Source organism: Adiantum capillus-veneris, chromosome 9 (assembly GCF_014529385.1).
Source record: "Adiantum capillus-veneris isolate H3 chromosome 9, ASM1452938v2, whole genome shotgun sequence".
Lineage (NCBI taxonomy): Eukaryota > Viridiplantae > Streptophyta > Polypodiopsida > Polypodiales > Pteridaceae > Adiantum > Adiantum capillus-veneris.
Window position 1 is genome coordinate 84,279,092 of NC_140939.1, and position 144,179 is coordinate 84,423,270.

The 144,179-nt window shown below is 43.2% G+C and overlaps 1 long non-coding RNA gene across 2 annotated transcripts; it reads left to right on the forward strand.

The window, feature by feature from the left end:
• Positions 1-27,549: 27,549 nt before the first annotated feature.
• On the forward strand, positions 27,550-115,300 carry LOC147450743 (uncharacterized). Of its 2 annotated transcripts, XR_015189297.1 has the most exons (4): positions 27,550-27,967; positions 29,432-29,493; positions 114,217-114,871; positions 115,054-115,300. It is a non-coding gene; the product is annotated as an uncharacterized LOC147450743 (long non-coding RNA). The 2 variants fall into 2 exon arrangements; XR_015189298.1 differs by lacking the exon at positions 29,432-29,493 and having other exon boundaries at positions 27,553-27,967.
• The last annotated feature ends 28,879 nt before the right edge of the window (positions 115,301-144,179 follow it).

Below are 144,179 nucleotides of genomic sequence, written 5' to 3' on the forward strand. Positions count from 1 at the left end.
ATGAAATCATCGCCTGACTGATTACCTTTTCTTTGACCCCCCAAAATATTTTCACAGTGATTCAATTTTGATGTGTGTGCTTATTTTGTATGCCTTGGGTTTTTTGCTTTTCAAGGAAAAGCGCCCACATTGGGAACCTCTAGGGCTCTAGTACCATAGGCGATACATGTGAGTGGAGTACCAAATCAAGCTGAGTTTTCTCTTCCAGCTTAAGATTTTACATTGTGGCACTTTGATTTTTTATTTTATTTTTTTGTTCATTTTCAGCATTTTAATTTTGTAACTTTGGGGGGTCATATAACATTGTTGCACCTCCCCAAGCTCATCACACTAGTAAACTCCCTTTATAATACTTAAGCTAAAGGTCAATAGGGACTAAGCCCACTAGCAAGCTCCAATACATTTCACACAATGCTGCCTAAATCGGATTAAGAACCTAAGTAACCATTGATTATTAGGAAGGCATTCCCCATGGTATTAAGAGAAGATCTCTAACACCTAGCTTGGTCAAACTAGCTTAGTCGGAATGCTTGATTTTTAAACCTAGACAAGTGATTATGACAAAAAATTACATTGAATTTAATGTTTGATACTAAGCAAATGCACTGAATATTAAGCTACCAATCACAATTAACGCAGACAAACATGGATGCAAAAAGATAAGGGGCAATGCTAATGGACAAGAAACACGTATTTGTGTTTATGGTCACGCTTGATTTGAAGTGTGAACGAGAAAAAGATTCCATGAAGGTCCAAATCCTAACCACAACAACACGTTCCTATACACACTATGGAACACAAGAATACCTCTAGGAGGCACATCAGTGGGAAGAAAGAACTTTGCTAATCACTAAACTCTAAAACAAAAACAATCCTATCGTACTAATCTTACCTACCCTCTATCACTCAAGTGATGAGGATCAAAGGTGTTTTATGACATAGGTTTTTGTTTCAGTGTATTGGATGTGAATGTGTAGGTCTGGGTTAGTGTTTTGACTTTTATTGTGCACACTCGTTTGTTAATTGCTTTTGCTCTTTATTTTTTTTGTTTTTTGTGAGTATAAGGCTTTATATATACATTCCCTAAGATTGGGAGATTGAAAGGTCAAGGAGGAAGGTTGAGAGGAGAGTGAGTGAATGATGACTGTCAGCAACACTCCCCCCTTCCTTGGGTAGATCATACCGTTTGAAATGTGCTTGTCACCCTTTGAAACCAATTTTTCCAGTTGGTAATAGGTGAGGATTTTTGCCAGTAGTTTTTTATTACCTTAGGTGCCTCGTCGAGTTGCAAGGGTGGTAAGGTACTCTCCCAGGATCAAACTTGAAGTGGTTCATCAGGTGATTCTTGAACACTGGGAGGTGTGGATTCCTTTGTAGCTTCATGGAGGTCCACTATTGTAGTTCAAGAATGTGGAGAAGCTTTTACCTCTATGGATGCATTACATGAGGATCTAGAAGCTTCATGGGACTCCCCCCTTCCTGAGCTAGGTGGAACAAATCGTTCTTTCTTCGGTACCCAAACTAGCTCGGGAGCAAGAGTGTAGCATCCAATGTTTTTCTTCTTTCCACGATCGTCAATTTGTTTTGGAGCTACAGGATTGGGCGCACATGGGTCAGGCGACCGGTAAGAACACAATCTACGTTTTGGCACCCAGATTTGATCATTTCCTTGATAGTAGCCTTGGGCTATGGTCGCTAAAGAAGCTTTAGGGACCCAGTTGTATGTTCTTTTTGTTATATAAGGACGAGTCTTGTCAGAAGCAAGTGATTGGTATGGTCGCATTGGATTCATCACCCTCAAAGTATTGCCCCAACTTGTTAACAGGTATTTCTATAACAAAGTTCTCATCTAGGTTGGGTTGTGGATTTAAGTGTTCCTCCTCTATTGGCATCTCTCCACCTCCATCCATCTGTGCAAATTGTGGTAGCCCAAACTTTAGTTCTCCATTGAGGAATGCTCGAAGAGCTGAGACTCGCTCAGGGTCTTTATATAGTTTGGACATGATGGTGGTTCTAACTTCTAAAGACATGAAATCCATCAATTTGGCAATGTTTAACGGCACCTTTTGGACTTCAATCCCTTGACATGGGGAAGATGGGATCTCCATTTCTTTGATAGGATCAAGTAGTCCCTCTGTAAACATTATTTCCATCAAGAAGTGAGTACGCCCACTTTCCCATGACTTTCAGTCACTCTCTTCTTGGATGACACTAGGTATGGCTAAGGGTCTATGGTCTTGGTGAGGTTGTTGTTGCGTAGGGAACACGGTGTCTGTAATCTGGATCTTCCTAGGTGCTGGTTCTAGATCCCTTCGGGTATCTTCTACCAAACTCCTTAATTGCTTGACTCGCTTAATCTCCTCTGTAGGGTTTGGGTAAGTTCCTATCTTCTTCTTGGATCCCTGCCATTGTGGCTCATGAAGATCTTCCTTGTTGGTTTCTATCTTAGTGGTTGTTTTGGTCTCCATGGTTTCTCCTGAATCAGAGTCCTCTTCAACGTCATTCATATATACGGGGTCGTCACCAATCCCTATGTTGGTCTTTGAACTGGGGTCTGACTTCACTGCTTTTTGCGATCTCTTCCTTCGTGTTTTCTTCTTTTTCTGAGATTGGGCAATTGATGCCGTGTCTCTTTCCTCAAGAATATAATTTTGTTTTTGGAGCATCGATCGTGTGAGTACGTTTACTGGTACCACAGGTATACTTTGTGATGGCTCCTCGGTAACTTCAATCATGTTTAATGGCGTGATCTTCGGTGCATTTGGATTATTTGGACATTGGGCAATCAAATGATCTATGCCACATCGATTACACATGAGTATCGGCATTATAGACGTGCTCGCTTGATTGGTTTGCATTAGTATGGCATTCTTTTGTAGCCTAATAGGACACTCGACTACACGATGTGGACCTCCAGACTCATAGCATTGAAGAGGTGGTCTCTTAGCAGTGTAATTGATATTTTGGCCTCTTGCAGCAAGAGCAGCTACTTGATATACAGGTTTGACTTGTCCGCAATAGTCCTCCATGTAGTATTGTGGACTTTCTTCAAGTACATCCAGCCCATATGCAATATTAGGATCTATATCTTCCTCACAGCCTTCCAAACAAGAAATAGATGACTCACAACCCACTTGATTCACAGAAGTGATTCTCATATGTGGTGGTTGCAGTCCTAGCACTGGAGGTGGTAAAGGTGTTGTTTGAACAACATTTTGGGCCCTCGGGACCATGTGTTGTGTTGTTTGTTCAAGAGGTGGGGCCGGCATCAATGCAAGCACTCGAGGTGTGTTTGTCCATGCTAAGGTTGGTCTATTGGCCATCGCGCGCTTAAATACTATGCAATCCTTAGCTTGATGACCATACCTTCCACAGGCATTGCAATTCCCATTGAATTTTACTCTAAAAGTAGGGCATTCACTGGTACTATGCGGTCCATAGCATATTGAGCACCATTGTTGCTCCCTTCTTGGATACATATGATTGTTTTGCGGAACACGATTGTCTCTAAGACTCTCTTGAATAGCCTTGGTGAATTCTGCTAAAGTCATCTCAGATATCTTTGGCTCCTTAGCAATAGACTTTAGGGTCATTGGCTAATGCCCTGATGCTTGCGAGCTAATAGATTTAGGCTCAATAGACACTCTTTCTCCTTGAATCATTAAATTATCCTCCAATTGGATCGCATTGGTGGTGACTGCTTCCCAAGTGGTGATACCTCTAATGACTAGGCCATTGTAGATATCCTCATGTTATAACCCCCTAATGAATCTATCAAGCAATTGGTTATTGTTGAAGCGCTCATTTGGATTACATCGAGAATTCAAATGCTTCAAGCGACTAATAAAGTCTCTCACCGACTCTCCTTCCTTTCGTTGGGCTTTCTAGAGCTGAGAGGCTACACCACAAAGTACTCCCTCTCGTATGTATTCTTTCAAGAACAATCTCCTAAGAGTAGGGTAAATCGTTTTTTCTTCCACCCTTAGGGTTCTATACCAATCCCCTGCCTTCCCACTTAAGGGTTAGGCTTAAAGCATTACTCTTATGCAAGTCATTGTGTTCTCCTAGAGAATCGCATATTTGTTCAAACACTTCGATATGATTTCTCACATCCCTGTCTCCACTAAATTTTTGTGTGAGCTTAGCTATTTGTACTTCCTTACTTCTAGGCTCTCTATCATGCGTGTTATGCATATTCTCAGTAATAGATCGACCGATAGCTTGAGCAAATGTTGCCAAGTCACCTAAGTGAGCAGGCACCGTGGGTGAAGGTACTCCAGAGACTACATGTGGAGTAGGTATTGGCATTGGGCTTGGCGCATAGTAAGCCCTTGGGTTCCACGTTGGGTACGATGTTGTGCCATGTGGTGGTCCATAGTTCATATGGGTGGCCCTAGGCATAGCAGACGTCGGATGTGACATGCTAATGCTAGCCGGTATAGTCCCATGGAAATAAGATCTTGGGTGTTGTGGTTGTGGAGCATAGGTAGTTGAAACAATGAGAGGAGTAGGGACTACATGAGTACGAGGACCCATGGGTGTATACGATTGGTACATACTTGTAGGTACTGTTGCAGGCATTGAGCTACCATGTAGCGGTGCTTTACTAACAAATGAGGTCCATGGCGTGTTTCTTGGCATGCCCATCATTGGGGTAGGCATGGTAGCCGTGGTGTCATAAAGGGAAAGATGAGCTAGACTTGGAAAGGTAAAGCTATCACTTGTTGGCTCAGATTGCATTGAGACCCCTGGCGAAACAACGTATGGAGGATCCATCGGACTTACCGAGGGAGTCTCCATTTGCGATAAGGTCGGTTGTTTAGCCTTTCTTGTATCCAAGAATCTCATGAGACCCGTTGAAGGCATGTTGATCCCCTTGTTCTGTCTCTCTAACTCAATGACCCTATGGATGACCTCACAAACTCTTTGTTGTTGATCCTCCACACTAGTAGCACCCATTGTGGATTGTAGGACATCTAACCAACCCACGTGATAGGTGTGACCTGTGTATAGGTCGGTCAGAGTTTCTGCTTGTAGTTCGTACTCTCAGATCTCATTTAAGAACACTCCATCTAGGATTGAGGTGCTAGGGAAGTCCTTTGAGCTAGATGCAATGTTGCTTTCTAGGGGTTGGCCCTTAGCAGTTGCTAAGTCAGGAGTACTCGATTTCTCTCTTAGCTGACATAGGGGCTTTCGCTTTTAACCCTCTTCGTTGCTCCACCTTGCCTAAGCTCTCGACTTCCTTTTCCCTCGCTGCAAGGATATACCGCTCAACCTCTTGCACTTCGGCAAGGCTTCTACCATCAGGTAATATAACCTCGGAGGGAAATAGCTCTGAAAAGTCAGGAGGTGCAGCGAATGAAGTATTCACATGCACATTCTCTAAGGGTATAGGGTCTACGTTGGTCATGAATGGAGAATTTACTTCTCCACCCCCCTCATTTACATCATTAGCTCCATATTCGGAGCGAGTGGCTCTACTAAAAGTTTCCTTCAAGCGGCTAAGTACGCTCGGCCCGGACCGTGGGCCCATGGCATGCATGTTTTGGCTTGAGCTATCGGGATTAGGCATTGGGAAACCCTCCATGACGTCGTAGTCAGAGGAAGAGTCACTAGCCGCTATGTTCGGGTCTTGGTTTGTACTAGCTTGGGTCCCCGACGAGGGTCCGGAACCTAAAGTAGGTGGATATTGAGAACTCGCGTAAGTCAAAATTCTCTCTAGTTGCTCCGTCTCTAGCACACGACCAGAGCGCAGATACATGTGCCTTTGACACCCTACAAGTGTCGGCGAATAACCTTGAAGGTTAACCGCTTACTTTTTTAAGCGTCCGTTTTCACTCGTGTTTTACGTTTTTAATGTTTTTTTAATATTTTTTAATGTTTGATTTTTTTTTATTAAAGTGTGTGATAGCTCAAAACGAGCGTATCACTCAGAGGGTCGCGGTGTGCTTTACAGCACAACGTTCGATCACGTGAAGCTCCGTTGGTCCTTAAAAAAGTCGATTTTTAGCTACGTATGAAGCTAAAAAAACTCAATTTTTAGCTACGTGTGAAGCTAAAATTCATAATTTTAAAGGGCGATAGATGTCTAAACCTGAGCATGAGCTTGGGCTTGAGTCTGGGAGATATTCACGATCCCGGTCCTACCTTTAAATTTTTTTTTATTTTTTATTTTTTTTTTAAGGATAAGGTCACCGTGGAGAGAGCACACACACACTCTACCTACCCACTTCTAACTGATACACCTACTGTTACACACTAACACACTCTATTAGCTCTCACAGATCTACTTTCTACTTATTGTACATTACATTATAGAGAACTAACAACCTTAATACTAACACCTTACACAGAGAAAAAACACAGTACCTTTGAAAACTCCATTAACAAAAAAAATACACAGTAGTAACACAAAATCCTTCTTCTCAACACACACACCCTCCTTCCTTACCTTTCCTACAATTGAAATTGCACCACAAAAGAAGCACAGAGTGCCATTCAAGCTTAGTGTATGGCATTCCCCGAAAACGGCGCCAAAAAATGTGCGCGTATGTTGCACGTGTCAATGCAAGGAACTTGCCGATACACCGTGTGCGAGCCACAAATGGCTCCAAGCACACAACAAGCCTAAACTAGTAAGCTCAAAGATGACGTTGGTGTGTCACTCACCGCTCTACGCTTCCTATCGTGGAGGATTCCTCGTCGCGAAGAAGAAGGAGACGCCGCTACGCCGCGCTCAACCGCTTCATCGCCGTCGTGCCGCCGCAATGCTCGATCGCACTCTCTCTCTCTCTCTCTCTCTCTCTCTCTCTCTCTCTCTCTCTCTCTCTCTCTCTCTCTCTCATACACACACACACACACACACACACACAAGGAGATGAAGAAGAAGAAGATGGAGATGGAGCAAGAGCACTCTTCTATTGCACAAATGAGAGAATGAGTGAATTTTAGGTTTAGTTGACTTTTATATGAGCTCACCCCATTCACACTTGGGCGCCCATGCTTAGCCAACTAATCTCTTGAATGTTCCAGTTAGAGTGCGCTTCTCATCGGCTATCACTCTTACCCTTTCCCTATTGGACCGACAAGCCCGGTATCTGACTCTACCAAGTAAATAATACAACGTCCGTCGTAGGTGATAGGGTGTCTGTGAGCTATGAGGGTTAACGCATGCTTTCACCCACTATAGCATTGGAACTAAATGAAGACAAAGAAAACATGTTTAGAGGTTGATGTGTTACTCGTTAACTAGCCTACATTTTTGTTACATTAAGGAGAGGAAATCTTTGAGTTGAGGTGCTACCATCTACATTCTATCATTAAAAGATTAGTTTTTGAATATAACTAAACACTTATGATAATATCTATCACTACAATCTATTGGTGCAACTACTGAGAGGGGACTCAACTCCTGGAACCAGTTCTTTTAGACACGACCTTGTGCAAAAGGTGGCTTGATAATTATCCTTGGAGTCTAAACGACTCAAATGTGAACCGATGCACAATTACCCATCCTCACCCAATAAATTCTATTTCATAAGACCTTTACATCCACCTATGGGTGATAGCCCCTCTAAAAAATGGATGAGCACACATAAGCCCACAACCTCCAACCCCACATATAGGATAAATGCCTTAACCAAAAATCCCCTTGTGGGCTTGTGTCTTGAGAGCTGCAAAAGTAGCTACTATATTTTTGTTTGGAAATGCTTTACACACCTAGACACAACTAAAAATGTGATGAGGATTAAGTGGGGTACCTACTCTAGATTCTAAGGTTAGGGGCTCATCTTGAAGCTAATGACAAGGGCTTTCCACGCACACAAATAATACAACAAAATAGCATCAATGAAAAGTTCAATTAGAGATGCATAATTATATGATTAATGCACAAGTTAATCTGAGTAATTGCTCAAATTGTTTAAACCTTCTAACCAATAAATAATTCAACATAATGGAATCAAAATTTATTTTTCAAAAAGTGCAATTGAGGGTTTGATTGAATGAGTACCCAAGAGCTTATTAGTGATGGTATAAGAGAATATCTAATGGATATGCCGACCTACAAACCCTTCCCAATGCTAAGAAGTCTTACTCAAGCCTAAGGCTTCACCCAAAGAACATGCCATGTAATGGAATTGGCCTATTAACTTGAGAGTAGCGGAAATTAAAGAGAGTACTTTTGTGAAATTACTTTGTGAGCATAGCGGGTGAACATAATGATGGTAGCAACATAAACATAGCATTTAGTTAACTTGGCATGAACAATACTTTTGCAAGAGAGAGATTTTAGAGAACATGACAACAGTTGAGGACTGGATTTATGTGGAGCCGGTCCCCCCTATTGGTGCAATTGAAACAATGAGTTGTTCGCGTTTAGGTATCCCAATATGGTACTGCCTTGTATATTTGCATCCAGGGAATTCCAAGAATCACCGTCTCATTCATGTGTTCATCTCATAAGCATACAAACTGATGAGGACATGAACATCCATGTATCCATGTACTACCACATTCAAGTTGACTACTCCCAATGTTGGTGTTGGGTTCTTGTTGCATCCTTTGATAATCACTATTCCTGTTGTCAAAGACTGACTTGTTGCTTTCTTGTACGTGGAATGACTAACCGCATTGACTCTAGCTCCTATATCGACCAAAGCATTTGTTTTATGATTATTGAGTTGTACTTTGATGCAAAGGTCCATTCCATCTAACCATTCATCATCCGTTGACACTGCATCTTTCTGTAATTCCCATTGTCAGGGGTCATCTATTTCGAGTGTGTTGATGGGAATAGGTGGTTGTTGATTCTTGAGAGCAACTTTCCTTTTGAGTACCCGAAGCCGAGCTTACTCTTGGACTTCATCAATAACCTGATGTCGTTTTTTCTTTCTTTGCTTGGTTGCATGCATTCTTTCTAGCAATTCATTTGTTAGTGACAGATTGTACTTCTTTAAATGACATCCATTAATCTAGTTAGCCAGTGGTTCACCATCTAGGGTGGACAACTTAACTGCTCCACTTGGAGATACATCTTCAATGATAAACGGTCCGTTTTCCTTTTTCTTAAACTTGGGAATGTGTTGCTTAAGGGAATGGACTAAAACTAAGTCCCCTTTTTTGAAGATTTTTGTAATTAGGTGGGAATCAAAAAATTGTTTTGTTTCTGTTTTTGTGCATAGATGTGAGCTACAACAGTTAGCCTTTGCTCATTTAGCTTCTCTAAATCTTCCAGTCTTTCTGACAATTCATGTCCAATCCACTCAAGATTTTTAGCTACTTTTAGTGTCGGTAATAGAAATTCTATTGGCAGTATGGCATCAAGACCATAAACAAGGTTAAAGGGTGTAGCATTTAAAGCTATTTTGAATGAAACTCTATAAGCCCACAGAGCAGCATGAAGATTCATTTCCCAGTTTGTCCTTCCTGAACTAACCACTTTAGTCAATATCGAGCTAAGAATCTTATTCGTATGCTCAGCTTGTCCGTTTGCTTGTGGGTGATAGAGAGTTGATTTGTTATGGATGACCATAAATTCATTAAGCAGATACTCGATTATCTCATTGAGAAAATGAGCTCCCCTATCACCGACAGTTTCTATTGGCAGTCCATATCTTGTGAACATATACTCATATAAGAATGCGACAGTGGTTCTGGCATCATTCTTTTGAGTTGCTTTAGCCTCGGCCCACTTAGTCAAATAATCCATAGCTACAATGATATATTGAGCTTGGGTTCTATAAGCAAGTGGCTGTATTAGCCCAACAAAGTATATACCCCATTTTGCGAAAACTCTAGCTCCATCATTGGTCTTAAGGACATGCTATCTACCCATGTTGGCATTTTTGCTCGTTGACAAGCATCACATCTTCGAACATATTCTTTGGCATCTGCAAAAAGTGTTGGCCACCATATGCCTGCCATTAAGATTGCTCTTGTGGTGGTCTCACTATAAAAGTGACCTCCAGCTAATCCAGCATGTGCTTGTTCAATCGGAATATATTCGTCTTCATTTGCACAAAGACGCAAATGTTGATCCTTACCTCTCCGATACAATTGGTTTCCAATAAGAGCATAGTCTCTTGCTTCAGTTTTAATTGCTCTTTGACGATGTTTACTCATATCCTCAGAAAATGTTTGGCTCATTAAGTAATTGACTAGATAGTTACTCCACTTAGAAACATGAGACATTTGAAACAATGTTACATGAGGTATGGGTGTTTGTTTTTGACATTGAGGACAATCCTTTACGAAAGAGAGAACATCACTCCTCATAGTTGGCCAAAATACTCCAAGTCTCAAGATCCTTTGTATAGTTTGCTCTTCAGCAAAGTGAAGTCCTACTATGGTAATATGTGCTTGACTTAGGTATTGGGTTTTCTCTTCAAGATTAATGCATAAGAACAATATTCCATCTCATTTCCTTTTGTATAGTCTACCAGCTAGTAATTGATACATCGCCTATTGCACAATTAATCCGATTAATAGGAAGCAGTATTTGCAAATCCACTTGAGCTATGGTCATCAATGATACCATATTTTCCGACCATTGAGGTATCATTTCCACAGAGAACAGATATGCATCTGGTAGATCATTGTCTACTCCTTTAGGTGGTCCCCCTAAAAAATCCTAGACAAATGATCTACTCTTTGATGTTTAGTACCCTTTTTCACAACTACAGTAAAATCAAATTCTAGAAGAATGATGAACCATCTCACTATTCTTCCTGTGCTGCATGGCTTGTTGACCAAGTACAATAAGGCTTGGTGGTCCACAAAGAACACAAATTTGTTTGCTAATAGGTAATGTCTATACTTTTTTACGGTATAGATCATTCCTAATCCTTCCCTTTCAGTGGTGGTATAATTATTTTCCGCCACGTTCAATTGTCGACTAACATAAGAAATAGAAAAATCAATTTTTCTTTCTCCTGGTTGAGCTAGTGTACATTCAATGGCAAAATTGGAAGCATCTACATGTATGCGGAATGTCTTATTCCAATCTGGTGCTTTCAATATTGGAGCTGAGGTGAGAGCTTGCTTGAGCTTCATGAAGGATTCCTCACACGCCTCAGTCCACTCAAAGTGTGTAATCAAGCTATACATGGGTTTTGCAATTATAGCGTACATATAAATGAACCGTCTATAATATCCACAATGTCCCATGAAGGCTTGAACCCCCTTGACTGTTGTTGGTCTAGGCAAATCAGCAATAACATGAATTTTATCCATATCAGTAGATATGCCATTTTTAGACACTATATGTCCAAGAATTTTTCCTTGTCTACCCATGAATGTGCACTTTTTAGGATTTAAGCAAATCCTATAAAGTCTACACTTTTTGAATACCTTTTTGAGGTGTTAAAAATGATCAGCCCGGATTGATGAATGTATGCATAGATCATCCATATATACTCCCAAGAATTTCCTAAGATATTCTTTAAAGACATGACTCATCAATCTTTGAAAGGTGGCAGGAGCATTAGTTAACCCAAAAGGTAACCTGATAGGCAAAAATACCCTATTCCGTTGCAAAAGCAGTTTTATGATGATCTTTTGGGTCAACCAAAAGTTGATTGAATCCTGAAAAGCCATCTAAGAAGCTGTAAGCTTCTTTACCTGCAACTCGTTCTAAAACATGCTCAGTGATTGAAAGAGGAAAGTTGTCTCTAATGATAGCTGCATTCACTCTTTTGAGGTTGACACACACTCGTAATTTTCCATTCTTCTTGGGTACTACCACAATTGGAGACACCCAATCTGTTTGTTCAATTTCATAGATGAATTCAGCTTCCTTTAGTTTTTCAATCTCTTCTTTGATCTTCCTGGAAAATGTTTTATTGTATGTGGACGGCCTTTGTCTACTTGGTTTCGCATCATCTCTCATGGGTCTAGTATGTTGACAAATTTCTGGATCAACACCCTTGAGATCCTTGTAAGACCAAGCGAAGATATCTCGATATTCTTTCAGTAAGCTTAGTGAAAGATCTTCTTCTTCTTCTGTTAGGTCATTTGCTATGTAGGCAGGCCTAGGCTCTTCTCCTGGTTCGACAAAATCTGTCTTTTTCGCGTTTTCAGGCCCTTCGCAGAACTCGCCCTGTTTTTGTAGTTCTCTAACAGGTTGTTCGACTATGATTTTTTGATCTTGGAGAGTATATTTTTTGTAATGGGATGGAACACTTATTACATCTTTACCATTCGCTTTTGTGCTTTCCATTTCAGTTGTATATATCTCCTTTAGAGCTTTTTTCAACTCTTGATACTTCTTTTTTTGCTCGACTAGTGTTGACTCCTTGTCTTGTTTCTTCGGTTTTGCTTGAGTATCCTTCCTCAGTTTTCTCGATGTTTTTGACATTTTTGGGTTTTCGTTTGAAGGGTATCTGCTAGTGATTTTGTCCTTGACACAATCATGTGCATCTATCTGCATCAAAAACTGCGTTCTACTAGAGACTGATGGCATAGGTCTAACTTTTACGTTTCTGGTGTCTCTTTTTCATCTATACCATTTCTGTCTTCTTGATTTGTGGTTAGGAAAGTAAAAAAACTTTTCCTCCCCTCCTTTCATGAATAGCTTAGCTCTCATGTGTTGTTTTTCTGGCCCCCGATCTTCTGAGGTAGCTAAGTGTTCTTCTAACTCATCCGTTGCATCGTAGTAGAGGTCTGAAAAGACTTGTTGAGCCTTCATCAAGTCCTTGGGTTCCTCATTTTAATCTTCAATATAAAGGGTTGAAATCATTTGGATGGCAATTATGTCATAGCCATCCTCATTGCAAAATTGAGTAGGCATAGATGTATTCACACATACATCCATTGTTGCTAAAATTTGAGTCCACTCAAATGGCTCAAATAAATGCTCGTGAAAGGTTTAGGTACATAGGCTTCATCCGTGCAATCCCTTTTTAAAATACATTCTTCTCGTTTTAAGCTTCCGTTTTCTAAAGCTCCACACATGCAAATAGGAGTATCTTTGTTCAACCACGATGGAAGCTTAGTTTCAGCCGAAGAGACTGAATCAAACTCTTATATGGGCGTTTTCATGACATCTCTATAAGTGTGATCTTTTAGATTGACCCTTGTTATAGATCCCACTTGCTTCAAGTACAGATAATTGTTTACCCAATCTTGGATAAGCTGTACCTGTCGTATGAAAGGTCTTCCCAATATGATTTCATAATTGAGTTTCTTTCCCAAATCTACTATGGCAAAAGTGTGTTGATATTCAATCCCACAGGAATTAACTATCACTTTTTCAAGTAGTCCTAAGGGTCTTTCAATATGTCCATCAGCCCATTGCAATTTCATTCGAGTTTGTCTAATGGCTGGTTGTCCCCAGGATTCCCATACTGCTTTCGGGCTATGGCTATGCCTGTCCCACTATCCAGTATTGCCATGGTTTCAATGTCATTATATTTCACTGGAAGGGTGGTGTTTCCTTCTTCCCCTTCGTAGTATTCTCCGACTTTGTTCATTGGAACAGATCGAATCTCTTTGTTATCCATTTTGTGTTTCAATTTTTTCATTTTTTTTGCGATGAGCCCCGTTATCCCCACCTTGTTGAGGGTTTTCTGTAGATCATTCCATAAATATGGTCTGATTTTTAGCATCTCTCCCAAAGTAAGAGCACATTGGATGGGTGTAGACATGATTAAATGAATATTGTCTGCTTCTAAAGTCTGTTTCGCTCTTTTTACTTGAGTGGTCTTACACATTATGGATTCATCTTCGTTATCTCTCAAGTAAGAGGATAATGTTTTCAAGGTCAATGGTTTGACATTCCTGAAGCTTCAGATCCGTAATCCCCATACAAGGATTGTACATCCATGTCCATATCAGGAGGTAGGTTGTCTAACCAAACTTCCTCTATAGGAGCTGACTTTAGAGTTAGGCTCCCATCATTGATCTCTCTAACTTTTTCCCATAAGTGTTTTGGCTAGTCTTTCTCTACGAATTGAATTCCATCTAAGACATCTTCGTTGTCCGGTACTATAAGTTCTGGCTCTTTTGGTTCAATGTGGGGTTCTACCATCACTTCGGATTTTTCTTTATGGTCTCTTACCACATAAGCTCTTCAGGTTTTGCCATACTTTCAAGCTTGGGTCTTTTTTTTCAGCATTTCCTTTGCGATTCTTACCAAATTTTGATAAGCTTCAAGCTTAGCTGCTTCCATGTCTATAGAAGGATATTTTCTCCATTTGTTTTCCATGTTTTGGCCTACTTTAAGTTCTGCTTGGTAGGTTTCCAAGGTTGCATTAATAGGCTCAAAAATTTTGTCAACCAAAATTGATCCTCCAGATTTCACGGTTGTTTCTTTGATTTCACTTCCAGTTTCTTGCACCTTTTCTAGAATAGTTGTTTTGCTTTCTCCTCGCTTTCAGCCTTTTGTTTCTGTTTTCTCATCTCATACCTTTTGCTTCTGCTTCTTTTGGTCTTTTGTGAGGCAATTTTTGTATTCTCCGAATCATCAGAGGAGTCATGTTTCTTTTTCTGAGCTTGTGCTCCAGTGATTACCTTGATTCGAACAATCGGTTCACTCTTAGATGAGCTACTAGGTATCACTTAGGCTACGTCCACTATTGTTTTACCCTTGTTTAAGGGATTTTTAGGACAATCTTCCAGGAAGTGTCCTCCCTTTTTGCAACATTATATGCAATAAGCTTCAATTGGCTTAAGGTTCTTGTCAGGATCTGAGCATTCATTTTTCCAATGATCATCTGCATCACAGCTATGACAGTTTCCCATTCTTGGCTTAATCATAGGAGGTCTAACACCTTGATTAGCTACATAATACATGGGTGCGAGCTCTGGTGGAGCATAAGTCACAGGTTCTTCCATTGGTGGTGGATGTAATTATACCAATCTCCTTCTACCATGAATGTAGACGGACTAGGCTCAGCATAGGGTGTAACAAGCACTAGTGCTTGTTCATTTATAACTCCTTTTGAATGCATGTACTTTACAGGCACTGCATTATGTCCTGGATATGGAGGTTGTTGACCCAACACGGGTTGAGGTCTTTCCATACCCATCGGTGGTCTTTGAGCTGGTGCCATGTTAGGCTGGTATCTGTACATGGGTTGTTCTTGTGGCCTCATGGGCACGTACTGAACATTCCCATCATACTTTTGGTCGGTAGTAGAATTCATTGGTCTCATGGTTGAATTTTTGCAGTCTAATTGGTTGTCCTTGTTGAGGTATCTCTTGCCTTCATCCCCTCATAGGTGCTTTTTGCATGTTTTCATCATGTCATTCATCCTTTTGAGCATGTCTTCTATGGCTGAAAGTGATGCTACAGCAGCCGTTCCCACTTGTGTTGGTTTAGTGGATGTTGTTTTCTCACTTTGGTTATCCTTAGGGACATCTTCTTCGTTGAAAATATCACAATTGTCTCCTAAGTCAATAGCATCTGACATACACTCTTCTAGGGTTGTATGCTTCTTGCTATACAGTATAGCACGAAGTTCTTTGTTGAGCAGTCCCTCTGGAAACAATGATACTAATCATTCTTCTGCAAGTATCTCTAGCCCTGGGCATCTGACAATATATTGTTTCATTCGAGTTGCACAATCCCTAACAGACTCACCTTATTTATGCTTAAAGGTGTAGATTTGAACTACAGTATTGTGTTTGATCCAGACCATGTTAATGCTTTTCCTTCTAATGTCATTCCAAACCCCTCGAATTGAGTATGCAAATCGAATATGCGTTTTGCTCTTAGCACTTGCTTAAAGCTTGCTAAGTAGTCATATGGATCCCCAAATTCACTGTATTTTTTGATCCATTTTTGAAAATCAGCTAGTCTGACATGTCTATTTGGTTCAACTCTCGGTCTCCTGGAAGTTGACCCTGTTCCGAGTACTTCAAACCAGTCTGTCGAAAATAGTGACTCATGTAGCCCTGGACTGGCTTTTAGTGTCACTTGATTTTCTGCGTGATGAGGTGGTTTTTGGTTTCTTAACATTACTCTTAGAAGATCTCACGGTGTTCATCTCTTGGAATAGTTTCTGGTCCTTGGCCTAATATCCAATCCCTTATTGAATATCTTCGATATTTGGTTCGTTCCACCTCCTCGGGAGTCATCATAACAAAGTTGTTGTTATAACAATCCCTAAACAGGTAGGTTGGTAAATCTACTGATCCCTTATCCTGATCTTGAAGATATAGATGATTTTCATTGGCGTTAGTTGCCTTGATTTGGCATGCGAAGTCCACAGAAGATCTTTTACATTTCTATCCTCCCAACAATAGACTCCGATCCTAGGATTATCCGTACTAAGCCGTTTCAAAGGCTTCAAATCAACTTGATCGTATCCCTCGAATTCTAAAGTTGGTGGTCCTTCTTTTGTGGCCATATCTGGAATTATGGTATTACTTCTAACCCCCATTTGTCTATCTTGTCAGGTTTTTTGACTTGTAAATACTGAGTTCTGTTTTTATCTACGTACATTTTTCCTTGTTTGTTTTTCCTAATCTCTTTTTTGAACTCAATCCCATTGTCATCAATGTGAATAGTGTACTCTTTGTTAGGACCATGTAAACCTGAGCTCCATGGCGATTAGTCTTATAAAAAGAGAGTATATGCTTGTAGCGCATTGTCATTCCGGTTTCAGAGTGAGTCGAATAAGAAGACATTTTAAATGTTGAATCAGAAAAAGTGTATGAGACTTCTTCAAGGATAGTGTGCAAAGAATTGCCTTGATTCACACTTTCCTCGGTGGATACTCTGCTGGAGGTTTCTCCAAGTATGCCGTGATTTCCTAGTACACGACCAGGTCTAAGGTTCATAAAGACTTATGAAACCCTGGATAGAGTACTTACCTTTGGATTGACTTGTTGTCAATTTCTTCCACTTGGCTGGACTGCACTTTTGGTCAAGCTACCGATTCCTCGTCTACAACCTAATTCCTGTACAAATTTGATCAAGTTAGCTATTCTTTCACAAAGATAGTATAGTTTTTGCTAGCTATTGTGTTTGATCTATGAGTATCACTTCAACTCGAGCTAATTTAGTCAGTAGTTCAGATTTTCAAACTCGACTTTGGCAAAAATCAAAGGATTAATCTACAACCTAGAAACTGAGTGAACATGTACCAATTTGGATCCGATTGAACACAAAATTTCTCGGTGGCTTTGTATTATGTTGGTCTAACACTATACAAGTTCAAAAGTCAAAAATGGTATCTCTCTGTAGCAGTAGTAAATAATCGCGATTATTTACTTTTGTCAGTTTTTTACACTTTTTGGCTTGATTTGCAACGGTACAACCTGTTAAAGTCCTTGGACAAGTTTCAACAAGTTTGGACAAAATTTGTTCAAATTTATCAACTGTTTGTGTCCGCAGACTTTGATTTCAAGAATCTGGCTTAAGTCTCACTTTTTTGATCCAAATTTCACCAAAATTGATTTGTGTTGTCTACTTGATATGCTTGACCTTGTGGTATGCTCAAATATGCAAGATTGTCAATTTTTGAAGCAGATGTAAATAATCGCTATTATTTAGTCTGGCTAATTTTTCACAAATTTTTGTCCGAACCTTGACACAGATCTGCTAAGCACTTCAACTTAAGGTCTCTAGCCAAGTTTCATCGAGTTTGGACTATTTTTGGTCAAATGGTCATCAATTTTCTGTCCGCAGATAGACTTTGCAAATTTGGTCACAATTTTCAATCCAATGATCCAAATCTTTCCAAATTTGGTTTGTGGGATTATTATTACAAACTACTGGTATGCTAACTTGGTCAAAAAAGTTGAAAAATGGGACAGATGTAAATAATCTTGATTATTTATAACTTGTAAATTTTTGCATCTTTTTGGTCAACTGAGCATGTACACATGTCTATCACATCAATATAAGCCTATGAATCAAGTTTCATTGAGTTTGGACAATTTTTTCCCCAATTTACACTCAAGTTTCAGAAAGTTGGTACAAACTTTAGTTTTTACCCAATTTTTTGCTAGTTTGGTGATCCAAATCTTTTGTGCCTTTAGAAAAGTTGTTTGTACACATGCAATGAGTCACTGATATCAACCTAGGTCAAATTTGAGCTGAAAGTAAATAATCACGATTATTTACTTCTCGCTTAAAATGAACCATTTTTTGCACTTTTTTCATGGACAATCTTTTCATGAGTTATGTTAAGCCTAGAAATCAAGTCAAAACTTAATTTATCATAAATTGTTAAGAAAAAGTAAATACTCTGAATTTTTGCAAACTCTTAAATTTTTTACCTCAAAGTGTCATTGAGCTTACCCACTGGTTCATACAACTTTTAAGCATAATCTCCAATCGGATTGAGTGGTTTGGAGCCTTTTCGTGCTATTTCTAGCCGTAGACCTAAAATTCAGCAACTTCAAATGACAACTCACAATGATTCTTTCGGAGAGAGCAATGTTCTGAAATCCACATCGGATCCTACTTACCCTACTCCTAGGTTCTCATGCAATGGGGTTGTGAAAAGTATCCACAACACTCGTTTTTTTGTCTTTTATGATTTTTTGAGCATTGATTTCTCAAAATCCCAATTTAGTTCTACAATCCTATAATCCTAAAGGCACTCGACAAGTACGATTACTTCCAAGCTATCTCTACACAAGACGACAATCTTAAGTTATGCAGTTTCTAAAAGAAAGTTTTTACTCTAGAAGATCCTAGAGGAAGTTAAAGGATAACTTCACAAGACACTCGTGTTTTTTCCTAGTTTAGGTCTCTTCGATCCCCGACAACGGCCCCAAATGTGGGACAGGTGTTTAACCTCACTATCCTATCTTATTGTAGATTTAGCGAGAACCACGATTGAATTGTCAATCCATGGGACGAAGCTGACTCGACTAGTGCATAGAGGCTACAAGAGGTTGTCCATATCTCAGAAAACAACAAAAAACTCGCATCTAACTCAAGCTACACTCAAGTGACTAAAATCACCAAAAGCCAATCGCTCATCGACAAACAAATCACATCCATTACAACATCAAATGACATCCAAACATAACGGAACTTCTAGGACATGTTTATAAGACCTAAGCACACATTCTTATGGTCTCAAATCCCACTTTAGGTCAAGTGCCAAAATCGCGATTATTAACAGCAATGGATTTTTGACCTAGTCGTTTTCGACCCAGAATGTTTCTAAATGCTTAGCAATGATTCCCCAATACCCCACCTATGCTTAGTTTTTTATTTTGAAGTATAAATTCTTACTTGTGATGAAATTAGGCCGCCGGTCGACAATGTCAAAAGCTACGAAATACTGTGATGTGTTTACGTCAATGCATAGAGCTCTTACATGCGGTTGCAATGCAACAAACGCGACTGCAATGTGACAACCAAGGAGGGAGTAGGAAGCGCGAGAAGGAGAGAAGTGAGTGTCGTTAGCTCACGCTGTGTATTTCATTATCCAAAACTTAAAATTAACTTACAAAAATTGGCTTTTATACCTTAGCCAAGGTTTTTGGTAATCAAAACTAATAATTTGAGAGCTCTAACTAAAGATGGGTAATGACAGGTTGATACAATCTGGAAGCTTGTAGCCCCAACTCATCTATTACAAAGTTTATCCAAAAAATAGGAGTTATAATATTTCTGATTTATAAAAAATAATAAGTGTTTTTACAATGAGAGCTCCAAAAATGGTATCCGAGCTAGCTTGCTGCTAAGAGTTTTCTTGAAGACGGTGTATAAACGTAATGGTTAGGGTTGGTCCTCAATAATTATCCTTATGAGCTTAAAATAAGGGAGGGAGTAGGGTATGAAGTCCAAAATATAAAGACTTGGGAGAGGGGGGACTAAGGAAAAATATGTATATGTGCAATAGAGCTATTAAATTGACATGGACTTAGATATCATGGATAGTAATACAAAATGCTTTATATGAAAGCTACAAATATGCATGGAATATAACCATTATATTTATTCATTTCTTCTTAATATCACCCATGAGGCCAAGGTAGTGATTAAGGCCAATTTTTATTTGCAATATGTGGGTACTTGGACTGCTTTGCTTCATGTCATTGCATGGAATGCAAAGAAATATTTTTTTAGAAAGGCCTTGTTTCTTGAAACTATGGAATCTTTAAGGATATACATAAATCCTCTTTGTGGATGATAATAACTCTAACAAGGTACCTTACCACACAATGTGAGTGTGTGCTATGGCCATGCAATTCAAGCCTTGAGTTCAAAAGCACATGGTCTCAAGGCTTTATTAGGGAAGGACATGCAAGGCTTTATCGAGATTGACACAAGTACGTTGATGAAAATTGGAAACACACGGAGGAGCACACAACAATGCCTCTCTGTATCTCAAAGAGACTCACAACACACTTTACTCTTTCATAGAACTCTCCAATCCCTCACTATCTCCCTCTCTCTGTCTCTCTCTCTATCTCTTAGAATTCACTTCAAAAAAAGTCTCTTATAGACCTTTTCTAAAGAAATGTGTCGCACTTGCTATCCATAAGGAGCAAAGAGTGGCTAACAAAATCTAAGCACAATCGTTTACATCCAAAAAAAGCAAGCTTGGTACATGGTTGCAGACGTGAGGACAACTTCCAACGCCTGGAGAACGCATACAAGAGAGCTTGGAAGGAGAGACACCGCTCCTTGGCAGCAAAAATGTGAGAGCCTTTGAAACTCGAACGAGTCCCAAAGTTATGACGGGGTTATGACGTCTAGAAGAAATTATGACGAGAACAAGTTATTTGAAAACCTCTTCTAGACGTCCTGCACAATAAACCCATATGAGGATTAAGAAAACCAAGACATCATAAGCGCCCAAACCTGATGGCCATTCCTCTATGGATATAGGTAGCATGAGAAGTATAGCCAAGCAGCCAAGGGTAGCTAGGCAAGATGCATTATGTGATCAAGGGTTTGCAATAGATATTTCATGCATCTCCTCTCCGCACCCGACAATTTAACGTATGCTTTGTCGGTGCAATTATGACATGCATTAATTGCAAATATTTTTATGCTTTCACTACAACATACAACTTGACAATGTTGATTCTTTGTTAATGATCAACAAGATTGCTTTTATAATCTGCCAAACTTGCATGAAGTGTAGCTATCACGGTTGGCCCTTAAGATTTTTGTCATGCATTGCATGTGCATGTCATATGAACAATTAACACACCATTGAGCACAAGAGCTCGACACAGTTTTATTCTTGGATGTCACCATCTAAAGGAAGGCTTCCTATTTCATGATTGTGGAGTAGTACCTTCCAAAGTCTACCATATGCTATCAACGTAAAAACTTGGGGAGGCTTTGCAAATGTTTATACATGGTCATCAAATGAGTTCTAGCATGAACTAAGCCAATAGGCTTGCAAGATACTTGGACACGTTCTAGGTATATCATCATCTACAACTACGAGTCAGATTCAATTTTAGATGTAACGGTTATGAGCCTCCCTTTATAGAGATTTTAAGCCTCAATTAAAACTATTTCAAGATTTTGGATTTTATGGCAACCAACACCAAATGGGTGAGAAGGGAGCAAGGCTTCTTCCCACATGCCAAAGCATTGTTCATTGAGCTGGCATCAATGATCACAAGACACCAACGAATGGGGTATTGGCATCATTGGGATACAACTTCACATGTTCTATATGACAAGGTCAAATTGTGTTGTATCAATGCCAATTTGGAATTGTATATGACACTTCAAAATAGCGGCTAAGACCAATTGAAGCCTTCGTTGTCGCCAAGGGCTTATCCATCTATTTTTGTCGAGATGCGTGCTAGTAAGGTGGACTTAATTCCACCCAAGCAATATTTATTCTTTTGATACAATGCAGGAAACTTGTCAAGGACATCGTTGCAACCTAATGGTCAGTTATTTTGATAATTGCCAAGAGGTATTCAAAAAGTGATGCTCACATACATAGGAGTCATAGAATTACTTCAGAATAAGTAAGATCTTGTTTTTTTAAAGTGATTTTTACTGATGATACTCTTGGTGAAGATGTAGGAATTACCCAAAGCTTTAATCTTCTAATCAATAGCACTTGAGGCTGGTATATTGCCTTGTTCTTTATGCATGTGATTGCATAGGAGGCCTCTCTCTCTCTCTCTCTCTCTCTCTCTCTCTCTCTCTATATATATATATATATATATATATATATATATGCATGGTCTGAGTATCTAGTGAGAATCTTTCTCTCAATGGGACAACATGTTTTTTTAAATGATTTAGTAATGAATAAGATTCAAACTTGAGCGGATCTCCTACTTAGTTGATAAAGTCAATTATGTTTATAAGAGTGGAAATTTTCTTTGGTGGTATGCCCCAGTTTGTGATTGAAATCACTCCATACGTGTCAATGGTCATTTAGGTGACCCTTCACACTTGTGCTTTCAAGGACATAAGTTCTCAACTACCAAGGGGTAGTAGATAAGATCATTTTCTCAATCTTTTTACAATCTCTATATACGTAGCAAAGTAACCTGCATGATGATACCCATCTACCTAGGAGTTTTACTAGTATTCTTTTGGAATTTGACCATGGATTTTGGGTTCACAAGCTAAAACCAAGGGTTCTTGGACAAGATAAAACCAAAGGTTTCTTTTAGGTTGTGCAATGGTGTTGCACCCTTTTCTTGATGCAAATAACATAGTCGTGCATGGCTACAAGATAGCAGTTACTAGAAGGAGAAGAGATTAGTGTACCGGGTCCTTCTTTGCTAATTTCTCTGTATCTATGTTTGATTTTCTATGATGGAATTACAATCCACATTTCAGTGGTCACCTTTGTTAAGAAGATTGTAGAGCACGATTTGTCCTTCACAAGGGGCCCAAATGGTCTAGGAACTCATGAGTTTGGTTTAGTCAATGTGGAGCAAAGGTTATGAGGGTCCCTCTCATTCCTATCATTGAGTGCTTTCAATTATCTCCACACAAAAGTACTACTTGTACTTGACAGATGTCATATTTCTTGACATCATTATATGAGACATATTCCACATATGGAGAATATATTCTTTGGGATTGACACCGGTGCCTTTTTCTTCATTATGTGTCATGATAGAGTCCCTATATGTTCGTCAAATCCATTTAATAGATCATTTCAATTGTAGTGTATTAAAAAAAAATTAGCGACAAAAAATTATCGGATATCTAGTAAGATTAATTATTATAACAAGTACTATTAAACAACATTAAAGGATGTTTGCTTCGACTTTTGAAGCATTTTTGTCTATAGCAAGGCTATGTCATGACAATGAAAATGTTTCATTATTTATACCTAGATGCAGTTTATGTTCATTATGGCTCAAATGTTTTAGTAGGGCTATCTAGTACTTGTTCCGTGTAGCATATTGTGAATAGCTAGGGTTCAAGTTGGGAAGTATTTAGTTCTTTGTATAAGATCTATTTACACATATATTCCCTCGAGTTTCATGTATGCTATGAGCATAAACTAAGCCATGAGAATTGGCAAGCATAAACCATTCCTATCATGAAAGTGCAAGTCGGAGAATTTTATGCTAATGTGTGCACACTAGGTGTTATGGTCGTCCCTAGTGTTTAACAAAGGTATATATGTACTGGCATGAAAATTCATGCATTTGATAAATTATGATGTTTTTTAGTCATAATGAGTGTAGTATCTCTATGGAGTTATTGTGGGTCTACCAACCACCGTACGAGGTCATGACCCGGTATGGGTGATTGTAGATAGGATGCATAAACTCTATGACTTTATCCCAACCAACTCCACCATTACAAACTCTAGGGTTAACCATGCTAATTGTTGACAATTAGTAAAGGTTATAAGGATTGTGTGTCCAACAATATTGTGAGTGATCCTTTTACCGCCACATTCGAGAGGACTGACTTAAACAATGGAAAATACAACTCAATTTCAATTATGTGGATCACCCTGAGATGGACAAGCACATTGAATGTGTTAATTCATTGCTAGAGAATATGCTAAAAGAATCAATTCTATTGGGAAGGTTCTCCCTGGTTTTGATTTTTTTAAAAGTCTTTTACAACATGTTACAACAATGTTTAGTCCCTTCATGCTTTTGTACAATTTTCATCCCACATCACTAATTGCGGTGGGCTTGGCTATTGAGGAAATTTAGCAATTCAAGGACGTTATCCAAGATCATATGGACATGCTGAAAGTTGCTCTAATATATAAGAAGGATGCTGATGAGAAACATCGGCAAGTCACTTTCATGAAAGCTTTGAAGAGGTATTTTTATGTGTTCCAGAGCATTCAAAAATTCTAAAAATTGGATTTACAGCTAAGTTATCTTCTAGATATTGTGGTCCATTTAGCATACTCAAGCGAGTTGGTGATATGGCCTACAAATTTTCTTCGAACTGTAGTATTCAATCAGTTTCTCATGTAAGGTGTTTGTGGGTGTCGCCAATCAAGATTTTCTTGTTGATTTCATTGAATCTCTTAGTGAACCATCCTAAAAATATTCTAGACTATCACGGCATAGTTCAAAGGAAAAAATATTAGTGTTCTTAAGAAGAAATACCCAATTTTGTTTTTAAGGATGAAAACTCTTCCTTAAGGGGGAGCAATGTCAAGCCAAGGGTCCTACAAACGTTTCAAAAAAGGTATGGGTCGGTGGCCTTGTGGATACGAGGTTGTAGTGCATGGCCCTGCTACATGTCAAGCATGTATGCCAATGGGGGGGCTCTATAAGAGAGCGTGGTTGGGTGATAAGTGACATGTCGGACTACCCGTGGTCTTTTAGCTGCACGAGATTGACATGAGAGAAGATATGAACAATGAAGAGATCATGACAGAGAGGATGAATATAGAAGACATTGTAGCCACACAAATGGTGATCGAAGGAATCATAGAGAGCATCTGGATTGCATGCATATATACAATGGATACACTGGTAGGTTTGACAGTGATGAACATGAACATCGGAGTAGGGCTAGCCGAGCAAGCTCCAAACTATGTTTGTTCTAGACAAGTGATCCTAGAAGTGGTTTTGGAGCAATAGAGAAGGAATCTATCAAGAGTTTGACTCCTATGCTTGGTGATAGAAAAGTCAAGTATTCTATTGGAATAAAAAAGGAAGCCAGAGAGTAATAAAGAAGGAATCTATTGAGAGTTTGACTCCTATGCTTGGTGATAAAAAAGTCAAGTATTTTATTGGAATCAAAAGGAAGCTAGAGAGTGGAAGTATGAAGCCTTTTTGTAGAAAGTTCAAAACCAGACAAATGAGGTGAATGGCTCAAAGAATGTCAAAGCAATTAGGAACTTTTTTGAACTACACTCAACAAATAAAGGTTTGTAAGTGCAAATGATGCGCTTGATACCGATTCACATATATGGTTTGTTTGGAAGTGCATCTGAAGACAAGTGTAGTGGCATTCTAAAGCCAGAGGTGGTAGCATGCAAATTCAGGATGTGCTAATTGTTTGGTCATAGTGCAGATGAGTGTGTGGGATACTTATGTAAGGCAAAAAAATGAACAAGAGCTTGTCTCAAACAAGATTGAGCCGATGGCATCCCCTTGTGTGGGGATAACAGTAACGTGATGTACATGATAAGAATGGCATCCATGTGTGGGAAAAGCAAAGTGAAAACTTGTAGAGAGGGTGTGTATGTATATGCAGAGTGATACAAGACAATTGAGGTATGCATTGGTGGATCAAAAGTGTGGAAAACTAGATAGCATCATGTGCCGATTAGCGTATCCATAAAGAGACGATTAGGAAAGCATCAAGGTGTAATGCTTGTAAGTACAAGAACCACGTGAACATGCAAAAGCTGGTTGCATTGGGCAGTTTTCTTGAGAGGTCGCTAAGTTTAGCTTGCGTTATTATTATAAGCTATGCTAATATTGTCACCCACTAAAAGTGATAGTAAACAGAGCATGCCAAATAGAAAGTGACAATGAAGAAGAACACAACAATAGATAATGAAAGTATCTATGTGTGCTAGAAACCATGAAGGTATTACATGTTCATCGAGAAATTGTTGTTGATGGTTAAAGAGAGAATAAAATCTAGAAATGAGACTAAAAACGAATGAAGGTCCTATTGAACCATTTGATGAAGTTCCGAGTGGGGATTGAGATGATGATAAAGTCGAGCAAGGAGATACAACAAATGAATGGTTAATCAGGGGTGGTGTTGGGGTTTGATGGGGAATATCATGTTATTGATGAAACTAGAAGAGTGTTTCATGACCAGGATTCCACTTACATGAAGTTGGGCTACATCATGAGGAAAATCTACACACAACCCAAACTCTGTTTAGGGAATGCAAAAGATTCCCACGTTTTCGAGCTCGGGGTTTGATTCTAACTGCAAAGCTATCGCAAATTCCTTGAAAGGTTTGGGTGTGTGCCACTAATTAACACCTCCTTTTGGGAGGTGGGATCGACGGCTCATGATCATTGATCGATCGTGACCGTTGGATTGTTTAGGGATGCAAAAGATTCCCATGTTTTCGACCCGGGATTGATTCTAACCGCAGAGCTATCGCATATTCCTCGAAAGGTTTGTGTATGTTCAATTATAGATCACATCGTCGCGGATAAGTTCACATTTAGTTCACATCGAGTTCACACCACATTTGGTGTGGTGCACATACCCTCCCAAGTTCAAACTTAGTTCACATCAAGCTCACACCAAATTTGGTGTGGTGCATATATCTCTCGAGTTCACATCTAGTTCAAAAAGTGATCAAACGACCTGCACTACTCTCGGCTCGCGACGCCTAATGTGGGTTATTGATCCCACCTCCCGCAATTAGTGACAAGGGCGGGTGCCTTCCTATTGGGGTGTAACCAGCCCTGCTTAAGAATTTAGAAACAGTATCACGTACTACCACGGGTGGCAGGATTGTTTAGGGATGCAAAAGATTCCCATGTTTTCGAGCCCGGGGTTTGATTCTAACCGCAAAGCTATCGCATATTCCTTGAAAGGTTTGTGTATTGTTGCGGATAAGTTCACATTTAGTTCACATCAAGTTCACACCACATTTGGTGTGGTGCACATACCCTCCCAAGTTCAAACTTAGTTCACATCAAGCTCTCACCAAATTTGGTGTGGTGCATATATTTCTCGAGTTCACATCTAGTTCAAAGTGATCAAACGACCTGCACTACTCTCGGCTCGCGATGCCTAATGTGGGCTATTGATCCCACCGCCCGACAATTAGTGACAAGGGCGGGTGCCTGCCTATTGGGGTGTAACCAGCCCTGCTTAAGAATTTAGAAACAATATCACGTACTACCACAGGTTGCAGGATTGTTTAGGGATGCAAAAGATTCACACGTTTTCGAGCCCGAGGTTTGATTCTAACTGCAAAGCTATCGCATATTCCTTGAAAGGTTTGTGTGCGTTAAATTATAGATCACATCGTCGCAGATAAGTTTACATCGAGTTCACACCACATGTGGTGTGGTGCACATACCCTCCCAAGTTCAAACTTAGTTCACATCAAACTCACACCAAATTTGGTGTGGTGCATATATCTCTCGAGTTCATATCTAGTTCAAAAAGTGATCAACGACCTGCACTACTCTCGGCTCGCAATGCATAATGTGGGCTATTGATCCCACCTCCCGGCAATTAATGACGAGGGCGGGTGCCTACCTATTGGGATGTAACCAGCTCTCTGCTAAAGGATTTAGAAACAATATCACGTACTACTGCGGGTGGCAGAATGTAAGATATACTTAAATCACCACTCGGACTACTAATAAATGCGCTCATGCAAATGCCAGTCTTTCCTGCAATGGCCCCGTGCGGCCCTCGCGTCCTCTCCGACATTACACATTACACCTACCACTCTGATGGAAGACCATTGAAGTTTTAAGAGGAGCTTGCAGGAGAGGAGCAGCTCTCCGTTTCCACTGTATCTGCTCCTGGAAGAGGCAGCTGCTCAAACTGCGGAGTTTCGTGTGCTGAGGACATTGAGGCAACAATCAAACTCCAGCATGCACGCCATCAGTTCTTGGTGCTCCCACGAAAGGACTAGAGGTGAGGGTTCTCTCCTCACTCAGGATTGGCTTGTCATTTATGCTGTCTAACTAAGTATTGTCATTTATGCTACATAGTGGGTCTGGGTCTAACTAAGTAAAAGGAGTTTTTGAATTCTTATAAGTGCATGTTATAAGTTCCATTTGCCACGAGTAAAGCTCACATATCTGGGTTTGTGCTGTAAATTTTCCAGTTGAACTTGATAATCTTGGTTATAATGTCCTAAAAACTCCATTTTCAAGGTATAAATTTAGGCATTGTAGTTGGAAATCCCAATCAAAAACTTCGATTTTTGCTTAAATGCCACCGTCTTACTTGGTATTCTGTGAAATAAAGGCTAAGAAAAAAGTCCCTTTTTTGTTTTTTTTTGTGGTTTTTTGAGCAATGTGATTGAGATCAGCCAAATTGTGATGTCTATTATCAGCCATTCTTATGTATGATGATGGATTCCAACAAAATTTTACAATGGAAGCTGTGAACCTCTCTATATGCCCAGAATCATGCCCTTATTGCAGCATCCTTGTCCATACAATGGTGGTTGTAACTGCTTGTAGGTGGTAATTGCTCCACCAAAACAAGTGGTGATCGAAGTAAAATCCAAAGAGGAGTGTTGTGTTTTCGACCTCTAGAGTACATCTTACAGAGAGTTGTCATTGTAACCAACATGTTTTTATGCATATCTACTTTTGTGAGTCAAGATGCATAGTAGTGTTTGGGAGAAGTCATTTTTCTAACCATACACAATCCCCTTTTATGATTTTGAAAAAGGAAAACATAGCCATTAAGCTGTTGTGAATATTTTTTCACTCATGTTTCTCAAATTATAGGAGGAATTTTTCCTTTTCTCTCTCTCGCAAGTGGCATCGACATTGATGTAAGTTAAAAGTTTCTTTTCAGAAAACGTTGATACATAGGCATACATACATATGCTCATATATGTAAGTCGATGGAAATGCTATTTGTATATGTCCATACATAAATCTATCTACAAAGATAAAGAATTCAAGCTATTGCACACAGGAAAATTTTGTATTCCAAATACACAAATCCCTTGAAATGCTATTCTCAACAAGAACTTTTGCTAAAATAGATTGTGTATTTTTAAAAATATCTACACTTCTCATTCATTTCATAGCACCTTTTTCCTACTCTTACTCCTCTCAATTTGTCGGTGTAGAATTTCTAACCTGCTCAAGACTAATTTGAGATGCACTTTTCTCGGACATTTTGTAACATGTAGCCTAGCAAGACTTTTGATTAGATTTACACAAGGTATTAAGATATATGTAGATGTTATGCAAGTCTTAAAAAGTGTAGCTATCTTACTTTAGCATCTAGTATTTTTTAATATCATTTAATCAGACTTATAACATAGTCACAAACAAGTCTACATAGATAAAACTTTTCTCAACCTTCATTGAAAGAATCCACCATGTGATTAAAACTATTTCATTGGTTTTACAGGGTACATTCTGATCATGAATTATCTCTATGCAAATGTGCACCTTCTCTTGGACACTAATTACGTAAAAGCTCTTGTCCATGCTATGCATAGTTAAGGATACGATCTTATTTTTCTTGTTTGGGCAAGTAGTGAAGTTATTGCATATTGTCAAGTTCTCGATAGTGTGCTAGTTTGAGTTATGTTTTGCTTCTTCTAGGTCGGTATGGATTCTCAATCTAGTCTCTAGGATATAAGAGTTTATTGCTCTTTTGTCTTTTGTTTGAGTTGCCATAACGACCCTAAAATATAGGATTGAAGTCTTTGTGCTCGCTTTATTGTGAATATCTTTGAAGTATATACTTGTTGCAAAGTGTTAGTTAAGTAAGCTTCTCATTTATTTTGCCTAAAGCCTTTTCTAAAAGCATCTTAAAGTAGATGTTATGTTCTTACCCACTTTTAAAAAAAACAACTAAGATATTTTGTCATTTATTTCCTTTATCAAATCTTTGGTGTGCTTTGATTTTGTGTTTTGTATAAGTGGTTGAGCTTGTCTTATAATTTGTGAGTGTGTACTTCTCATCATTAGAAGGTATGCTTTCGGGTCTCTATGCTAACAATGTATAAATGACTATTTTATCGACAATAAATGCAACGTATGGGTATTGCATAATCACAGTGTCACATGAAAAGGTGTTTTCTCCTCAAAACAAAACACGAAACACTTGAAATGTTTTGAAACAAATTTGAAATAGGGAAATGAAACGTATTTCACACAGGCAAAAAAATCCGGGTCGAATTTTCAAAATTCAAAATTAACCATATCTTATATGGTCGTGCAATGTGTTTTACCGCTTGTATGACCATGTATATAGGATGTATCCACCTACTAGACTCCTAAACGTTAGGTTTTCTATAACCCCTAGAAACATATGTGTTTCGCCTTGGAAATTTTGAAATGAAATGAAACGAATGCCTCGAAATGATGAAACACACGAAACATTTTTTGTTACACAACATAATCAGCACACGGGGTTGCTTGTGCGATGCCACATACACGGGGGTTGCTTGTGGAATGGAATATTTAATAAAATATAGCGTGACTTGAGTAACTTTCAACGTTCTGAGTTGCTTAAGGGATGCAAAGCCATTATTTTTTATTGCACGGATTGGGCTTCCACAATAGTCATAATGTCTTGTTTGTGGATGCATGCTGGCCCACACTTTTTTTGTGTCAATCTTTTTTGATTAATTTACAAATGGGAACCTCAAAGTGAGGAAAAAACATGAGAAAGATCAGATACAAAGGGACAAAACACAGAAGTGTTCCGCAAAGTGAAGGCTCTAAAAGCAAAGATATGAGATCTATAGGATATCCGGGGATATGTTATCAAGGGTAAAATGTAAGGATTGCCTAAGTGAAACCTTGAATGAAGGAAAGAGATCCGCATCATGCTGATGGAACATGCAAAAATTGTGTTGGCACCACAAAGACTATAGAGACCAGAATCTGACCCATGTGAAGAAGACCACAAATCATTGAAGGGAAGTTGGGAGCAGTGTTAGAAAAAAACCGAGGTTTAGTGTATTTTAACCGGCTGAAATTATTAAATCCCGGTTAGATTTTGAGCTTGCCTTTTAGAAAACCGGCAAATTTACACAAGTTTTAATGTAATTACTGACCTGAAAACCGGGAGAATTTCAACTTTCCCCTTATTTTGTTCGGTTCGGAAAAATGTATTTTTCTAGCCCTGGTTGGGAGAATGCCAAAGACCCAGATCCGTTTGTGGAAAATTGCCGAGGGAAGTGAAGGCATATACAAGCTGATATGTGGCCAAGGAAGGCCTTGGTGAAGCGACAATCTCAAAGCAGGTTTCTAACAGTCTCATCACAAGCTGAATAGCTGACACAATGAGAAGACCTGATGTGACAGGTATTGAGGAGAGTTACAATAGACATTCCTTCAGAGGCAAATGGCTCTTTCAAATTGTAGTAAGAGCCTTTCTGTACCATTGATTAGATTTATGCAAAGACCAAAGCGCATTACAACGGTCCGCCAGCCAAGAATTATGCAAGAGAGAAGCATAAATGTTGCGAGTAGAAATGGTAGCAAAAGGTGTGTCTCATAAATAAAGTCCAATCCAATGTACGACATCCATTGGCTAGTGGCAGAATGGAGCATGTGCTCAAGCGCGCTCCAAATTTGACGATAATGCACGTCCTAACCAAATTGTGCAACTGCTTGAGAAAAACAAAGCATATGTCTAGATGTTGGCCACACATACACACTCTGATCGCTTACAAAATACACAATATACATACACACTCTTATCGCCTACAAAATACACACAATATATGAACAATCGACGTCAATCTTCTTAGTCATCCTCTTGAATTTTTTTCAAGCCAATGCTTTCTACTCTTCTATGAGTTTTTTGTCCTCTCTAGTCACTTGCTGTCTGTCATGTTGACTTGGATCTATGACCAATTAGCAGGTGAGTCGTGTCATTTTTTGAGGTGTCACGATCAACAATACTTAAAGAAACATTCATAAGGCAATCCACATCTTTTAATCCATTTGTTATCTCGATAGGATTCTTCTTTGTGGAGGCATCATCCAATGTGAATGCCACGCAACTTGTTGGGCATTGAGTGTAATCACCTATTGACGGATGGATGACTCGCCAAAACACAAACTACAATCAAAAGACTCGACCAACATTGAAAGGATAAAACACAAACTACAATCAGAAGACTCGACCAAAATTGAAAGGATTATGCTTGTACTTGGTAGACGACTTGAGGGTGATGGATTTCTCACCGCAGCATGCCAAAGGTCATCAAAGTGAGAATCTTTGTGGCTACAGATGGAGCATAAGCTATACACGTGGTGCCAAAATTAGTGGGAAGACATTCCCTTGTTTCTTCCACCAAGCTTTAGCTTTTCTCACGAACACATACTTATACACATACATCCTATACATCAGCTCACTCACAAGAGAAATGCTTGGTCTCCACTTGAAGGCGAGGAGCTCTAAGCAACAATGCGTTCAACAGGAATTGTTGAGGATTCGGAAGATGTGTGCTATCATGCAAAGTAGCACAAACCGCTGTGCAATATTAAGAAAGAGGTCAAGGTGGAGGCGGAATAAGAGGCTAAAGTGGACGCCAAGAAGAAGAAATCCCTTCTCGTATACACTATCCTTGAGGAGGATAAAACTCCACGACGGACATGGATGGTAGAGAACTATGTACCAAGCTTGGGTACAAAGAAGAAGAGCCATCCTCCTATAGGATTCTCTAAGTCTCCTTGTACCCAAGCTTGGTACATAGTTCTCTTCCATCCATGGCCTAACGAGAGAGAGGGCACTTATCCTCCAATTCTCCTTTGAAGGAACAAGGACCTCTGCCATTAGATAGAGGGTAAATCTTAGACTCACTGGTCTCCCCATCTACATAGACGGCGACCTCACATTAATGCAAATAAAACATAGATGGGATATACATACCTAAGGTGCTCACCACGGCAAAAGGGAAGATGGCATCATACCGTGATTGTCGGGTCATTATTGATGGCAAGGTCGTTGCATAGGGACTCATGGCCTATGGGACACAACATAAGGAGATTCGCATTGCTATTTTGGAATTGCAATGGTGATCTATGGACACATCTAGAGTGACTAGAGGAGGTGATGAGCAATCAAGACATTGTCTTACTTAGAGACACACGAGCCCAAAGAGGGACCTACCAAGGATCCATGGATCTCAATGAGAGTCCACCCACCGGAAGTGTACATGCTAGAATACTTCTCGAGGGTTTAGAGGAGTGGCTCCTCTCTTCGGCAAAAGTGGGAGAGCAAGATTTAGATTGTGATATGAGATCCGGAGATCCATTTTATTTGGATCCGCTCAGAGATTACACAAGAGCATGTTATATTCATAACCCTATGTTACTTTGTACTTAAAAGCTCAAGATTCTCCACCGTTGACGTGGGGGGGTAGTGTACACATGCTTGATGGAGGGGATTATGAAGATACTCTACAATTGGGGAAGTTTTCCTTATGGGAGTTATATTATGGAACTTTGGGATGCCATATAGCTCATCATCTCTTTCACCATTCCACCCATCTCCAGAGGAGCGGACCATGCCCGACTCTCTCTTTCTTTCATTGGAGCCATTAACTTCCACGCACTTGCTACATCTACTCCACACTCTACCATCCACTTCACATGAGAACTAGCCTCTATATACTCAGTAGAGGTTCATGCGGGCCTTTGTTAGCTTGACCCATTTGTACCATTGTCCACACACCTTCTAGATCTCATTGATCTTACGCACATCAGACTTTAGATCCTTTCTACGTGCTATTCGCACTGGATGTACTTTCCTAGGGACTTTGCCATAGAACCGTTGGTACGATGATGAGTGTAGAGAGCTTTATCGCAACCTATGAGCATAGAGGGCTCTTGGGAAGGCTATAGAGTAGGAGGCCAAACGATAGATAAAGACCCTCACACGTTGCAAGAGGCGAGATTTCGAAGAGGCAATGGAGCTTGAGCTTTACCACCTATTCATGAGTATTGATAGTACGACAACATGGAATCTTAGAGACCCCTGCTTGACCACACGCATTGAGAGCAACGAGCATGGCTTGCAATGTTCGGGAAATATCGTTTTTCCAAACATACAAAATTCCTTTTCTTGATTTTGTCAAGAGGAAATTTTGGAAAGTTAGGTCATTTTTTCGGGTGTTTACACTATTTTTCTTTATTTTGGGGCGGAATTTCTCCCTTTCCCCTGGCCCTCAACCGGCATTTTTGAAACTGAAAACGGCACGATATTAAGCTGAGACACATTTTTCTCGAACATTGATGGCTTGATTATACAGAGTGTATGAGGTCTTGGGCAACCTGTGATCCCTAAGACACTCGAGTCATGACCTACCATCACCACTTTCTTCACCACATGTATGGTAACACGAGCCATATGACGATTGTAGAACTGCAAATGTCTTCACCACATAGGACTACAGAGTGACCAGCTCATTTACATAGCTGACTTTCATGTGACACATCCAGCCCTATGTGTCCGTGGACAAGCTACAACATGACCAGGGTTCAGTTCAGTCAAGTCAGTCTAGAATAGGAAGTGAACTGGCACTTTTGTGAATCTGTTCGCAGACCGTGCATGACCAGACACTTAGATTAGATGTATATCCTCTGGTTGCACATAGCATGACCATCAGATTCCAGATCCTATTAGTAGCATTTTTACAGTGCATAGGCCTATTTTTCCTATTTTTGACATTTTTCACTTATTTATTAAGCGACTTTTGTTGGAAAGTAAGTAGGGCAATTTTGCTAAGTTTGTATATAAGCAAACCTAGCGCTAGCACTTTCTGGCAGAAGAGGCAGCAGGAGTATCGCTCAACATGCATCTTCTCAGCAAGACCACGACTGCATGACCTAGCGTTTTTGCAACTTAGCATCAAGCTAGCGTTTTTGCAAGGACAGATCAGCCTTGGCGATTTTGCATTGCAGAGGAGCTTCGGCATTGGTAGACACAACAAAACCACTTCACGACAGCATATCAGTCCTAGCGTTAGCAGATTTTACAGTAGTTAGCAGATTTCCATTGCAGCAGAAGATTTTCAACCCTAGCGTTTTTGCATCTGCAAGACACCTCAGCGTTTTTGGAGTTCCTCGCGACAGATTCAGCCCTAGAACCAGCGTTTTCAGTTTTCAGCAATCAGTTACTGCAGAAGAAGTCCTGAACCTCGCAGATCTCACCTTCCCGCAACAGATCTTCGCTGCACGGTCAGATCCAGCAAGTTTGCAGTTTCAGCCGGAAAAGGCAGATTTCAGCATCTGCGTTTTTAGTGCGTCGTCGTCATCGACATAGAGTCAGAATTCAGTAGATAAAGATTTGCAGATTTCAGCCATTAGCGTTTTCAGATTTTAGCCCGTCTCGTCGTCGACATCGTCGGCAAGTCCAAAGCATTGTAGAGATTGTGCAATCAATAGCATAGACCTCTCTCGCCATCGAGAGAGGGGCCCTTGGAGGAGGGTTTTACAACTTTCCGGTATCGTATTCTTTTCTCTCTCTATCTCTCAGTCTCAGCACATTCATTCACAATGTTCATGCACTTTGTTTGTGATCACTTGCACTCTCTCTTTAAAGAACGGAAGGCTCTCCCTTCCGTAAGTAAAAGGAACCCTTGAGCACAGTTCGGAGCACTTATCCTAAGCAAAGTTCAACATTCACTTCTGCTGCACCTTACATTGGTATCAGAGCTTTGGCAGTGTTTTGTATCACTCAAGGAAAGAACCACAAAAACCACATAATAATTTTTTTGCTTGTTGCGGTCGCACGTAACCCAAGTCCTCTTTGGCGTGTCGATTCCTAATCGTGTTTTTGAAGAGTGATAGGAAACCCAAGAAAGAAAGGCTTGTCCAGCCTCCCCTTGTTTCTGTTTTCACTCATTGAGAGCGGACCGTGCACTTAGCGGCCAACCAATCCACGTGAGGTGGGAAAAAGCAACCTTGGTGTGAGTTCAAGGCCGCCAAGGGGTGCGTCCGCAGAAAAGAGCCGAACTCGGGTGAAGAGAAGATCCTTCTCTAACACAGATTGTAAGCGAAAGAAGAATCTCAAGAACTCAAGAAACTCAAGACCCTCAAGACCCTCAAAGAACCCCAAGAACCAAGACCCCCAAGAACCCAAGTTCCTCGTGAACTTAAGAACCCAAGACCACAAGAACCCACAAGAACCCACGACTTCAGTGGATGGTCATCACTCGAAGCGGAATGGATACTTTGCTTGGAGGTGATGAGAATGAGAGGCGAAGAAGAATTTTCCTTACTGGGAGGTTTTTCCGACCCTCCCCCTTTCCCATCTACGCCAAGGATTGCACTAACTCCTATGAAGGAGTTGCCGCAGTTGTTTCTGGACAGGAAGTTAGAACACGAAGAAAGAAGGGCAGCCATAGATTGTGACTACGAAGAAACAGTGGCAGCCATAGAGCGTAAGTACCGCTTGGAAGCTAAAGTAAGAAAAGCAGACTTGGAGCGTGAGCGTGAGCAAGTGCGCTTGGCGGCTGAACAGAGCGTCCGACACATGAAAGAGATGTTGCGACTCTTTTCTGAAGTGCAGACACAGATGCAAGAGATTCAGAAAAAGGAGACTCTCTTAGTCTCTTCTTCTCCAAAGCATTACACACAAGATAAGCATGATGATTTGAATGATAATGACAAGCATGATGATGAGCATGATGATCAAGTTGTGATTTCTCACAAGCATGATGATTTGCATGAAGATGATGTGATTGTTCACAAGGATGATGTGTTAGTTGATACTTTCTCTAGTGAAGCTAACCTCATTGCAGAGACGATCAATCACGAAGAATCAATCTTGGCTTTCGAGTCGAGGTCCACCTCCCCCCCCCCGTGCAGATTTGATCAAACACGACGAACAGATCTTGGCGCTCGAGCCTAGGTCCAAAGAACCCTTACAGGAAGTACTATGTGTTCGTATGATTAGGCAGCACGCATTGTACGAGTGTTTCATTTGTGATCGTTTTCTGTATTTTAGTCAACGTCCTTATGTGATCCCTTTTCCTAGGTATGACATATTGTACGTTGAGCACGTTTCACTCATGAATGAGTACGGATGTATGCGGATTTTTCATAAAAAGCTGAATTGTTTGCATTCAAGGAAGTCACATTCCATGTCTCTTCCTTGGCATGACACATTCGTAGAGAGAGCACAAGAAAGATTGAGAACCAAGCATGGGCATTTCCGTTGTGAATTGCCACACCTAGATAAAAAAGACACTATTTGATCTCATTGTTTGCGTGTGTGTGGTGAATGGTTTGGCACTCCGTCTATTTGTTCATCTACATTGCATGCATTGTCTTTAAGGAAGACGAGATTTTCTCCAGTCACTTTACGTGGAATAGGTATGTTTATGTTTTTGTGTTGGAAGTGGTTTCAGGAATTTTCAGCCTCGGAGATTCTTGAAGAAGGTAGACGCATGACTCTAGACGAAGTTGAAGCATTGAAGGAGCCACAAAAGACTGTCGCTTTCGGCGCGGCCCAAAGAAGAAGGCATTGCAGACCTTTATGAAGTTCAAGTATCGCACGACCCACACATCAGAGTGGGCCGGCAAAGAGTCCTTTCTAGGATTCTGGATGTTATTGGCGATCTCCCTCGACGCCATACAGTTCGGTACTAGTACCTCACTTTGAAAAGGAGGGAATGTCACGTGATACATCCAAACCTATGTGTCCATGGACAAGCTACAGCATGACCAGGGTTCAGTTCAGTCAAGTCAGTCTTAAATAGGAAGTGATCTGGCACTTCTGTGAGTCTGTTCGTAGACCGTGCATGACCAGACACTTAGATTAGATGCATATCCTTTGGTTGCACACAGCATGACCAGCAGATTCCAGTCAGATCCCATCAGTAGCATTTTTACAATGCATAGGCCTATTTTTCCTATTTTTGACATTTTTCACTTATTTATTAAGTGAATTTTGTTGGAAAGTAGGTAGGGCAAATTTGCTGAGTTTGTATATAAGCAAACCTAGCGCTAGCACTTTTTGGCAGAAGAGGCAGTAGGAGTACCGCTCAACAGGCACCTTCTCAGCAAGACCCCCGACTGCATGACCTAGCATTTTTGCAACTCAGCATCAAGCTAGCGTTTTTGCAAGGATAGATCAGCCTTGGCATTTTTCCGTTGCAGAGGAGCTTCGGCATTGGTAGACACAACAGAACCACTTCACGACAGTAGATCAGTCCCAGCGTTAGTAGATTCTACAGCAGTTAGCAGATTTCTATCGCAGCAGAAGATTTTCAGCCCTAGCGTTTTTGCATCTGCAAGACACCTCAGCGTTTTTGCAGTTCGTCGCGACAGATTCAGCCCTAGAATCAGCCTTTTCAGTTTTCAGCAATTAGTTACTGCAGAAGAAGTTCCGAACCTCTCAGATCTCACCTTCCTGCAACAGATCCTCGCCGCACGGTCAGATCCAGCGAAGTTTGCAGTTTCAGCCCGGAAATGGCAGATCTCAGCATCTGCGTTTTCAGAGCGTCGTCGTCGCATCGTCGTCATCGACATCCTCAACGACATAGAGTCAGAATTCAGCAGATAAAGATTTGCAGATTTAAGCCATTAGCGTTTTCAGATTTCAGCCCGTCTCGTCGTCGTCCTCATTATCGTCAACATCGTCGGCAAGTCCAAAGCATTGTAGAGATTGTGCAATCAATAGCATAGACCTCTCTCGCCATTGAGAGAGGGGCCCTTGGAGGAGGGTTTTACAACTTTCCGGTGTCGTATTCTTTTCTCTCTCTATCTCTCAGTCTCAGCACCTTCATTCACAATGTTCATCCACTTTGTTTGTGATCACTTGCACTCTCTCTTTAAAGAACGGAAGGCTCGCCCTTCCGTAAGTAAAAGGAACCCTTGAGCATGGTTCGGAGCACTCATCTTGAGCAAAGTTCAACATTCACTCCAACTGCACCTTACACGGACACCATGGCCCCATCGATTAGACACATTTTCAACAGGGCTGTGGTGGAGGGCTTCCTAGAGAAGTGGACTAGACACACCATTGTGCATATCCACAAGTCGGGTGACAGAATTATAGGACCATCATAATTGACCACACCATGGCAAATTTGTATGGAGCTGTATCTGAGGTAGAGCTCAGCTTATATGTCTCATCTACGGCTTAGCATTGCCTATATTTTCTAAGTATGGTGCCATCTAAAAGCCTAAGGCTTTTTCTAGCCAATCTACATGGGAAACACTCATGGTGATGTGACAACTTGACTTGGGAGTCCGTCAAAATCACCACTTCCTGTGTTGAAAAGCAACGCCTTGGCTTGCTATTGCTTTCCCGCTTCATCATCCTTCTGAACCGATCAACATGCGTGACAACATGAGTCCAAAATAATCTCCCTACGTTGCTCTATCATTGCTCATGCTGCTTCACGAGCTTTTTAATCCTCCATTTCATATTGTCAAGTTCATTATAAGCTAGGCGACCTCTTATGGCCAAAAAGCCCAAAGCCAAAAACCTTAGATCTTTTAATGTCAAGCCCTAATGTCCAATGTCTTATGGCCCCAATGTTAGGCGGCATTGCGACCAAAAGGTGCAAGTACATGCTCAAACCCTTAAAACTGCTTGAAACCAAATGCCAAATGAAAATAACAACCTGAATACTCCCCAAAGTTCATATTGTCCAAAGATTAAAATCCTCATGCCCAATAGCCGAAAAGCAAAGCAATCTTTTCGAAAACCCTTTATCCCGAGGATACACAAATTCCTTTAAGCGAATCCTCGACAGTATTCTAACCTATATTTACACTATTTTCTTGCAAAACCTGAGCATAATCTTTCCTTCTCGATTTCCTCTCAAATCTGATGTCTTGAATTTCTAACCTGCTTAGGGCTAGGCGAAGACGCACTTTCCTCACATACTTGGCCAAAGTGGATTTTTTCACTCTTGTCCTTGTAGACACGAAGCTGCACCACCGCGTAGAAAAAATCTACAGATCATAAAAATGCAAAAAAGTTACAATTTTCTACTCGAAACTTGAAATTCAATGTTTGAAGAGTAGTTTTTAAGACTTTGGAGCATTCCGGAGCTGTTTGTCATGACATATTCAGCAAATTCTACATGAACTATAATCTATAGCGAATTAGTGATTATTTTAGCACGTTTTGAGATGGGGGGCAGTCCGAGATGAGGGCAACGGTACGCGCAGCAAGGGGGCGAGCGGGTTGGGTTGTCGCGTGCGAGGGCAGCGGGGGGGGGGGCAACAGTAGCGAGCAGCGGGCCTGGACAAGGATTTGACCGTACCCACTGACCCATGGTAGTATTTCGTAATGATTATCTCTAATCTTTATTTAATGATTACAAATGATGATTCTTTATGAAAGCAATGTTTGGAGCTTTATGCTCTCAAGATGGTTATTAATTTATGTAATTATTTCATAATTTTCTGATGTCATGTCATAGCGATCACTATTGATCTTTTGTTTCTACAATAACTTTTTTTCATGAAGTTATTACATGATTGTATGGTATGTCATGGTATACGTAATCCATGATAATTCGTTATGGTTGATTGTGTTTAAGATGGATATGATCTTTCATTACAATAGTGTATATAATTCATGGCAATCGATGGTTACAAGGTCTGTATGATCTACGATGTGTCAAGACTTACACCGCTATGTTGCTTCACAGGTCTAGGGCATAATTGTACGGTTAGTATGTCTCCGTGCTGGCCACCCATAGTCTAGGTTGTACGTGGTTCGGCCGTTCGAGTTTGGGGCCGGCCGCCCACTTTTTTTTTCTGAGAAAAAAATCCTCATATTAGTTAATGAAACTGCCCATAGGGCTACAACCACCTCTACTAGAGAGGGCTACAACAATCATAAGGGGGAGACTTTCCCAATGAAAAACAACATATGTACAATGAGGCTAAATCAAGAGATGGAGGAGGGAAAAGCCACACAGGTGGACGGTAGTGCCATCTCAGCACACCGTGGACCATGGTGAAGAACCATGGTGAAGAAAGGCCCAGGGCGCCAAAGTCGAAGGAAGGCCTCTCTACGCTCTTGCATGCGGTCGGAGCTGCCTTGGAGTCTCTCGAACTCTCCTCTGAGAGTATGGACCAGCTCTAGCCAAAGATCACGAATAGTCTCTGTTGGTGGTACAAGGCGCCAAATGAACCAGAGTGTCAGGCTGCAGATGAGCTCCCGACACTCCTCTCTCTCACTGCACCACTCTTGTGGAGTAAGCTCTGTAGCAGGCTGGAGTGTAGGTCGACCCCCCTACATCACTATCATCCCGACACTCCTCTCTCTCACTGCACCACTCTTGTGGAGTAAGCTCTGTAGCAGGCTGGAGTGTAGGTCGACCCCCCTACATCACTATCATCCTGTTGGTGGAGGATAGCTCAAACTGAAGTGCCGGGCCCGTGATAGTGCACCAAGCAGCTGCCCCCCAAGTGTATTGCTGTTCCGTGGAAAGAGCTGGCATCAGTCGAAGGACACGAAGCCAAACCTGCTGTGCGAAAGGAAAATCCCAAAGACAATGGTGCTGACTCTCCACAAGATGGTCACAAGCTGCGCATGCTGACGAGAGACCAGTATGTACAAGCCAGCTCCCAACTGTTGTAGCTCTATGTGCAACCAACCATTGGAACAAAGTGACTCGCCGCGGTTGTCTGGAGTCCCACAACCTCTTCTGAAAAGCTGACAAGAACTCAGCTGTGAGACCCTCCTTCTGCGAATGAGGTGTTGCAGTAGGACGAGCCTCTGCGTGCTGCCAGTATGTGACGTCCCAGTCAAACTGTGTACTGAAAGAAAGGGACACCTGGATGGTCGACTAAGGAGAAAGGGTCCCTCCAAAACCACTCTCCAGGATCCCATTGCTCTCGTGTCAGTGGACAACACTCCCAAGCCCACAGCCTCTAGTGGCCTGTCTCAAGAGCTGCAGGGTCAAGATTGATGACACAAGTCCTCCCATAGATGCCCACAACTCGGATCCTTTGAAAACAGCACTCTGCCACCTGTGGGGCCTCTACTAAAACTCGGAGTAAGTGACCCTCACCCTGTAGCTCGAAAAACAGGGAGGGTATAGCCTCTGAGCAAGCCCGAACTGTGATGAGAACCTCCAGTCGCGTGAAGACCCCCTATAACTAGCCTGCACAATGTAGAGGGCGGTACTATTTCAATTACCTGTTAACTTTATGCAGAGCGCTGAGAAGGAAAGAGAACACTGATGCGTCCGGTGATTGGAACGTCACTGCGCACACGAGACCGACACCTTGTAGGCCCCAAAGATTGGCACCTCGGTATTTCTTTATTCAATTTAAGATAGACAATCCGAACACATAGTACAAGCTTTCACAAAGCTGTCCAAACCTGGCGAGGGCTGAAAACTCAGGTTTTTGACCTGATTTTGGCAGCATAACGGCGCAAAAACCCCTTGTAGGTCAAAAGTACTTGTCTAGGACAGATTCCCTCGCTATTTGGAAGCTTTTTGGTGAGCTGTCACAGAAATTCAGTGTGCTGTAATTCTCTGTTTTTCACTGCTGGGTGCCCAAAAGCTTGTACACGCATCCCAAGGCTTTCATGGGGCTCCCCTGGTGTTCCCTTGCAGTTTAGGTGCGAAACCCTAAACCTGCAGAAAAAAACAGCAGGATGTAATTCTCTGTTTTGGATCGTTCTTCACGGGGCGAACATGCATGTGCGTGTCCCAAAGTCTCCTGCACGCAATGGGACAGTTCCCTTGTGAATTGGACGAGTTTTCACGCGAGAAAACTCTCCAAACTCGCAATCTTTCGCGATGGAACTGTGCGTATGTGTGGGGGATTAGTAGTTAGCTAATCCGGTTCCTGTTCAGAAGGCTCTTGCCTTGGCAAACGCGCATAAACCCCCAGAACTGTACATATTCATATGAGTAGCCCAAGTAGTGGGGCATTACCATATGTGCCAAAGGGGAGAGAGATGCCCGAGAGAAAATCATCGCGCTACATGAGATAGAGGAGAAGGCAAGCTTTCCATTAAAGCTATAGACCTGCACCCACTACACACACACACTGTAGGTCACTTATGAGGCTAAAATCAGCCCAAGCCTCAAAATGGACGCCTCCTCCAGCTGAGGTGTCCTGCAGACTGTTCTCCTCCTGCCAAGTGTCCAGTTTGCCCCTTTTGAGTTAATTCCCTAGTTCCCACTCACTTATAAAGTTGTAAGTGACTTTCCGAGTGGCCCAGATTTCATTTGGCGCGCACAGGCTTCCGTACTCATCAGAATTCAGTGCTAGCTGGCCCGATCGATCCCAGACTGACCAACCTAGACTCCCGATGTGAGAAACCTGTTCGGCCGCATTCGTTTCGCACTGGCCATGCAATGTCCACTTGCACCTTTTCAAGGGTTTCGAGAAAAACAAGTAAAAATAAAATAAATAAAAATATATAGTACTTATTTACAGAAGGCAACAGGAAAAATACACCTCCTGGTAACACACCCCACCCTTGAAATACTGCAAGAGACCTTGCTTGCATGCCAATAATAATGCCGTTATCTCTTGATAACACATATATTCTATGATGGGAATCCAAGATACACATGCTTCCGAAAATGTAGCATTGGACGATTAAACAATCCCATCAACCTGGCTACCATACATATATCAAGCATAGAAGTCTTCTGGTGTACTCTCAAGCACAAACTTCTCTAGCCAAATTCTGTATGGAAAGAGTAGATACAATTGCTTAACTACTCTCTTGAGCATCATGAACCATGCTCTCACATTGCGCCATAGAGCTACATCAAGTCACTGTTGGTTCCATTTGAAAGGCTTCAAGATATAGTTGCAATAGCTGAGGTGAATCAACCAATTCAGACTCTTCCATCCATTTAGCATCCAATGATGGATAGTTCTTGAATTTCACCAAGTAGCATCTTGCAACCTTTCCTCTAACCTTCCTGTCCTTATGTGCCAATATCTGTTCAGGAACAAGAATCTCATCCAATTCTTCCACTATGGGTTGTTCCTCATCGGGCATATTCTCTGGCACATCACCAACAAAGGACATTAGAAGGCTGACTTGAAAAGCATTATGTATTTTCCAGCCTTCTGGTAGCTTCAACCTGTAAGCTACATCGCTGATCTTTTCTGAAATCTGAAAAGGACCATAATATCGCATACCGAGCTTAGGAAACAAACGTTCCTTGCCTTTCCTTTTCCTTAACCTTGCCTCTTCAAAGCGCAAAAGCACCCAATCACCAAGAGAAAATACAAGTTCACGACGGTGACGATCAACAGCTTTCTTTTGCTTAGCCCGAGTCTTCTCAAGAGCAATCTTTATCTTCCTGTATGTTTCATCCATATCTTGCACATACTTGTTTGCCTCAAATATCTTGTCCTTAGTCTGCAAAATGGGCGGGACTTTCTTTCCTCCTTCCACTATCTCATTTTTGTAAGCATATTCAACCAATGGGAGATGGTGTTCCCAAGTTGCATTGTCCTCTGACACATAGCATTTGAGCAGATCCAGGACAATAGAATTCGCCTCTTCTGACTGTCCATCAGTTTGCGGATGAAACAAAGATGAGAACTTTAGCATAGTGCCCATATTCTCAAACAATGCCTTCCAGAAAAGACTTGTTATACGTGGATCCCTGTCACTGACAATTGACTGAGGCATCCGGTGATACTTAAAGATATTACTCATGAATATCTTGACCATGTGTTCTGGCTTTATCTTCTTTCTCACAGGAATGAATTGGGCATGCTTACTGAACCTAAAAATGATAGTCCAAATCCCATCATTGCCTGTTTGTGTTCTTGGAAGATCAAAGATAAAGTCCATCGTAGCGCTCGCTACTGCTGCTCGCCTCCCCCCCCCCCCCCCCCCCCCCCCCCCCCCCCCCCCCCCCCCTTGCTGCCTCCCGTCCCCCGCCTGCCCTTGCGCGCATCTGCCCAGCCCAGCCCGCCCGCCCGCCCCGCCTGCCCTTGCGCGTAGCAGCCCGCTGCCCTCACCTCGCGCTGCCCCCCAGCCCGTCCGCTGCCCCCTTCTCGCACCGCCTCTCCCCCCCCCCCGCTGCCCCTTGACTTCTCGCTCACTACCTTATCCTTCTTCCTCCCCCCCCGTCTTCGTCATTCCCGAAGGTTCCTGCACTTGGCTCTGCAACACTGTTTCTTCGGACAGTGCTCGTCGTGCTCGGTTGCAGAGTCTCTTCACCGTCCGCTTCTTCGCCACAGCAGTAGACACAGATGAAGGCTCCAGCTCCGCCAAAGAGGGACTCATTCGAAGCCCCCTCGCCCGACCCCGCTGAGCCCACCATTCGACTTGCTCTATCGCCGACAGAGCAAGCAAGCCTAGCCGCTGAGGTTGAGCGTTTTGCATGCGACTTCGGTCATCTGCAAAATTCTCGGCACCCGTCCTAGCAGAGGAGAGCTGCGAGACCTTCTCCAGGCCCGCCTTCTCGCAGAGGTGGGCAAGATCTTGGATGTCCAGATTCTTGGACGGGGGTACTACCAGATCGAGTTCGAGACCTCCGAGATGGCTTCTAAGGTCATAGCTATGAGTCCACTGGCCATCCGAGCATCACGCGCCCACTTTCGACAGTGGCGACGTGGTTTTGACCCGACTTCGGATGTGCTAGTAGAGGAGGTAGACATCCCCATCTCAGTCTGCTTGACATCCCCATCTCAGTCTGCTTTCCGGGTTTACGGAGGGAGTACCTACCACTTCTCTCCAGGATTGGCTCCACCATCGGGACTGTCTTGGAGTCACCTCGTACGGCAGCATCAGTAGCTGCCAAGGCGGCTCAGTTCGAGTTTTGGTCAGAGATACCCACACGCTCTCGAAGGTCATCCTTCTGCCTCGGGTGAGTGGGGGTTGGTTTAGACAGTGTGTGGAGTACTCGGGTCTCCCGAACCAGTGCTTCATTTGCAGACAGATGGGCCACCTAGCGAAGGCCTGTCCACGGAGGAGGCCACGACCTGCACCTCAGCCTCAGCCCCAGCCTGCCAAGGCTGGGCCGCAGCCACAGCCAGCGGCACAGCGCACAGATTCAGAGCCACGCTCCGAGCCTGGGGCTCCAGCGGAGGAGGGGTGGCAGCAGGCCCGTGGCCGTCGACACCAGGGGCCACATCGACGGCCTGGCACTCAGAGTGGCCCTCAGGTGCCTACTCAGCAGCAGTGGGTTCCCACGGGGAACCGCTTTGGTCCTCTTGAGCAGGAGGAGCCCCCTACGCCAACCTCCACCTTCGCTTCACCCTCGCCAGCCGCCCCCCCTTTAGAGTTCCCCTCCTCCTCCTCATCCTCCCCCCCGCCCTCTGCTCCCGTCCACTCCCCACCTCGCCCCTTTACCTCTGTCGTCCCTCCCCGCTTTTCCTCCCCTCCGTCCTCCCCAGCTCCTTCTTCCCCCCCCTCCTGCTCCAGTTCCACAGTCGACTCAGGAGACTAGTCCCTCGCCGACGGCTAGGAGATCTCTTGGCAGCGCCTTTGCCATGAGTCGCCTAGCGAGAGAGGGTCAGCCCTTCTTGCGGCCCCCTCTGCAGATTCAGACATCTTCCCTTGCAGCTATCCCTCCTGGTCTGACGAGCATTGACCTCCGACGCCGCTGGGATTTCTTTGATTACGGGTTCACTCGCTTTCTCGGCGATTCCACGAGGCAGCCTGCTTCAAGGTCCATGCTTTGTTCCTCGCGGATAGGGGGACAGAGGCCTTGGACTCAGCAAATGGTTTCTCCTTCCCCCTCTGTGGTAGGACCGAGACAGAGTGGTCCCTTGACTCAGTGGTGGGATGGTTGCATACACAGGTTCTCGAGTTCTCTCACCACATGGGAGAACTTGGAGTTATAGATTTGCTGCAGACTTTGTGGCCACTGGCCAAGTTTGCGGTGACACCCCCAGACTCAGCAGGATGTAGGCACATTGTGGTGTACTTTTTTGCTGATACGCAGTGTTTGCCTTGCTATGTATACATTCATGAGGACTCCTGGACAGAGGAGGTTACCTTACGCACGGCTCGCTCTGCTTGGGCTTGGGCTAGGCACTCACTGCAGTCTCGCCTATCTAGAGGACGCTCGGATGCGGATTACTCCCCATCCAAGCCAGCCTCGAAGATAGCCCGTCTTGCTGCTGCGGCAGCATCTGTTCTCTCTCGCTCCCCATGAGGATCGTCTCGTGGAACGTGCAAGGACTAGGTGGGCCCAGTTTCAGCGATAGCGGGGCCGATTGCGTCAGGAGCTTCAGCGTTGCCTTGTGGGAGGAGAGATTGATCTCCTTATGCTTCAGGAGCACCATCTGTCTGAGAGCCGCATTCGGCGATGTGGTCAGATTTTGCGTGGACGATATGATACCTTTTGGTCAGCTGCTTTTTGACCTGGAGGCATCCAGGGTGGGGTATGTATGACTATTGCGGACTCATTGCAGCAGGCTATTGTGGGCAGAGGGATTATTGTGCCAGGGAGGGCTCAGTGGATTACTATGCAGGTTCAGGGTGGCCTTGTGGGCTTCCTGAACATCTATGCTCCCAATGTGGCGAGTGCTCGTGCAGAGTTTTGGTCACAGCTTGTTGAGTCTTTGCCACAGACTGACCATTGGTGTGTAGGAGGGGACTTCAACATGTTGGAGGACCCTTCTGACAAGATTGGAGGCAGCCATGCTACTGTGCATGGAGTCGAGTTAGCAGCTTGGGAGAGGTTGTGTATGACTTTGAGGGTCTTGGATACATGGCAGCACGCTCGCTTTGTGAGGCCTCCAGAGAGTCTTGCCTTCTCTAGATCGGACCGCAGAGTGGGAGGAGTGAATCTATCGCGGATAGATCGCTTCTACACTAGTGACCACTTCAGTGACTTGGTGGGATCAGTGGGCATCCTGGCAAGGACATCCTTCTCGGACCATGCACCAGTGATCCTCACAGTTGCAGCCAAGCAAAGGAGTGGGAGCACGATGCTTCGCATCCCAGAGCGGGTCTTGTTGGACTCAGTACTCAGAGAGAGGGTAGAGGTTCTCTGGACAGAGGGAATGGATAGCCAGGCTCTACCTGCAGACAGAGTGGCCTTAGGCCTAGCTCAGCTTAGCCACTTTTTTCTCCAGGAGTCTCTGGCTTGACGGGCTGTAGCGAGAGAGGAGGAGCAGCGTCTCAGACGGGAACGGGAACGGCAACGGGATCCCCGTTCCCGTTCCCGTTCCCGTTTTGCGGGGATCAGAGGGGTGTCATCTTTGTACAGACAGGCTCACATTCAGGTGCTTTTGGCAGGAGGTAGAGGTGAGCGCTTCATGCTCACACGATCGGTCAGATAGGGTTGTCCTCTTGTCCCGTTTCTCTTTCGGTTCTATGCGGAGGCGATGAGTAGATTTTTGGTGTCACAGCAGGTTGGTCTAAGGGGCTTAGCACTCCCTATACGGGGAGATGAGCTTCTGGACGCTGAGTTTGCCGACGACTCAGCCTTGTACTTAGAGGGCCAAGAGGCCAATCTACACAGATGTGACCAGGCTTTGGAGACCTTCTGCTGTGCATCGGGCGCACTGATCAACTGGAGAAAGACAGTGGCTTTCTCGGTTGGTAGTGCTCCTGTGCCAGATTGGATGCCAGGAGAGGGTTTCAGGTGGATTCCCGCAGGGACTGCAGTTCGGTACTTGGGTTGTAAGGTTGGTTTGGACTTGTCCCCCGAGCAGCAGATTGCTCCTCTTCTCCTGTCCATCAGGAGAAAGTTGTTACATTGGAGCTCAGCACGACTTTCGCTGGCTGGTAAAGTAGTAGTTGCCAACTAGGTGTTGTTGGCGACTATGTGGTACATCACTTCTTGTTGGATCTTCTCGAGTTCTTGTATCAGCCAGGTAGAGAGGCTGATCAGGAACTTCCTTTGGTCAGGTCGTGACATTCAGATTGCCCGGGCCAAGGTGGCTTGGTCGGTCATCACACTTCCTTGTTCTCAGGGAGGGCTTGGGATCATTGATCCAACACAGCAGAGCAGAGCCCTTATTGGGAATTTCGTCGTCAGAGGACTTCTTCCATGGGAGGAGCCCTGGAAGGAGTTCTTGCTGCAGAGGCTTCGTGCCAGGGTACCTCAGTCAGGAGGCCCTTGGCAACCTTTGACCAGATGGATCTTTACAGAGTTGCGCCAAGTTGGTTTGAGCAGGAGACTGGAGGACCGCTTCGCTGTGAGTTTGCTTCGATCTTTGGAGCTCTTACGGCGTGGCCTGGAGCAGAGACAACCGACGTGCACGGAGGAGCGCCTACGGCAGCCCCTCGTCTGGAACCCCATGGTTAGCACTCAGAGAGGCCACCTGGTTGGGAGTCGGCCTCATGTTTCTTGGGGTCCCATGGCAGCAGGTGCAGCGCGCTCTCTAGGTGACTGGCTAGAGTTCTCAGGTTTGTCAGAGGAGGTGCAGGGTTTCCAGCTACAGGGCATGAGAGGGGTGCAGAGCATGTGTCAGGACATCTCAGAGTCAGTTCCAGCTAAGTGGCTCATGCCTCTCGAGCCAGTAGCACCCCGGTGGATGGGAGCCTTCACACGACTGGAGGTTCTCATTTCAGTCAGGGCCTGCTCAGAGACTGTCCCAGCCTTGTTCTTCGAGCTTCAGGGTGGGGGACGATTACAGCGAGTTGCAGTAGAGGCCCCGCAGGTAGCAGAGTGCCGTTTCCAGAGAATCCGAGTTGTGGGCATCTGTGGGAGGACTTGCGTCATAGACCCTGACCCAGCAGCTCTTGAGACTGGACACTGGAGGCTATGGGCTTGGGAGTGTTGTCCACTGGCACGAGTACAATGGGATCCTTGTGAGTGGCTATGGAGGGACCCCTTCTCTTCTGCAGACCGCCCAAGAGTCCCCTTCTTTCAGTACACTTCGGCTTGGACGTCATATACTTGCAGCACAGAGAGAGGCCCGCCCCGCTGCAGCACGTCATTGGCAGGAGGAGGGCCTCACAGTCGAGTTCTTGGCAGCCTTTTGGCAGAGGCTGTGGGACTCTAGACAGCCGAGGCGCGTCACTTTGTTTCAGTGGCTGGTTGCACACAGAGCTACAGCAGTAGGGAGCTGGCTTGTGCATAGTGGTCTCTCGGCCGCATGTGCAGCCTGTGACCAGTTGGTGGAGAGTCGGCGTCATTGTCTTTGGGACTGTCCCTCGGCCCAGCAGGTGTGGCTACGAGTTCTTCGGCTGATGCTTGCCCTCTCCACGGCTCGACATTACACTTGGGGGACAACGGCTTGGTCCACCCTCACGGGCCCGGCACTTCAGTTTGAGCTATCTTCCACGAGCAAGATGATAGTGATGCAGGGGGGGCGACCTACACTCCAGCCTGCTACAGAGCTTACTCCACAGGAGTGGTGCAGCGAGAGAGAGGAGTGTTGGGAGCTCATCAGTGGCCTGACACTTTGGTTCATCTGGTGGGCCCGCTGTTTCCGCACCTTTGAGGCTTGCCCTGTGCCACCAGCAGAGACTGTTCGTGACTTTTGGCTAGAGCTGATCCATACTCTCAGAGGACAGCTTGAGGGACTACAGGGTAGCTCCGACTGCATGCGGGAGCTTCGCGAGGCTTTCCTTCGACTGTGGCGCCCGGGGCCTTTCTACACCATAGTCCAGGGGGTGCTCAAATGGCACTACTGTCCACCTGTGTGGCTCTTCCCTCCTCCCATCTCTTGATTTAGCCTCATTGTATATATGCTGTTTTTTCATTGGGAGAGTCTCCCCATCATGCTTGTTGTAGCCCTCTCTTGCAGAGGTGGATGTAGCCCTATGGGCAGTTTTCATTAACTAATAGAAGGATCTTTTTCTCGGAAAAAAAAAAAAGATAAAGTCCATCGCTATGCTTTCCCATGGCCTGTCAGGGATCGGCAATGGTTGCAACAATCCCGTTTGCTTTTGCCCGTCAAATTTGACTTTTTGGCAAACTAAGCACGATCTTACAAATGTGTCAACATCTTGACGCAAAGCTGGCCAATAGAAGAATGCCTCAACCCCTTCACTGTCGCATCAATTCCAGGATGCCCGGCATAAGGTGGAGCATGACTTTCCATCAAAATCTTTGGCCCTAATTGTTTAGTAACGCATAACTTTCCATGCATCATGAGAAAGTTATTTTTAAGCATATAGTGCTCATGATTTTTCCCATCAACAAGCTGATCATAGATTCTTGCAAAATCTGAATCTTCAGCATATTGTGTCTTCATTTTGTCTAGTTCACAATGGTACGGAATTGACACTTGGGCCTTTCGTGACAACGCATCACCCACCACGCTCTTTTTCCCTTGCACATGCACAATCTAAAAATGGAACATTGACAAGATGTTTGCCCATCGCATGTGATTCTCAGACAATGATCTGATTGGACAACAAAATCAGCCCCTAGCAGATAGTGTTTCCAACTAGTGAGCATGAATTACTAACTCTCATAGACTTGCAAGTTCCTTTCGGTCTTCAAAAGAATTTCGCTCTAATACGCGACTACTCGGCCATTCTGCATTAGAACTGCACCAAGACTATGGCCACACGCATCACATTGAACCACAAAAGGTTTCGAAAGATCTAGCAAAATGATTACCGGATCTGAAGTGAGCTTCTCTTTCAAGTGTTTGAAGGCTAAAATTTCCTTGGCTGTCCACTTGAAAGTAACTTCTTTTCCTTGCAGTGCATGGAGTGGTGAAGCAATCTCAGTAAAATTTCGGATGAACCTCTTGTAGTAGGAACATAAGCCTAGAAAGCTTTGAAATGTCATGTACGGACTTCAAGTCTGGCCATGACCTAATTGCTTCCACTTTGGCGGGATCCATGCGTACCCCATCCTTTGAAACAATGTGCCCAAGGAAGTGAATCTCTTCCAAAAAGAATTCACTCTTCTTCGCATTAATGAGTAGCCTGTTCTTACGTAACTCATTGAAAACTGCGGTCAAGTGATCCTTATGCTCCTCTTCGGACTTTGAGTAGACAATCATGTCATCAAAGAAGGTACCCACGAAGTTTCTATGTGGTCTAAAAATTATGTCCATCATTCTATTAAACGTGGCAGGAGCATTTGTGAGACCAAATGGCGTAACAAGAAACTCATAGAGACCAAATGTTGTCCTGAACGTAGTCTTATGGACATCTTCTGGCCTAATGTGTATCTGATGGTAACCACTCTTTAGGTCTATCCTTGTAAACAATGATGCTCCCTCAAGCCGATTAAGAATTTCATCTATCCTCGGTATGGGGAACCTGCTCTTGATGGTATTTTTATTCAAGGCGCGATAGTCAATGCACATGCGCCATGAACCATCCTTCTTCTGCACTAAGTACAGGTGAATAAAAAGGGGATGAACTGGGCTGAATCAGCCCCTTCTCTAAACGCTCGTTGACTTGACTCATAATCTCTTTCGGTTGGGTTGCACTAACCTTGTATGGTGGTCTATTCGGTGGACTAGAACTTGGCACAAGATCTATGGTATGATCCTCAGGTCTCTCATGTCCTTCCCCTTCACAAATGTAGCATTTCTTGGCCTCCTTAAGAGCTTTCCTTTCTTCAAAGGTTTTGCCAGAAAAATGCCTTTTTTGTCCTTGTCCTCGTTCCGAAGAAGATTCAGACTGCTTCTTGGACGTGTCAGTTTCTTCATTGGAGGGCTTCTTTGTGGGAGGCACAGAAGGCTTTGCTGCAACATTGCCCTTGGCTGAAAATTGTTTGCCCTGGGACTCTTTCTTGTGGCTATTAAATCCATCGCAATCTCCTTTTGACAGATTGTTGGCCACTCTTGCATTCTCAATCAACTAGAACATATTCATGACAGTAGTCTTTGTGCAGTAGTCCCTGATTTTCTCGGGCAATCCGCAACAGTACTTCTCAATTTGTTCTGACAATGGCACAAATCTGTAAGAGGTGACTAGCAACAGTGCGGCCCACAACTGTTTATTGTACTCTTCCAGATTCGCACACTGTTTAGCATTCAACTCGTGCCACTGTGTCATCACATCCACTTCGGAAGTGTTTGTCAGCCATGCAGGCGCAAAAAGCTGCTTGAATTGGACCCACGTTGTTGGGGCTTGATCCTGGTTCAACAATGCGGTCCACCATTGAAGTGCATTCCCTTTCAAGAAAGTGGCGGCCTTGCGTATCTTTGAAGATTCCATGAAGTTTCCTCCAGCATAAGTTGCATCGAACTACTGTATGAAGGTCAAAGCCTTCAATTGATCCTCAGTTCCTTTGAAAGTTTCAAACTTCACTCCTTGCCCACCTTCCTTGTAATCCTTTGGCTGACTCAAAGGAGCCACATTATCATAAACTGGTGCGTGTAACAGTGGTGCTCCATGATTGTTCATTCCAGCACTCGCATCACCCGTTTTACGTGTCATATCTGCATTTTGGGCATATGGCTGCGAAAAACCAGCCATACCAAATTGTGTTCCGGGCACTCGAAACTGGCCATGGGCGCCCTCCAAACCTTGGTTGGACACCCATATTTCCGTACATAGGGTTACCTATGCCTGTTTGCATTGTCCCGAACACATTCCTTGGCATATAACCTGTGGAAGGTCCAACCATAGCTTGAAACAATGAACCACCACCAAAGTAACGAGGATATGAAGTAAACGGTGGAATGGTTTGTCGAACGGCTTGTTCATTACTGCCTTGACCATTCACAGCCTCATGTCCAGATACCACATGTTCCTTTGGACCTGTAGATACATTGGGTGTCTTCACCACCTGCTCTGCTGCTGTTGCTCTTCCACAGGAGCCTTTTTATGAGTGTCATGAGACCCCTTTGCATGTGAATCCTCTTTTTTAGGTGATAGGGGAGAGACATCCCGTTTAGGAGCCTGTAAGTACTTCTGTAACTTCGGATTTTGAGCCATTTGCTCGACGATATCCATGATCTTCAAGAACGGAGCTTGGAACATAAGATCCTCATCCTCCGGCTCCATGGTTCGCTTCCCTTTGTCAACAACCCTTTGCTTCTCCTGCCCACTGTAAGAGGATGCTTCCTTTTCAGAACCCTCGTCTCTTCTTTCTGCCATAGTGCTTAACCTTGTATCCTTTCATCCACAACAATCCACGGCGTTGTCCCACATCGGCTCTCGGAAGCCTAACAAAAATTTGACCGTGAGACCCTCCTCCTGCTAGTGAAGTGCTGCAGTCGGGCGAGTCTTGCTCCGTGCTGCCAATGTGTGTCGCCCCAAGCGAGCTGTTTACTGGAAAAAAGGAGTCCCTAGGTGATTGGTTGGAGAGAAAAGATCGCGCAATAATTACTTTCTCGGGTATAGCAGTCTACATTGTCACTTTCACAGGACACACAGCTAGTACAGTTGGTTTGGTTTGGTTCACATTGGACGGACTCTTTGGGCTGGGCAGTGACGTGGCAGGGATATGGATTGTGGTCTAGTGGACATCGTGGCCAGGTTACCACCACCACTGATTTTGGGGATAGACTTAGATGGCTGACATTTATGAGCCGTAGGTGGCTCTTTATGGTTGTACATGTAAGTAGTAGCTGCGGAGTCATGATTATCATCTTCTTTATATATGGTCCAGCGTCGTCGTCTAGAGTAGCGAGTCTATACACACAGCACGTCTTCACCATCCCCGCACATCTGAGTCTCAACACCCCAATTGTACTCGTGAGTCCTGGGCTGGAGCTGGGTGTGCTGCCACGTCAGAGTCTGTATCGGTTCCTTTGAGATAGTCAAGTCCATATGTTCGGGTGTGTTGCCATGCCAGAGTCTGTATCGGTTCCTTTGAGATAGTCGAGTCCATATGTTCTGGTCTGTTGCCGTGTCTCTGAGTTGATTTGCTGTTATCTATTGTTTCCCGTGTTTCCATTCTGATATGAGCGAGATGTCAGGCACATTGCACTGAGGAGCACCCACTGTAGAGAGCACGACACACTATCCGCGCTACAGGTGCTCTCATTTTTGGCATGCTCGGTGGGACCTCAACTGAAGTCTCACTCTCTGTTGAGGTACAAATCAAGGAGCTAGCTGGTTTATCTAGCCTCGCCTACTTCGCCTTGCCCAGTGCAGCCTGCTGGTTTGGTCCAGTTTCACCCTAGACAGCTTAGTCTAGCTGACCTAGTCTTGCCTTGCTGGTCTGGTCCTCTCTCGCCTTGGTCCAACCAAGCTCTCGTCCTGGTCTAGTCCTTCCTCGTCCTTGGTCCAGCCAGGTGGTCTAGTCACTCGCCCTGGTCTAGTAGAGTCTAGATCTGTGTTCAGCCAGTTAAAGGTCTTCTTGCCCAAAGCTTGGTTGGGTTTGTGGTCATTGCATGACACATACAAGGTGGTCATTAGAGCGTCAAAGCGCACTACTGAGTCCTTTGAAGTACTACAATAGAAGACGTCAACCCTTGGTACCTAGTAGAAGTCCACCAACCTCATCACCCATACCTCCACATACGGCATCATCCATTCCTCCATCCGGTTCCACATCTTCCAGGTCACCCCCACTAAAGCTCTCTCCCATTTTGTTACAGCTAGTGATTGAGCAACAGGCTCCAGAGCAAGAGGCCATGGAGGCGTTGGCCAGTGTTTTGCCAAGGAACATCAAGTTTCCTATTTTGAAGGGACTCTCCTCAGAAGATGCAGACGACCATGCAAGGAGGTTTGTATCTCTCTGTAGAGGTCGTGGTCTTAATGGAGAAGATGCTTATTTTGGTACTCTTTCCATCTACCTTGGATGGCTTATCAGACAAGTGGTACAGTCAGTTCGCAAAGAACCACTTTGCAACTTGGGCCACTTTACGACAACAATTTTGTGAAGTATTCAAACCAAGGGACTTCAAGGAAATGAAATGAAATGTTATATTAACGTCTTGAAAAGGCCAGAGTGACCTATGAGACGAAACTGATACAAAAGTGGTGAATCTGTTACAATGTCTGAAAAGTGTGAAAGTGTGAAAATAAATGCGAAAAACTAAATACAAAGTATTAGATAAACTTCTTAGGAGCATTCTGGGTGTCTGGCTAGAATGCTTCTAATCCTTTGTTGTAGTCTCCTCCGGTGAAGTGCGCTTCTGCATCTCGGTCGTGGTCGTCTCGATTTTCTAAGCTCAATCGCCTTGTCAATGAGGGTGCCTTTGATATGAATATGGGTACTCCTTTGTGCTCGCTGCTGGCCTCTTGCTTCTCCTTCCATTCCTGCTTCTCTCGATCCGAAGAAATCTGTGATCTGCCTCTGAGGCTGTAGTGCTCTTTGTCTTCTCATTAGATTATCCCTGTGCCGATGTAGTTCCAGTAGGTACAGGCCTAAGCACCTTTGATCTTGGTATTGCATGACTCTATCTAGAGGTCCAAAGCCTTCTTTAAATAGGCAATGGAAACGCCCACGTATCTCATAGTATACGGTGCAATGACATATGTAGTGTAATTCTGTCTCCGGCTCCATTCTGCTCTCAGGTGGGATTCCCCTAAATCTGCCAAATTCAATTTCCAGCTGGTGTGAGGATGTACGAATCCGACCAATAGCACATCTCAAACCATGAGACAGGTGGGTATCCATGTAGCTCGGGCGAATCACAAAATTATCTTCAGATAGTTGTAGGAAGTTGGAGAAGGTCCTGGATGAGTTGGCAAACCTGATGCTCCCGCCAAATGAGACTTTTGCAGAGCTCATGACTAGATCAAAGTCTCTGGTGGGTGGAGAAGGCTCTTCCCAAAACTTCCCAACAAAAACTCGGAGAGAGTCTCCGACTTGACGCCACTCTGGAGGAGTTTGTTGCGGGTGCTACTAGGATAGAGGGAGCTAGGAAGCTGTTTGCCAACTCCCCTCAGGTAGAGACTCCCTTAGTGTTTTCGGAAAGTCCTTCTAATCGGTTAACTTCTTTACGCAGGGAACTGGAAGCCTTAAAGTTACAGCGAGCTCTTCAAGAGGAGAGGTCCATTTCTCTTAGACAGGAGAAGCCTTCACATCACGAGGCATTGGAACAGATCAAGCGCGAGCTAGAAGAGCTCAAGTCTCAGCAGGAGACTAAGGCTATGGTTTGGTGTAGCTCATGCCGCTCTCCAGGGCACCCTCCACAGGAATGCCCCCTTCGGATTTACTGCCACTTCTGTGAAAAGTCTTGACATGAGGACAAGGACTGCTACTACCTCAAGGGATTGCGACAAATACACCAAAGTCTTGGTCTTACTCCTCAACAAGGGCCATCACCTGCATCCAACATGGTTTCTCCCTGTGGCCATCCACACCATATGCCACCTTTGCTGACAGCCCCTCCTATGCAAAGTACTTTTTAGTCTCAGAGCTTTTATCATACCCATGGTCCCTCATCACCTCAAAACTTCTATGCCTCCACCTCCAACTCCATGCACCAGGAGCAAGGACCACCTCTCCTTCAACTCGCCCATTGAATCGGCCCATTTTGTGCTACAGATGCAGGGAATATGGTCATTACCAAAGCAAATGCCCTCTGCCCGAAGGGTCCCCTCCTTGCCGTCATTGCCCTAAAACGAAGGATCATTACAGTAAAGATTGCCCTAAACTTTGTGCATCCAGAGCTGCGAACTCAAGTCAAAGCCAAAATGGGTTTACCTTTCCCAAGCTCAATTTGATAGCAGTTAGCACCACTCCTCAACCACCCCCTTCCGCCCATGTGGTTACTACTCAAGAGAAGTTGCAATTGGTAGAGGAGCTAGCGGACGTCCTCACCCGGGCCCAGAGAGCCGCTCTCGGTCTTAGTATTCCAACACGTTCAACTCTCCCACACATTCTCCCAACAGTGGATACTTTGCCTTCTCTGCCTTCAGCTGGCGCCAAGCCCTCACTTAGTGACAAGCAAGAATCCAAATCTTTGCTCTCCAATATTGATGAAGCCTTCTTGGAAGCAGTGGCTGATCTGCAACAGATCAAGGTACCAGAAAAGCCACTAGTAGTGAAGCGGTCCGGGGCGGGCAACAAGAAGAGCAACCTCTAGACACCCTTCAAGGCTCCCGTGCTGCTCAATTGGGTTGAGGTTGGAAAAACAACAAACACACACACAAACCCGCAACCTAACCCTACACAAATTTGGGGCACCACCTAGTTTTGGATGCGAACTAGGACGCGTAGAGAGAGAGAGAGAGAGAGAGAGAGAGAGAGAGTGCTCGGGCTGCTTTGAAACGTATCGGCAATGATCAAGCAAACACAATTATATATGTAAGAAAGAGAGAGAAGGGGGAGGGGGTGTTTGTTGCACTAATACCTTCTTACAAATCTGTCATGACCAATCAAAGTGATATTAGTATTTGTTCAACATAGCTTGAGTAAATTACACCACAACATATCACAAGAAAAGCCACCCCACTCACTGTCTTAAGGCCAGGGGAGTCCTCTCCACCCTGTCGCCCTCTTACAGTATGTGGGATTTATGGCTAAATTGATGACAACACTAGAGACAAGCTATCAAGAACTTAACAAAAAAAACACCAAGACACTTACACATCATTGTTGTCCATTACTTCACGTGGGAAGAGAGACAAAGTATCCAAGCCTAGTCCAAATCCACCCTCCTTGATTCAGCAAATGTTGGGCTTACACTAGTAGGAGAAATGCTAGATTTCCTACTCTCAATTGAGTGATCACTCTCTCTCTTACAATGGCATAGAGTTCCCTTGCTAATCTCCTATTACAACACATGCACATGCATAAGACAATGAGCTTCCACTCAAGAGCTCCTTCTAGAGAGGTTGAGCTTGGCTTCTCAAGCTATAGCATAGTGCTCTTGCTTATGGCTCCCCCTTTTGTGCTAGTTACACCCTCCTTTTATAGCAATTTTGAAGGCTAGGGTTACTCCTCTAACCATGGTTGGGTTAGATTTTCAGCAATTTATCTAATTTCTTTTGCTTGGAATTATCAAGAAGTTGGTGGGGAAAGAGAGAGGAGAGAAATGGAGGTGATAGGACTTTTCATAGTGGGTTAGTGTTAGTAGAGTTAGTATTAATTTACAAATGGAATTGGATATTTACAATGGGAGTATCCATGTAGGATAAGGAAGAAAAAATCTTAAGAGGTAAGAAAAGGTGGATTCCTTACAAGGTTGATGCTCCAAGTGTCTTGAGTAGGGCCAATTTTGACGCTTGTTGACGGTCCACTAGCTTTGACGGTACATTTTTCTCCACTCTTGACCTTCCTTGAGAGACAAGGTAATTGAAGCTGAGTAATCAACCACCATGATGCTGTCTTTTAAGAGAAGAGGCTGAATTTTGTGGTTTTTTTGATAGATATGGGTAAATTGGAGGAGGAAAAATGAGACTAGGTGGTCAATTTTGGAATGGAATTGTGTGTGGGAGGTATGAGTTCACCATGGTTTCTCTTATTCTTCAAGGTTGAGGAGAAGGTGAGTAGGGTGCAGAGAGGAGTGGTGAGAGAGGTGGGGATGATGAGTGGAGAAGTGTGTGTGAAAGAGGAAAATGATAAAGTGGAAGGGAGAGTGTGGCTGCATAGTATGGGAAAACTGGGGTCCACTAATAAAATCATAGCTCACAGCTCGTAGCTCAAAAAAATATGAAAAAATTTGAGGCAAAAGTTCAGCCCACGAGCTACAACTTTTGTTTGTATCACCTTTTCAAATTCGGAGAGCAAGTGAACTTTAAAAATTCAGCAAAGCCGACCGTTTTTTTCCACTGCACAAGGTCCTTGTGGGGTCCTTCTTTGGATGATTCTTTTGAATACCTCCAAGAGTGAGCCCTCCATAGTGCATGTATGCATGCCACCTACCTTTGACCTTATTTGGTAGGTCTATAATTGAAGATATTGTTGAGATCATGATATAAGTGAATAGTACAACTAAGAAAATCAAATATTGAGAGGTCTAAAAAATATGTACATGTCAAATATAAATAATATATGTGGAAAAAATATAAAGGGGTCAAAAGAAATCTCTCTCATTATGAGGCTACCATAAAAAGATAAATATTTTTGGTGTTCTAATTTTTTAGAAAAAAAACAAAATAGATGTAGGAAGGGAAAAATCACAATAGTGAAAAAATATACATATAAATAAAACTAGTTTTTTTGGATTTTTGTTGGGGTGGAGTTACACCAAATATAAGAGAAGCTTACATGAAAATATTTCTATATGGAATAAAGAGTATGAAAAATGGTAAGAAAAATTGTGGTAATGGTGAGGCAATGTACAGAGCATAAATAACACACACCTAGGTAGAAATATTTAAATAAATATCAAAATAATTATGAAAAAATCTTTTATTTAGGCCTTATATACAAAGAAATATTTACATACGCATGGGCCATAATATACTTATATTTTTTATTTATTTTTATTTTTTTGGCTCAACTAGCCCAATGACTAGCTAATTGAAGGTTTTTTTAAGAAGATATGGGAAAAGTCCCGTGACTCACGCACGCCTATGTACAGTGAAATGGTAGGGATAGCCACAGTGTTTGGGTGATTTTGGTAGGGTGAGGTAACTCACTGTGGCAATTACAAAGAGCCGAAAAACGGCTATCAGTAGAAAAAGAAAAGCTTACAACAGAGACAATCTTGAAGAACACTTTTCAACAAGTGTCGCTCTATGACATGTTGTGGCTAGATGCGAGTTTTTGGAGTGACACCCTTACAGTTATTCAATCACTTTACCCCAGAGCAGGTCCTACTGGCGGGCACCTCCCAGTGCAACCATCCGAGTCCTATATGATATCCCATCATGCTGCTACCTTCATGGATTATAGAAGCCCTCGTCTCACCATGTCCATCTTGGGGTAGCAATTTTGAGGAGTAATTGTGGATGGTGGATCCGGCATCAGTATGATGTCTGAGTTCACTATGATGGCTTTAGGCCTGCAGCCTCCTTCACAGTAACATTGGCTGACCAGAGTACAGTATACCCTGTGGGCATAGTGGAAAAGGTTCCTCTGCAGGTATAAGATTTCACTTTTAGTTTGGATTTTGTTGTGGTTCGTCTTCCACAGGTGGAGGGCGGATTCCCTTGCTCATCGGTAGACCATGGCTGCGACACACTAAAGCACTTCATGATTGGGGAAACAATGCCATGTGGATACATACTCCTAGCTCCCAGCTGCAACCCATTCGCCTGGAAGGAGGTGTGGATCCCGTCGTGCAACATAGTTCTTTGTCCCTAGCAACCAACCTTGAATTGGAACAGCCTACTCCACCTGACGGGTCAGACGAGGATATGTTGGAGTGGTTGGATGCTACCAAATCTATGCCTTGTTACGGAGTCTCTATTCACTCTTTGCCGGAAAGTACACCCTCTTCCAATGTTTCCACAATATGTAAACCTAATGAGCCACCTGAGCCAGCTCAAAGGGTAAGGCTCACAGAAGCTACTCCCCGTGCGCCCTTAGGGGAAGCCTTTGGATCTGGTGAGCCTATGAAGAATCATAGAAGTGGAAAGAAATCCTCTCTACAGGAGTTCACCAACCTTCAACATCAGCCCCATAAACATCAGCCACATCCGTGTCTGCTTCTCTACCAGAACAAAGCTCTCCTCTGTGTCTAGCGAACTCCTTTCACAAAGCTTCCTCAAGACGGGATACAACAAAAACAATATTGATTTCAAGCTTGATGATGTCCCTGATCATGATATCTATCTGCTGGAGTGCCATCTCCCCTCACTACCCCCTGCCCACTGACCCTCGCCACCTACCTACCCCTCGTCCCCCCCCTCTCTCTCCCTCGTCCCCCCCCCTCCCCCCCCCCCCCCCCCCCCCCCCTTCACCAGCTCTCGACCCCCCTACCCACCCCTCGCCCCTCCCTCTGACACCCCCTCGTCCCCCTACTCACTCCTCACCCCCTACCCAGGCCCTTAAAGCTTACGAATGCATACATTGTACTCAGTACAAGAGGTGGTCCGTATATGTTGTTGACGTAGGGCCTCTTCAATATGACTCTGCATTGCTGACAAAAGCTAGGAGGATTGGCGATGGTTAAAATCTACAAAACTACCCATTGTAGCGCGGATAATGTGTCGTGCTCTCTACAGTGGGTAGTCCTCAGTGCAATGTGCGTGACAATCTCACTCAAACAGACTGAATCTCCCTCAACAGACGGAATAGAAAGGAACAATAGACGTCATCAGAGCTCGCAAAGACACAACAGCAGACCAGAACATATGACTCGACTATCTCAAAGACTGATACAGACTCTGGCGTGGCAGCGCACTCAACTCCAGCCCAGGACTCACAGGTACAATGGGGGTGTCGAGGCTCAGATGTGCAGGGATGGTGAAGCAGTGCTCTGTGCATAGACTCACTCTAGACGACTACGTACAAGATCATTTGACCAAACGCTACTACTCATATATATCACCATAAAGAGCCACCAACGGCTCATAAATGTCAGCCATGTGGTGACCTGGCCACGAGGTCCACTAGACCACTGTCGGTAGGTCCCCTGCCACGTGTCACTCCCGATACCAGAGGGTCCGTCCAGTGTGAACTAGACCAAGTGTAACCAACTGTCCAACTGTCTGTCCTGTGAAGTGACACTGTAGCCCTGCTACACCCATGTGGGGCGTGGGCTGAGAGAGAGAGAGGGAGCTCAACTGTAGACTCAAGAGCAGTTACAATTTACAACAAAGACAATTGTGTATCATCTTAAGCTTGTACTCAATTTAGCAGGAAGTACAATGGGTCATGAGTTTCCTTGCAGCAAGGTTGGAAAGAAGCTGCATATTAAACACGGTGCCTTCCCACTCTTTGTCCTCTATCGACTTCCCTGCACTTCAGAACCCTTTGGATTTGGTTGCTTCTCTCTCAAGCGTGTGGGTTTACCAACTTGGAAGTTGTAACCCTCCCATTGCAGCCCTCTTATAAGCAACTTATTCCTCTGTTCCACAATTAATACAACTCTATTGCCTTAACAACATAGGTGTATCATTGATACATTCTCTGCTTTTGTCTCTCCCTCCCTTTCCCCTCTCTCTCTCTATCTTTCTCACACACACACACTCTTTTTTTGTAAATCCTCTCTCTTCTTTCTCTCTCTCGGGTGAGGAGACGGAGACCTCCTGTATTTTAGCCATCAAGCGGCCCTTTGGCTTTGTTTCCTTGTTCAAAGAAGATGGCCAGCGACACAAAGGGGGGGAGCAAGTTTTTTGTAATCTGATCACAACAGACGAGCAAGAGATCGTGAAACTCCGTCACAAGGATGGGAAACCAACTTATGCGGTCTACATTGATTTCGAGAAGGCGTACGACACAGTACCGCACGAGGCGTTGTTCCTAAAGCTCGCTGCGGCTGGCCTGCAAGGTCGAGGACTTAGATTCTTCCAAGCGCTCTACAGGTCCACCTCTGTTAAAGTCCGACATATGGATCAACTGTCGGATTCGATTCGGGTGCAGCGGGGAGTCCGCCAAGGATGCCCGGGATCGCCCTGTCTATTCAATATATATATCAATGATATTTTAGACGCAGATGGGGAAACATGGGGCCTGGAAGTACCTAACCTCCTCAAGAGAATAAAAGGACTCCTTTTTGCCGACGACCTGGTTCTACTTGCCGACTCTCCTGAAAGCCTACAAACGAGCCTTGACAAGGTAAGTGAATGGGCAAAGACCTGGGGCATGACCTTTGGAATTGACAAATGCATGGTCACGGTGTTCCACGACGACCTGCAAGATCTCTCTATGAGGATCTTTACTTTGGGTGGTGAGATGGTTGAAGTAGGTGAAACGTACAGATACCTTGGCATCGATGTTGACTCGACCTTTTCCATTGAACGTATCGTTAAAGAGCGAGCGGACAAGGGGAGGAAAAGTCTCTTCGCATGTCAACACCTACTGGCGAACCGAGCCATCCCTATCTGGTCTCGATTGACTGTTTTTAAGGCGTGCGTGTATCCAGTGATTTGTTATGGCGCAGGAATTATGGGGGCCTACGACCAGCGTGTCCTTCACTCTCTGCAACGCCTCGTTGCCACCGGGATGCGAATGTTACTCGGAAAGGGAGCAAGGTCAACCTTTGTAGGGACGGCAACTCTCCATCACGAGTTTAACATACCACCTGTACTTGCCTTTTGTGGGGGACAACGAGCACGGGCTTTTGACAAGTCCCGCTCGGTTACATCTACTTGGATAGGTTCCTTGGTAAACAAGAAGCCTAAGAACCAACCGTTCAAGAAGTGGACTTGGACGACAAGAACCGAGAATTGGATGAATAAATATATCCCAGCTCAGCTCAGTACGCTACCACGCATGGGACAAGTGGGACGAGAGGCATTCGTGCCTGGCGTTGGAGCCCTATAAGGAGGCCGGCTATGAACAAACACGTGGATACTTGCTGCAGCTGAATAGGAGCACTGTAGTCAATAGAAAGGAGGAGAGAATGCTGGCTCTCGCGAGAGTAGGTGGGCTCAAACTGGCTGATAGTTATATGCGCGGACACAGCATTTGCACGCTGTGCTCCCAGTTAGAGGACTGTTCGCTTTCGCATTTGCTAATGAGGTGTCCGGCGGCAGATGATTCTAGGGGGAGGTGGCTAGACCGATTCAACTCCACCTTCAACGCACTTGACCCTTCGTTGGACCCTGAAGAAAGGACCGTTATCCTCCTTGGTGGGGAGGCTTGCGGGAAGCGGCTGCCCTTCTGGGTACGCCGTGATCCACACTCGAGGGATAGAACTGCAGGGCACGTGCCTGTGGCGAAGTTCCTCAGTGAAGTTGTACCCCGGTATTTAGGTGGTCTGCATAGGCGGATGGGGAGATAATGCTCCCCTTCCTATGCCGTTATTTGAATCCGATCCCTTACGGGGGAAATGACGTAATTCTCCCCAAGCGAAGCCAGATGAGCGACGAGAGCACCCAACTGCCATTCCGGGGGGGGGGGGGGGGGGGGGTCAACTTCACCTAAAAGGGGTTGGGAAATGCATAATGGGAGACATTACCAGCCTCAGCGGACGCCACCTGTGAGCCGACGCCCTTCCAAGCGGGTATGGCATTTCCTAGGGGAAAACCGTCGGGTTTCAAAGGCAGTTTAGTGAGGTGAGCGATAAGTTACCTGGAGGAGGCAACTCCAAAGGGAAGACCGAAGCAAGTCCCGCAGTACCTGGGCCTCTGAATAGAGGTACTTGGTCGTTGTCACGCCCACCGAAATGGGTCTCTCAAGGGAAAAGTCATCGCCCTAAGAGTGTAGATAATTCTGGCCTCCCGAGTCCAGAGGAAACTAGTGACAAAAGCGTCTGCCTTCGGTTTCTCGGGGCATAGTCCTGGTCGTTCTTCTTGTCCACTGTTATGGTGGACAAGGGGAGCGGCCGGCCTTGCTCCGCCCGACTCCGAAAACAAAACAAAACAAAACAAAAGCAGACGAGCAAGCTGAAGAGCCTTTTGGCTGTTTCCTTGTGGCTTTCAAGCATTCACTTGGTTGCCATCATGTTGCTGTTAATGCTTTTCGTTTTGCCATCACGATGGAGCTTAACCTTATTTGCGGTGTTACTTGAGCTTATGGCCATCCCTCTTTACGAGAAGAATGTTGTTGCAGAAAGTGTTGCAAGATTCATCTGCAAACATGGACCAGGTCATTTCCTCTCACTATGGTTATGGAGGATAAAGATGTGTTGGATCCAAAACCGAGCATATCTCTTTGCTGTTGAGCCTCATTCTGTTTTGCCAATTGGGATTCTTGGACTATGCAATCATACTGGTTCTTGCCTATTCTACAGCTTAAGGCATTTGCAAGCAGTGCAGTGTTTTTAACTCCACTTTTGAGGCATGTATGGGCATGGTTGGGCCTAGCATTTGCTTCAAGAAAGATGTACAGATGCAGTACCTAGTGGTTTTCTTTCACAGTTTTTCAGTATTCCTCTCATCGAGACGGTGAGCGGTCTTGTGGCGGGCAAATTGTAGCAGGCTACAGTGTCACTTTCACAGAACACACAGTTAGTACAGTTGGTCTGGTTTGGTTCACACTGGACGGACTCTCTGGGTTAGGCAGTGACACGTGGCAGGGATATGGACCTAGTGGACATCGTGGCCAGGTCACCACCACCACTCAGTTTGGGGATAGACTTAGATGGCTGACATTTATGAGCCGTTGGTGGCTCTTTATGGTTGTACATGTGAGTAGTAGCTGTGAGGTCATGATTATCATCTTCTTTATATATGGTCCAACGTCGTCGTCTAGAGTAGCGAGTCTATACACACAACAGGTCTTCACCATCCCTGCACATCTGAGCCTCGACACCCCCATTGTACCCGTGAGTCCTGGGCTGGAGTTGGGTGTGCTGCCACGCTAGAGTCTGTATCGATTCCTTTGAGATAGTTGAGTCCATATGTTCAGGTGTGCTGCCACGCAAGAGTCTGTATCGGTTCCTTTGAGATAGTCGAGTCCATATGTTTTGGTCTGCTATTGTGTCTCTGTGTTGATTTGCTGTTATTTATTGTTTCCCGTATTTCCATTCTGATTTGAGTGAGATTTCATGCACATTGCACTGAGGAGCACCCACTGTAGAGAGCATGACACACTATCCACGCTACACCAGGGCCCATTGCACTCGTACCAGAGGGCGGCTCTCCCAAGCCCAAAGCCACCAGTCTCTTGACTCAAGATCTTGTGGGTTAGGTTCTATGACACAAGTCCTCCCACAGATGCCTACAACTCGGATCCTCTGAAAACATCACTTTGCAACCTGTGGTGCCTCTACTGAAGAGGACCCTCTCCTTGAACCTCGAAAAACATGTGAAATACTGATTCTGAGCAAGTCTTATGAGGACCTCCAGACACGTGAAGGCCCCCATCCATGTGGGAGTTGCTACCTCAAGAGGGTTATACCCCTGACTTGGTATAGTCTCTATAATATCTTGACACATGCTCTGGCACCCCCCTCATGCCTTGTAGCTGAATGCTCTGAATCTCCTCGGGAAGGCTTGAAAATTGTAGCCAGTCTTCGAGAGTCCGCGTCATCAAGAGTGCGGACTAGACCCTTTTCCATGGGACCTGTGGTTGCAGCAAAGCGGTCCTCCCAACTCTTGCTTAGGCCAACTCGGTGCATTTCAATAAAAATCCACATGATGGACAAGCTCCAAGGGTCACCCGTATGGGAGACTTGAGCACAAATTTGGTGTAGGCAACCCTTCGAGGGCTTCTCCCTTGAAAGAAGGCCTCTGACCACAAGCGTCCGAAGGAGGGCTATGCTCTATCATGTTGGGTTGATGATCCCTAAGAAAAAGGTAAGGTGATCACCTGCCATGACACTTTGGCCTGGGCAGACTGGGTGTCACGCTCTGACCACAAAAAATTCCTGATTTTCCTCTTCAGTTGGCTGATGCAAGAGCTCGAAAAGATCCCGCAAGACGTGATGTACCTACCACATGGTAGCCAAAAGCACCTGGTTGGCCACTACAACTCTGCCAGCCAAAGAGCGCCGTGCCGACTCCAATGAAGCAGTTTTCTCCTAATGGAGAGGAGGAAAGGAATAGTCTGTTGCTCAGGAGACAAATCCAAGCCAACCTAACATCCCAGATAATGTACAGAAGTCCTTGGGGGATCCACCTGAAGCCCTCTGTCTCGACGACCAATCAAGTGTAGGAGCACTGCCAACCCAAAAAGCCACAGTCTTCCTCCAGTTGATCAGTGTTCTTGATGCACAACAAAACACCTCAAGAGCGTGCGCACACATGTACAGATTGGCTTCATGGCCCTCCAAGTACATGCCTTGAATCGTCAGCAAACTCCGCATCAAGTAGCTCGTCTCCCCTAATAGGGAGCTCTAAACCACGCAAACCAATCTCGTGTGACGTCAGAAATCTCCCTATCGCCTCAACATAGAAGAGAAAAAGGAAGGTGGCAAGAGAGCAACCCTATCTAACCGAACGCGTGAGCATGAAGCATTCCCCTCTTCCTTCTATCAAGAGCACCTGATTGTGCGCACATTTGTAGAGAGCTTACACTCCTCTGATCCAAGCATCTGAAAACCCCATCCTGCGCAGAGTGCCCTTCAAGAAATCCAGTCAACTCTGTGTAAACCTTCTCAAAATTGAGGAGTATCACAAGATCCTTGCCTTGGAGACGTGCAAGGGCAGACGCCTCCCAAAAGGTAAAGTTGTTGTCAAGGATACTACGCTCCTTGACAAATCTTGTCTATGTCTCTTGTATAATGCTCTCAAGTAGCCGCTGAATCCTCAAACTTAGTGCCTTTGCTAAGATTTTGTAGGTAGAGTTGAGAATGGTGATGGTCCGTCACTGCCAAATCTCAATCAAGAAGCCTTTCTCTTTGGGGATAAGGTAAATTAGATCGTCACTCATGCTATCAGACATCTCACCAGTGTGCAAAATATGCTAGTAGGTGCTACAAAGATCCGAACCAAGCATCTCCCAGTACTCCAAGAAAAAGCTGGGAGTCAAACCATCCTCCCTTGGGAAGCTACTTAAAGGAGTGCCTCAAGGGCCTCGTGGAGCTCCTCTAGCTGGAGAGGCATCTCTAGTCTCTAATGCATCTCCTCACTCCGGTTGTGCGTAATGTGTAAACATCTCAAAATCATAGAGCAGAACATTGAAGTCATTATAATATTAGAGAAATACACGAGCACAATGGTCTTTGGAGATGGTTTTCAACATCTTTCTTTTGAAAACATTGAAAGAACTTGAAGACAACATTACATATTCACCATCACAACTAATCATAAAATTAAATGAATATGTTTGGTTCAAAAATTGCAAGTAGGGAAACAAGGGGGTATTGTGCCCCCCCCCCCCCCGTACTGCACGCCCTGTCCACACAGCGTGCTGCCCTCACCCCCCCCTCGGTACCGCATGCTGGCCCTCACACACACATTCCCCCCCCCCCCCCCCCCCCCCCCCCCCCCCTCATACTGCACGCCTGCCCATTGCCCCACCGCCCTCCAGTCCGCTCCCCCATCTTTGACCGCCACTAAACCCTCCACCCCCCCCTCCACTGCTTGTGGGTTGTTCTCAGCCTACCATATATCGTTACAACACCGCTGCTGCCTTCCACAGTAGCAAACACGAATGGAGGCTCATGCTCCGCCACATCGGGACTCTGACGAAACCCCCTTGACAGAACCCGTTGTTGGAAAGTGTACGGTTTAGCTAGGAAGGTGTGGAACCTTTGGCTGTGAGAGTTCGTGATGAGAACTACAAACACTTTGCGAAAAAGTGTTTATGGAAAATCACCAACCCTCTTCCTAAAGATTGTTTAAAATCCAAGAGCGTTCGTGACAAAAGTTACAAACCCTCTCTCCTATTGTGCTTGAAATTTGCTTGTTCTTGGAAGTGAGTTCGTGACGAAAGGATCACCAATTCACAACCAATTTTACTTAAAAAGAGCAATTAAAAACACTCAACTTTTTGCCATGAAACCTCAACTCTCATTAAAAACATAAATCCCATTCAAAACCCAAACCTCTTTCATGGAATCATGTAGCCTTGCCCCCAATTACATGGTCATAACTTCAAACAGTTGAAAGAAATCCTCAAGCTTCCACCTTCATGGCGACCATTTTTTGATTTTGCATAGAATTAAGAGCTTCCATATTGAAGTCCACACACCATTTTGACGCAGGAAAACCCTAGTTCACTCCCTCACGAGCTCAAATACAAGATAGTAGAGACGCGGGATTGCATTACACATAGATTGAGCAACCATAAAAGGAATTACGCAAAAGGGAAAAATTACAGGTTTTTCACTAAAAAGAAGTCCTCTGTCTCTTTCCCACGGCAATAGCAGCTTATGTGTCAATTTTTGGGCCATTTTTTCACTTTGGACCAAATCTAGGTCATTTTCAGCTCATTTTTGACCCAAAAAAGACCATTTTTGATGTGAGAAATCGTAAACAGAGGTAGGAAAATCCCTAAATTTGTGGGATCACTCGCATAAGCATAAAAAGCATAGATATGCATCATTTTTCATCAATATTCCATTTTGGGTCACTTTCCATGCAATCATACCACACTCTTCGTCAGTTGCTATTTTTGGCAGTTTTAGCCCGCATGGAACTTGTAGCTGATGTATGTACACTGCGAAGATTCAGACACATTTGCCATATTCTAAACCCATATTATGCATATTCTAAAATCATTTAGCATAAACGGCACCGCACCTAGGGCTCCAACTCCTAGTAAGATGTTCATGTAACGGCTACAACGTAGAACCATATGTTCATCCCCCCCTCCTCCCGTTCCCCCCTTTTTCTCGATGAACCCTTAGCCTCATCACTCGACCCATCCTATACTCCTCCGAGGACACAAGGGCCTGGACACTCATTCATAGCTCAACACTCACTTGGTAGTGCTTTCGCTGCGAGCCGAATGGTTGGGGAGGAACAACCCTACTTGATGACGCCACTTCTGGCACATGTCACGTCTTTTGCGTCAGTGTCCCGGGGGCTGATTAGTTTTGACATTGGTCGGATTTCTTTGACTACAGCTTCACTCGGTTCCTCAGCGACCAATCTCCCGACCTTGGGGTAGCTTGCTTTTGAGTTCACGTCCTCTTTCTAGCAAACAGGGGCACCAGGCTCCGGATACAACGGTAGGCTTCTTCTTTCCGTTGTGTGGTAGGGGTCACTCAGAGTGGATCTTGCACATAGCTTTGGACTGGCTCTGGGTCCACTCTCAGAGTTTTCACACCACATCGGGGCCTGGGGGTGACAGATTTGATACTTACACTTTGGCCTCTCGCGAAGTTCAGTGTGACGCCACTGGATGTAGGAGGATGTAGACACATTGTGGTTCACTTTTTTGTCGACACTGAGAGCCCTTCTTGCTATGTATTTGTACATGAGGATTCTTAAACAGAGGATGTAGCCCTATGGATTGCACGCTCTGCTTGGTGTTGGGTGGGACAATAACTTCAGACGCGCCTATCTAGAGGTCGTTCGGATGCGGATTATTCCCCATCCAAGCCGACCTCAAAGATAGCGAGGTTGGTTGCAATTGCAACATCGTCTTTTCTCATTGTCTCATGGAATGCCAAGGTTTAGGTGGGCCCCAGTTTCAGTGTCAGAGGGACCGCTTGCGTCAAGAGCTTCAGAGATGCCTTCTGGGTGGGATGGTTGATATTCTTATGCTTCGGGAGCACCATCTTTGTGAGAGCCGCATTCAGCGATGTGGTCATGGCCGCTATGAGACCTTTTGGTCAGCTGCTTTTGCGCTTGGAGGCATCTAGGAGGTGTACAGATGACTATTGCCGACTCATGGCAGCAGGCCATTGTGGTTAGAGGTATTATTGTGCCAGGCATGGCCCAATGGATTACTATGTAGGTTCATGGTTGCCTCATGGGCTTCTTGAACATCTATGTGCCCGATGTGGCAAGTGCACGAGCTGAATTCTGGTCGCATATTGTAGAGTCTCTACCCATGTAGAGCAGTGGTGTGTCGGGGGAGTCTTCAACATGTTGAAGGACCCCTCAGATAGGATTGGAGGTAGCCATGCTACTGTGCACGGGGCTGAGTTGGCAACTTGGGAGTGCTTATGTATGACCTTGAGGATTTGAGATGTTTGGCAGCATGCAAGCTTTGTGCAGCCCCCAGATAGCTTATCTTCCTTACGCTCTTGGCGTAGTGTAGGAGAAGTGAATCTATCTCGGATAGATCATTTTGTACACGAGTGATGGCATCTGTGACATGGGAGGATCTGATTGCATTCTGGCAGGGACTACATTTTCAGATGATGCACCAGTGATTCTTACTCTGACAGATAGGAGCTGGAGTGCGACGTTGCGCGCCCCAAAGAGGATTTTCTTGGATACAGAGCTCAGAGATCAGGTGGTGGCACTTTGGACAGAGAGTTTGGGCACTCAAGGTACCCCTGCTAGTAGACTGGCCATCGGACTTGCTGAGCTTAGTCGCTTCTTCCTCCAGAAGTCTGTAGCTCGTGTGGCTGCAGCCAAGGAAGAAGAGAAGCGTCTTAGACGGGGCATTGTTTCCTTACAGCGGATGCAGGAGCGCCTCCGTGACAATCCTTGGTTGGAGCAGATGAAGCAGGTTCGACAAGAGCTAACCACCATTGAGGAGCGGCGTCATGAGTTTGCCTTTCAGCAGCAAGCATCTCAGTGGACCCAGGTGGGTAACCGAGTTACTGGTGAGTTCTTTAAGACTGTGGGGCCCCGGCATGCGCGCATCAGTGTTAGTCAGTTGTTTGAGGAGACCTGATGGGTCAGCTGCCGCTGACTTTTATTGTGGGTTGCTTTTAGTTGAGCCACAATCAGAGCGCCAGGATGCATGCAAAGAGTATGTTTGGACACAAATACCTTGCCCAGTTTTACTATGGCAAAGTAAAGTAGGTGCAGATTGAAGATGATTTTGATAGAGTTTATTCTATGAAATCTTTTTCAATAACTATTTCTCTTAAGCCTTTCAAGACCCTCTAGGCCATTGCCCTCAAGCTAAAGTGCACGGCCAAGAGTCTCATGCTTGCGTTTAATAATGACCTCACACATTCTTTTAATATTATCGTTGAAAAGAAGCCCAAGCATCCTTTTGGCATGCAAAAGGGTGACGATGGGTTGAAAGCTTTAGAGTACTCGTCTCTTGTTTTTAAGGTTTGGATAAAGCTGAAAACCAACATCGTATGTTCTGACAAAGTGTTTGCAAAGTTCACCATAGAGTGAGAAACTAGAAACGTTTGCTGAAAGCTTCGAAGAGAATGGTGCTGAGCTTCTTGAGCACTTAGTCGAAAGTTTGCGTAACAACATTCGTGCTATTCTTCCCCCTAAAGCAAGATTGCAGACATAGAGAAACACAAACACAAGCATTTAAATTCACCTTTCCCTATATTGTTCAATCCGAGAAAGCGTTGAGCATCATCCTCCCATATTTCAACAAGGAGTTGATATATCTGATTCATTAGTTAGTCATCTATGTAGTTAGCTCATCTATGGAAACTCTTACATTCCATGGATATTTTTTGCAATTCTAAAAGCACATTCGGAACCATGAGTTGGTCTCATAGGTCATGTCTCCTCATAGGTCATGTGCCCGTACTTGTTGGGTGGCTTTGCTTCCTCCTTGGGTGTTAGTCGTTAATTAGATAACCCCTTAATCTTCTTGCTTCTCTTTTCATACACTCTGTGACCAGTATTTTGTTGCAGAAATGTGACGAGAGTATTTTGTTGCCGAAATGTGTGGACTTGGTAAACAAAAAATCTTGTACCCTAGAGGTAGATCTAATTATTGGCAAGGATATTTTTTGCTTTATTTCATCGACAATAGGTATATGATAAACCTTTTTCTTGAGCGAGAGGCTCCTTGTTTGTCGTCTCTATGTCCACCATTCTAGTCTTGCCAAAATGAGTGTTGAAAAACTCTTCAATGGACATTGCAAGAAATGGAGGTGTTTCCAACTTCTCTTCAGCAATCTCGCGGATAACAATGTTCTTGGAACATCTCTCCTGCTGTTTTTATTATTGTGCATCCACATTCTCCACGTTCTTTGCTTGAGACATAGCTTGCACAATAGGTGAATCCATCTTTTCCTCTTTTAATGTATAATCATTTTCAAGTTTGCTCAACGCTCTCTTAAAGCATTCATGTCCACAAGAGAATGCTTACAATCTAGAACTTCATTTTCAAGTTGTGTCAAATGTGTCTTTTGCATTTCAAGCACTTTTTTGAGGCGCTCATTCTTAACAATGATGACCTCTAAAATGCCTCTTACCATTGTGAGTGCACATAATTGTCTCTACACCATAATCATGGCTTCGTTGTTGATAATGTGTTTGAATCCAAATCTTTGAGAATTTGGGTGATTTTCGGTCATGTTTGTGGATCTCATCGATGAAGAAGGCTCCTTGTGAGTTGCACTAGGCATCATTGACAAGATGGCTAAGAAAGCCCTAAGTTACGGCAATATTGTTAGTTGAAAAATGTTGCAACAGCAAATCCTTCCATTGCTTAGAATATTTCATCTTTTAGAGAGTGAGACAAGAAGAAGAAGAGAAATTTAATGCCGAAGGAAACTATCCCAAGAGACGTCAAAGATCTATCCGACGAGTCTTGAACTCGAGACTTGTTATTCAAGAGGGAAATGGCATAACCAATCTACGAGACTTGGGTGATAGAAAGGTGTGTGTGTGTGTGAGAGAGAGAGAGAGAGAGAGAGAGAGAGAGAGAGAGAGAGAGAGAGAGAGAGAGAGAGAGAGAGAGAGAGAGAGAGAGAGAGAGAGAGAGAGAGAGAGAGAGAGAGAGAGAGAGAGAGAGAGGATTTTAACGTTGTAGGAAACTATCCCAAGAGACCTCAAAGATCTATCCGACAAGAGTTGTGAACTCAAGACTTGTTATTCAAAAGAGAGAGAGAGAGAGAGAGAGAGAGAGAGAGAGAGAGAAATGAAATGTGGAAATGTTATATTAACGTCTTCAAAAGGCCAAAGTGACCTATGAGACCAGAAAATTACAATGTGGTGGATGTGATACAAAGTCAGAGTAACAAGATGATAGAATGACAAAATAAAATACTATGGAATCCTAAACTGCTAGGTGTGAACTAAGCAGCTAGCTGGGATAGCTAGATCACAAGAGATCCAGCATCGGTTAAATAAAATACTATGGAATCCTAAACTGCTAGGTGTGAACTAAGCAGCTAGCTGGGATAGCTAGATCACAAGAGATCCAGCATCGGTTGCTGGCGGATCTCATCAATCTCCTCCACAGTCAATAGTCTGACCAGGCGTCGTGCATGTTGGGCCAAAGTGATCCGAATCCTTTGATGCAGCCTCCGTTGATGCTGTGTAGTCCTCCGCAGTCGTGGGCGTCTGGATCGCCCGAGCTTAGTCGCTCGGTCGATCAGTGTGCCTCTGGTGTGAGGCAACAAGCTCTGCTGTGGTAGTAACTCCTCCGGGTGTCTAGTGGCAGCTCTAAAGAAGTCTGTGATCTGTCTCTGAGAGAATGAAATATTGTATTAACGTCTTCAAAAGGCCAAAATGACCTATGAGACCAATCTGTTACAAAATAGTGAATCTGATACCATGTCTGGGTACAAAAGAATGAGAAGAAAGATACTACTACCAGAATCCATCCTCATCTGCGCTCTAGATGTTGAGAGAGTATGGCTCGAATCCTCTATTGTAGTCTCCGTTGATTTTGTGTACCCTTCTCCTCAATCGTGGCCATTTGGATCTCCGTAGCTCCAGTGCTCAGTCGATCAGAGTGCTGAAAGTAGTCGAATGAGTGTGGGCCGAGCTCTGTAGTGATGACTGCTCCTCTGGCTGTCCCATATCTAGTGAAAAGAAATATGTAATCTGTCTCTGGGACTCTCTCTCTCTAGCGCTCCCCAGTAAAGTGTCTCTATATCTGTGTAACTCAAGTAGATATAGCGCAAGGCATCTCTGATCCTCATAACTCATGACCCTAGAGAAAGGACCGAAACCCTCTCTGAATAAGCAGTGGAAACAACCCCATATCTCAATAGTACATTGAGAGATGAAATGTTATTTTAACGTCTTCAGAAGGCCAAAAGGACCTATGAGACCAAAAGTTAAAACCATGTAGGATTGTATTTAAGGAACATAAAGATAAAAATAAATGAGGGTACCTAGAGTGGGTAGGTATGTAAGTCTAACTAACATCCTCATCATCCTCAACGTCCTCATCACATAATACATCATCTCAAAACATATAGGGAGGGGTACTATCACATGAAGGCTAATGAGGTGCACAACAGGGGAAGTAGACAATGGTGATCATTTCATGAGCTTTCTCATGGGTCTCTGCAAAATGGCCTCAAATGTCCTCCATGGTCAGCTCTCCGTGTGGGGTGCTTGATGTCGCTCAATGATGCTCCGTAGCCTCCGGTGTAAACCTTGTCTACGGAGTGAAGATCCTTGCAGATTGGTCTCGTAGGTCATTTTGGCCTTTTGAAGACGTTAATATATCATTGCATTTCCTCTCTCTCTCTCTCTCTCTCTCTCTCTCTCTCTCTCTCTCTCTCTCTAGGGATGGGGATGTCATTCTTGTGGGAGACTTTAATGCCAGGACGGGCCAGTCTCAGACAACATTCTACAATACCTTAGAGGAAATGTTGAGAGAATTGGATGTCAGTCATATGGGATTGGCTAGGTGTTTGTAGGATGAAGAGCACACTGGATATGGGGTATATCTGGCAGATTTGGGGAATGCACATGGATTGGCCATCTTGAATGGCTTCGAAAGATTCCGTGCGTCGAGTGGGTTCACTTATTTTCCTCATAGACATGGGGCTAGCATAGTGGATTATGTTTTGGCTCATCCCAATTTCATGCCCTCTATTCAGGACTGTAAAGTCGGGCCCAAGCCTATTGGGGTAGCAGTGGATCATGCCCTCCTCAAGTTTACCGTCTCATTCCATTTTAGCACAGCTCGACTGGCTCACGCCTCATACATGTAAGCATACCTGATACACTTTTACTTGGGAGACTGACTCTGTCTACATAGATGATATCTACAGACGCTTATGTACAGAGGATCCGGGGAGACACATGTCAGGATTTGGTTTAGCTAGATACCAAGAGCACATGGATACAGCCGACACAAGAGTTGGGTACGGAGATGGTTTTCTATAGAGAGCATCTCCTCCAACAAACAGGAGACGGATATGTGATCAGACCGGAATATATGGACACTCATTTATCCTATGGGATACAATGTGCATTGGTTAGATGCGCACATCATCGCATCAGCTAGAGATTGAGACTGGTAGATTTAGGAGAATATCAATAGAGGCCAAGATATGCCAGTTGTGTCATATAGAGCCAGAGACGGAGTAACATCACATTTGTCATTGTCCTGTATATTATGAGATACAAGGCCGCTTCCATTGTCTATTCAGAGAGGGCTTTCGAACACTAGCGAGAGTCATGAGATATCCAGATCAGAGATGCCTCGGGTTGTTTTTGCTAGAGCTGCGCAGACACAGGGAGAGTCTCTTGAGGAGACCAGGCAATGAGAGACATTCAGAGAGGGAGATTATCGACTTCTTTAGAGCGAGGACTCAGCGGCCAGTTGAGCATGCTTCACAACAGACTTCAAAGCCCACCTATACCAACGGTATATTAGTTCACAGAGCCATTGAGCTTGAAAGAGCAAGACACCCACGTCTATGAGGCCGACGTCGACATCGACGGAGGCTCCATCAGAGGATCAGGACTATTCTAGCACAACATGGGGGACGTAGTACGACTATTTACAGAGGCGCGACATTGACGAAGCTCTTCAGCGACCGATGCAGTACTTTCTTGAACTATGCCCGATGTCGGGCATCCTCGGGCATTGATGATGATGTTGATGATTTCAATCTCAAGATTTTAGTCTTTTAGTCTAACTTTACTTCTTTTTATTTTTGTACCCAAACATTGGATTAGATCCACAGGGATTGCATCAGTTTGGTGTCATAGGTCATTTTGGCCATTTGAAGACGTTTAATATAACATTTCATTTGATTTCATTTCATCTCTCTGTCTCTCTCTCTCTCTCGTAGAAAAGGGGTTGTATTATGTGTACATAAGAGACCTCGCGAGATGCTCATTGGCCTATCACCTAGAGGAAGTACAAAAGAGGAGTGACAATGCGCAAGCTATGTAAACATCAAGGTGGTCTGCACGATGAATGTAGAATGAACCACTGTGGGGGTGCATAATGCCATGTGTAATCCCGACGGAAAAGAACTGACAACTGTTTCGACGTGTGAAGAAAGGCACATCGACACTGCTCCGCTGCCATAGAGGAGCCGGTTGAAGAATCCCACTGACTACGAAGAGTATGTAGAAGCTCTGTCCAGATGGTTATCAAAGTGGTGGATGTAGGTGAGGACGATGAGCCTAGAATGTGAGCCTAGAATGTCAGCACATTGAGCCTTCCACATCGTCCAAAGCGTGATGTAGAAAAGCTTGTTGGTGACGTGCATCTAGGATCATCTGTAGGGTGCTCGGTCTATAATCTAAGGTAGTAATTAGGAAGACTGGATCTATCAACAAGCCTTGAAAAAAGGAGTGTGACCCTAGAAATTGGAAAAGCCATGTAACTACTCCCCATGTCATGAACCCATTGTGGATGCCCATTGTGATTAAGAAACACAAACTACCATCCACACTAGCTGCCCAAAAGGACAAACCTAGAAAAAAAGCCTCAAAGACTCACGCAGTGAAGTCTCTCTCTCTCTCTCTCTCTCTCTCTCTCTCTCTCTCTCTCTCGTCTCTAAGAGAGAGAGAGAGAGAGAGAGAGAGAGAGAGAGAGAGAGAGAGAGAGGTCCGAGTTCTTATGTTGTTCAACCTATCAAGTTGAAATCGTCAGTGCTTTTATCTCACTTGATCCTTCATAAAATCTCCTAGCATCCTGCCAAAAATCGATTGTAGAACCTAAACTCCTCACAAACTGAAATTTTGGCTTCCTCTTGAGTGGTGACTTGGGATGGGAAACACCAAGCTCAATCCAAGTAGAATAGCATGGCAAGATTGGGTCTAGTTTGGGTTGTGAATGTAGTTTTACCTTACAAAGGAAATTTGTCAATACACAAGATTTCTCATGCACCTCGGAGCTATTGTGATTTATGGGCATCATTCTTGGATTCCTAGTCTCCCAAATATCTACTTCTTGAGATGGAGTTGGTTGCACCTTGGCAGCATGGACAAATTACACATTGGTTGTAGCATGCTTCAACCAACTAGAAAATTTACTTTCTTAATAAGGGTCACACATGGCTAGTGTAAAAGAGTGATTCCTTGTGGGGTATTAATAAAAGGAGAGCTTGGTGGACATCCACAATCATGCTCCAATGGCTTAACACTTACCCTCAAGTATAAGGTCTTTATTTGGCAGTGTTAATGGTTGGTCTTTCGTTAAGTGCTGCCCTTTCTCGAGGTTTAACATTTCCAATGGCTCCGGTTTTTTTGCACTACAATCCAAGAAACAAAAGATAGTAAATTCACAGAGCATGCATTTCACAAATCAAACACTTATTTTACACTGAGCACTAAGGTGCAAATAGTCAATCTAGTCATCTCATCTAGTCTAGAACTTTTGATGCACCTAGATCATTGTCTAGCTATCTCATCCTTCCGGAACTCTTGATGCACTGACAACGATATCCAATCATCTCATCTAGATAGAAATTTTGATGCACTTGAATCACATTCCTTACTCATTTAGCCATCTCATCTAAATCTCACCAATCTCTAAAGTACTCAATACGCTTCTCTATTGTGAATTTGGGCCTTGTGGATTTATTTTTCTCCTTTTTGCCGCCTTCTTTTCCTTTGGAAGACACCTTGTGGCTTGTCTGTCGGGTAAGTCAAAAGGCATGAATGCATGGAAAATCCGTCCTTCACATGTTAAAAGCTCATGGACTTTTGTTTCAAACAATACCACCAGAGCTTTCGGTAAACCACAACAAAACCACTCCATTTTTCTCCAGAAAAGGAATATTTCGAAAAGGAGCTATAGGTAAAAAGGTATTCCAAAGTTATTGACAATAAGTCACCCAAGTATCGTCTTAGATGGTTCCAAGCTATGATGAAATCCTATTTATACTCCTCGATCAACCATGCCGAAGTGAACGGTTTCTTGAACTTTATCCACATCTTTGGAGTTTTTATATTCAGTAGCAAGGTTGACCACCATGTCTAAGCATTGCCTTTTAGAAAACATGCCGTCTTTTGTACTTTGGAGGCTTCAAAAAATTTTCCCTTGAAGAAAACGGTGTCAAGCTCTTGTATGTAAGCAAGAGGTCGATGGGAATCCTTGAAGCCCGAAAAACTGTCAAACTTTAGTGCTTGACCCCATCCTTAAACTCTGAAGTCTTCTTTTTCTTCTTCTGAAAGTTGTAGGACTCAGTGACACTCAACATGTCATTTTTATTCTTGCCATAAATAGTACCAGATGGGTGGGTATCACAATATTATATCATGAATTGTCCGAAGAGAAAGAGATCTCCTCTAAATTGCCGGATTACTTTCTAAACTTTTTCTTTGATGTTCTTTTCTTGATCTTTCATCGCTTCTTCCGCCTTTTCTCATCCTCATTAGAACTAGAGGAAGAAGAAATGTTAGGACTCTTTAAAGACGACAAAGAGTTGGGTTCATCTCGAAGTGAACATGGTTCTTGGATTCACTACCGCAGGCATAAAATTGACACTTGTTTTCCTATCAAGGGCTCAAAAGTATCTCTCGTCATTTGACATGCTAGAATCTCAAAATTGCCTGTCATTTTTCATGTTTGTACCACAAATATTTATATATGGAAAATTATGTAGATTGGTCACATTACACAAAGCATATGAAGGGAAGTTGCCTGTGAAGAGAAATTTCTACTATGCCTATCAATTTTAGGCGTGAATCACTAGCCACCTCAAAAGTCAATGTCCAACCCAAATAATCCGGGTAATCCTTTGATTTGCTTTTCTTCTGAGATTGCTTTATGCTTTCCATCAATTGATTTACCTTCTATTCAAGAGCTTCATCAAACTCTTCTTGCGACTACAATTTCTAGTTTTCTGCACCCAGCTTTGCTTTTGTCTTCATGGCCCACCTGAGAGTGTTAGAGTTATGGCATCTAAAATGAATTGCCCAATGTGATCCCATTATTTAGTTTGGCTTTTAGGTATTTATTCTACTTATTTGTCAAAGTCTGAGTAGGGCAATTTACTGAGGTTGCTACATAAGCAACCCCTTGCCTCCATTGTATACACATTGAGTTATTTATTGGCAAGGTTGATTGGTTCAGGAGACTCTCCTGCGGAGACAGTTGAGACGATTGCTCCCTTGGACGATTGGAGCGAGGGGATTGCAGCCTAGAGAGGGGCTTGTGCCGAGTCTTAGGAGCGACTTTGAGGTCTAATTGAACGAGCAGTGCTAAGCTGTATGCGTGCAGAGTGTAATTCAGGACTATGGCGAGCAGTACATGTTTCATACGTGGCCATGTTGAGGACGCCAAACATATGTATTAACAACTTCAAATCTTGGTTGACACACGTTTGTTGTGGGAAAGTGAATTGACAGTTCTTTGTCAGGCTCGGGTGCGTTTGCAACAGAATGATCAACGAAAATTGGCTAAATGGCAGACTCGTGCTCGCCATCGAGCATTTCTGGACAAGGGATGTGCCTCAAGATAGTTTTTAAGCACTTGCATCATTCCAGGGCTTCTCAAACTATTAAGCGGGTTATGTTCCGGCCTTGAGCCTAGACAACCTCAAAGCGCGAGCTTGTGGATGCCATGGTGTCACATTTTACGAATGTTTTCGCCGCCCCCCCTGCAGCTTTTGTTGGAATTATTTATGCATGCAACATTTTGTTATCTACAGTGCATTCAATTGTCTTGCCTCATGATGCTTTGGCCATGGAGGCGGATTTTACAGAAAATGAATTGCACTCGGCATTGCTTGCTCTTGGAAGATGGCGTTTGGCGTTTGCCAGGTTGGGATGGGCTCACTGTGGAATTTTTCATCTCCTTCTGGGAGCCTCTGAAAGAACCTTTGCTTTACATGATGAACATTGCATGGGCGAAATAGTGTTTGCCACTGTCTTGGAAAGAGGGTTTTATTGAAATTATTGCCCAAACAAGCGCTTTGAGCAGTTCTCGCATTGGCGGCCCATAACTCTTATGCCAGTTATATATAAAATCCTGGCTAAAATCATTGTGAACCGTATCAAGGAACCTCTTATGGCTGGTATCCATCCCGCGCAGTATGGTTTTATTCCTCGTCGCCAGATTTTGGATAATGTGGCTAATGTATCGATTAAAATGGAATATGCAAAGTATACTCAGCAGGATGTTCTTGTGATGCAGGTAGACATTGAGTAGGCTTTCGATACGGTACAATGGGATTTCATTGCTACCATGATGTGGGCCCTTGGATTTGGTCCTAAGATGGCCAATGTGGTATACTTCTTGTATGCTCACAGTATATCTTAAGGCCTTATTGATGGAGAGCTGACAGAACCTTGGCCTCTTGGATGTTCTGCGAGACAGGGTTGCCCGCTTAGCGCCTTGTTGTGTGCCATTGCCACTCACCCCTTGTTATTGTATTTGGATCATTTGACTTCGCTCGGTCGTCTTCATGGGTTGAAACTACCTAATGGGGAAGATTTTGCAGGACATGCCTATGTTGATGATTCGTTGTTCATGCCTCGCAATAACCAGGATGATGTGCGTGAAATAATGCAGGCACTGGATACATTTGGCTTGGTTGCAGGCCTTAAGGTCAACTTTCACAAATCCAAACTGTTGCCTCTGAATGTTTGTGACTGGCATCGTCTTCTGTGGCCTGGTGAGATTCTTGATCCGCATGTGGTGGTCAGGCACTTAGGATACCCTATCGGCTGGCATGTAACTAATACAAGTAAATTGATTGGGTCATGCAACGCTTGAATGTCAAATTGCACTATTGGAAATTGTCTACTTGGTCGCTACATGTTCGTCTTCGTATTGTGCAAAGTATCATGATGGCATATGTTCAATTTTAGTTGCAGTAGTTGTACTGGCCTCGCTCCTGTCTCTCATTGGTTATGTCTAATATTGTGTCTAGTTCTCATAAGAAAGCCCTCCATTTGTTAGCAATGGAGAAACTTTGCACTCCAAAGTGTCTTGGGGGGAGTGAATACTTTGGACCTTCGATGGAATGCATTGGCGAGGAAGGCAATGTTATGGCCTACTCTTGTGCGGCAATCTCAGCCGTGGACAGTTATGGTTGCTGATCTATGTCGGCACGTTACCACTCCCGCTTTTGGTCGTTGGAAGACTTCCCTTTGGGAGATTGTGTTTGGCAAAATGAATGGCTATGTTCCTGGTTGCTTATTCACCTCTAGCATGCTTTCTGCTTGGAAAGAGGTTACGGATCATCTCTACTGGCAGGGTAGGTAGCAAACAAATGGGAATTCGTTACGTTTGGAAAGCATTCACTAGAGTAAGGTGTTCTCTCTTACCCTGGTTGATCAATCGCGTCGTCAAGCATACTTCCTCTGTGGTTGTGGCATATGCACAGTGGATGATGTGGTGGATTCATCTGGGAATTTACTTTACTTTTTCTCAGGCAGCGGCACGCTTTGGGTTGGGCATGCATTATTGTCAGATCTGGAGCTTGCTCGAGCATATGCTGGCTGCTTTCCTCCCTGTTCCACCGCTGACAGGTGGTTGTCGTATGTAGGATTGGACTCTATGGGACACTCCTGTGAATGCCATTTCTGCCCGACATATCTATGCTTCCCTTGTGAAAGACATATCTATGCTTCCCTTGTGAAAGACTCTTGGCTGGCTGATCAGTGTAATGCGCTGTGGGCCTTGCACAAATCTAAAAGATGGTGGAGACAGGCTCTCACTGTGATTTGGAAGTATCGCTTGCCTCTTAAGGAGCGCCTGTTTCTTTGGCGTTTTTTGTTGGGAGTTCTTCTTGTAGGAACTCTCCTTGCGGCGCGTCACATTAACTCCTCTCGTTGTGTCAGCTGCTCTGCTGCTGATGAGAATGTCAAACATCTGCTTTGGGATTGTCACTGCACCAGGACATTCCTTAGATGTGTTTTTGCTTGTCTGTATCTTCGTGGGATTCTTAGGACTTTCCCTCCAACGTTTTGCCATCTTCTTCGCTTGGGTCAGATTTTGGTCGATGTGGTCCTTGTGGCATCATCGTAATCTCTGTATGTTTCAACGACATGAGGCGGATCCTTTTCCTTCGTTCAAGATTTCATTGAGGCAATTCTTACATTTTGCCTTTTGACGCTAGGGACATATCCTTGGAAATCTTGCAACTCTTCTATGTTTGCTTCTAGCGATTTTATATCGCAGAACACATTTGCGTTCTTCTCTTTGTATCTTACCTTTTTGGTGGGTTTTCCTCGTTTTGAGGTTTCCCACTTGTAAATTAATCAAATCAGATTTACAAAAAAAAAAAGTGTATGCGTGTGTGTGTGTGTGTGTGTGTGTGTGTGTGTGTGTGTGTGTGTGTGTGTGTGTGTGTATCACTTACTATGGTGTTGTCGTCACTCCAGAGCCTTCATTTGGCAAGTGTCGACTGCTCTTCGACTGTGTTTTCCTTTCGGCTCTTTTCACAGACGATTTTGGCTTTTTGGGGTGCTTCGGTCACCACAATCTCAGTTTGCGGTCTTCTTCACCTAGGTCAGATTTTGGACTATGTGGGCCATCTGGCATCATAGGAACTCCTTAATGTTCCAGGGCACTTTTGTTGACCCCTTTCCCTATTTCAAATTATCTCTTGGTCAAGCGTTGCATTTTGTCTATGACACTGGAGACATCACTCTTGATACCTACAGGATTTACTTTGACTGTTTCTAGCCTTCGGAGCCTCATAGTGCTCCGTGTTTTGTATCCCTTTCTTTTCGTGGGTTTTCCTCGCTTTGAGGTTTCCCACTTGTAAATTAATCAAAGCAGATTTACAAAAAAAAGTGTGTGTGTATATGAGAGAGAGAGAGAGAGAGAGAGAGAGAGAGAGAGAGAGAGAGAGAGAGAGGTGAATTGCTATATTAAACGTCTTCAAAAGGCCAAAATGACCTATGAGACCAAACTGATACAATCTTGGTGGATCTAATCTATTTTTTGGGTAAAAAAATAAAAATGAAGTGAAGTAAAGTGAAAGACTAAAATCATCATCATCATCAATGCCCGAGGATGCGTGACATCGGGCATTGTCCGAGAAAGTACTGCACTGATCGTTGCAGAGCTTTGTCAATGTCCGCCTCTGTAAATAGTCGTATTGGGCGTCTCCCATGTGGTGCTAGAATAATCTTGATCCTCTAAAGCAGCCTCCCTCGATGTCGTGGTGGCCCACGTCTAGCTCTCCCAAGCTCAATGGCTTTGTCAACTAATATACCTCTGGTATAAGTGGGCTCTGAAGTCTGTTGTGAAGCATGCTCATCTGGCTGTTGAGTCCTTGCTCTAAAGAAGTCAATGATCTCCCTTTGTGAATGTCTCCCATTGCCTAATGCCCTCGAGAGACTCTCCCTGTGTCTGCGTAGCTCTAGCAAAAACAACCCTGATCCTAATATCTCATGACTCTAGCCAATGGTCCAAAGCCCTCTTTGAATAGACAATGAAAGCGGCCTCGTATCTCATAGTATACCGGACAATGAAAAATGTGATGTAACGCTGTCTCTTGCTCTATATAACACACCTGGCATATCCTGACCTCTACTAATACTCTCCTAAATCTGCCAATCTCAATGTCTAGTTGATGTGATGATGTACGCATCTGACAATAGCACATCGTATCCCATAGGATAAGTGAGTGTCCATATAGGCCGGTCTGATATCTTTTGTTAGTTGGAGAAGATGCTCTCTATAGAAAGCCATCTTCGTGTCCAACTCTTGTGTTGGCTGTATCCGTGTGCTCCTGGTATCTAGCTGAATCAAATCTTGGCGTATGAATCTGGCGATCTCTGTTTGTGTGAGACATTGGGAGGGTGCATCCAAGGAGTACAGGAACGGAGGTAGTCTATCCATGCTGAAGCCATGTGACTGAAACCATGATGTCATCTGCCCATACCAACATGTTGTGTTCCCTTGTAGCACTAGCTATCGAGATGACTCAAGGGCTAGTTCTGACCTAGTAAGGGCCTTGACCATGAGGAGAGGGGCAACGAGCTCAGCTCAAGTAATCTCATGTGGCACTGAGGCCTTAGTCCGAATCATCCGAGAGATCATAGAGACTAGAGGCCTCTTCATACATCTCCATCCATTATTGCTACCATATCTGCCATGGTGGTCCACCGAGGGTCCCCAAATTTGAATTCCATAAAGCATAGCTGAAGCCAGTGGAGTGTCAAAAAGCCACAACTTTGTTCGAGGTTCCTGAAACTGAACCTGTGAACACATTTTCTCCAGGCCTCCCAAGACTGCATAGGGTCTCGTCAATCTAGTTCATGTTGCTCTCCTCAATGAAAACACCGGTCCACTGAAGACTACCCCAAGATAGGTGTATGCATCTGTATACTCCACCGTCTCCTCGCCATATGTAAACGTGGGTGCTGACCTCCTAACCCACTTGTTGGAAAAAGGGTTGCTTGGAAACACACACAACTTCGAGAAGAGGAAGGAAGCTCAAGGCACACAACAGAGAGTAGTATTACTTAGTGTGCAATGGAAAGATAATTTAGCCCTAGAGTAATGGGCGTATATACAATGCACAGGGGAAAAATCTTCCTATTGAGGGAAAAAATGCCCCAACGGTCCTAAGTGTGTCCACACACATCACTAACACATCAATATGGTAACAAATCTCCCTTGGGAGTGCTGCGGTGAACGAGAGCCGGCATATAGAGTATAGGGAAGTACCATACCACCCCGAGGACATGATTAGTGCACAAAGGGGAGTAAGCCCAAAGCTTTACGGAAAGCTTTGAACTTCTCATGAGACAATGCCTTTGTGAAAATTTTGCAAGGTTGTCTTGCGTTGGCACATAAGCCAAGCTGATCTCTCCTGTTGAGAGCCTCTCCCTGACATAGTGGTAATGCTCCTCAATGTGCTTTGTGCGAGTATAAAAAATTGGGTTCCTTGCAATTGCCAGTGGGCTCTGACTGTCAGTGTAGATGGTGTTGGCATTGTCCTGTCCAACACCCAAATCATCCATAAGGCGTTTGAGCCATACACACTCAACCGTAGCTATGAAGAGTGCCCTGTACTCAGCCTCACAACTAGAAGTAGCCACAATAGGTTGCTTCTTGCTCAACCATGAGATACATCAGCTGTCGAGCATGAAACAAAAACGTGTCAAAACAACCAGGTCAATCTGAGTCCGAAAAGGCATGTAAATCTGGCGGCAATGATCCCCTCTTGGGATAAAACAAGCCAAAATGTAAAGTGCCACTCAAGTAGCAAAAATTGTCTTGACAACCTGTCAATGCTTAGACCTTGGGCTATGCATAAATGTGTTGACCTGTGAGATTGCAAACTGAATATCCGGCCTCGTGTTGCATACATAAATAAGGCAACCAACAACAGTTTGGTAAAGAGTGACATTGGCAGGATCACCAACATCATGAAGATTGAATTTCAAACCTATTTCTATGGGAGTGGCAATATATTTTCAAAACTTATATAGCAATGTCTCTATGTAACTTGTCTGACACAAGGCAATACCACCATCACATTGCTTAAATTGTATGCCCAAGTAATGATACAACAGCCTCAAATCTTAAAGTAGCATTCAAATCAGCCTTAAATTCAACAATATGTCTCTCATTTGGTCTAGTGATAAGAAAATCATCCACATATAGAACAACAATAAGAAGTACATCACCCTCATGCTTTACATACAATGTGCTTTCCGTTGGTCTGTTACAAAAGCCTCGTTTGACCAAATGAGTGTCAGCTTTCTCATACCAAGCACGAGGAGATTGCTTCAACCCATACAAAGATTTCTCACATTTCCACACTTTTTCTTCTTTCCCTTTATTGAAAAAATTGCCAGGCTGTGTTACATAAACTTCCTCAAATATGTCACCATTCAAGAAAGCAGTAACAATATCTGATTGATGTACATCCCAACCAGAATGAGTTGCCAATGCACATAGAAAATGCACAGTAGTTATACGACATCAGGAGCAAAAGTCTCTTCATAATCTATGCCTTTTTGATGTGCATAACCCTTTGCAACAAGTCGAGCCTTATAGCGATCAATCTCACCATCCGGCTTGCGTTTCAACTTGTAAATCCACTTCGTACCAGTGGCCTTTTTACCAGGAGGCAAATCACATAAAGTCCATGCGTCTTTTTCAATAAGTGCTTCATATTCTCATTGCATGGCAGCCATAGGCCCCCTTCTCGTTCTGTCACCAGGAGGTGTATTTTTCTTGTTGCCTTCCGTAAATAAGTATTAGATATATTTATTTTATTTTTACTTGTTTGTCCCAAAACCGTTGAAAAGGTGCAAGTGGACATTGCATGGCCAGTGTGAAACGGCTGCAGCCAAATGGGTTTCTCACATCGGGGATCTAGGTCGGTCAGACAGGGACTGCGCGGGCCAGTTAGCACTGAATTCTAATGAGTATGGAAGCTCGTGTGCGCCAAACTGGAATTTGGCCACTCGTCAAGTCACTGCAACTTTATAAGTTGAAAGGGGCCAGTAAATTAACCCACATTGTAGATGTTGGTCAAATGGTAGTCTTCAATGATGGTCAAGAGACCGATAGGGACGCCATGGAAGCATCTCCTAAAATTTAGGGAACTGCTATTTTTGACCGGAAAATGTGTTCGCGTCATTAGCTCTGGAATGACAAGGGGAACATTTTATTGCTCTGCTGCCAAGTCAACTGACGCACTAGTTGAGATATTTTTAGCAGGGAAAGCCCAAACTCGGAAACTGGGCGACGTGTCAGCCTGTGAGCGATTTTGCCACTGTGGGAGGCAAAAACGAGCTGCATATCAACAAAGGGGGTGCCATTTTCAGCCTCAGGTGGATTGTAGCAGGTACAGAAGCTATGGAATGCTTACCTTGCCCTCTATGCACAATATGGTGACGGGAGTGATGCCCCGCACGCTACATACTGCTCTCTTTCTCCCCTACGTACAGTATGTTATGCCCCACTAGTGGGCTTCTCATTTGACCTATGTACAGTTCTGGGGGTTTATGCGCGTTTGCCAAGGCAAGAGCCTTCTGAACAGGAACCGGATTAGCTAATTGCTAATCCCCCACAGGCACGCACAGTTCCATCACGAAAGATTGCGAGTTTGGAGAGTTTTCTCGCGTGAAAACTAGTCCAATTCACAGGGGAAGTGTCCCATTGCGTGCGGGAGCCCTTGGGACACGCGTAGGCGTGTTCGCTCCGCTAAAATCGATTCGAAACAGGGAATTACAGCCTGCTGTGTTTTTCTGCAGGTTTAGGGTTTCGCACCTAAACTGCAAGGGAACATCAGGGGAGCCTCGTGAGAGCCTTGGGATGCGTGTATAGGCTTTTGGGCTCCCGGCAGTGAAAAACAGAGAATTACAGCCCGCTGAATTTCTGTGACAGCTCATCAGAAAGCTTCCAGATATCGAGGGAATCCGTCCTAGACAGGTGTTTTTGACCTACAGGGGTTTTTGCGCCGTTATGCTGTCGAAATCCGGTCGAAAACCTGCGTTTTCAGCCCTCGCCAGGTTTGGACAGCTTTGTGAAAGCTTGTGCTAAGTGGTCGGATCGTCTACCTTAATTTGAATAAAGAAATACCGAAAGGGGCGCCAGTCTTTGGGGCCTACAGGGTGTCGGTCTCGTGTGCGCTGTGACATTCTAGTCGCTGGACGCAATTGTGTTCTCTTCCCTTCTCAGTGCTCTGTGTAAAGTTAACAGGTAATTGAAATAGTACCGCCCTCTACGTTGTACGGGCCGGTTAAATGGTTCCATCGACGGGATAGTCACTTTTTCTTCAAAAAGTGGAGCGTGGATTGTTGTGGGTGAAAGCAACACAGAGCTTGTCGATATGGTAGAGAAGAGAGACCAAGTATCGGAAGAGGGATCTTCCTCACATGGCACAGAGAAAATTCCTTCAACTCTTCAAGAAGAGGATAGGTTGTTTAGAACTCAACTGCGTTGTTGCATGGACATGTTTCAGCAGTTGGCTAACAACCCAAGGATGCAGGAATTCTTACAGGCTCCGACACAGGGTTTTCAGCCTCCTACACAGGGCATAACTGAGCCGTTGCAGGAAAAGGAGATTTCCAATGCGCAGAGGACTCATGATGCTCGAGGGAAAGCCCATGTGGTTGAGCAACTAGCGGTGTCGAATGATCCAAAAGCAACTTGCTTTAGCTGGACAGGAACCGTTTGTGAATGGTCAAGGGAGCAATGAACAGGCTATGCGTCAAACCCTTCCATTACCTAATACTTATCCTAGTTATTTTGGAGGTGGTTCAGTGTTTCAAGCTATGGCTGGACCTTCCACAGGTTATATGCCAGGGAATGTGTTCGGGACAATGCAAACAGGCATGGGTAACCCTATGTATGCGAACATGGGTGTCCAACCACGTTTTCAGGGTACCTATGGCCAGTTTCGAGTGCCTGGAACACAATTTGGTATGGCTGGTTTTTCGCAGCCATACGTACAAAATGCAGATATGACAGGTAAAACAATTGATGCGAGTGCTGGAATGAACACTCATGGAGCACCATTGTTACAGGCACCTGTTTATGATAATGTGGCTCCTTTGAGTCAGTACAAGGAAGGTGGGCAGGGAGTGAAGTTTGAAACTTTCAGAGGAACTGAGGACCAATTAAAGGCTTTGACCTTCATACAGCAGTTCGATGCAGCTTATGATGGAGGCAACTTCACGGAATCTTCAAAGATACGCAAGGCTGCCACTTTCTTGAAAGGGAATGCGCTTCAATGGTGGACCGCATTGTTGAACCAAGGTTAAGCCCCAACAACGTGGGTCCAATTCAAACAACTTTTTGCGCCTGCATGGTTGACAAACACTTTTGAAGTGGATGTGATGACGGAATGGCATGAGTTGAATGCTAAACAATGTGCGAATCTGGAAGAGTACAATAAACGGTTTTGGGCCGCATTGTTGCCAGTCACCTCTTACAGGTTTGTGTCTTTGTCAGAACAAATTGAGAAGTACTGTTGCGGATTGCCCAAGAAAATCAGGGACTACTGCACAAAGACTATTGTCATGAATATGTTTCAATTGATAGAGAATGCAAGAGTGGCCAACAATCTGTCGAAGGGAGATTCCGATGGATTTAATAGCCACAAGAAAGGGGCCCAGGGCAAACAGTTTTCAGCCAAGGGCAATGTTGCAGCAAAGCCTTCTGAGTCTCCTGCAAAGAAGCCCTCCACTCAAGAAGCCGATACGTCCAAGAAGCAGTCTAAATCTTCTTCGGAACGAGGACAAGGACAAAAAAGGCATTTTTCTGGCAAAACTTTTCAAGAAAGGAAAGCTCTTAGGGAGGCCAAGAAATGCTACATTTGTGAACAGGAAGGACACTTTGCAAATGAGTGCCCACAGAAGAAGTCACAGGATAAGGATGACAAGTCAGACCATAAAGGGAAGAAGCCAAAGCCGAGTGCAGGACTTGTTCCAGATTTGGTTGGAGATCAGCCAAACAAAGATGCCACGGAGCTGTGCAGAGCTTGGGGCAAAGTTAGAGACCAGACAGTGCTGGTTTTCTTTGATCCAGGAGCCCATGCAAATTTCATGTCACCAGAATTGGCATCAAAGTTGGGCATTCATGCAGAGGAGATGGGTATGACAGGCGAAGCAGGTTTGGCATGCCCAGGACATTCAGAGCCTGTTACTCCCATTCTGGGAAAGCTTCGTCTGCACATTCAGAGCTATGTGGATGCGGAAGAATTTCATATTATGCCGCTTGAGGGCTGTGATGTGTTATTGGGTATCCCATGGTGTTACAGGTTGCATGCTATGGTGGATACTTACAACAAAAAGATTACCCTTGTACATAGAGGAAAGACTCATGTCCTTGATGTAAAGCTTAAAGGCGAGTCTGTTCCAGTTGTTTCTGCTTCTGCTTCTGCTATTTCATCTGTAATAAAGAATCATCTTTCTGCGTACTTGATCTCTAGGATTAAGTTTTTAAGATGTCTTATCCTTTTTTTTTTTTTTTTTTGCTTAAAGTTGAGTACTTGTTTTAAGCCAAGTAAGTTGCGTCAACTTATTTTACACATACCTTTTTTGAAAACATTTTTAAGTTAATAATGTTTTGTTTTATCTAGTTTTGTTTCGAAGCAATCAAAGTGATTTAGTTAGTTAGTTAGTTTGTTTTTGTTTTTCTTTTCTTTTCGTGTGTCCCTTGCTTTTATAGTTTTATGAGTGCTTTATTCCCTCTTATAATTCGTGAGTTCAGACTATTCTGAACTTATGAAGGTATATAATCATCTTTCTGCGTACTTGATCTTTGCAAAAGAAGTACCTCAAGTTGTATCTAATTTGTCTACCTTAGATAAAGACAGGTCAACTTTTATGAGTGGTTTCAGTGATTGTTTTTCGGACTCTTTGCCAGGGGAGTTACCTCCTGAGAGACCTGAGGATCATACTATAGATCTTGTGGCAGGTTCTAGTCCACCGAATAGACCACCATACAGGGTTAGTGCAGCCCAGCAGAAAGAGATTATGGGTCAGGTCAACGAGCTTTTAAAGAAGGGGCTGATTCAGCCCAGTTCATCCCCTTTTTGTTCGCCTGTACTCTTAGTGCAGAAGAAGGATGGTTCATGGCGCATGTGCATTGACTATCGTGCCTTGAATAAGAATACCATCAAGAACAGGTTCCCCATACCGAGGATAGATGACATTCTTGATCGGCTTGAGGGAGCGTCATTGTTTACAAGAATAGACCTAAAGAGCGGGTATCATCAGATACGCATTAGACCAGAAGATGTCCATAAGACTGCGTTCAGGACAACATTTGGTCTCTATGAGTTTCTTGTCATGCCATTTGGTCTCACAAATGCTCCTGCCACATTTAATAGAATGATGGACATAATTTTTAGACCACATAGAAACTTCGTGGGTACCTTCTTTGATGACATGATTGTCTACTCAAAGTCTGAAGAGGAGCATAGGGATCACTTGACCGCAGTTTTCAATGAGCTACGCAAGAATAGGCTACTCATCAATGCGAAGAAAAGTGAGTTCTTTTTGCAAGAAATTCACTTCCTTGGGCACATTGTTTCAAAGGATGGGGTACGCATGGATCCCGCTAAAGTGGAAGCAATTAGGTCATGGCCAGACTTGAAGTCCGTACATGACATTCGAAGCTTTCTATCTTATGTTCCTATTACAGGAGGTTCATCCGAAATTTTGTTGAGATTGCTTCTCCACTCCATGCACTGCAAGGAAAAGGAGTTACTTTCAAGTGGACAGCCAAGGAAATTTTAGCGTTCAAACACTTGAAAGAGAAGCCGACTTCAGATCCGGTAATTATTTTGCCAGATCTTTCTAAACCTTTTGTGGTTCAATGTGATGCGTGTGGCCATAGTCTTGGTGTAGTTCTAATGCAGAATGGCCGAGTAGTCGCATATGAGAGCAGAATTCTTTTGAAGACTGAAAGGAACTTGCAAGTCTATGAGAAAGAATTGCTGGCAGTAATTCAAGCTCTCACTAGTTGGAAACACTATTTGCTAGGGGCTGATTTTGTTGGCCAAACGGATCATCAAACCTTGCGATATTTTCTTACACAGACGAAGTTGTCTGAGAAGCACATGCGATGGGCAAACATCTTGTCAATGTTCCATTTTCAGATTGTGCATGTGCAAGGGAAAAAGAACGTGGTGGCTGATGCGTTGTCACGAAAGCCCCAAATTTCAGCAGTGTCAATTCCGTACCATTGTGAACTAGACGAAATGAAGACACAATATGCTAAAGATTCAGATTTTGCAAGGATCTATGACCAGCTTGTTGATGGGCAACATCATGAGCACTATATGCTTAAGAATGACTTTCTCATGATGCATGGAAAGTTATGCGTTACTAAACAGTTACGGCCAAAAATTTTGATGGAAAGTCATGCTCCACCTTATGCTGGGCATCGTGGAATTGATGCGACAGTGAAAGGGGTTGAGGCATTCTTCTATTGGCCAGCTTTGCGTCAAGATGTTGACACATTTGTAAGATCATGCTTAGTATGCCAAAAAGTCAAATTTGACAGACAAAAGCAACCGGGATTGTTGCAGCCATTGCCGATCCCTGATAGGCCATGGGAAAGTATAGCAATGGACTTTATCTTTGATCTTCCAAGGACGCAAACAGGAAATGATGGGATTTGGACTATCATTTGTAGGTTCAGTAAGCAGGCCCATTTCATTCCTGTTAGGAAGAAGATAAAGCCAGAACACATGGTCAAGATATTCATGAGCAATATCTTTAAATATCATGGGATGCCTCAGTCAATTGTCAGTGACAGGGATCCACGTATGACGAGTCTTTTCTGGAAGGCATTGTTTGAGAACATGGGCACTACGCTCAAGTTCTCTTCTTCGTTTCATCCGCAAACTGATGGACAGTCAGAAGAGGCCAATTCTACTGTCTTGGACCTGCCCAAATGTTATGTCTCAGAGCACAAGGCAACTTGGGAACACCATCTCCCATTGGTTGAATATGCTTACAATAACACTGTGCATACGTCAACAGGTAAGGCACCATTTGAGATAGTGGAAGGAGGAAAGAAAGTCCTGCCCATTTTGCAGACTAAGGACAAGATATTTGAGGCAGACAAGTATGTGCAAGATATGGATGAAACATACAGGAAGATAAAGATTGCTCTTGAGAAGACTCAGGCTAAGCAAAAGAAAGCTGCTGATCGTCACCGTCGTGAACTTGTATTTTCACTTGGTGATTGGGTACTTTTGCGCTTTGAAAAGGCAAGGTTAAGGAAAAGGAAAGGCAAGGAACGCTTGTTTCCTAAGCTCAGTATGCGATATTATGGTCCTTTTCAGATTTTAGAAAAGATCAGCGAAGTAGCTTACAGGTTAAAGCTACCAGAAGGCTGGAAAATACATAATGCTTTTCATGTCAGCCTTCTAAGGCCCTTTGTTGGTGATGTTCCATAGAATATGCTTGATGAGGAACAACCCGAAGTGGAAGAATTGGATGAAATCCTTGTTCCTGAACATATATTGGCACATAAAGAAAGAAAGGTTAGAGGAAAGGTTGCAAGACGCTATTTGGTGAACTTCAAGAACTATCCATCATTAGATGCCAAATGGATGGAAGAGTCTGAATTGCTTGATTCACCTCAGCTATTGCAATTGTATCTTGAAGCCTTTCAGATAGAACCCATAGTGACTTGATGTAGCCTTTTTGGAGCAAGGCAAGAGCATGGTTCATGATGCTCAAGAGAGTAGTTAAGGAATTGTATCTACTCTTTCCATACAGAATTTAGCTAGAGAAGTTTGTGCTCAAGAGTACACTAGAAGACTTCTATGCTTGATATATGTGTCGTAGCCAGGTTGGTGGGATTGTTTAACCGTCCAACGCTACATTTCCGGAAGCATGTATATCTTGGATTCCCATCATAGAATATATGTGATATTAGGAGATACCGCATGTATTATTGGCATGCAAGCGAGGTCGCTTGCAATATTTCAAGGGTGGGGTGTGTCACCAGGGGGTGTATTTTTCCTGTTGCCTTCCGTAAATAAGTATTAGATATATTTATTTTATTTTTACTTGTTTGTCCCAAAACCGTTGAAAAGGTGCAAGTGGACATTGCATGGCCAGTGTGAAACGGCTGCAGCCAAATGGGTTTCTCACATCGGGGATCTAGGTCGGTCAGATAGGGACTGCCCGGGCCAGTTAGCACTGAATTCTGATGAGTATGGAAGCTCGTGTGCGCCAAACTGGAATTTGGGGCACTCATCAAGTCACTGCAACTTTATAAGTTGAGAGGGGCCAGTAAATTAACCCACATTGTAGATGTTGGTCAAATGGTAGTCTTCAATGATGTTCAGGAGACGGATAGGGACGCCATGGAAGCATCTCCTAAAATTTAGGGAACTGCTATTTTTGACCGGAAAATGTGTTCGCGTCATTAGCTCTGGAATGACAAGGGGAACATTTTATTGCTCTGCTGCCAAGTCAACTGACGCACCAGTTGAGATATTTTTAGCAGGGAAAGCCCAAACTCGGAAACTAGGCGACGTGTCAGCCTGTGAGCGATTTTGCCACTGTGGGAGGCAAAAACGAGCTGCATATCAACAAAGGGGGCGCCATTTTCAGCCTCAGGTGGATTGTAGCAGGTACAGAAGCTATGGAATGCTTACCTTGCCCTCTATGCACAGTATGGTCACGGGAGTGATGCCCCGCACGCTACATACTGCTCTCTTTCTCCCCTACGTACAGTATGTTATGCCCCACTAGTGGGCTTCTCATTTGACCTATGTACAGTTCTGGGGGTTTATGCGCGTTTGCCAAGGCAAGAGCCTTCTGAACAGGAACCGGATTAGCTAATTGCTAATCCCCCACAGGCACGCACAGTTCCATCACGAAAGACCTTAATTTGAATAAAGAAATACCGAAAGGGGCGCCAGTCTTTGGGGCCTACAGGGTGTCGGTCTCGTGTGCGCAGTGACATTCTAGTCGCTGGACGCAACTGTGTTCTCTTCCCTTCTCAGTGCTCTGTGTAAAGTTAACAGGTAATTGAAATAGTACCGCCCTCTACGTTGTACGGGCCGGTTAAACGTTCCCCCTTCCCATTCCGTATAACTTTGAAGAAACTGTCATAAATGTCATGTGAGCTTACATTACTGTCTCTAGTACATGACAGCAAGGGTTGAACAGAATCTTCCACAAAGACAACATCCTGTGAAACCAAGATACGCTTTGTTTGCGGTTGGTACAACTTGTAACCTTTGCTTTCAACACTATAACCAACAAAAATGCATTTGATAGCCTTATTATCTTGTTTTCTGTGCTACGTTTGTGGCACCAAAGCATAAGCAAACAACCAAAAACACCCGTGTGCTCAATAGAAGGCTTTCTATCATGCCATGCTTCATAAGGAGTCATAGATTGCAAAGCTTTTGTACGACACCTGTTATGTACATAAGTGGCACACATAATAGCCTCAGCCAAAACGAATGCGGAAAAGCTTGATTTTGGACCATAAATCTTGCCATTCCCGTAAGTGGCCAGCTTTTTCTCTCAGCAACACCATTTTGCTGAGGTGTATATGGCATTGTACATTGGTGTTTTATCCCACGACTAGCCAAAAATGCATCAAATTTATGAGACATATATTCCCCCCTTCGATCGGAACGGAGGGTGCTCTAGTACATTTCGAGACATTTTCAGCCATAGCTAGAAATTGCTTGAAGCACATAAACACTTCAGGCTTTAAGCTATACACCCATGCATGCTTGGAGTAATCATCAATGAAAGTCACGAGGTAAAGGTAATTGCCCAAGGACGGGGTTTGCATGGGCCCACAAACATCATTATGCACAAGCTGCAACCTGCATGTGGCCCTAACTGAACCATCCTTTGCAAACTCGGAACGTTGCATCTTACCCAAAATACAACCTTCACAAGCATGCTTCATAGGTGCTTTAAGAGGCGGCAAAGAAGCAACCATATCAGATTTCTGCCAATGTAGCAAACTGACAAAATTCAAATGCCCAAAATGTGCATGCCAAAGTTTTGCATATGAAATAGCCTTTGAATCCACAACTGCATTTGCAAAATTTTGCCTACACTTGTCACACAAAGTGAGCCCACAACATAAAATGGCAGATGCAACAATTTCATCACCAAACTGAGATCATATAGTGTACATTTGTCATCCACAAATTTGACTAAAAGTCCAATTCTAGCAAGTGCAAATACACACAAAGGGTTCTTTTTGATCCGGTGCATGGATTTTGGCACGTATTGACTTCACATATTTCTTGGACTAGAGGGCTGGAGTTCGTGCACCATTGTACTTGACAAGTAATTCTTGGGATGAAGTTCTTGGGAGGGGTGTTGAATCTCTTGGGATGGGGGTTAAAGCTCTTGCACCACTAGACTTGGTAAGTGTGGTTGCTCTTCTTTCCATTGTGCATGTAGCTCTTGAATTTTTTGGTGTAACTTTTGCGGGGTGGATGCTTCACTTTACAATATAGACTCCATGTCTTGGCAAAAAAGGAAGTTGAGTCTTGTCAAATTGTTGTGAGCACGTCTAGAGCTAGAGGAGAGCAAGAGGAGGCGCTCACAATACACAAGGGCTTGGAACTTGATCACAAACTTAATCTTGAGTACAATACTTGATAGTTGACTAAGAAAACTTGATACAAGACTTGATACTTGATTAAGGAAACTCATACAAGACTTGGATTTACAAGACTAGAGTACAATACAAGACTTGATTGCAAGGACAAGACTCAAACACAAGACGAGCTAGGAGAGGACGTACCTGGGAAGAGTCTCACAATTGGTGTTGAGAAGAATGATTACAAGAACAAGACTTGATAACAAGACAAGAACTAGAAGAGGACTTACCTCGTAGGAGCCTCACAACTAGTGTTGGCAAGACTGAGGGGCTTGTAGCCTAAGACCTCTATTTTTACTAAAGTTTATTCACGTTAAGAACCTTCTAGGTGCTTCCTCATGCTTAAGGAGTTTAAGAGCCTTCTAGATGCTTCCTCAAGCTCAAGGAGGTTACGAACCTTCTAGGTTCCTCTTCAAGCTTCTAGAACTTTCTAGGACTTTCTAGATTCTTCTTCAGCTTCTAGAAGTTTCTAGGACCTTCTAGATTCTTCTAGAACTTTCTAGGACTTTTCTAAGAGCTTGCATCCGTGACAGATGACACGTTGTAGTTGTTCATTATTAGCCGCAAATGGTAAAACGAGATTGTTCAAACCATTTGATTCAGTATTTAGCATTATTTGTGACATTTAAAATGATGTATTCTTGTAGGAGTATTCTAGAGCTGCACAATTTTTCTTACTCGACATGTGTCTTGGATGCTCGAGTGTTTTAATTGATGAATCATAAATAGCGGGAGTTCATCTTGTTGTACCTCATGCTCAACTTCCACATTGTTGGCGAATTGCTTTTTCTTCAGCAAGCTTTCATTGCATCATTCTTCTCATGTCCGTTGTAATGGTGCTCTGTGTAATTTCACGTACCTCTAAAATTTAAATTGTATGTTAAGAAAATCTACAAACTTAAGGGAAATCCAGTGTGTAACCTTTAAAATAGAGTCAATCTACCTCTGAAATACTCTTATGTATAGCTTTTCCAAGCTTTTTATTTCAAGCACTTGGCATTGTTCTTCCGATAGTCTTTTGGCAAGGTGACCTTTCTTGTTGGAGCAGCTAGCAAAAACTACTGGTAAAGGTCTTCTTTCGTTGTTTCTTTATATTTTGTGAAGAAACCTTCCCCTTATTCTTTGCACTTGCAATTGACTTCCCACCTTTTGTGGTCTTCAACCACACCTGCCCAAATAACACTATGCTCAATTCTTTGAAAGTGAAATGGTTTGGATGAACCTAAGTATTGAGTCATACAATCGCCACTATATCGGATCGAAAGTACAAACCAAGAGTGATAATACATTAAACATTACTCGATCAATGGTTGATTGCTTGGGTGATGGCGATGTTCTATATAGTGTTATACGTATAGCGCAATTGTACTTAGCATGGGCGGTTTATGTCGCATTCACACAACGTCCATTCTAGAATCTACATTCAAACCACCTTGACTAGTGGGTGATTACTTTGTCCACTATCGGCCCATTCAAACCATGTGACTATGTATTGCGTGTGTTTTCAAACCGTGTTCGCCTACCCTTCACACTATCTCACATGGGATCTATGGCTGGGGAGATTCGGGCCGCCCGATACAGTCATAAATTTGGGGTGAAAAGTAAATTCAGGTAGGCTTGTAAATACAGGGCGGTCCATGCCCCACGTCTTGAGCCCACAACCTCCTTGTAGCGAGCCATACACTACGCCCGCATGTGTTCAATGAAATATAGGGGATTTGAATATGCCATATTGTATATGCAGATGGGTTTGTAAATTCGAGGCAAATTTGTAAATTTGGGTTGCCTCTGTGCCTCCAGATCCAACGGCCCACGATTGATGCGCCCCCCGTTTTTTCCCTCCACCATTGATCCCATTTAAAGCTGCCCATGGATATAGTGATGAGGTTCACCTTCACTAATAAAATATTGCAACCACCTAAGAATCTTACCTTTATGTGAGTTGAACTGCAATTTCAGATAATGTCTCTTAACATAGGCTCACTCAAATCTCACTTGGGAAGGTGGCAAGTCTAATTGAGCATCTTTTAACCACTCACGGCACCGAGTTGATCTCATCTAGCCTAAAGATAGGGTTGCCACCAAAATTACATGTGCAAATGACGTCTCCTTTGATGCCAGACGACTAAGGCATGCAAAGATGAGAGGTGGGCATAGCATGTATACTAACAGGAAGGATGTTTAAAAAGTGAAGTGAATCATTGCCTCTGCACAAAGAAGGCTATGAATAGAAATTTTTTCATTATTCTTATATATATGGATGACATGTTGGCTGTCAAAGTACCTATAAGCTGGATGCATGGAAACAAAGTTGCATTAGAGATTTTAATATGAAAGATCGAGGAGAAACCAGCCATGTTACACTTTTTGAATATTCAAGAATTTCAATATTGAGAGGTGGAAATCCCTTAGTCCTTTATTCCAATTTCCCTCCATATGTGAAACTTTGCCAAAGTGATTGGCCCAATTTAGATAAGGAAAAGACTAAGATGGCCAAGGTTCCTTATGCATATGCTGTCAATAGTTTGATGTATGCCAATATTTCTACTTGATTGTACATTAGAATGGGAGTACTTAGGAGATATGTGGCTGGTCTTGATGAGAAGCATCTGGTGGCAGTAAAGGGTGTAATGAGGTACTTAATAGTATAATGAGGTACTTGAATGGTATAAAGCTGTTGTGCATTAGCTTTGGAGGCAGCGTAATTGGTTACATGGATGCAAATTTTGCCAAACGTGGATCATAGGGGGTTCACTAGTAATAGGAAACTTCACTTGCATGCACCAAATTTGCCTTATTTACCCCTATATATGGTTTCCTCCTTTGTAAAATCTATCATTTTTTATCTTACAAAATGCCCCTATTGTACACTCACATGCCACCATATGATAACCTTTAGGAAATACCCCGGAATGTGCATATGGGGTCGCTAGGTTATGTCTTCACATCCATTTTTAGTGCAGTCCCCTGGATTCTTGATTGAAGAAGCCATTTGGCTTGATTGTCTTGTGAAGAAAGCAAGAAAGAATGTTTTAGAGACAGCCGATATGCACCTTTGTATTTACATCCACATTAGCTTTTTGTTTTATGGAAATGTTTGATGACGGCTTGATGGCTTATAAGAGAGGTTCCAATTTTTCCTTGTGATAGAAAGGGTGCTATATAGTTGGAAAATCCAAATTTTCATGCAAAGGGAATATTCTACGAGATGAATATCAAAGACAAGCAGCCATGGGTGCTCGTTGCTGCTGTCCATACGCCTCTCCCTCGTGCTGCCCCCAGTCCGCCCCACCTTTCCTCCCCTTCGTGCTGCATGGTGCTGGCCAGCGCTGCCTGCTTCTCCCCGCCTGTACATCATCCACCCTCTCGCTGCCCTGCACCCGCCCCCTCTCGCCAGCGCTCTCTCCTCCCCCCTCCCTCCCGCCTCGTGCTGCATGCCAGCCCGTCGACTGCGCTCCCCGTCCGCCTTATCCATTTGCACCCCGCGCCGTGGGCTGATTTCAGCTTGCCGGCTAACGCTTCTTCACCCCCGTCACTCGCCTTCTTCCACAACAGAAGACACAAATGGAGACTCATGCTACACCACAGAGGGACTCTGACGAAGCCCCCTCGATCGACCCCACAGAGCTCACCATTCGACTTGCTCTGTTGCCAGCAAAGGCTGGTACCTTGACAGAGACCAGCGATCAGCTAGCTGACGGTTGGCAGTAGGTTCTTGGCCGCCGTTGACAGGGATGGGCTCGTCACACTGCCCCCCTGGTGGTCGTCCTCCTGCAACTCATCAGCATTGGGTTCCGACAGGGAACCGTTTTGACCCTCTCTAGCAGGAGTCCTTTGAAGAGGCTCCCTTCGCCATAGCTCCTCCACCGCCATCGCCTCCCCCCCCCCTCCACCTTCAGACTCCTTCGCTTTTCCGCCACCTCCTCTCCCCACCCCCACCCCCTCCTCTCTCCCCGGTGGGCCCCTCAGTCTCATCTCCTGACCTATCCCACACTCCTGCTCAGACGCAGGGGACTGGGTACACATCTGAGACGTTCTCTTGGTACATACTACTACAGCTTTTGCTATGAGTCGCTCGTCTCGATAGGGACAACTCTACCTAAGGACGCCTCTCTTGGTCCAGACCTCTCCTATTGCAGCAGTCCTTGGTGGCTTGACCAGCTTCGACATTCGCAGATGATGGTACTTCTTTGACTACAGCTCCTTGGTGACCCTTCTTCCGACTCGAAGGAAGCTTGCTTTCAAGTTCGCTCCTTGGTGACCCTTCTTCCGACTCGGAGGAAGCTTGCTTTCGAGTTCACGTCCTCTTCTGAGCAGTTCGAGGCACTGAGGCTCTGGATACAGTGGTAGGTTTCTCCTTTCCATTGTGCGGCAAGAACCATACAAAGTGGACCTTGCACTCAGTTCTTGATTGGCTTCAGGTCCAAGCCATTGAGTTTTCTCACCACATAGGGGACGTGGGAGTGACAGATCTGGTACAGACACTTTGGCCTTTAGCCAAGTTCAGTGTGACGTCGTTGGATGCAGCAGGTAGTAGGCACATTGTGGTAAACTTGTTTGCTGACACTCAGAGCCCCCCTTGCTATGTATTTGTACATGAGGATTCTTGGACAGAAGATGTAGCCTTACGGACTGCACGCTCGGCTTCGGCTTGGGTGGGACAGTCTTTTTTTTTTGTAAATCTGCTTTGATTACTTTACAAGTGGGAAACCTCAAAGCGAGGAAAACCCACGAAAAGAAAGGGATACAAAGAGCGGAGCACTATGAGGCTCCGAACTAGAAACAGTTAAAGTAAATCCTATAGGCATCAAGAGTGATGTCTCCAGCGTCATAAGCAAAATGTAGTGCTTGACCAAGAGATGATTTGAAATAGGGGAAGGGGTCAACATAAGTGCCTTGGAACATTAAGGAGTTTTTGTGGTGCCAGATGGCCCACAGAGTCCTAAATCTGACCCAGGTGAAGAACACTGCAAACTGGGAATGCGGTGACTGAAGCACCCCAAAGAGCCAAAAGCGTCTGTGAAAAGAGCCGGAACGAAAACGCAGCCAAAGAGCAGTCGACACTTGCTGAATGAAGGCTCTGGAGTGGCGACAACGCCATAGTAAGTGTGGCACGGTCTCCTCAACTTCAAGGCATCTGGGGTAGTGGGAAGGCGCAATATGTCGAGCATGTAACACACTGCCAACAGGTAGAGCTCCCACCAAGCAACACCACAAGAAAACACGTTCCTTCAAAGGGAGATGACTCTGCGAAATACGAGACACTGTGTGTTGCCACCACAAGGATGACTCGAAGAGCAATCACAACTTATTACCATGGTGCACAATCCATATATCAGACTGAAGGATGGCATATACACTGCCAGTTGAGATTCCAATCAGAGAAGCGAGAGTCCATCTCCAAAGGAGGAATGGGTGAGTGATCAGCAAGCATCCTTTGAATTTCCCACTAGAGAGAAGAATAGTGAGGACCCAACCGAAAGCGGGACACTGTATCATCGAACGAAAGAACATAACCCGAGTCATCAAGCACTTGATGCACCTGACAGATTCCTTTTTGGGCAAGAAAATATGCTTGTCGAGGAGACCGTTGAACCAAAGTCAAAGCGAAGGCCCTGCTCAAATGCACACTCTCCAAACGAAGAGAGTTACCCACATAGGATGGTCGACCATTCCAAGCCAAATGCAAAGTGACAACCTTCCAATCAACAATGAGAGAAGTAGTAAAGGGACATCCAAGAATATGTCCTTCAAGCTTCCCAAAAACAACATCCCAATAAGTCGGTTGCCAATGACCAAAAGATGGGGTGACAATGTGCGTACACAAATGTGTGACCATGAGAGCCGAGGGTTGCTGCTGCTCCACCAAGACTAAAAGCATAACTTTCCAAGCCAAAAGATGACGTTGCAAGTCCAAAATATTTAGCCCTACAAGCCGCTTGGGAGAACACAGCTTGTCCATAGAGAGAAGCCGAGGATCCTTCTTGGTAGACGAGGTCTGCCAAAAATGCTCTAAAATATTGGACATGAGAGACTGCAAGCGCAACCGAGGCCAAGATAACAAAGGCAAGTAAAACTGCATATAAGCCACAAGGATGCATTGGACAATCCTGAGACATACATGAAGTGGCCACGTGGACAGTTTCCAATAATTCATCTTAGAATGTAGACGTTGGAGCACCCAATCCAATTTCTGCATAGTCGATACATTCCAACCCAACGGACAACCCAAATGGCGAACCCGAACATGTGGAGGAACAATCTCCCCAATCCACAATATATTATGCCAGTCACACTCCTTCAAAGGCAATAGCTTGGATTTACAAAAGTTAACTTTGAGACCCGTTGCCAGTCCAAACAAGTGAAGAGTATGCACAATTTGTTGTACATCATCATAGTGATTGCGAGGCATAAACAAAGAGTCATCCGCATAGGCCTGACCAGCAAATTGCCGTCCTGAAGGTAAAGTCAGGCCATGTAGCCTGCCACTAGAAGTCAAGGAATCCAAATACATAAACAAGGGGTGAGTAGCGTTCGCATAAAGCAAAGCACTCAAAGGGCAGCCGTGCCTCAGTGACGGTCCCAAAGGCCAAGATTTTGTAAGAGATCCATCCAGCAAGCCTGCAGAAGTGTTGTGTGCACACAAGAAAAGAACGACACGGGATATCCTAGGCCCAAATCCCAAGTGTTGCATGGTATCTGCAATATAATCCCAAAGAACAGTAACAAAGGCTTTTTAAATGTCAACATGCATGACCAAGACATCCTGTCGAGTGTATTTTGCATATTCCATATCAATGATGATATTCGCGAGGTTATCAGTAATTTGACGTCGTGGAATGAAGCCGTATTGAGATTGATGCAAGCCTTCATGCAGAAAGCACTTGAGGCGGTTAGCTAGCATTTTTGCCATTAATTTATATACTACAGGCATGAGTGTAATAGGCCGCCAATGAGACAATTCTTCGCACAATGCATGCTTAGGTATCAGGTTGAGCAAACCTTCTTTCCAAGAGGAGGACAGTTCCTGCTGTTCCCAAGGTGTATTCATCATGAACAACAGAGGCAACTTCAATTGGGTGGGACAGTCACTTCATCAGCATTTGTCAAGAGGTCGCTCGGATGCGGATTACTCCCCATCCAAGCCGGCCTCTAAGATAGCGAGGTTGGCTGCTACTACATCATCTGTTTTTTCTCACTACTTCCATGAGGATTTTCTCATGGAATGTGCAAGGATTAGGAGGGACCTAGTTTCACTGTCAGAGAGGTCGGTTGCGTCAAGAGCTTTAGCGTTGCCTTGTGGGTGGTGCGATCGATATTCTTATGCTATAGGAGCATCATCTCTGTGAGAGCCGCATTAGACGATTGTGGTCAGATTTTGCGTGATTGATATGAGACATTTTGGTCAGCTGCATTTAGATGTGGAGGTATCTAGGGAGAGGTATGTATGACTATTGCGGACTCATGGCAGCAAGCCATTGTGGGCAGAGGTATTATTGTGCCAGGCAAGGCTTAGTGGATTACTATGCAGTTTCAGGGTTGCCTCATGGGCTTCCTAAACGTCTATGCAACCAATGTGGCAAGAGCACGAGTAGAGTTTTGGTCTGATATTGCAGAGTCTATGTAGTTTCAGGGTTGCCTCATGGGCTTCCTAAACGTCTATGCGAACAATGTTGCAAGTGCACGAGTAGAGTTTTGGACTCATATTGCAAAGTCTTTGCCGCATACAGAGCAATGGTTTGTTGGGGGAGACTTCAACATTTTGGAGGATCCCTCTGACACGATTGGAGGTGGTCATGCTATTGTGCACGGGGCTAAGTTGGCAGTTTGGGAGCGCCTATATATTACTTTGAGGGTTTCAGATGTTTGGCAGCACTCGGGCTTTGTGAGGCCCCCAGTGTAGCGAGGAAAAGATGTCGTGCTCTCTAGAGTGGGTGCTCCTCAATGCAGTATGCATGAAACCTCACTCCAACAAAAGAAACATCACACAGCAATATGGATCAAACATAGAAGTGGAATATGACTCAAGACACGACTCAAAACACAACTGCAGACTCAACTCAATGGAACTCGACAAGCTCAAAGAACCATACAACTCTGGCTGGCAACACACACAGCTCCAAGCTCAGGACTCAAGGTACAATGGGGTGTCGAGGCTCCAATGTGTAGGGAGAGTGCTAGTGGCGTGCAGAACTCTAGACTCAGGACTCCAGACTAGACTCTAAACTATACAAAGTGGATAATGATGCGTACCCACGACTGCAACCAACCACTCATATGTATCTCCTTAGAGCTACCAATAGCTGGGAGATATCCCAATCCAACTAAACCTATCTCCTAACTGAGGTGGTGGTGACCTGGCCACGGTGTCCACTGGACCACCACCCTTAACACTTGCCACGTGTCACTAGCCAGGCGAAAGTCCGCCCAATGTGAACTCAAGCCCTACTGCAACTAATTGCTTGTCCCATGCCAGTGACACTGTAGCCTTGCTACAGGTTGCCCGCCACAAGACCACTCACCGTCTCGGCGAGGGAGATAATTGAAACTGGCAGAGAGAACACTGAAACTATCAGATAATATTGAAATTAGTAGGAAATCTGTAGTCAACCCGACTGACGATTGTGGAGAAGACATGATTAAATGTAGGTATTTGCAGATTATGATAAAGAAGTACAGTTGTCAGCAACCTGCCAAGTGAGATAGGCTACATAGAAAGTAGAAACTTAATAAGGCCCAAGTCTGCAGCAAAAGATCAAAACGGAGAGGGTAGTGGAAATGTAATCAAAAGGAAGAAAGTCGTTCCATGTGAAAAATGGTTTTGAAAAAAATATCCTCCCAATTTAGACGGTTTCTGTTTTGGTGATCCTCCAAACTTGCATGGAATTGCCAGTTTTTTTTTTCCTAAGAAACTTCACTAAAGCCATCCTTGGGACACTGGTGAGTAGCGGCTAGGAAAGGTTATGTGAACACTATTGGGTAGGGGGTGTGGGTAGGGGCGTGGAGGGAGGTAGGGGGTGGGTAGGGGGAGTAAAGGGGTGGTGAGGGATGAGAGGGGGGTAGGGGCGAGTAGGGGGTAGTGAGGGGCGAGGGGGGGTGGGAAGGGGCGAGGAGAGAGGGAGGGGTAGTGGGGGCCGAGGGTAGAGGGGGTGTGGTTGGAGATGGCACTCCAAAGTATTTCTTGTAGGTGAGCAATGATGGCAGGGAGGGGACCCTTCTGGTAGGGGGAATTTGCTTTGGTAATGTCCATATTCCTCGCATCTGTAGCACAAAATGGGTCGATTCGATGGGCGAGGTGGTCCTTGCTTCTGGTGCACGGAGTTGGAGGTGGAGGCATAGAAACTTTGAGGGGATGAGGGAGCATGGGCATGATAAAAGCTTTGAGAGGGAAAAATACTTTGCATACCTTGCATAGGAGGGGTTGTCAGCAAAGGTGGCATGTGGTTTGGATGCCCATAGGGGGAAACCATGTTGGATGCAGTTGGTGGCCCTTGTTGAACATTAGGACCAAGACTTTGTTGTATTTGTCGCAATCCCTTTAGTTAGTGAAAATCCTTGTTCTCGTATCCAGAATTTTCACAGAAGTGGCAGCTAACCCGAAGGGGGTATTCATGTGGAGGGTGCCCTGGAGAGCGGCATGAGCTACACCAAACCATAGCCTTAGTCTCCTGATGAGACCTGAGGTCTTCTAGGTCGCGCTTGATCTGGTCCAAAGCCTCGTGATGTGGAGGCTTCTCCTGTCTAAGAGAGGACCTCTCTTCTTGAAGAACTCGTTGTAATTTTAGGGCTTCCAGTTCCCTGCGTAAAGAGGTTATTGGATCAAAGGGACTTTCTAAAAAGACGGAGGTGGTCTCTACCTGAGGAGAGTCGGTGAACAGCTTCCGAGCTCCTTCTATCCGAGTAGCCGTTGCTACAAATTCCTCCAGAGCGACGTCAGGTCGGAGACTCTCTCGGAGTTTTTGCTGAGAGGTTTTCCCACTCTGTCAACCAGGGAAAGTCGTACGGAGCTTCCTCTTGATGGATAGGAGAAGGGGAGCAATCTGCTGCTCGGGAGACAAGTCCAAACCAACCTGACAGCCCAAGTACCGAACTACAGTCCCTGGGGGAATCCACCTGAAACCCTCACCTGACATCCAATCAGGCGTAGGAGCACTACCAACCTAGAAAGCCACTGTCTTTCTCCAGTTGATCAGTGCGCCTGATGCACAACAAAAAGTCTCAAGAGCCTACTCACACCTCTGAAGGTTGGCCTCCTGGCCATCCAAGTACAAGGCTGAGTCGTCTGCAAACTCAGCGTCCAGTAGCTGATCTCCCTGAATAGGAAGCGCTAAGCCACGTAAACCAACCTGTTGTGAGCCAAAAACCTGCTCATTGCCTCAGCATAGAACACAAAGAGGAAGGGGGCAAGAGGCCCCCCCTGTCTGACTGACCGTGTGAGCATGAAACGATCACCTCTACCTCTTGACAGAAGTACCTGATTGTGTGCTCGTCTGTACAGAGCTGACACCCCTCTGATCCAAGCATTTGAGTAGCCCATCCTGTGTAGAGTGTCCTCCAAAAAGTCCCAGTCAACTCTGTCGTAGGCCTTCTCAAAATCGAGAAGAAGTATCCTCACCACAGAGCCGCGCTAGGGCAAAAGCCTCCCAAAAAGTAAAGAGGTTGTCAAGGATACTAGGCTCCTTGACAAAACATGTCTGTGTCCCATGTATAATACTCTCTAGAAGTGGCTGAATCCTCAAATCAGAGGCTTGGCAAGAATTTTGTAGGCTGAGTTGAGGATGGTGATGGGACGCCACTGACAAATCTCATCCAAGGAGCCACCTTGGGAATGAGGTAAATCAGACCCTCACTCATGCTGTTAGGCATCTCTCCTATGTGCAGGATGAACTAAAAAGCACTGCAGAGATCTGAGCCAAGCAAGTCCCAGTACTCCAAGAAAAAGTTGGGAGTCAAGCCATCCTCACCTAGACAGCTACCACGGGGGAGTGCTCTAAGAGCCGTGTGTAGCTCCTCTAGCTGAAGAGGCAGCTCAAGCCTCTAGCGCATCTCCTCAGTCACCAAACATGGCGTCTGTGCGCACACCTGCTCTCTGCATGCATCCTGACCCTCTGACTGAGGCTCCGCAGACAATAGATCACGATAGAAGTCAGTAGCAAGTGCACGCATATCCTCTGGCTCTGAAGCAACTGACCCGTATGGCCTTCTCAGCTGGCTGACCTTGGCATGCGTATGCCAGGGTCCCACTGTCTCAAAGAAAGCGCCTGTCACTCTGTCACCCACCTGGGTCCACTGAGATGCCTGTCGATGGAAAGCAAACTTTTGGAACCTCTCCTCTGTGTTGACTAGCTCCTGGCGAGCCTGTTCTAACTGCTCCTCCAACCAAGGATTGTCTAGATGCTGGTCCTGCATCCTCTGCAAGGAAGCAATGCCCCGACGGAGACGCTACTCCTCTCTCGTTGCAGCAAGGCGAGCCGAAGACTCTTGAAGAAAGAATCGACTAAGCTAAGCAAGTCCTAAGGCCACTTTGTCATCAGGAGAATCCTGCATGTCTAAGCTCTTTGTCCAAAGAGCCTCCACACGCTCTCTTAGCGCAGAGTCCAGCAAGACCCTCTCAGGGATGCGTAGCATCGTGCTCCCTCTCCTCTGCCTATCAGTCACTGTGAGGATCACTGGTGCATGGTCCGAAAAGGAAGTCCCTATCAGAATGCCAACTGTCCCACCCAAGTCACAGAAGTGGTCACTAGTGTAGAAGCGATCTATCCGAGATAGAGTCAATCCTCTCACTCTGGGGTCCGAACGAGAGAAGGCTAGGCTGTCTGGGGCCTCACAAAGCTAGAATGCTGCCACACATCTGAAACCTGCAGTCATACAAAAACTCTCCCAAGCTGCTAGCTCAACTCCATGCACAGTAGTATGGCTACCACCAATCCTGTCAGAGGGATCCTCCAACATGTTGAAGTCACTCCTTATGCACCATTGCTCTGCCTGCGATAGAGACTCAACAATCTGAGACCAAAACTTTGCATGTGCACTCGCCACATTTGGCGCATAGATGTTCAGGAAGCCCACGAGACAACCCTGAACCGGCATAGTGATCCACTGAGCCTTGCCTGGCACAATAATCCCTCTGCCCACAATGGCCTGCTGCAAAGAATCCGCAATAGTCATACATACCCCGCCCTGAATGCCTCCATGTCCAAATGCAGCTGACCAAAAAGTCTCATAACGTCCACACAACAGCTGACCACAACGTCCAATGCGGCTCTCACACAGATGATGCTCTTGTAGCACAAGAAGGTCAATCTCTCCTCCCACAAGGCATCACTGAAGCTCCGGACGCAGTCGGCCCCTCTGACTCTGAAATTGGGGTCCACCTAATCTCTGTACGTTCCATGAGACGATCCTCATAGGGAGCGAGAGAGAACTGATGTTGCTGCAGCAGCTAACTGTGCTACCTTCGAGGCAGGCTTGGATGGGGGGTAATCCGCATCCGAGCGTCCTCGAGATAGGCGTGACTGCAAAGAGTGTCTAGCCCAAGTTCAAGTAGACCGAGCCGTGCGTAGAGCAACCTCCTCTGTCCAGGAGTCCTCATGTATGTGTACATAGCATGGTGGGCTCTGCGTGTCAGCAAAGAAGTGAACCACAATGTGTCTACATCCTGCTGCGTCCGGAGGTGTCATAGAAAACTTGGCCAATGGCCAAAGAGTCTGAAGCAAGTCTGTAACCCCTAGGTCTCGCATGTGATGGGAGAACTCTAGGGCCTGTGTCTGCAGCCACTCCAACATTGAGTCTATAGTCCACTCAGCCTGGTCCTTGCCGCATAGGGGAAAAGAGAAGCGCCTCTATCTCCCTAGCTGCAAGGAAAAGTACATGAACTCTGAAGTAGGCTGCCTCTAGGTCTGGTGAGGAGTCGCCAAGAAACAGTGTAAAGTCATAGGCAAAGAAATCCCAACGACGATGAATGTCGAAGCTCGTCAGACCACGAGGAACTGTTGCAAAGGGAGACGTCTGCACCAGAAGAGGGGGTTGCAAGAAAGGCTGTCCCTCTCTCACCAAGCGACTCGTGGCAAAGGCGCTGCCAAGAGATCTCCTAGCAATCAAGGATGGCCTTGTCCCCTGGGACGGCTGTGGGACTGGAGCGGGAGAAGGTGAGGGATCAGGGGGAGAGGGGGATCAGCAAAGGTAGGGGGGGCGAGATGGAGAGGCAGAGGAAGGAGGAGGAGGAAGCGGGGGGAACTTGGGGGGAGGAGGGGTTGCCGAGGGTGAGGCTGGAGCAGGGACCTCGTCTGCTGAAGAGGGTCAAATCGGTTCCCCGTGGGAACCCACTGCTGTTGGGCAGGAGCCTGAGGACCACTGCCAGGCTGGCGGGGTGGCTCCTGTCGACGTCGACCATGAACCTGCTGCCAGTCCTCTGCTTTAGTCCCAGGCTTGGAGGGTGGCTCTGCCTGCGTACTCTGTGACTCTGTCTGCTGCTGCTAGCCAGCCCTTGAGGGTTGGGGCTGGGCATGTGGTGTAGGTCGGGGCCTCCTCCATGGACAGGCCTTTGCAAGATGGCCCATCTGTCGACAAATGAAACATTGATTCAGGAGGCCCGAATACTCTACGCTCTGTCGGAACCAACCCCCACTCACCCGAGGAAGTAGGATGACCTTCGGGAGAATGTGGGTGTCCCTAACCAGAACACGTACTGAGGGAATGCCAGTTGCCTTGGCAGCTACTGAGGCTGCCATGCGAGGTGTCTCCAGGACAGTCCCAATCTCTGAGCCTATCCTGGACAGGTACTAGGAAAGCGGACGGAGATGGGAAGATCTGCCTCCTCTACCAAAACATCTGAAGCTCGGTCAAAACCATGTCTCTACTGTCGAAAGTGGGCTTGAACTGCTCGGATGGGCAAGGGGCTCATCGCAACGACCTTGGACGCCATCTCGGAGGTCTCAAACTCTATCAGATAGTAGCCGCGTCCGAGGAACTGAACATCCAAGATCTTGCCCACCTCTGCGAGAAGGCGGGCTTGGAGAAGATCACGTAGCTCTCCTCTGTTGGGTCTGGTGCCGAGAATCTTGCAGATGACGGAGGTCGCTTGGAGGCGCTCCACCTCTGTTGCGAGGTTCGCTTGCTCTGTCGGTGAAAGAGCAAGTCGGATGGTGGGCTCTGCGGGTCAGGCGAGGGGGCTTCTGAGGAGTCCCTCTAGGGCGGAGCATGAGCCTCCATCTGTGTCTGCTGCTGTGTTGGAAAGGGGGGGCATGAAGACAAACACCTGCGAAACCCGGTGAGTAGAGTCCCAACGAGAACTCCACTGCAGGGATGAACAAAGCGAGGGGGGGGGGGACTAAAGGTGCGCAAAGGGGAGGTGGGCGGCGAAGTAGGGCTGCGGCAAGCGGGCTGCAGGCTGAGGGGAGGCAAGCTGAGGCAGCGGGATGGGTGGAGGAGGTGGGCTGGTGCGAGTGGGCAAAGGGCGAGGGGGGGGTGGGGGACTTGCGTGTGGGTGCGCACTGCAGGGCAGGGGCGGTGCGAAGCTAAGCAGGGGGGGGGGGGGGGATGGCGAGGGGGGCAGCGCACAGCAACAACGAGCGCGTTAGATCTGTTCTCAGATGCTGGTATGTTGTATCGAACAGCTTGCTCCTTGCAATGGAATGCAGACCCCTTCTCTTCTGCCGATCATCGTGGGATCCCCTTCTTTCAGTACACTGTTCGACTGGGGTGCTACATACTGGCAGCACAGAGAGAGACTCGTCCTGGTGCAGCACTTCATTGGCAGGAGGAGGGTCTCACAGTTGAGTTCTTGTTAGATTTTTAGGAGCGATTGTGGGACTCCAGACAGCCGAGGCAAGTCACTTTGTTCCAGTGGCTAGTTGCACACAGAGCTACAGCAGTGGGGAGTTTTTAGTACATAGTGGCTTTTCGGCAGCTTGTGCAGCTTGTGACCATCCTTTGGAGAGTCAGTGTTAGTGTCTGTGGGACTCTCCCATGGCACAGCAGGTTTGGCTTCGGCCCTTGGGTTCTCCGCCGCGCGTCAGTACACTTGGGGTGTTGCAGCGGGTCCACCTTCTCGGGCCCTACTCTCCATTTCGAGCTAGCCTCCACCAGCAGGATGATAGTGATCCAAGGGGGTCATCCTACACGTCAGCCTGCCACAGAGCTTACTCAGCATCTTTGAGGCTCGTCCTGTTCCACCGTCGAAGACTGTTCCTGATTTTTGGTTGGAGCTGACTCGCACTCTCAGGGGTCATCTCGAGAGACTTCAAGGCAGCTCCGACCGCATGCAGCACCTAGGGCATTTCTTCGCCATGGTCCAGGGTGCGCCTAGATGGCTTTACCGGCCACTTGTGTGGCTTTTTCCTCCCCCCATTTTGTGATTTACCCTCATTGTACATATTTTGTTCATTCACTGGGAGAGTCTCCCCATGCTTTTGATGTAGCCCTCTTTTGTAGAGGTAGTTTGTAGCCCTATGGGCAAGTTTTATTAACTAATAGAAGGATCTTTTTCTCGGGAAAAAAAACAAGCAGCCATGCAAAAACATTTTTGATGGAGAAAGGCCAGCAAACAAGTTCCCAAGTACCCTCTTCTCATCAAGAGGAAGAGGAAGTCATTAGTCCACCTACCACAAAATTGATCAACAATCGCATAGTGGTAACCAAGTTTTATCTAATGAAAGAGAAGGCCATTCCTTCAGATGTTTTAGCATTTAGGGTTTAGGGTGAATTCACAAGGTGCTTGAGGACAAGCAGATCCAATTGGCCAAGAGACCGACATATGACAACCAACATATGACAACCCTGGTAGTGCTGATCATCCCTGGATTATGTGGAAGACCTACAAAAGGTACATCCCAAGCACCTTTACTGTGGGTACAACGCATGCAAGGAGGGTGGCTAGACTTCTGCCTTGCTGTCCGAATTGTGGCTTCAAAGCTGTGATACAAGAAAACCACTTTAAAAAAAAGGGACTTTCACAAGAAGTTTTGGGTAAATTCTCACAATAATTGCCACATTGTGACTTACCTCAACATCATGAGCTTCTACGAGGGAGGCACCGCATACCTAGCTAGGTACGATTGGGGGCAGGGTATGAAAAACATTGAAAAAGACTCGTTTTCCTACATGAGAAAATTTCTAAATCTCCTTGTGTTTAAGGTGGCTGAGATAGTTCTTAAAGTAGGTGACACGGGGCTCTACTCCATTGGGAGCCAGAGTCGCCTAGATAGATAGCCTCTCAGAATAGATGATGCAACAGTAGACTCTAGAGGTGAAATGGTTGCCCTACTGAGAAGGCTACTGGATGACAAGATTGCTCTAAACTTCTGTATGGAAAGCCCATTATCAGAATTATATAGAGCAAAAATGGTAGAATGCCTTGCCTAATAAGAAACAAGACGAGTAAAGTATCTAGATCTACTTAAATGCCTTGTGCTATTTCACTTCAAGATTGGAGATGAGAACTTGCTAGGATGCCTACCATCATCAACTAAAGGTGATGTCCACGTTTAAGGGAAGCATTTATGATAAAGTTGAAATATATATCTGCTGAAATTGAGGTTTTTTATTGCAATTGTAGACAACTTAATAAGCTTGTTTTTACTTCAAGAGATATGAAAAGTATGATTTGTCAATTATCTACTTGATGGTTCAACACATCTGTTCTTTGTATAAACTGCATTCCAGTAAGATTATATTTTCTATTTCTGGTAGTTTTTGACTTCATGTAAAGCCAATTCTGATGAAGCTCTTCTTCTCTACGGTTACCTTTCTGTAGTTGTCAGTGAGATGACCTCCATGCTACATTGTTTCATCCTCGATTGAGCTAAGAACATGGTGGACTGTTAAAATGTCACAAAACCTCTTGCTAGAGCAACACTGAAAAATCCGTCGGCTCCTCAACTGCTAAAACCTGCATCGAATTTCACCTCTCGGGTTGTCTTGCATCGAAGCTATCCAAGCAGGATTCTCAGGCGAGTCTCTTTCTATTATGGGGAGACAAGATCGTAATGAAAATGGCTCTTCTAGGATGGAAATCTAAGCCAGTTAATAGCGTCAGGGGCTTTGGATGTGAGGGAATACCCTAATTACAATGCTCTGATGGATCTGGACTCTTGTATCAAGACGAAGAGGTGCTGAAGAGGAGATTGAAATATTGCTCAATGAGGATGAACCAGCCTTCTTAAGAGGGCAAACAAGGCATTCCATTGATTTATGGCCGAAACAAGAGTGCTGTAGGACTGTCTGCCTATGACATGCCGGAGTGGAAGAAGGATGCATTTGGTAAGGCACCCATATTTGGCCAGTGTTCAAAGCTATCAATACAAGATCGAAGACATCTACAAATTGAAAAATGGGCCAGTATCTTCAGTTTGTGGTTCTTCAACGAGTATGGCTGAGACTTGATGGTCATTTCTTGTGCAAAAGACCTGGTAAGGAACATCTGTGGGGAATCTGACTTTGGCAACTCATACTTACTGATCTTTTGCCTAATCAATGGGGAAAGTCCTTGACTGGATGCCTAGTCACATTGATGCTAAGTTTGAGTGATAAAATATTTTCCTATTTCTTGCGTATTATATTGTTGGCTGACAAAATTTGTGTTGTGATCCAGGTGGTATGATCTATGCAGAAGGAAAGTTCCAGGAAAGGATTGGGTTTTGAAATATTTGTCAATACATATGGTCACCTCAATGAATTTTTTACCACATGTTGTAAAACAGGGCTGGCCAAGCTGAACACTAATTTTTATGGCAGAGAGAGAGAGAGAGAGAGAGAGAGAGAGAGAGAGAGAGAGAGAGAGTTGCTAAGTTTCTTGACGTCTGTTCCCTATCAAAATTGCAAAGCATAGCATTTTCTAATGTCACCATGTCCACGCTTTGTTACCCTTTAGACTTACTTTATCTACAAACAACATGATTTACCAACGTAGCCAGAAAACCTTTTCAAAAACATTGATGGTAGCTACATGTCTAATTTGTCTGCCACCTTCACTGCCTTGCAATGGGACATGACTGGTTGAGATTATTTGTGGATCCAGGGTATTGCACAGTATGTATATTCTTGACACCCAGAAATTGCTTTGGCATGAGTTGTCCCGTAAGATGGAGTAACGTCTTGCAAAAACTCTAGGCCAATTCAAAATTTGTTTCGTGCTCATCCGTATCATGAAGCTTCAACTATGTTATGTACTGTAGCGTAATGCCAGCGTACATGTTGTCTAGCCAAGTTTTAAATTAAGAAAGCTTGCTGTCGGCTTCATCAAAAACACTCTGGAAGCCTTGAAGGTTATCACATTGAAGCTTGTCAAATTGGGCTCCTCTTTCTCTTTAACTTTTGAGTACAAATTGGGCTTCTCTTTCTCTATAACTTTTGAGGGTATGGCTATTTAATGAATGATTTATTCAAGAAATCTTACTTTATTCTATCTGCTTCAATGTCCAAGGGGACAATGAAGCATGTTAGAATACTCCTATAAATGAGTGAGCTCCTACCAGTGTTCAAGAAAAACCTCTTAAGCAGAAATTTTGCAAATTAAATTGTATTTTTAGCTTTATTGGATGCCTAGTCACATTGATGGTAATGTTAGCCAATCAAAAGCTTTGGCATAGCTGTTTCACTGCCTATTTCTTGTGTATTTTATTGGTCTGAAAATATTTGTAGTGGGTGACTGGCCCAGCCGGTGTGCTCTATGGCTAGGATTAACTTGAGTTGGACATGATTGGTTGATTTTGATGATGAGTCCATGGTGTTAAATAGCTTATGTATATTCTTAATGTCTACAAAACCTCCTTCTGCAGGGCTTCAAAGTAAGATGAAGCTGTGGGTTTCAATGTGGCGAGGGCTTCTTGCATAAACTGCAAAATTTGTTTTGTGGACACCCTAATCATGCTTTTTGGAGGCCTCAAGTATATTACACATTCAGTGTTCATGCTTAGATCTGAGTCCTTGCACCTTGTATCGAGAGGAGTAAAATGTGAGGGTAAATGCTGGCAAGCCGATTAGGAAAGCTTTCTATCAGTGTCGTGGAAAACTTTCTATATCAGCATTGAAGCTTGTTGAATTGAATTTGTGCATCATGGATATGCTTCTGTGATCCAGTCGATCTGAAGCATGATCTGCAGCGCATTTAACTGTGATGTGGGCGGAGGTAGGCTCTTTAAACATGTTTTTGTTTGACATGGCTTCCCTAGTTTTTGTATTGGAGGGCTTCATGTGTGCAGCAATCAAATGAACCTTTACTTTAATTCTGCAAGGGATTTTTTGTGAATACAGTAACTTGAGGTCACTATGTCAAGGAGGGGGGAGAGTGTCTTTTGACACCATCAAGCCTCCACATGACCCTATATTTGGAACGCGACAATTGGCACGACCGTAGAAGTTGAAGAGATAACAGTGGAAATCACTATCAACATGATTGACATCATGATGGAGATTGTGATACATATGGCAGAAGGTATGAGGCTCGTGGTGAAAGGAAGCAATCTCAAGCAGGGAGGAGTTGCCAAGGCTTTTGAAGAAACTACAGAGTTGAATGCTATGGAGTTGTCTGTTGACATGTAGAGTGGATGGGTTGCTAGAGATCTAAACAGTAGTACTCCAAAAGAGGCTTTTTAGGATCCTTAAGAGGCAACGAGGCAAGGAAAGCAAATGTAGATGCAGCCTGTTGATACACCATACTTGGCATCCTCTCTCGGAGTGTTTTACTGAGTTGTCAAAGCCTATTGGAAATCCTGGCAACGTTCTTCTTAGGAATGACTCTAGCTTTTGGTCAAAAGAGTCTACATCACCCATTTGAGTAGCTCAATTTTCACAAACAATTGAGAGTATTTCGATTTGAAAACCTTTAAGCGTATGCAAATTGGCACCAGCCTTTCTGTAATGGGGTGTGCTTACTTACCCACAACTATATGCTATTATCTAAGCGTTTTTCATTTTGTGATTGCGCATGTGCAACCACGTGAATGCACATGTAGAGGCCATAAGCTAATAGCAACAATGAGCAGTTGCTTTGTGAAAGCAAGAGGAGACTAGCACCCATCTTTTGTAGATGGGAAACAAGCAAGAGAAGGTGCCAACTGGGAAAATTGCAAAGGTGTTGCAGACAAGATTCCACATTTCATGTGCCAAAGCACTCACTACTCGACATATGAATGACTTTCTCTCCATGCATCACAGATCCTAAAAAAAAAGGAACCCAGGACCCTTCCAACAGTAGAGGAGAAACATACCTCAATATTGGAGGAGAAAACAAGAATGCGAAGGAAGGGTGCTCTCTATGGTTTATAAAACGGGGTGAGGATGATGCCATATCTATTACCATGTATATATTAGTGATGTGTGAACACACTTAGGACCATCGGGACACTTTTTTCTTTCACTAGGAGTTTTTTTTCCTCGTGCTTTGTACATACGTCCGTCACCCTATGACTATTTTATCTTGTATTTCCACACCAAATAATATATTCTCAATTGTTTACATTGAGCTTCTTATCCATCTCCAAGTTGTGTGCATTCGTGCAATCCTAGGTCCAATTAGTATCAAAGCGAGTTTTGTCCTCCCAAGTATAGTCGTTGATACTCCCTTCTCACTTTCTTCGATTTTGGTGAGCTTTGGTAAGCCTCACCAAGTCAAGAAATACTTTGGGATAGCTCGTAGAGCTAGGTGTGCTCAAAATTTGAATCGGGCTCATTTTGGCCTCTGTTTCCACTATTATAGGTATTATACATGCAATTTCATCTTTTTTGGCAATATTTATTCCACTGAAACTTTTGGCATAATAGGTCTATTGTGGTTTATGTTATGTAACATGTATGATTTTATGGTTGATAGCAAAGATGTTTTCAAGGTGTGTGTTCATGGATGAAAATAACTATCCATTGGTGGTTGTACATGATATGGCATGTACTTGTTTCCAAGGATATATAGACCATTGTTAAAGGTTTTAATGTACATTTAGGTTCTATGGAGGATGTCACATGTTTGAGCAGTTGTGTTCTTATTGCTCGTGTTGTTTTATCTAGAATTGAATAGGCTATGTAGAAATACACATCCACATGCATCGGTTGTGTTGTCTCTCAAGCACACAATTACTCCTCACATTCATTTAGCCAAAATAGCGACACAAGCTTGGTATATTCTAATTGGATTGCATGTAAGTTGCAATGAGGCAAAAATTGTATATTTGCGCAAGTTGCTAGAAGGAAAAATCATACATGAAGAAGATGAAATGGATTTTTTTTTTGCCAAAATAAAAGATATCAATGAACAACTTATTGTTGCAAGTGAAGTCATTCCCAACCATTCAATTGTGCATACAATTATGGATGCATCATCATATTTATATCAAGATTGTGCTTCTACTTTGAGGCTTGTTACATATTGGTTGCACAGGGAAATGATAATGCTATGAACTCATCACTTTGTTGTTACAAGAGGCTATGTAAAAAAAAACAGGGCTAAGCACCATATTGTTGATCAGGCTTTTGTTGTTGCACAAAGAAGAGGTAGCAACAACAATGCTATTACTTTCAATGTTCTTTCTTTAGGTAGTAAACCATATGTGACAAAGAAGGGATAGCTAATAGAATGCCATTACTTTCATTGTTCTTTCTTCAAGTAGCAAACCATTTGTGACAAATGCCTCCCATAACAACAATGTATCTGGTAAATCTATTGAAAATAGAAAGGAAAATTTGTATTGTAGTCAGTGATTTAACATTTACGTAATTACGTAAAATTTTGTGTGATGAAAAAGAGTTATTACCTTATTTACTTAATCACAAAAAAAACAGTTTAGGACGACTTGGTAACCCACAAAAAGCTTGTCGGACTTTTTTCTTTGGCCTATCAAAAAAAATAAAAATATTGGCAAGCCCGCCGAAAAAATAAAAAGGCCCAACAAGCTAGTAACTTAATAAAAAGGCCCGACAAGCATGTCGGGTGTTATTTTGTGAGCCACAGAGAGAGAGAGAGAGAGAGAGAGAGAGAGAGAGAGAGAGAGAGAGACCTCCTTCGCAGGTACATTGAGAGGAGAGAGTGGGGGTTGTGTAGGAGCGTGCTCGGCATCGCAGTACATGACAATAGCAGAGTACCTAACTATGCGACTCAAGTGTTTATGTTGTGTGTACATTATGTGGTAGCATGCCTTTTGTCGTATTGTACGGTAATAATAAGGTACCTTATCACAATGTGGATGTGTGCATAAGCTGTCCTACGGAATAGTGCTTACCATGAGGCATCACTTCAATTACACAAGGAATATGTTGTCGTTGTGATAAGTATTGGCTCACCGTTTGGGTACTACGTCCGTAACGCGACGATATTGGTATCCTTATTGTGAGTCAACTTCTTTTTTTCCTGTAAAAGAAACATATTGGCATCGGTCAGTAACGCGGCTATAAGATGTTCGTATGCAAACTATTATTACTCTTTAGATTCGAGCGGCACTTGGTTGGTAACGCGGCTAAAGAGTGTCATTTAATAGAAGCATTTGTTTTTGCATAAATGTGATGTTCATTTGGTTAAATTGACTTTATGAACGACATATAGTATTTTTTAAGTATTAAGTATATGAAATACGTGGTCGGTAATGCGACTGTGAAGAGTATTTCATATACAAATTTTGTAATGTATATAATTGTTATTCTTAAGTGTCCTTGTCAAATTTATCATATCTAATCATAACCCATTTTATAAAAAATTTTGAAAAGAAATTTTAATCATGTAACAACTATTGAATTCTTTATCAATCATCGTTGCTTTATTAAAATGAAACATAGAACCCAATAAAGTTATCAAGAAATGCATTGATACTTATAAAATATTATCCAAAGTATTCATAAAAAGTTATAACATATCACTTTTATACAACTTCAATAGTGACTATCCCAATGAATAACATCCTTGCAAACCAATAGTCAATGTTTTATTAGAATTCATACTCTAGTGTTTTCCTATTTCTTTACAAATAGCTTATACAAACACAATTAGAAAATTTATATATACACTTTCATTAAATTTTTCATAGCAATGTTTTCTTTAATATACACTATTAATATTATTAGATGAGCTAAACTTTAGGAGGTCTTTGTGAGTTTAAAACCTTGAAAACTACTTTGTTAATTAGGGTTGGCAATACATACATTACAAATCTTGAGTGTGAAAATACGATGCACATGTCTTCTATTGTAACCTTGCTTTTGAAGTGTTAACGCGCAAAATGTGAATTCATGTCTTATAGTCTAGCACAATCTTTTGAAATGTTTAGGACTTTTAATCGGTATTATTTGATCTAATGTTGTTTTCTTAAGTTTTTAGAATTTTTATCCATATTATCCGATCAAACACAGCTTTTTAAAGTGAAAATGGCTATCAACCCGTATTATTCTAATCTTACAGTTTTTTAAGTGTTTAGGGTTATGGTCATTGTTTGTGTGAACTAGTGTAAGAGTGTCGGTGCACCCTGCAAATATATTTGATACGTTGTTTTTTATTGTCCAGTGCAAAAATGATGCTCGAGCAAAAGAAAATTATTATATGTACTATTTGAAAGGAGTGTATATTGGCAATATTATTATGTGCAGATGGTTGCATTCACTAAATAAATCAAAATGACATCTTCATTAAAGATCTCACCAACATTATTTGGGAGAACACAAAGTGCATATTGCGTGTCAAAGGCCATTACACTTGTTGCTGCTTACAGGGATAAGAGAATTCGACCATCCCTCCCCCCCCCCCCCCCCCCCCCCCCCCCCCCGCCAAAAGATCGGGATGGTGCTTGGCAATATGAAAGTATGCTGCAGAGATTTGAAATAAGATCTCCCTTCCACTTGCGATATGGAGAAAATAGAGTTGTGGGATAAGCAATGGGAGAAGCAAAAGATAAAGATGAAGCGGGTTAAATCCCAAGACCCCAGTCCACTGTTGACCCATGGGTCAACAATCCGGCATAACTCAATTTTCATACCAAAGTCTTATTTTTTGAGACTTATGAAATGATGCGGATTATGGTTAAAAACATCATTTGTAATGAGTAGCTATTCTAGTTGCAGAAGTCGGGGTGCAATGGCACTTCTAGATTGTAAATACAAAGCCAATTGATCCATTAAACTCTATTTTTTGTTTAACCTATGGTAGCCTTAGTATATACGGTACCTAGGTCATTTTGTAAAGACAACTTGATCTTAATCAAGGTTTTGTGTTGCCGTTGACGGTGTATGAGAGAGAAAGAGAGAGAGCGTGAGCTTCATCCTGACGCTAGTTCCTGTTCGTTCATCGCATTGGAGATTCGACTGCACCATTGTGATAGATTAGGAGAGAGCTACGCAACAAAGCCAAGCATTTCATGTGAAACGGAGCACGCGCACTAACACATCTACGAGCTATTTGTGGTTATAAGTGTATCAAACGATGTCTATTTTTTGCGTGCAAGTAGTCGTTAGAATCGTGGTGACATAAGCTACGCATAGGTACTCATAGATTTCAGTTTCTGAGACTCTCAAAATTCTGCTATGTCTTCATACGCGTTTTCCGCAAATGGGTTTGGAGTGAGGATTTTCAGTGTAGAGGCTTCATATGCGTTTTTTGCAGATGGGTTTGGAGTGAGGATTTTGAGTGTAGAGGATTTGGAACACGTGTACCCCAATGAAGAGATGGTGTTCCTTAAGTTTCGTACGATTCTAGTATGGTTTGGTGAGTTTCCTTCTATTTGTGTGTATGTGGGTTGTGTAATTGAGAGAAGTGAGATTTTTTATTTAGGTTTAGTTGGCCTTCTAGAGTGTTGTATGTGTGGGATGGTCTCAGCTTGACAAACTATAGAGATTACCTTTGTGCACCTATCGTGTCATATGTGTCCTCGATTGACATTATGTTGATCTTGGTAGTGCTGCATGTACTTTATACGTGGTGTGATTCACTTTCGCAATATTGACACCATTGTTGGGGACACAAGGACTTAAGTAGGTAATCCCACTAACACTCGTGTGATGGTTTCTTGCTTTAGTTTCAATTAAAGGGAGCATTTTTCTTAAGTGGATCCGGAAGAGGATATTCCGAGATCAAGTGGACAGCCAGAAAGCGTGTGTCTTGCTAAGGGTCTGCGACTAGATAGATTTAGTTAGGACTTGTAGTATGAACTATAGATTAGAGTAGTTTTGAGAGTGATTTGTTTTGCGAGTCTGTGTGTGGCAGTGAAGCGTTTTTCTATTCACAATTGCAAAACTCCATATGATGAGTAGGAGCATCTTTAGATTAGAGTAGTTGCGAGTGCTTTGTTTGCTAGTCTATGTGTGGCAGTGAAGCATTTTTCTATTCACATTTGCAAAAACCCATATGATGAGTAGAAGTAGCTTTAGGTGCATTCAAAATCAGTAAAAATGCAATAAATAGGTTCTTGTTGACATTTTTTGTGCATATAAGAGGGCACTTGCAAGAGTTCTGCGAAGAAAAATTGAAATTCTAAAAACTTGGACATCATACGTGTATGATGTCTCAAGAGGCATCTGGAGATCAAATTTGGCAAATCTGACTACACCAGAGTGTTCAAAAGGGGTGTTATATCCTAATTACACCTTGAGACTAGGGTTTTGACCAACCCTTGGTACCCAAAAGACAAAAGACGGAGTGTTGGAAACAAAAAAAAGACAAAATTGTGTTTCTGTTGGATTTAGGGTTGCAAAGAAATGCACACAGCTTGGAGAAGACGAAGGAAGCTCAAGGCACACAATAGAAAGTGTGTTACTTAGTATGCAATGGAAAGATAGATAGCCCTAGAGTGATGGGAGTATATACAATGCTCGGGGGGAAAAACCTCCTAAAGAGGGAAAAAATGCCCCGACGGTCCTAGTGTGTTCACACACGTCACTACCACATGTATATGGTAACAAATCCCCCCTGGAGTGATGCGGTGAACGAGAGCTGGCACATGAGTAAAGGGAAGTGCCATGCCCTGAGGACATGATCAGTCCACAAAGGGGAGTAAGCCCAAAGCTTTGCGGAAATATTCAAGCTTCTACGAGACAATGCCTTTGTGAAAAGATCTGCAAGGTTGTCCTGTGTTGGCACATAAGCCAAGCCGATCTCTCCTACTAAGAGCCTCTCCCTGACATAGTGGTAATGCACCTCAATGTGCTTTGTGCGAGCATGAAAAACTAGCCTCGCAACTGCCAATGTGCTTTGACTGTCAGTGTAGATAGTGTTGGCAGTGTCCTGTCAAACACCCAAATCAGGCATAAGGCGTCTGAGCCATACACACTCAACCGTAGCTGTGAAGACTGCCCTGTACTCAGCCTCACAACTCGAAGTGGCCATAGTAGGTTGCTTCTTGCTCAACCATGATATATACGAACTGCCAAGCATGAAACAAAAAACACTTGTGGACACTCGCGTGTCAAAACAACCAGCCCAATCTGAGTCCGAAAAAGCATGTAAGTCTGGCGGCAATAATCCCCCCTTGAGATAAAACAAGCCAAGATATAAAGTTCCACTAAGGTAGCGAAAAATCCTCTTGATGGCCTGCCAATGCTTAGACCCTGGGCTATGCATAAATCTGCAGACCTGTGAGACTGCAAACTGAATATCCAGTCTCGTGTTGCATACGTAAATGACGCACCCAACAGTAGTTTGGTAAAGAGTGACATCGGCAAGATCGCCAACATCATGTAGACTCAACTTCAAACCTGTTTCCATGGGAGTGGCAATAGGTTTGCAATTCTCAAGTCCAAACTTACATGGCAATGTCTCTATGTAACTTTTCTGACACAAGGCGATACCACCATCACACTGCTTAAACTGTATACCCAAGTAATGATGCAACAGTCCCAAATCTTTCATCTTGAAAGTAGCATTCAAATCAGCCTTGAATTCAACAATCTATCTCTCATTTGGTCCAGTGATTAGCAAATCATCTACATAAAGAACCACAATGAGAAGTACACCACCCTCACGCTTTACATACAATGTGCTTTCTGTTGGACTATTACGAAAGCCTTGTTTGACCAAATGAGTGTCAGTTTTCTCATACCAAGCACAAGGAGATTTCTTTAACCCATAAAAAGCCTTCTTACATCTGCTCAATGTGTCCTCTTGTCCTTTCTTGACAAAACCGCGAGGCTGCGTTACATAAACTTCCTCAAATATGTCACCATTCAAGAAAGCAGTAACAATGTCTGATTGATGTACATCCCAACCAAAATGAGTTGCCAATGCACATAGAAAATGCACCGTAGTCATATGACAAGTGGGAGCAAAAGTCTCTTCATAATCTATGTCTTTTTGTTGTGCATAACCCTTTGCAACAAGTCGAGCCTTATGGTGATCGATCTCACCATCCGGCTTGTATTTCCACCTGTAAACCCACTTCGTACCAATGGCCTTTTTTCCAGGAGGCAAATCACATAAAGTCCATGTGTCATTTTCTATAAGTACATCATAGTGTGATTGCATGGCATCTATCCAATTTTTTGAATTCTGTTCTTCATCAAAAGACAGAGGTTCCTCAACATCATGTAAGCTAGACACAGTCAAAGCATAAGAATCTAATGCATAAGATGCATGGCGAGAGCCTGAACGAGTACGACTAGACAAAGGTGCATCCAATTTATTGTCACGCAAAGTGTGCACCAGCCATTTTGGCATACCTCTAGCCTGCTCATTTTCAGCCCTTTCCTCATCAAGTACATCATGTACATCTGCATCAGTAATAGGTTGTACATTTGCCTCATTGGAATTTACATTCGTACTTCCACCACTGAAAAGAGGCAACAAAGTGTCATAAATGTCATGAGAGCTTACATTACTGTCTCTAGTACATGACAGCAAGGGCAGAACAGAATCTTCCACAAACACTACATCCCGTGAAACCAAAATACGCTTTGTTTGCGGATGATATAACCTGTAACCTTTGCTTTCAGCACTATAACCAACAAAAATACATTTGATAGCCTTATCATCCAATTTTCTACGTTGTGTTTGTGGCATCAAAGCATATTCCAAAGAGCCAAAAACACGCATGTGCTCAATAGAAGGCTTTCTATCATGCCATGCTTCATATGGAGTAATAGACTGCAAAGCTTTCGTAGGACACCGGTTAAGTACATAAGTGGCACACATGATGGCTTCTATTAAATAGTGGTTCCCCTTTTCGTCTCGGAATCTATCTCCATCATCATAGACTCGGATTATTTCCAATCTTTGAGCTGGCCTCTCTTCGATACAAATGTACTTGCGGCCTCGATAGTCTGAATAGACTAGGGCTCCTCTTGAGTTTGTTCCCTCTAAGAAGATCACCGTGAGCTTGGAATCACTCAAAGGATTTTGGGAGGTGCTTCCTCCTCGCATAGGTCCATCATAGGTGAAACCTCCTGGCTGTTGACTACCCATCATGAAGAAAGATTTGTCTGACGAAGTATCAATATCACTACCTTCCTCAATAATAAGCCAAAAAGAATGCGGCAAAGCTTGACTTCTGACCATACATCGTGCCATTTTTGTCAGTGACCTGTTTTTCCTCTCAGCAACACCATTTTGCTAAGGTGTATAAGGCATTGTACATTGGTGTTTTATCCCATGACTAGCCAGAAATGCATTGAATTCATGAGACATATACTTCCCCCCTCGATCGGAACGGAGGGTGCCCATAGTACATTTCGAGACATTTTCAACCATAGCCAGAAATTGCTTGAAGCACATAAAAACTTCAGACTTTGCTTTAAGAGGAAATACCCATGCATGCCTAAAGTAATCATCAATGAAAGTCATGAAGTAAAGGTAATTGCCCAAGGACGGAGTTTGCATGGGCCCACAAACATCACTATGCACAAGCTGCAACCTGCATGTGGCCCAAAGTGAACCATCCTTTGGAAACTTAGAACGCTGCATCTTACCCAAAATAAAGCCTTCACAAACATGTTTGGCAGGTGCTTCAAGAGGTGGCAAAGAAGCAACCATATCAGATTTCTGCAAACGCAGCAAACTGGCAAAATTCAGATGACCAAAACGTGCATGCCAAAGTTTTGCATCTGAAATAGCCCTTGAATCTGCAACAGCATTTGTAAAATTCTGTCCACACTTGTCATACAAAGTGAGATTATATAGCCTACGGCACAAAAGGCCAGATGCAACAATTTCATCACCAAAACTGAGATCATGAACAGTACATCTGTCATCCACAAATTTGACTACAAGTCCAAGTCTAGCAAGTGTGGATACAGACAAGAGATTCTTCTTGATCCCAGGTATATAAAGTGCATCAACAAGTGTGAAGGAACTGCCATTTGTAGCAGTAAGCACAATCTTTCCAACTCTTTGAACCGGATAAGAGGCATTGTTGGCACAAGTGACTAAATTCCCATGAGGGACAGACTCGAGAGAGGTAAACAATTCATGATGTGAGGTAATGTGCTTTGTAGCACCACTGTCGAAATACCACACAGGTGAATCTGCAGCAACTGACATGCATGCATCATGGACAACAGGATTGTAAGTGCACTCTACGCTAGAAGCCCATTCTACATCAACATCAGCAACACAGTCTCCTTTCACTGAAGACTCAACAATGGCTGCATTTGTAGTGGAACCAGCATTTGTAGTGGAACCACCCTCTTTCTTCTTACCCTCTTTGGCCTTCAACTTAGGACACGACTTGATCAAGTGATCATTAGCTTTACAATAATGGCAATGCATCTTCTTTTTGCCCTTATCACCAGAATTTCCAGATGAATTGCTGCCAGCAGAAGCATTAGGAACAGAAGTTTTTCCACTCGCAGCAGAACCATAAGAAGTGCCCGCATTGCTGTTACCACCCTTTCTTTGAGAAGCAATAAAAGCCTATTCAACTGCACGCTGCCTAGTTCTGTTTTTTTTGGAAAGTGACTCTTGCAAGCAATGTGCATAATGCATCAACCTTAACCACTTCAGGATTTCTTTGGGTCATCAGTCTCCAAGTACTAGTAAAAGTCTGGTAGGAATCTGGTAAAGCATCAAGAAAAGTGTGCACAAAGGAGCCGTCTGAAATGACTTCACCTGCAGAAATAAGTTGTTCATTGATATCCTTGACACCAGCAAGGTAAGTGTCCATATCATCTTCCTCATGCATAATCTTTGACTCTAGCTCTTTACGCAGCAAAGCAATTTTAGCCTCATTGCGGCTTGCATAAAGACCTACTAGAATATCCCAAGCCTGTTTTGTAGTTTTTGTTGAACGAATGCGAGGAACAATGGTGCGCTTCACAGACAACGCAATCAATGCATGGGCCTGCGCATCCTTTACATCCCAACGAGCTTGTTCTACCGTAGGCAAAACAACTCTAATAGCAGCAATCCTTGCAGCAAGACCTGCAACATCCTCAACATCGCCTACATCCTCAGAACCAGGACGTACATAATGCCCTGCACAATGTTCTGGACGTCCTGTGACACAAGAACATGTTGCATCATATAAGCCCACATAGGGTAGTTGTCCCCATCCAACCTGTCCTTAGCATCAAACATCTTGAACACATCTATGTTGTTGTCAGCCATGGTAAATGATGCACCTGATGTGAAAACTGCCCGAAAATAGGAGAAATGGAGCGGGAACAACACGTGCTATATAGCACAAACCGTAGAAGACTATGAGGCATCTGTTATGCAGAAAATGGCACTAACAGAAATTTTGCACAAAATGACAAAATAGCTTGTGCAGCACTACCTATAGTGGAAACGGAGGCCGAAATGAACCCGAATCAAAAATCTAATCAAACTAAGCTCTACGAACTCACCCGAAATTTTTGTTGGCCTGCGAACGCTTTGCCAAAGCTCATTGAAATCGGAGAAAGTGAGCAGGCGTGTGCTGGAGCAACTGACGACTAAGCCGAGGAGGATGCAGAGAAACGCACACATCTTGGAGAAGATGAAGGAAGCTCAAGGCACACAATAGAAAGTGTGTTACTTAGTATGCAATGGAAAGATAGATAGCCCTAGAGTGATGGGCGTATATACAATGCTCGGGGGGGAAAACCTCCTAAAGAGGGAAAAAATGCCCCGACGGTCCTACTGTGTTCACACACATCATTACCACATGTATATGGTAACAGTTTCTAGGCATAATTTTGCATGAAAATTGGTAAAAGTGCTTGAAAACCAGTGCTAGAGACTTGGGGATCCTTGTGGTTAAATTTTGGCAAAAAATCCTTCAACAGACATCATACATGCATGATGTTTGAAGGGTAATTCTGGCATCAAAAATTGACTTTTTGACTTTACGCCCATATTTTGCATGTTGTGTTGAGCACATACACCAAATTTCATTTCATTTGGACATATAGATTGAGAATTGGGGGTATTTTACTCTTTCGAGGGATTTCCTTGTCAAAAAGTGGTGAATTTGTGCAATTTTGATATGCAAAATTTGATGTGAGCACATGTGCATGTTGTACATACCAAGAAGCACTTGGGGTAGAAACAAAAGTCCATTCTAACCAGATAGACATCATACGCATATAATGTCCTAGACGACAGATCTGGGTCAAATCAGACATTTGAGTGCACCCTTGTGATCTAGAGCAGTTAAGAAGCAAATAGGCAAAATTCCATTGAATTTGAAGCATTTTTGGGCTTTTGCAAAGACCACAAGATAGATCTAGGCAAAGTGAATGCTTAATCTAGCACAAAAAGTGTTGGAATTGAATTCTGAAAGCTGTTGTGAGTTGCTTGTGAGGTGGGAGACCTTTGGAGTGTGTTCACTTCAATTTGACCAGCTAGACATCATACGTGTATGATGTCTAAAGTGGAATTTAGCGACCAAAGCTGACATTAGAGCTTACCAGGGTGTTTAGTACCAGAAAACAAGCTTAAAGACCAAATTTCAATGCATTTGGAGCACATAGACATCATACGCGTATGATGTCTCATGTCAAGATCTGAAAGTGCACTTGCACTTTTGACCACATAGGAGGTTTGGAAATGATGATGTAAGCCTGTTTGCAAAATTTCATTTCATTTGGACACATATCTTTGAAGTTAAGAAGCTTCTTGCAATTCCAAGAAGATAAAAGTGAAACCTGGTGATTTTGTGCATTTTTGACATCCAATTTTTTTTGTGAGCACATATTCTTGCTGTATTTATCTTGTAGAGTCTTCATATGCGTATGAGTATCTTGTAGAGTCTTCATATGCGTATAATGTAGAGTTCTTTTGACCCTAGAATCCCAAATATTACTCCAAAACCAAATTTGTATCTAGTGTTGATAGTCTGAACTTGCCAGAAATGAACTACAGAAAGATTGAATACAATAGAAGACTGTTTTGGCCATAACTTGAGCTCTCGGTATCAGATTAAGAAACTTTTTGAATCAAAACAAAGCTCCAGAGTAGCTCTTTAATATTTAGTGCAGCCCTTGAATAACAATCAAAGACCCTTCATGTCATTCATTGTTGGTCAGCACTCAAAAAAACGTTGTTTAAGGCCTCAAAATGCATCCGAAAGTTAGGGGTGTCTAAAAGTGACAATTTGCGAGAATTGTAAGGAAATGGTCGCTATTTTGGACATAGTTTCAACTTTTTCCTAACCAAAGCAGATGGAAACATTGGAGTAAACCTGCTTACATCCAACTAGAGTTGTTAAGCCCAGAAATTGTGTCTACTTTAGATTCATACTCAGCTTATACAAGCTCCGAAATCCCAGCAACATAGAGGAGCTTTCAGCCATAATGGATCTTCCAAACTGGCAGTTGATAAAGAACAATTTTGTTGAGAGTGTTTGGATGACAGATCATGAAAGTGAAGGACTGTATAGATACATTGACGATAATGAGAGGCAACCTTTATAGGTGTTCATAGCCATACCCAGATGAGCTGACGGATTACAAGCTCTTATATGTCTATATGTACATAGTCGACTATCAATGGAAATCTATAGTTGTTGACAAGTATAGATGAGAATACAGATGTAATGGAAATGGCCTATGAACTTTAAGAATAGCGGAATTAAAAAAATTAGAGTGAGCATTTTTGTGAGGTTACTTTGAGAACTTGGAGGGTGAACTTAATTGATGGTAGCAACATAAACATACTACTTAATTAACTTCGCATGAACAATACTTTTGCAAGAGAGAGATTAGAGAACATGACAATAGATGAGGACCGGATTTACTTGGAGCCGGTGCCCCCTCCAAAAGGCGTTTGTATTATAGATTCTCCCATCAAGAGAGACTTTGTTACAATACAATCTTTGTGTTCTTTGTGACCTTGGTGATGCTATGAAGATGGAAAGCTTCATGCATCACGAGCTTAACATAAACTTTGCAAAAAGCATTAACTATCCCAAGCCTCAATCCCAAGGCCTCAAACACCTTCAAAGGTGGAGAGAGCTAGCGGGGAATGAGGGTAGGGAAGAGGAAGAAGAAACATTCCATACGAGAAAGAAATAGTTCCTCACTTATCATCACTCTTCTTGCTTAGCATAGCATAATAGCATAGTAATGAAGATGAAGAAGATGGGAAGCTTAAGCATTGAAGCATGGCTCTTGGTTGGATTTGTATTCCATAGCCAAGAGTGTTGGTGTAGGCTCTCCACTTCTCAACAAACTTGGAGAAGGAGACGGAGCTCTTGCATTTTGCACTCCACACAATGAGAGAATGTGTGTGTGTGTGTGGGAGAGTATACCCCCCTCTCATGCTTGGTCCACACCTCTCTCTCTCTCTCTCTCTCTCTCTCTCTCTCTCACACACACACACACACACATGCTTGGTCCACACCTCTCTCTCTCTCTCTCTCTCTCTCTCTCTCTCTCACACACACACACACACACACACACACACACACATTATTTTATTATTTCTTTTGGACATGTATCTAAATTCTTAGATACATGTATTTATTTTTATGTATCTAAATTCTCATTGGACCCCTTTAAAACCTATCCAATAGCATTCAAACACATCATGAGGGCCACATGTGGAGGATCATTTGAACATGTGTCTTTTATGCTTATTAAGTCATTTGGTTGAATGGAATACTTCAAGGACTTATTCAATCAAGCATGGCACGTTCATGTCTCTTGAGAGTTATGTTTCAATTGATACTTCAAGAACTTCAGTCATTTAAACATGTGAGAAACACCTCAAGCTTTTGGGGAAAGTTCCCACTAAAACTTCGCAAGCCAACAAGCACCTCATGCTTATGTAGGATTCCCACCTCAAGGTCAGCCCTAGCTTGTCTAAGGTCAAAGGACTTTTGAACACTAACTTTTGGAATTCCTTAATGAAGCTAACCCTACGGTATTTAAGCTCCATTAGGTAGCATTGCTCTTTGACAGCCCATCTCTCATTTGGAACCCTTTACCAATGGCCCCATGTTGAGATATATCCGTAAGCACATGTCTATATTCTAACCCTTGTTCCCGTTTATTATCCACATTAAATGATCAATTTAATATGAAAAAATCATTTGGGTTGGTTAGATACTAGATTTTATGACAACAGAGCTGTAGAAAGCACAAATCCACAAAATGCATTAGAAATAGGTGGATATTTGATCAATGAAGGACCATAGATACCCCATCAAACACAAGAATTCTAAAAAAGGAGCCACCTGGATTCCCTCCTAGAGCGATAATGGGAGATAAAATGATCACAGAGATGGCAGACATGCCTCCTCAAGGGAATCTCCCTAATGGACCAATCTCCAACAGAACGACCAATCCCTTGGAAGAAGAACAATATACAATTAGATATTAATCGGACCAGATAAGGAGAGTGGAAATTCCGATCTATCTACCAAAATGAACAACGTGGGACCAAATACACCGACGTCATTGTAGTTGGGGCTACATCAATATGCCATTTCAAAACCAGATATCAATAGAGGTGGTTATCCAGTCGTCATAGGACCAAGTGCACCACCACTATTCCCATCATATATGTATTTGAGTGAAGCTTGAGGACCAACCATTCGACCGACTATGACAGGGCTACCTTATGCAAAAAGAGTAAGAATCGAGAGAGAATTCCGAAAAGACCCACCTGTTGTGAGACTCACACAAGGATATGAACTAGAAGATGAAATCAAGGAAGAACCTATGCATAGTAAAAGGCAGGAAACAAGAGAAGGATTGGTCAAGTTAGACAATCGGCAAGTTAGACCGTCCCAAGTCCAAAAAAGGGTAAACAAAAAATACTATGGAGATAAAGATCCAAGAGATCACGTAGGGAGTGTTGAAAACCAAGGATAACTCTTACGAGGGATTTCACCTAGCTATACCTGAGGGTTGTAAAGAAATCGATGGTCTTGACAAACTATAAGCCAATGAAGCAAGTGAGCTAAGAAAACAAGTAAACCAGACCGATGATAGAAGAGGAGTAATTCCTCCAATAAAGGAATTTGAGGCTGGATCTCAAATGAATCTAGAAGTGCAATCGTATTGGGGAGACAAAGGATCTGTACAATCTATGGGCAGTCAACCCCATTTGCTAAGAACACTACCGTCCTATACGAGAGAGCACGAGGCCAAGCCAGATGTTATTGCAGTCCCATCACAGAGACTATCTTCCAACAATGTCATTGATTCAAAAGGGCTCATAGATATTCTATCTATCCCACTCACTTGTACGACAACATTAGTTGAGTTGCTCAGAATAAGACCAAACATATGGACTACTTTGGAAAAATGCCTAGAGAAATTTGGTGTAAAAAAACCAATGACTCAAAATCAAGAAAGGGATCAAAGAGCTTGAAATGCCTTAGCTAAACACTAGGACGGTGCCATTAAACAAGGTAGGCAAGTATCGTGAAGGTGAGGATAGAAACACAACCATTCCTATGGAATTTCAAGTGTAAAAACCATGTCAATCCTTGACAATGGAGCTGGTGTTGTCATCACAACAAAAGAGATCTAGAAACAATGGGAAAAACCAGTAGTGGGGGCTACCAGGATGAAACTACAGCTTGCAGAAGGACACGTGAAAAAACCCATAGGACTCCTAAAAAAAGTAGTTGTTACTTCTTGTGGCATTGAATATGAGCATACCTTTGCTATTGTTGACTTTGAAAAGAAGAATAACTATGACATCATTCTAGGAAGACCATTTATGCAACAATTAAAAATGGTTTAGGACTAGGGATACAACCATATCTACCTTAGACAAATGGAAACCACGACAAGGACAAACTTGAAGGACCATAGTTACAAGGACGTGAATTGAATCCCTGTAGAGGAGTTTGATTCCGCTACGATAGCAGGATCAGAACTTCTAGCATGGTTGGGTAAGCCTAAAGAACTGTGGATGTGTGGAGCTTTGCAATGCAAAAGCTTAAAGCAAGAGGAATGTATCCTAGAAAGGAAGATCGAAAATAAGGATTATATCCCATAACCATTTTTTGAAGAAGCATTAGAGTCCCTAGAATGGGAACACATCTTGGCTACTCTAGATGTGTGCGCTATTCAACACAATCCAAAAACAAAGTTTTGTGATGAAAATGGCTTTGATGTCGTTCCTTACTTTGCAATGAGTGTGATCTAGGAAAATGAAGAGAATCAGACATTAATAATTTCTTGAAATGAAAAGCAAACAAAGGAGTGTCGCAAATCAAAATTCAAAGAAGAAGACTAGTTCTATGACTCCGTAGAACACTTGGAGCTTCAAGAAGATGCCAATTATGAAAATTCGGACAACCTAGGGGGTGACATAAATGACACTTTAATTAATGCACGGTTTTATGATTGTCCATATCAAAGACCCAAGAACCAATGTCACCGCTACAATAATAAAATGCATCAGAAGTGGATTCCAAAATCCCCGATGGTGACGCAACCACAACAAGCATCCTCATACGTGGCTCCTATATAGGAAGAAAAGACTCAATCGAGAAGAAGGCGGCTATGGAAACAGGCTAACAACGCACTAATCAAGTGGCTAAAAAAGTCCTTCCAGAAACTACCATCCAAGAGCAAACAGACATAATCAATCAAACCACCAAGAGAAAGCATCGGATATCAACCCTGCTGAGGATAGTAGCAATAGTGATGATTCTTATGACATCCCCTACCAGGAAATCAGGTTATCACTAGCAGCTTCTGTAACAACCATGCAAGACCAAAAGCAAAGAAACAACAAGATAGAGCCAAAAAGCTCGACAAATCTGGATACCAAAGAGCCAACTTGGCCAAAATCAAATATGGATCAAGAAGATGAAGATATCTGATGAAAAATCAAAAGATCCAATGCCAAAAGGAAAACACTCAAAGTATGCAAGAACGGCTAAGAAAATCACAAAGATTCAAGCTTTCGCAACTCATATTTGGGTTCCAAAGAAATTGATTCAAGCACAAAGAGGTTAGAAGTTTATCTAGATTCCTAAATGATTAAAGTATCAACTCCCAAAGTCTAAATACCATCACCAACCAAGTGTACAAGGGTTCAAGCAAAGATCGCAGCTGACTCACACAAAGACAAGGTGGATCCCAAAAAAGTCAAACACAAACGAAGCAGGGACAAGTATGGGCTCCCAAACGAGGATCATCAACAAAACAACCAGTAAGCACAAAGCAGTGGGTCCCAAAGGAAACCAATGAAATTATTGTCATGGCACCACCACTTAAATTCTTTCAATTCCTCCTACGGCTACATTACAGTTAGAAGAGAGCAAGTCGCTCACTTCACCACTGCAAGCTGCACAAGGCTTACAGATCAGGAGATAAAGAGAATGCAGAGGGAAAGCTAGGAAGAAAAATAACTAGAGGCAACCAAAGTGGAAGTCCAAATCTCTCTACACTGGCCTTCAATCAAAAAAATCGCACAGGAGCTTCAAAGACCATCACATTTCTTAAAATAGGAAGCCTCGCTAGCAAATACCCACATCTTGCACATCATAAATTTTTTCCATGCATTGACTGCATATACTTAATAGGGCTACATTACAAGGCTTGCATTGGCACAATGATTAATTGCCCAAGCACAGTACATACCCTTGACGATACCCTGTCATCCAAGAGGACTCCAAATAGGAGGGGGGAGGCATTCTAAATGTGGACCTAATATTATGAATATTAGAGGGATATGTTTTATGAGCTGCATTGAATTTTTGTGTTTGATAGTGATAATTTTTTGACAAAATTCAAAGTATATGCCCTCATAATAGCGTTATAGGAGGAGTAAGGGATAAACGCCGTATGAGCCCCTAGGGACATGTCTACATTGTACATAGCATTTAGAATTCTATTCAAATGATTTTGCTTTTTTTTATTCATAGTTTGTTTTATATAGCTATTTTTGAGACTTTCTTTTTTATAACATGGAAAAAAACCCATAGTCCAGATGAAGAAAAGACTGAAGAGATGCTTGAGCAGTACAAAGAAATGAAGGTACAGGAAAATGAAGAAACTTCACAAGGTATGTCTCAAAATCCATATGCACGACGTTATAATGTCAGAGGTGGAAAAAGAATGTTGATCAGTCTTCAACAACAATATGAGGCCAAAAAATGACTGAGAATGGTCATAAAACTCCAGGATTGTCGACAAGGACAAAGAAAGTTGGTGATGCGACTAAACGAAAGCACCCATCAAGTGTAAAGTTGCCTATCAAACACTTCATGCGACTACAAGGCCGTATACATGAAGTAGATCTTTCTACTAAAAATATTTTATCTTGTATGTAACTTAATGAAGCCTAACAAACAAAAGAGACTAACAGTACCGACAAAAAAATTTTAAAAAATGACAATTATCACGTAGATGTCTATAGGAGCAACCAAGGGTTAAGCCAAATTTTGGTCATCATCATTAGTTCTACATGTGTTTGGTAGCCAGAAGGTGCCAAAGATGCCTATCAGACATTTTCGAAACTGAAAACCAAAAAGTTAGCTTAGAAAGCCAAATACAAGTCCAAATCAACCCAAACTTTGTCAATGGGCTATGAATAGCGAATACAAGCTAAGGGTGAAGAATTTTTATTTTTATTTTGAAGGATAGAAGTCTAACCCCTAGCCAGAGATGCAATTTTTCAGCTCTAAAGCCATGATAGCCATCTACATACCTTGTACATCATGTATATGAGTTTTGGGGACAAATAGACAATGATAGCTCATAGATGGTCATCTATCATGAATGATGTCAAATAAAGCCCTTTGAAGCAAATTACTAACTTGGGGAATTAATTGGGGTTTGTCAGGCTTTAATTAAGTCATGTCTCAAGTAGAAGAGATATAATGATTTACACAGCACCCAAAACCTAACAGGGGCAAATGCGACTTTGATCACCTTGATGCAGGAACAAAGAAGTCCCCAACGAAGAAAAGCAGAAACAAAAGGTAGACAAATATATACTCAAAGCCGTAATTCATTCCTGAACGACAAGCATTGGACATCAAAAGAGATTCTAGTAAGGAATTTGCAGAGGCATCCAAAAGACAATGTACAAGTAGTGGAGCAAACAAAAGCAAAAACGACAACAAAGACCGCACCAACATTGACAATTGGGTCATGTCAGGGATGACGTGAATTTGGAAGGGGCGAGTCTTCTTTATAACCTTTCCTTAGCATTTTGTTTTCTTTAGTTTCCTTGCACTATTTGCATTATCTAAGTAGTGAATTTATTTTCTGGAAAGCCATTAGGAGAGTTATATACATCACTTGACTATATTCGGATCAATTGTCTTTAGTCAATTGTGATATGGTTGTTCGCATCAACTTGAAGTATATTTGGATCAAATGTCTTTAGTCAAATCTGATATTTCTGAAAGTACTAAACTAAGACAAAAAATGTTTGCCCAAGATATTTAATATTTGTCTATATGGAAATTGTAGTTCTAAGATACCATGGCTCAGAAAGAGCAGGCATGTGGTACACAAACGGTGCGAGCAGATCAACGCCAATTGGATGTTAATGCTTTTCAATGCATGAAATTTCTATCGCGTGGTATGTCAGCACAACAAGCGATACACACAACTTAATGACTACCAAACTGGGCAAATTCGAACCATGCGCAATGGAAAGACATTAACAAATAAGTGACAAAATATATGATTAAATCAATATGTTCATGTGAAGACGCTGACATAAAGAAAGGACGGTGGAATGTTTCAAAGTGCTTGCACTAAGAAAACAAAGATAACGTTGAGAGAATCTACTTGGAGGTCTTTGGCCATCCATTACACAATGTAAATTGTACACCATATTTTGCAAAAGTGTTATATGTAAATTTTTTCCAACAATGACCAGTTAAATTTTACTCGAAGGAGACAGTTGTGGCCACCCATGATATAAGAGAGAGATGTGTCACATTCACATGGGAAGAGCTAGCACTCATAGATAGTTGAAGATGCCCACATCAGAATATGGAAAAAGAGAAAGATATTTTGACGACACAGCTTCTTAAAGTAACCCAAACACTTCAAGCATCTCAGGCCAGAGCGTCTTGAGCCATAATGGAAAAAAATTGTTCATCACTTAATCCAAGATCTTCAAAATTTGACACAATGAGTGAATCTTCCACTTGTATAAGAGACACACATCAGTCACATTATTTTGCATCCAAAGTTAGTTCTTGCATCATAGTCAGATACATCCTCATCTTCTTAGTTCCCAGTATGCTAGAAGAATTTTGACGGTTGGAGTGGATACTACACATTGGTATGTGGCCATTATTATCACCTAGTGTGCTTAATTCGATAATGAAAAACAATAGCCAATGTGGAATCTATTCTCAAAATATTCCACAAGGGATATATTATATGTTTGGAATGGCAAATGAGTATAACTTCAAGCAAGCTCACCAAGACACCCCTAGCGCATTAGAAATCTATTTAGTATTGAAAATAGCAAACATTGTAATTTTGTTTCTGAGAAACATTGGATACAATCAAAACAATTGAATATAAGCTCTTGAATTTCATAATTGCAATCTTGATTCTTCACTCAAGCCATGTTGAATTTGTGTAGTCATTGTTTTGTTTTGAGTCCGAGTATTGTTGATTTTTTTGTATCTGATCTTCCACATCTTTTGTGAGGTTCTCTTCCATTTTGTCTATAGTGCATTGGGATACAACGACATTGAACTCGCCTTCATCTTCATTTCGACATTCATACACCCAGCTAGGTATTTCTTCCTCATAGCCAGCACTTTCGATGTGATGTAATATCTTTTCATTGCAAAATATGTAAACTAATTTCTCAGCTCTGCCTGTCAATAATCTATTTCGAATAGTGCTATGAACATACTTATACATACTCTACTTTCTCTCTAAGCTTGAATTTGTTGCATATTGCACCAAAACTTTTATTGTAAGAGGGCATAGAGTCTAGTAATGCTTTCCACCACTCATCATCCACCACTTCCATTCAGGTTTCTCTTTTGCCATCGACTGTACAAAATCATTTGCAAGAGGTCCTTCTTTCAGTGTGAATGCACTCAATTCTTTGATGCAATCAATTCGATCCTGAACATTGGAGTACAATGTATTGACTACCTAATAGAAATCATTGACCACCTATGTATTTGACATCAAGTTTAAATTCCAATACTCTAGATCAAGCATGTAAGCCACAATATGGAGTGGACTATGAGCTCTCTTCTACATTGCATGAAAGTACTTAGACAAAATTCTTTGTTGTTTTTCAGAGAATCGTATTCACCCCTCCTTCTCTACTACTACGAACTCTTTTAACTCCTCAGGATTTTCTAGACTTTGTTGGACTGATCACCAAGTCATCCACACTTTGCCCATATTGACGCCTTATGGTCAAGATTGTGAATCACGAACATAATATCATTACATGGTATGCATCCATTACACTCGTCCACCAAGCAGCCTTTTATGGACCCACGTAGACAAATAATGTTCTCTTTCACTTTTTTGGTTTGGTCAAGCTACCATTCGTCAAAATTCATATCATTGAAAGTGTCAATCACAATGTACTTAATCCGTAAGAGTGTTTCATGTACAAATCGAGCACTCTTTGTTGTTTCAAGATGAACTTCACAACTTGTCACACTAGGTCAATTATTTTGATGAACCATGTAGTTTCTTCACTAATATACCAATCCTTTAGCACCAAGTTTAAATTGTGTCTAGTGCAACCATTGGTGAAAATGTGTGAAAAGCACTTTTTTTTAATTTGCTAGCATTTTTACAGCTATTTGCATTGTCCATGACTACTTGAATGGCATGCTAAGCACCGGTTTCTTTAATTACATTAATCAAGACCTCAACAATGTATTTGCCACTTTTAATAGCACCAAAACTGTCAATCGCTTTTATGAATGTCTCTCCCCTTGGAAAAACTAGTATCACATTGATCAACAGTCTTCTTTGAACATTAGACCAACCATCACTGACAATTGTGCATCCTAAATGCGATATATTTTCCAAGAATTATTTTGGAAACACGTTCTTTGACATCAATGTAACATCGTCCAAGAGATCATTTTGTATCGTGTGATATAAAGGGGCTAAAAATCTTGGGCTGAAAACACTGATTTTCTTCCATGCATGTTTCCAATTATTGCTGTCAACCATTACTAATGTGCTCCCAATGAAAGAAATTGTTATGAATTCCCATCTTTCTTATACTTATTTACTCATTTTTTAAAGTATATCAATCTAACTCTTCTTGATTGGTTTAGTCTTGCTCTTCAATTAACTATATTTTGAGTTCCCAAGTCTTGGAACAATGTTTTGCGGGTTGTGACTCTCTATTACTTTGTCTATTATGATTCTTGTTATTATCCCCATTTATCCAATCCTTTGGGATAGAATCCCCACTGTCGAATGATTTAGGTAATGTGGATTTTGAATTAAAAGATTAGTTTGTGCAATATATTTATGTCCAAACACGTACAAACTTCACCAATGATGTTTAATGCCTTCTATAATTTGGTTTAGAGGAGCTCTATCCTCTCCTATGCTCAAAAGTTTAACTAAATGCATAAAATAAGTACAACAAGCTATATTAGCAAGAGGATTGGCCACACCAAAAACACACAAATTTTGCAAGAAACGTACATTGAATCAGAGAACTTTCACTCTTGATCACAGTGCAAGTCTCACCAATTCACAATAGCACTTTGTATAAGGAAGATACTAGCACGAAAAGGGAGAAGGTAGACATCGATACTCATAACGACTCCACACTAGAGTTCAGCATCCAAAAACTTGTTAAAAACTTATAAAAAAATGGCTTTATACTTTAAAGCCAAAGGCCCAAATACGATTTTAGACAAAAATAACTATAAAATTTTGTAATCTAAGTGATAAAAATTAGTAGTAGTATGGAGGCATGTGGTCCCACTACTCAATAATTTTTTGCATGCGTCCACTAAAATCAATAAATTACATAGGAGTCACATCAAAACTTTGGAGTCCACTTTTCATGTGAATTAAAAATTACATCTCAGTTGCTACTTGTGTTGGTTATTGCTAGCAACAATAATTTATTGGGTTTTTCATGAAGATTTTACACACATATATTATGCCTAAATTAGATTATGTGCATGGAGAATAATTTATACAAAATTTGGCTAATTTTTAAATTAATTTAGGGTATTTTAGTCATTTTAATCATAATAAAGATAAGAATTAATTAACTTAATTAAGCTGTGTTTTGGCTTTGGTAATCCTTTGATAATTTTTAAGAATAATTTTTGGTTTCTAGAGAAAATTAAGATTGAAAATTTTAAAAATCATAATTAATCTTTAAAATTTAAGAAAACTTATTTTATTAAGTTCTTATCCGATTGTATCATTACTAGAAACTTACGGAGATCTTTAGCCCTCAATTCTCTATTTAATGATTTATTTTAGCAATTGAAAATTGAAAATTCTATTAAAAAAATTATTGACAAACACTACAAGGGATTCTTCACACTTGTGATACTTGTATCAACATAGATGACTTGGTTTTCTTCCCTCGAGGCATCAATACATGCTTTTATATTAGCATCACAAACATAACATCAATATGTGCGTCAATATTTGGATCGCTATGTACATATATTGATGCCTATATCAATGCGATATCAATGTTGCATTACCATGTATACCGACGCGTATATCGATGCTTGCAGTTACTAAAATTATGGAGTAGCCAGACCTCTTGGTCTAGCCACCCAATTCGCCATTGTAAATAGATTTGAACTTCCAAAAAGAGTAATAAGTTGACCAACACAAACTTAACTTGAAAACACTGAGATGACACAAAATTTGAGTAGAATTTGTATTTTATTGATATAAATGTGTTATATACAAGGGATTTCCAATTTCAAAGGTAAAAAGATTCATATATAGTGTGAAAGGCTACATTACAAAAATGGGCAAATGCCTCAAATTGAAAATGGCATATAAACAATAAGTAAAATGTTGGGGTACAAAATGGGAGAATCATATCACCCCAATGGATGCAATTGCATCAAACGTAAAGATATAGTAGGGCATGAGTCTTCTACTCTAGTGAGGAGGTTTCCTCACACTGCAAGAACATTCATCGAATTCTGCAAAACTAAAAAGGATAATATTTAAAAGACTTCAAGTAAAAAAACTATATACCAAAACATAGTTTAACATAAATGAAATACGTGATAAAATTTTATATGTTTTATCTCACCAGGTCAAGATCTCAAAATCTCCATGAGCTCAACAAGAGCATGGCTTGCACCTATAAATACACTCAAACGGGATAAGCTCACAATATGTTATCACCCACTGTTTAAAAGCATTGAAAGAAACATGGAAATTAAGTTAAGCAATTACTAATAGAAAGTAAACTACAATTACTTACAAAAATTAAATGTGATTGTATTTACAAAATCGCACTAAAAAATAACTCATCTACCACATTCCAAGTGGTACAAACTCCCCGTTTCCACTCGTACCTTTGTTGCCTCTTTTTGCTTCTTGTAATTGTAGGAGTTTTGCGTAATTCTTTCTTTGCTTTCTTCTAATCTTCCTTGTTGAGCCAGGTGCACAAGTCGTTTTTCAAGTCTCTTTGCGTTTTCTCTCTTAAAAATGCAAACGAACTTCAAAAATGGCTTGTGTGCTTGCCATTTTTGCTTATTGATTTACACACGGCTTGCTCTTGTCACTATTGATGATTTGGGTAAGCCATATGCAAAGTGAAACACATGAACGGCAAAAGAAAGAGTTGTTTCTAAAGTCCATTTGCGTTTCTATGAGAAAAAATGCAAACAACCTCAAAAAACGACTTCTCCTTTCACTATGTGTGCTTATTACTTTGCACCCACTTCCCTATTGATGGTTTGGGCAAGCCATGTGCAAAGAGCCAAGAAGAAATGGCAAGAGATCAACCCGTTTTTGAAGGACATTTTTGTTTTTTCTTTTGAAACACGAATGGACTTTAGAAATGGCTTTCACACTTGCCATTTTTGCTTGCGACTTTGTATATGGCTAGCCCTCTTTCCATTTGTTGATTGGACAAGCCATAAGAATTTTTGTTAGCACAAACGACAAGAGAGCAAGCCTTTCTAACTTGTTTGCATTTTATATTAAAAAAAAACGCAACGCAAGCATACTTTAGAAACGGTTTGCCCTCTTGCCGTTTGTGTTTGCCACTTTGCACACAACTTGTCCAAACCATCAATAGGCACAAGGGCAAGTTGTGTGCAAAGCAAAAGTAGAAATGGCAAGGACACAAGTCATTTATGAAGTTCATTCGTATTTTTAAAACAGAAAACGCAAATGAATGGGTTTTCATCTTGGCGTTTGTGCTAACCACTTTGCATACGGTTTGCCTAAACTATCATTTGGTAACTGCAAAGCGTCAAGCACAAATGGCACGAGAGCAAGTCATACGCAAAGCTGTTTGCATTTTTAAGAGAAAAAACACAAACAGACTACACACTTACCGTTTGTGCTTGTCACTTCGGATATTGCTTGCCCATGTGATTAAACCAATGAGGCCCTAAGCCATTTTAGAGCGGCCAATCCTAAGCCATTTTAAAGCGACCAACCCTAAGAGACTTTACAAGGCCAACTCGTAATGGCCAAACCAAAAGCCACTAACACTAAGCTGCTAGTCCTAAGTGGATTGAAATGGGCAAACCAATGTGGCTCTAAGTAGGTTTAGAGTGGCCAACCCTAAGCTTCTTTACACGGACAACACTAAGCAGCTTTACATAGCCAACTCCTAGCAGCCAAAGTATAATCCGTTAACCCTAATCAAACTAAAATTGTAAAATTAATGTGACTCTAAGCCGATTTAGAGTGGCCAACTCTAAGTAGATTTACACGACCAACCCAAAGTGACTTTATATAGCCAACTCCTAGCCATACCTTTTTGGCTTTCTAAAAACATTCCTTGGAGGAGAAAGGAGATTTGTGCACAAACCTTGCTTTATTGTTTTTTTGACGCACCAAAAATTAACAGTTTCTCATATTTAATGGTCTCATGTAAAGCATGAAGCTTCCTCTTTTAAGTCACATTGAAAACTTTTTGGTTTAGAAGGCCCACATGAGTCCTCACCTTGGTTATCAATGCAACCTTGAATTTTTTTCTATATTGTGTGATATTCATGTATGTGCTTGTACGATGCGTCACGCCTCCTCCTTGTTAATGCATAAGTAACCCCTTCTCATTTTTTTTGGTAGCATGCATAACTCTATTAAGGAAAAGTTTCTGTGTTGTGTCATTGAGAACCCCTTTTACATGTTGGCAACGTTGTTTTTCAATCGAGAAGGTAGCTTAAATTGACTATAATTTGGACCACCTTTTGTCACAAACACATCAAATTTTTTCCACATATACGC